Source organism: Erinaceus europaeus, chromosome 3 (assembly GCF_950295315.1).
Source record: "Erinaceus europaeus chromosome 3, mEriEur2.1, whole genome shotgun sequence".
Classification (NCBI taxonomy): domain Eukaryota; kingdom Metazoa; phylum Chordata; class Mammalia; order Eulipotyphla; family Erinaceidae; genus Erinaceus; species Erinaceus europaeus.
This window is the reverse complement of record NC_080164.1, coordinates 95,808,200-95,952,378: the sequence shown is the minus strand read 5'-3', so window position 1 is coordinate 95,952,378 and position 144,179 is coordinate 95,808,200. Positions and strand designations below refer to the sequence as shown.

Below are 144,179 nucleotides of genomic sequence, written 5' to 3'. Positions count from 1 at the left end.
GTGGCCTCTGCATCCCTCTAGATCTGAGCTCACATTCTGTGGTCATGCGTAGGAACATTCCAAGCTGCCCCAGTATTAGGACCCATCTTCCTCAGATGTAGCATAGAGTATGTTGTCCATCCTCCAAAGGGAGGATGGAATGTTCTCTACCATTGTTGATCCAAGTTGAAGACAAGGTCCTATGGGGGCTAAGACTGGCATATTTTAACGACGACTCTTTAGTCACTCTTTTAGGCCACCCCATCCGCTGGGGCCCTATTTTGGGAATCCTGAGTTTCCCAAACAGACATGATGGGTATAGACCTCGAATAAATCCCTCTCTCTATTGTTACCGGTCACCGCTATCAGGAACAAGAAAATAGACCCCTTTGTGGGCCTCCATAGGACCTTGCCCTCAACTTGGATCAACAACGGTAGAGAATGTTCCATCCTCCCTTTGGAGGATGGACAACATACTCTATGCTACACCTGAGGAAGATGGGTCCTGATACTGGGGCAGCTTGGAACGTTCCTACTCATGACCACAGAATGTGAACTCAGATCTACAGGTATACAGAGGTCACATAAGCTCCTAAGCTGAATATGGGCCCCAGATCACATCAAATTGATGGGGTTTACAGTTAACCATATTTATATACCTTTCCCATATTTGGGAGCTACTCTCTTTCCTGATACAGCTTTCTGGTCATTTTTCCAGCCATGACATCATCTTCCCAGACAATAACTTGGATCCACCTGCATATGAGATTTCAGGCTCAGGGAAAAAAAAAACTAGTATAGCCACAGGCCCTTTGGAATATAACTAAAATATGCCTACTAGTTATCTGTAAAATGGAGAATCCCCCCAACTCTTCATCTACACTATTACAGCCTTTAGGTTCATGATTAGTCAACAACTTGTTTGGTTTTATGTGTTAACTCTCTTTTCAGCCACCAGGTTCCAGATGCTAGCAGGATGCCAACCAGACTTCTCTGGACAGACAACCCCATCAATGTGTCCTGGATCTCTGCTTCCCCAGAGCCTTTCCCCACTAGGGAAAGAGAGAGGCAGGCTGGGAGCATGGATTGATCTGTGAATTCCCATGGTCAGCAGGGAAGCAATTATAGAAGCCTGACCTTCCACCTTCTGCATCCCACAATGATCTTGGGTCCATACTCCCAGAGGGTTAAAGAATAGGAAAATTATCAGGGGAGAGGATGGGATATGGAGGTCTGGTGGTGGGAATTATGTGGAGTTGTACCCCTCTTCTCCTATGGTTTAGTCAATGTTCCTTATTTATTTCCCCTTTTGTTGCCCTTGTTGTTTCATTGTTGTAGTTATTATTGTTGTTGTTATTCATGTCATTGTTGTTGGATAGGACAGACAGAAATGGGGAGAGATGGGGAAGACAGAGAGGGGGAGAGAAAGAGAGACACCTGCAGATTTGCTTCACCTCCTGTGAAGGGACTCCCTTGCAAGTGGGGAGCCAGGAACTTGAACCAGTATTTTTTAAAAAATTTTTCATTAGTGACTTAGTAATGATTAACAAGACTTTAAGACAACCAGGGTACAATTCTATACAGTTCCCACCACCAGAGTTCTGTGTCCCATCCCTTCCATTGGAAGCTTCCCTTTTCTTTATCCCTCTGGCAGTATGGACCAGAATCCTTTATGGAGTGCAGGAGGTGGAAGGTCTAGCTTCTGTAATTGTTTCTCCACTGGAAAGGGGTGTTGATATGTCGATCCATACCCCCAACCTATTTTTATCTTTCCCTAGTGGGATAGGGCTCTGGAGAGATGAGACTTCAGGACACATTGCTAAGATCATCTGTCCAGGGAAGTCAGGATGGCATTATAGTAGCATCTGCAACCTGGTGACTGTAAGATATAATACAGGACTGGTGGAGGAGACGTTACGGCTGCTGTCAGACAAAGTCCAAGCAAGCCAGGACCAAACTGAAACTATTCATCCTTTTTGTATAATGGCGGAGGTGTTGTCACGTCAGTTTCCAGACAAAGTCTGAACAGACTGGAACCTACTGTAGAGTGGGAAGTTCTAGACTAAACCGAAGCGATTTGTTTTTAATTACATTAATAATTTGAGGACTTACTGGCTATATTGCAAATACACAAACATCACCTGGGAACAATAGAAAGAGATCCCCAGGGGAAGTACACAGTGGCAGCAATTATGGCAGTGAGTGTTACATGACTAAAAATGGCCTAGGAGAAGAAGCTGCTGTACCCATTGGGAGGCTTTCAGAAAAAGAGCTATTTGTCACCATTACAGCTTCTCTATCAGCTGTACTCAGACCAAAAGCCAGAATTACGGGTGGCTTATAGTGTGAGTGGCAGACTGTGATCTTCACCTAATTAATAGAGGCCTTATTACTTACCCTCACCCATAGAAAGTCAGTAAACTTTCATTAGCTGAAAGTCAGTGAACTTTCATATATACAAAGGTTAACCAGAAGAGAGTCCCCATGGTGTGTGCTTACTTTACAGCAGAAGATTTCTTTAGGTTGACAGCTTACTATATTACAAAAAACCTGGTTTCTGATCTAGTTAGACCCATCCAGGAATGGCTTAAGAAGAAAAGTTTTTAGATTTAGTTCCAGGGAGAGATATTTATTCATATAGAAGATCAGAACAGGGAGATGGTCAAAACACAGATGGTCATTTCAAGGGAACTTTCAAGGGAAAATTTAGACTACTCCAGACCAAGAAAACTTTCAAGGGTAGATGTAGGCTACCCCAGACCCAAGAATCTTTCAAGGTGAACCCGGATTCTTAAGCTGGTCCTTGCACTTTGCGCCACGTGCGGTTAACCCACTGCGCTACCGCCCACACATTGATATGTTTCCTTTTCATAAATAATAAAAAAATAATAAAAATAATAAAAAAGCTCTATTTTAGGATTGCCTTACAGATTCTTAGGAGAATACTGTCTGTCACTTCACCTCAGGGATGAGCTGCCACCCCAATTAGTTCTCAAAAATAAATAATGAGTATAGTCTTCAAGATGGGTTCTATCTTTCTGACATCTTTCTTTCTGGGTGTTGACATCTTTCTATACAAACATGCTAGGATAATGTTTCCAAAAACCTTATAGCAAAGTAAGTCAAGAAAAGGACTGAACACATGAAGCTCCCGCAAAGGTGTCTTTCAATTTAGAAGTAACAGGAGTCATGCTGAAGACAGAGATTGCCACAAGTGGTAACCTTGAATCAACTAAAAATGCTATGAACCCTGTCCCAATCAGTTGTTTTGTTGATAATGTTTATAATTTACCTACTTTAAGCCTGTATTTTTCTAGACTCTGGAGATAAACAATGATAAGCACAGTCAATTCTATGCTTATGGAAGGAAGTCAGACAATTAATAGATATTGGTTTGTAATCTTTGTGATGTGAGGTGGGGGGGAAGGTAGGATGATGTTTAGAATTTAACTGGAAGGATGTTCAATTTAGATAGGTTGCTTGAAGAGCCCTCTTTGCTGAAATGACATTCTAGGAGGGTCTGGGAGGAGAGAACTGCTAGAGCAAACACTGAGATCAGAGTGTGCTGAGCCTCTCAGAACAGCAAGGAGGGCTGATAGCTGTTGGGTTGCTGGAGCAGAGTGAATACTGAGGTTGGGAGGAGCTGGGTTGGAGGAAGGAGTAATCAGGGATTTTGTGGATGTGTGAGGGGCAGAGATTTAGAAGAAAATTGGATCATAGGTTTTCCATTCAGCCTTGGAGCTGACTTAAAGAAGGCCTGTTAAAAAATTCTCCTCCACCTTTTATTTCCAGTCCCTTCTCTCATAAGAGGCCTTATCTAAATAATGCTATGCCAAACCTTTTGCCTCTGTTTTGCATTTTCTGTCACATAGAATGGTTCTGCTCCAAGAGATAACGTGCTATCCTGAAGTCATTCTTGTATCACTTAACATAGATGCTAACATATGCTTCACAGACAAATGTCTAGTTACTTCAGATGTGGTCTTTTGTTTATTTATTTATTTTATGTGATAAGACAGAGAGAAATTAAGAGGGAAGGTGATGGAGAGGGAGAGAGATAGAGAAACACTTGCAGCATCGCTGCACCTCTCCTGAAGCTTTTCCTCAAAGGTAGAGATTTCTGGCATGGACCTAGGACCTTGTTTTTGGTAATGTGTACACTCAACCCTGTGTGCCACAACCTGGCCCTGTGATGGAAATTTCTATCATGAAATATTCAATTTGTCTTAATTTAGAAAATAGCAATTGTACATTATAGAGTATGGATGTGACTAAAGATTTAACTTTTTTCCATTTTTGTTGCCCTTGTTGCTCTTGTTATTCTTATTATTGTTATTGTTGTTGTTGGATAGGACAGAGAGAAATGGAGAGAGGAGGGGAAGATTAATATGATAATATTAATATGATAATAGTTAATTAATCAATATGTTAATTATTAATAAATAAATTAATAAAATTAATATGACAATAGTTAATTAATATGAGAGGGGAAAAATTAATTCTATGTCTCAAAGTTTTTTAAAACACAGACTGAGTCTTTTTAATATATAGGCTGTGTATATGCGGACTCTCTCAAAAGCCTAGACCAAGTAGATCAGAAGCAACCAATAGCACAGCTATATACAAGATACTGGGTACTGTACAGCAAACCCTAACAAAAGGACTTTTCAAAGTTAACCCAATTACCAAATAATGTGATGATAACATTGACTATCCATTGTCTTTTTCAACCCTAAGACAGCAGGAACCTCACATCTCCACTATAGAGCCTCTACTTCCCCCAGTCCTGGAACCCTTGGATAGGGCCCACTTTCCCGTATGCCTCTCCCAATCCATATCAAATAATATTGCATCTGCCGATCACAACCTAATCAACACAACGATTGCCACCTCAACATGCTTCACTTTAGACTGTGTCCAGAGACTTCACGTGTAGAATGACAACCCTTCAGCTTCATTACTTGGGTGAGACCTTTCCTTTCATAGTATACTCTAATTCCATCATAGGTGGTTCACTTTCTAACAAAGTCCCAAAACCTGGGTATACACCAGTTTCTATGATAGAGAGCATATGCTCACATGTATCCATAAACTACTGCAAAATATATACCTGAAAGCAGAAGTACACTAGAGTTTGCAGTGAGTATCCCCCTAACACTTCCTCTCCACTATTCCAAGCTTTGGGTCCATGATTGCTCAACAATTTGTTTGGCATTGTATGTTAACTCTCTTTTCAGTCACCAGGTTCCAGATGTCATCAGGATGCCGGTCAGGCTTCCCTGGACTGAAGACCCCACCAATGTGTCCTGGAGCTCTGCTTCACCAGAGACCCACCCTACTAGGGAAAGAGAGAGGCAGACTGGGAGTATGGACCGACCAGTCTACACCCATGTTCAGTGGGGAAGCAATTACAGAAGCCAGACTTCCCACCTTCTACAACCCACAATGACCCTGGGTCCATGCTCCCAGAGGGATAGAGAGTGGGAAAGCTATCAGGGGAGGGGGTGGGATATGGAGATTGGGTGGTGGGAATTGTGTGGAGTTGTACCCCTCCTACCCTATGGTTTTGTTAGTTTATCCTTTCTTAAATAAATTTAAAAAAATTAAAAAAAAGATAAACTTTTTTCCATTTTTGTTGCCCTTGTTATTCTTATTATTGTTATTGTTGTTGTTGGATAGGACAGAGAGAAATGGAGGAGGGGAAGACAGAGAGTGGGAGAGAAAGATAGACACCTGCAGACCTGTGACGTGACCCCCTGCAGGTGAGGAGCTGGGGGCTCAAACTGGGATCCTTTCACCAGTCCTTGTGCTTCATGCTATGTGCGCTTAACCCACTGCACTACTGCCCAAAACCCAACATTAACTTTAAAAAGTCTAAGATATGGGAGTTGGGTGGTAGCATCAGCGGGTTAAGCACACGTGGCACAAAGCGCAAGGACCAGCATAAGGATCCCAGTTTGAGCCCCTGGCTCCCCACCTGCATGGGAGTCGCTTTACAGGCGGTGAAGCAGGTCTGCAGGTGTCTATCTTTCTCTCCCCCTCTGTCTTCCCCTCCCCTCTCCATTTCTCTCTGTCCTATCCAACAACGAACGACATCAGCAACAACAATAATAACCACAACAAGGCTACAACAACAAGGGCAACAAAAGGGGGAAAAATGGCCTCCATGAGCAGTGGATTCATGGTGCAGGCACTGAGCCCCATCAATAACCCTTGAGGCAAAAAAGAAAAAGTCTAAAATGTTTAAACCTTTTAAGAATCTCAACTACATGGACATGCATATATCTTTGATATTGTATATACCTAGCTACATTTGATTTATTAGCAAGAGTTGCATCAAAGTAAGGGTTGTGTTAAAGACACCTATCAGTTTAGGTTGAAAATTAACTATAACAAGTAAAAATTTTCATCTTTGCATGACTCTAACAAAGACATTATTTGTCTCCTCTAAATCTTGGAAAGACTATACTCTCATATACAGAGACTGATAGACCAGGCTTCCTCAGAGGTGTCATTCTCTATCAGAAATAATACCTTTGCAAGAGACATTCCCACAGAACTCTTAAAACAATGACATACTGGCTCAGGATGTGGCACAATATGTAGTGTGTTGGGCTTGGGTGTGTGAGGTACCGAGTTCAATCACATGTGGCACCACATTTGCCAGAGTGCTCTGGTTCTTCTTGTTTTGTCCATTAAACAATTACATTTTTTTTTTTTAGAAAAAAAAAGCATAATGATGTTAAAGCTGCCACCAGCTCAAATAATTCTATCCATCACAGACCTGGATTTGAAACAGACAACATCAGATCTGGACAGATGGCCCAAGATAATGGGATGTGAATAATAAAGTTTCTCCATATTTCATCATACTAAGATATATTATTATTATTATTATTTTAATATTTATTTTATTTATTCCTTTTTGTTGCCCTTGTTGTTTTATTGTTGTTGTCATTGTTGGATAGGACAGAGAGAAATGGAGAGAGGAGGGAAAGACAGAGAGGAGGAGAGAAAGATAGACACTTGCAGACCTGCTTCACTGCCTGTGAAGCGACTCCCCTGCAGGTGGGGAGCCGGGGTTCGAACCGGGATCCTTATGCCGGTCCTTGTGCTTTGCGCCACCTGCGCTTAACCCGCTGTGCTACAGCCCAACTCCCTACTAAGATATATTTTAGAGTGGACTCTAGTGTCATTTAAAAAAATGTGTTCCAAAATGTTGAATTTATGGTCAGTAACTGGTGTTCAGCATGTCTAACTTTCCTTAACGGTTGTCTCCCTTACAAGGCCTTGACCATATTTTTAATTGGTGATTTAATAGTGATTTGCAAGATTATAAGATAATAGGTATATAGTTTCACACTAGCCCTACCATCAAAGCTCTGTGCCCTCAATGACAACCACCATAGTTTTCTCAAGGTCTCTGAGAAGGGTTGGCTACTTTTTTTTTTTTTTGCAAATTTATGTTTCAGTTCTCTATATTCCATATCCAATAACTGTCTTTCACTTCCTTACTTCCTTCACTAAGCATAATCACCTTCATTTCCATCCATTTTCCCTTGAAGGACACAATATTGTCTTCTTAAATTGCTGAGTAGTACTCAATTGTGTATATATCCCATAACTTCTTTATCCAGTCATCTGTCAATGGGTGTTTAGGTTGCTTCCATATTTTGACTATTGTGAATAATGCAGCTATGAATATGGGAATGCATATATCCCTTCAAATTAGTGTTATGTCATTTGCACAAATGCCTAGGAGTACTATTGCTGCATCATATGGCATTCTTATTTTTATTTAAGGATTATCCATACTGTTTTCCGTAATGACTGCATTAGTTTGCATTCCCACCAGCAGTGTAACAAAGTTCCTCTTTCTCTACATTCATGTTAACACTTAGGCATTGATTTGCTACTAGTCAAAAGGTATGTTATAGTTAAATGCCATGAGACAAGAATCCTATTAAACCTTGACATATGAGACCTTTGATCTGGTTTACTAGCTCAACATATTCTCATCATGACCGTGCCTTTCTCTTTCCTTATGATGCTACTTTAAAAACAAAGCAACTAACAGGCAGAACTCGAAGCCTAATTTTGTAGGATTTGTCACTTGTGGAGCAGCCTTGCCTAGTGGTTATCGTCACTTTGAACCTGGTCTGGTCTGCCATGTTATCATTTATGTTAACATATATAATTAATTATGAATTAATTTACCATTGAGGATATTCTTTAGATCATTTTACAATAAAAATATTTGGAAGGGGGTCCCGGGCAGTAGCGCAGTGGGTTAAGCCCACATGGCTCGCAGCACAAGGACCCGCATAAGCATCCTGGTTCGAGCCCCCAGCTTCCCATCTGCAGGGGTATCGCCTCACAAGTTGTGAAGCAGGTCTGCAGGTGTCTCTCTTTCTCTCCCCCTCTGTCTTCCTCTCCTCTCTCAATTTCTTTCTGTCCTATCCAACAACAATGATGGCAATAACAACAAATAACAAGGATAAACTCAAGGGCAACAAAAGGGAAAAAATAGCCTCCAGGAGCAGTGGATTCGTAGTGCAGGCACTGAGCCCTAGTGATAACCCTGGAGGCCAATATATATATATGTTTGGAAGGTATGGTATTTGATCAAAGACAACACTTTCTGATTGTACTTAAGTTTTCTGCACCTTGTACTGACAGCCCACCATTGCATTTTTGGGGTAGACTAAATGCTGGCTATTCCTGTAGGTTGGCAGAGATTCAATTGTGAAAGAATTGATGGTACAGAGGAAAGACAAAATCTTTAATAGCCAGATCTCTGAGGAGGTGAGAGGGAATGGAGTTCAAGGCTCCAGTGGAGGGACTGATTTAGATGAGGGCACAAACAGTTCACCCACTGCTATAGAAGGAAAGAGTATATGGCACATATGCAGGCAAGCCTATAGATCGCTCTAGTTTTATTATTCCTTTTTTTCTTTCCTAGAAATGGAACTGGATCCAGAGACTCTTTGCCCTCCTGCAGATAGAGTAGATGTCTTAAAGACCCTTTATAACTGACATTTACTGTCTTGCAGTTGTGTCTTTCAATTTATATGTTCTTTTTTCTGATATTAACACTTGTGATTTTGGGGTGGAGATGGTGAATTCCCTCTAACTTAGAGTGCACATTCTGATTTGGGAAACCCAATAGTGAACACTGGGGGTTGTTGCTCCTTTCTTTCTTTTCTTTTCTTTCTTTCTTTCTTTCTTTCTTTCTTTCTTTCTTTCTTCCTTCCTTCCTTCCTTTCTTTCTTTCTTTCTCTCTCTCTCTTTCTTCCTTCCTCTCTCTCTCTCTCTCTCTCTCTCTCTCTCTCTCTCTCTCTCTCTTTCTTTCCTTCTTTCTTTCTTTCTTTTCCTTCTCATTTCTGAGTTGCTGCAGATCTGCTCATGGCTCTGTGGGGGCAGGGGATTGTGCATGGCAGCAGGGCTTGTCCTTTTCGGTTGGGTTTTATTTTGATATTGTCACACTGCTCCAACAATTCCACCCAAAGGTCCTCAAGTGCCATGAAAAGGACAAGAAAAGAGCATCTTTGAACAGTGGCATTGTTAAATGCCAAGAGCCTGCCTCTCCAGTGGATAATTTTGAGACATTCTGAAACACTTTTCAAAGGCTTTCCTAAGTAGTCATTGTGGAAAAGGACAAATTCTGTATTAAATTCACACTGGGACCAGAGATGGCCTTAGGTAAAATGGTGTGTTCGATGATGTTTGCAGCCCTTGACTTACTGCTTTGTCTTCCTTGCTTTTCAACATCTGCTTTCCCCCATACTGCTTCAATTCTCTTGGGGTCTTCCCCCATTCTTCTTTGCTTTAAGTAACTAAGTTCCGGGAGTGGATACACATCAGTAACTTGGATCTTGGTGCTCTTCCCTGAGGACACTGATCATTCTCCCACACCTCACTGACTGACTTTCTCCTTCTTCTTCTTCTTCTTCTTCTTCTTCTTCTTCTTCTTCTTCTTCTTCTTCTTCTTCTTCTTCTTCTTCTCCTTCTCCTTCTCCTTCTCCTTCTCCTTCTCCTTCTCCTTCCCCTTCCCCTTCCCCTTCCCCTTCCCCTTCCTCTTCTTCTTCTTCTTCTTCTACTTCCTCCTCTTCTTCTTCTTCCTCTTCCTATTCTTCTTCTTCTTCTTTAGAAGATATTTCTTTTTTTAATATTTATTTATTTTCCTTTTTGTTGCCATTGTTTTTTATTGTTGTTGTAATTATTGTTATTGCTGTCGTCATTGTTGGATAGGACAGAGAGAAATGGAGAGAGGAGGGGGAAGACAGAGAGGGGCAGAGAAAGATAGACACCTGCAGACGTGCTTCACTGCTTGTGAAGCGACTCCCCTGTAGTTGGGGAGCCGGGTGCTCAAATCAGGATCCTTACTCAGGTCCTTGTGCTTTGCACCACATGTGCTTAATCTGCTGTGCTACCACCCGACTCCTCTCACTGACTTTCAAGGCTGTGCTTCCAAACTGCCTGTCTCTCAATCCATGCTTTTACTGCACCTGATGTGTTCCCTGGCCAAACCCAATCTGTTATTTCTTCAAACCCACCATGCTCTCTCTGGAGCCTCAAGCTTTGGCCGTGCAGGGCCCTCACTTTAGAGCACCGTTCCTTGCCTTCATTCTTTGTTTCTGACTCGTTCCACAGATCTCAGTTTAGGAGAATTCAGCCTAAGAAGCCTTCCCTGACCCTCCCCATCCAGATTCGGTGCTCCTCAAAAGTCAGCTTTAGTACTGATGTGATCGGATTCCTAGGCAGGGAGATGAGAGTCTAGGAAGCTTTCAAACAGGAAGGACCATTTGTGTCTGAAGTCCTAGCTGGACTCATCCAGAAAAAGCTGGGTCTCAAGCACAGTGACATATAGTTATCACTTTCCCTATAGTAACTCTTAGAAACAAGCTTAACATGTTTTTCTCCTCTCCTCTCCTCTCCTCTCCTCTCCTCTCCTCTCCTCTCCTCTCCTCTCCTCTCCTCTCCTCTCCTCTCCTCTCCTCTTCCCTTAACTCTCCCCTCCCCTCCTCTTTCCTCCCCTCCCCTTCTCTCTCCTCCCCTCCCCTCCCCTCCCTTCCCCTCCCTTTCCCTATAGTAACTCTTAGAAACAAGCTTAACATGTTTTTCTCTCCTCTCCTCTCCTCTCCTCTCCTCTCCTCTCCTCTTCCTTCCCTTCTCTCTCCTCCCCTCCCCTCCCCCTCCCCTCCCTTCCCCTCCCCTCACTTTCCCTATAGTAACTCTTGGAAACAAGCTTAACATGTTTTCCTCTCCTCTCCTCTCCTCTCCTCTCCTCTCCTCTCCTCTCCTCTCCTCTCCTCTCCTCTTCTCTTCCTTCTCTTCCCTTCCCTCTCCCCTCCCCTTTCCTCCCCTCCCCTTTTCTCCCCTCCCCTCCCCTCCCCTTCCTTCCCTTCCCCTCACTTTCCCTATAGTAACTCTTAGAAACAAGCTTAACATGTTTTTCTCTTCTCTTCTCTTCTCTTCTCTTCTCTTCTCTTCTCTTCTCTTCTCTTCTCTTCTCTTCTCTTCTCTTCTCTTCCCTTCCCTTCCCTTCCCTTCCCTTCCCTTCCCTTCCCTTCCCTTCCCTTCCCTTCCCTTCCCTTCCCTTCCCTTCCCTTCCCTTCCCTTCCCTTCTCTTCTCTTGCCTCCAGGGTTATTGCTGGAGCTCAGTGCTGGTACTATGAGTCTACTGCTCCTGAAGGCCATTTTTACCATTTTTAAAAATAGGATAGGACAGAGAGAAATTGAGGGGGGGGAGATAAAGAGGAGGAGAGAAAGATAGACACCTGCAGACTTGCTTCACAGTTTGCAAAGCAACCCCCCTGGCAGGTGGGGAACCAGGGACTTGAACATGGGTTCTTGCACTTCATACTATGTGTACTTAACCCGGTGTGCCACTGCCTGGCCTGGCCTTGTTTTTCTTTTCTATATAGAGTACACCTTGTTTGGTTATCAGCAGACTCTTGGGCAGAAGTAGAGATTCTAAGATCACTGACCAAGGTCACTGGCTGACAGCAGGAGAAAGAGAAAGCCATGTTTATGCTGAGAAAAGGGGGCAGATTGTTGCCAACTGTATATATATATATATATATATATATATATATATAATATATATATATATTTTTTTACCAACTAAGGCATTAACCCTTGTCTCTCCCTTGTTTGCATCATTTCTCCCTTTGATGCTCAAACTCTTCTAGGGTGATAGAGAATCATTCATATTGGCATATGGAGGTATATATATATTTATATATACATATATATGTAAAATTTCTTAATTGGGGAATTAATGTTATACAGTCAACAGTAAATACAATAGTTTGTACATGCATAACATTTCTCAGTTTTCCACATAACAATAAAAGCCCCACTAGGTCCTCTGTCATCCTTTTCCAGGACCTGTACTCTCCCTCCAACCCACCCCAGAGTCTTTTACTTTGGTGTAATACACCAACTCCAGTTCTGGTTCTATTATGTTTTCTCTTCTGACCTTGTTTTTCGACTTCTGCCTGTGAATGAGATCATGCAATGGTCATCATTCTATTTCTTGCTTATTTCACTTAACGTGATTTCTTCAAGCTCCATCCAAGATGGGCTTACAATGACGAAATCACAATTTATTTTTTTCTATTTTGTTGCCCTTGTTGTTTATGGTTATTGTTATTATTGTTGTTGTATAGGACAGAGAGAAATCAAGAGGAGGGGAAGACAAAGAGGGGGAGAGAAAGATAGACACCTGCAGACCTGCTTTACTGCCTGTGAAGCAAACCCCCTGCAGGTGGGGAGACAGGGGCTTGAACCAGGATCATGATGCCTGTCCGTCCACTTTGTGCTATGTGCGCTTAACCCACTGTGCCGCCACTGGGCTCTCTATTTTTTTATATCTTTATTGGGGGATTAATGTTCTACATTCGACAGTAAATACAGTAGTTTGTACATGCATAACATTTCTCAATTTTCCACATAACAATACAACCCCCACTAGGTCCTCTGTCATCCTTCTTGGACCTGTATTCTCCCCACCCACCCACCCCCACCCCAGAGTCTTTTATTTTGGTGCAATACACCAACTACAGTCCAGGTTCTGCTTAGTGTTTTCTCTTCTGATCCTATTTTTCAACTTCTGCCTGAAAGTGAGATCATCCCATAGTTATCCTTCTGTTTCTGACTTATTTTACTTAACATGATTTCTTCAAGCTCCATCCAAGATGGGCTGAAAACAGTGAAATCACTATTTTTAATAGCTGAGTAGTATTCCATTGTGTATATAGACCACAACTTGCTCAGCCACTTATCTGTTGTTGGACACCTGGGTTGCTTCCAGGTTTGGCTATTACAAACTGTGCTGCTATGAGCATAGATTTACACAAATCTTTTTGGATGGGTGTGTTGGGTTCCTTAGGGTATATCCCCAGAAGAGGAATTACAGGATCACAGGGTAGGTCCATTTCTAGCCTTCTGAGAGTTCTCCAGACTGTTTTCCACAGAGGTTGGACCAAATGACATTCCCACTAGCAGTGCAGGAGGGTTTCTTTGACCCCACAACCTCTTCATCATTTGTTGTTGCTATAGTTTCTGATGTATAACATTCTCATAGTGGTGAGATAGTATCTCATTGTTGTCTTTATTTGCATTTCTCTGACAATCAGACTTGGAGCATTTTTTCATGTGTTTCTCGGCCTTTTGGATCTCTTCTGTGGTGAGTATTCTCTCCATGTCTTCTCCCCATTTTTGGATGAGGTTATTTGTTTCCTTGCTGTTGAATTTGGCAAGCTATTTATGTATTTTGTTATTAAACTTTTGTCTGATGTATTGCATGTAAAGATCTCTCATTCTGTGAGTGTTCTCTTTGGGTATTGGTTTCTTTTGTTGTGCAGAAGCTTTTCAAATTGATGCAGTTCCATAGGTTTATACTTGCCTTAATCTTCTTTGTAATTGGATTTGTTTCATTGAAGATGTACTTAAAATTTATATGCCACCTCCCGGACCACCAGGATCCTTTCTTTATCCTTATTACTTTTCATTCTAAATACGATGTGTCTTGGTATCTTTAAGTCTGGGTTAACTCTGTTTGGGACTCTCTGAGCTTGAACCATTACGTCTTTTATGCTGTCTAGATTAGAGAAGTTCTTAGCTGTTACGTCCTTTATAATGCTTTCTTCCTTTCACTCTCTTTCTTCCTCTGGTAAGCCAATACTGCATATATTATTTCTTTTGAAGTCATCCCATATGTCTCTGTTGTTTTTTTCAGTATCTTTTCATCTCTTTTTGAGATCTCTTACTTCTTTTTTAGTTGTCTAATTCATCCTCATTCTTGCTAATTCTGTTTTCAGCCTCATTTATCCTATTCTCTTTACTCTGTTGTCTGTAGTTCATCTATTTTGTTACCCTGTTTATGATACTGTTTTTGCTTGTTCTTAGCTCAGCTATTTAAGCTTTCAGCTCTTTAATAACCTTGAGATGATTAGTGTTTTCTTCCAGAGTCTCATTTGTTGTTTCTGCATTTCTGATGACAATTCTTTCAAACTCTTTACTCACTCCTGTGACTATTTCCTTAACTAGCATTTGGATGTTGACCTCATTATTATGTGCTTCAACCTCTGGAGGGCTTTTAGCTGGACTTTAAGAAAATATTTATTTATTCTCTTTTGTTACCCTTGTTGCTTTGTTGTTGTTATTGATGTCGTCATTGTTGGACAGGGCATAGAGTAATGGAGAGAGGAGTAGAGACAGAGAGGGGGAGAGAAAGATAGACACCTGCAGACCTACTTTACTGCCTGTGAAGTGACTCCCCTGCAGGTGTAGAGCCTGGGTCTGGATCCTTACACCATTCCTTGCACTTTGTGCCATGTGTGCTTAACCCGCTGCACTACCATCCAGCTCCCTTAACTGGACTTTTTTTCCTGGTTCATTTCTCCAAATTTCTTCTTGTTGGTTTAACCATTTTATATAGTATGTTATGAGGTCCCTTTCTCAGTACTTTTCAAATTACTGATCACTCTTACCTGGATTGACTTATGTCTAAGTAAGGTACCTAAAGAGTTCACAGTTGTGGAAATTAATTGTTTCAATATTATTTCAATTTCTGGGTTGGAGTACAGTGGCTGTTAAAGCCTCTTTTGTTCTTTATCTTCCCTGTAGGCTATGGGAGCTGAGGGCTTTTGAAGTATAAGTAGGCTTCTTAGCTTAATCCCTCATTCCTGACCAAGAGATAAAGCAGGGTGGGGGAGATATAAAACAGTGGTTATGCAAAGAGCCTCTCACACCCTAAGGATCCAAAGCTCCAGGCTTAATTCAGCTCCTCTGCCAAGCCGGGCAGTGCTGGGGCTCACGTGGGGTGGCTCCATCCAGGAGGTAAGCTTATTGATTCTCCCTCTTTGCCTCTAAAGGGCTCAAAGATCTAGACAAGAGACATCGGGGAGCATTCTGGTACAAACACTCATTAATTTGGGGGTGGGCTTGGGTTTACATAGAGATTTAAACAAAGAACATTTTTCAAATACATCATAAATTACAGGTTTCTTAAAGGTCAGCTTGCTCCCTATGGTAGGGAGTTGGTATGACAAGAGTTGATATGATACATAAAGGTCAAAACAATTAGTCTCCTGATGCAGGCATTTAATTATCCAAAGGCATTTGAGATAAGAATAGGGTTGAACCAGTAAGGTGAGATAGAGAAGGAAGAACAAGGCTTGATGTAAATTAAGGATATCAAAGGAGACGAGGAAATAAGATTTGGGGCTTTTAATTGTGTTAGGAGTGTGTGACAGGATGTGTTCTTCCTTTGTGATCAAAAGGTGAAGTGTATGTGTGAACTTTGAGTGAAAGAACCTTAAATCAGGCAACCATTTGGCTGATAGCAGGGGGAACTAAGTGTGAGGGCCTGTAGGTTTTCTGTGAGCTTGAGAGACTAACAAGGGGAAACTGAGTCTGGGAGACTTTTCCCTCTTGGCTCATCTCTATAAGAAGAGAGGCTAACAAGCAGGGTGTCTTTCCATACCTCCATCTGACGATGGGGGAGCTTCCCTAAGCTCTACCAAGCTTTCACATAGTCCTACAGGGCAGCACTGTTGGGCTCTGTGAGATTCTAGATAAGTCCCGTTTATAGCCTGTAGGTTCTGAGGTAATTATTCACCATGTTCTCATCAGAAGAACAATGTGGAAAGGCTCCCACTATAAAGCCCCACTGCTATGCCACCGAGGTGTAAATCTTCTCCTGAGTTTTCTGGTCCGTTCTCTGTTCCCAGATGCCAGCACAGGGCCTCCCCACCCTGCTGTTCCGGCCTCCCCACCCTGCTGTTCCAGCCTCTGAGGGCAGTATCAGTGGAGACTCACAGTTGCATTTGGTGAGTCTTAGGGGAGTCCTCTCCTCCCTTAAGCTGTCTTTTTGTTGGTAAAATAGAATGGAGGTGGTGCCTCAACCGGTAAACAGCTGTACTGTTATCGTTCGCTCAGTCTCTCCTTAAGATCCTCTCTGTCCATGAGCTATACATGTTTGCACTTACCAGTGATTTGGTGGGTTACTGAAGTTGTTCTAGTCCTGTCTTGTTTGTGGTCCCAAGTGATCTCCTTTGGTATTCCACATTGACCCAGGATAGGAGAGGAGAGAAACAGCTGCTGCTGCTCGGTAGCCCTGCCTCCAGGTTTATATTTTTATAAGATCATATGTATAGACATTTTTCTTTCAACCATGGCTTCCAAGAGGCTGGAAACAGACCTTATAATCAAAGGGACTAAGCAAGGTAGAATCAGGCAAGGCCCCACAACACAACATTTAGGAGAGTTTTGAATCCCTCAGAAGTTGAAAACCATCCTCTAAATAGTTCTCTAGGACCCCAACTTTCCATGTCTGGCCTGGAACATGGGCAATGTTCCTAATATTAGTCTGTCACTGATATATGTCTGTCACTGATTTACCATTATTATCTATTTGGGGGCAACAGTCTGAGTGGTTGAATTTCCCATACACTCCTCTTACCCCAAGGAGAGAAAAAAGCACTAATAAAAGGAGCCTAGATTATAAACACTAAATAGTTAAGAAGCATCTTTTCCATAGGACATAAAAGAGTGCTGGTAGGAACTTTTCTCTGTGACTTCAGACATCTGGATCAACTTCTGATATAACGTTATAGCAAAGACTAGAAAAAAAGATCCCAACACCAACTTAAGAACAAAGGATAACAATATATTATAACAAGGAAATTGATGAGAGAACAAAATATCTATATATCTAGTCCAGTCAGTTTCCCAATTGGGTCGGTCAACTTATCCTCATGCCTAGAGAGCCAGAAAGAATAGTTAACAGTTGAGGGACAGGTGGTGGCACACACACTACAGTGCACAAGGACTCAGGTTCAAAAACCCTTGGTCCCCACTTGCAGGAGGAAAGCTTCACAAGTGATGACACAGGGCTAAAGGTGTGTCTTTCTCTCTCCCTCTATATCTCCTCCTCTCTCACTTTCTCTATCCAATAATTAAAGAAAAAAATTTCAGGAAGTTTAGGAAAAAGAAGAAGGGGGCCAGGTGGTGGCACACTGGGTTAAGTGCACATAGTCCTAAGTGCAAGGACCCATATTTTGGTTCTAGCCCCAAGCTCCCCACCTGCAGGGGGGATGTTTCACAAGCAGGGAAGCAGGTCTGTAGGTGTTTATCCTTCTCTATTCCTTTCTATCTCCCCCTGCTCTCTTAGTTTTTCTCTGTTCTGTCTAATAAAAGACCACCAGGAGCAGTAGAGCCCCAGAGATAATCCCAGAGGGGGAAAAATAGTTAACAGTCTCCAGAGTGAAGAAAGGCTCTAATCTTTGTGCAGAGCTATCTTTGTGTATTGCTGGGTAGACTGGTGATAATGTCTTGCAGGTCATGTTTCTCCAAGCATTTTGATCTTGGGACAGTGCCATCATATAGCGTAGTCTGGTAGGATCAATGTCTCAGCTCAGTGGGAACAGGATCATCTGATTTCTGGTGCTGTTTAGCAGCATAAACATGACAATTATTCTTACTGTTTGCACTGAAAATTTGATCCATTTTACCCAGGCATTTATGTTTCTATATCCTATTTTAAGTCCTAAAGCCTGTCTTAAGTCTTTACCTCAACTATTTCATCCTTACTTACATCATTGACTATGTCAATAACATTAGCAGGGAAAAGGGGGAAGTAGCAGTGTTCTCTGGTGAGCCTAGTAACTAGTTTTCTTTTTTAGTTTTTCCTTTCTATTTTTTTGGATAGGACAGAGAGAAATTGAGAGGGGAGGGGGGCATAGTGAGGGATAGAGAAAAAGACACCTACAGAGCTGCTTCACCACTTGTGAAGCCTCCACCCTGCAGGTGGGGAACAGGAGCTTGAACTTGGGTCCTTGTGCAGGTCCTTGCACATGGTAACATGTGCATTCAACAAGGTTTGACATCACCCATGTCTTGTAAGTAGTTTTCTAAAAGTATCTATGCTGTAGATACCTATCCCAAGACCATACAACCTAGATGTTATACTGGGCTTGGTATCTCAACTAGAGTGATCCTGTATAGTTATTCATAAAGGATTACACTGAAAAGCACTGCTAATAAGCAAGAGCCTGTAACTTTGATAGAATAAACTTCTCCTGGTGGGTTTTTTTTTTAGTATCTGTGATAATTAACATTTAAATAACGCCCACATCATAATACCTGGTTTGCATCAAATTCTAGTAGAAGGGGAATTTTTTTTTTTTGTAACATTAATGACTAGGGTGACACCATATCTCCACTGGGCTCAAATTCTCAATTAAAAAATTATTATTTTATTTATATTGGATAGAGACAGAGAGAAATTGAGAGGGAAGAGGGAGCTAGAAAAGGAGAAAGGGACAGTGAGACACCTGCAACCCTGCTTTACCATTCGTGAAGCTTTCGCCTCACAGGTGGGGACCAGGTCTTGAACCCTGGTCTTTGTGCACTGTAATGTGTGCACTTAACTGGGTGCACCACAACCTGGCCTCCTCAATTTTTTAAATTGTCACTATCTTACCCTTTGTCTCAGTAAATAAGAGTAATATGATGAGAAAAAGGAACAAAAGTTCATGGTTTTTTGAAAATCACTTTTTTTTTGGGGGGGGTTGTAGGATCATTGGCAACCTTCCACCTGCTGTTGTTAGCTGAGATACTATAGTCACCTAGCTCCACTAGCTCCTTTATTGGTGTGTAATGGGTCTAGCCTTTTTCTGTCATTTGAATCTCAGTCTTCTGGTCAGTAGTGCCAGGAAGGGCCCCTCTCAACTTGGCTGTAGCTTGTATTATTTCCAAGTCTTTATCTGTATGTAGTTCCCAGGGTAGAAACAGTGGACTATAAATTTTAGTGGAGGTGTCTGGGCTATCATCAGTCCCTTTTCTCCCAAGTACAACTTGTTTAGGTTGTCAGCAGACTCTTGGGCAGAAGTGGCAGATTCTATGGCTGCTGACTAAAACCATTTTGATGACAGCAGTAGAAAGCCCTATTCTATTTTTAAAATACTTATTTTTACTATCAGATACAGAGATAAATTGAGAGGGGGGAGATAGAGAGGGAAAGAGACAGAGAGATACCTACAGCCCTGCTTCACCACTTGTAAAGTTTTCCCCCTGCAGGTGGGGAGCAGGGGCTTGAACACCAGTCCCTGCGCACTGTAATGTGTGTGCATAAACAGATATGCCACTGCCTGCCCCCACCCTTGTTTTTCTCTTGAGAAGTTTAGCCTTGCTTGCCTCATGAATTCCACCATAATGTAATCTCTTGTGTCTTTTTTTTTTCCCCCCTCTGTCCTCTGGGATTTGGGATTGGGTGGATAAGAAATCATTGTTTAGGGGCTAGGTGATGGCGCACTGGGTTAAGCACATATAGTACTAAGTGCAAGGGCCCATGCAAGGATCCTGGTTTGAGCCCTGAGCTCCTCACCTGCTGGGGGGATATTTCACAATTGGTCTCTATCTTTCTCTCTCCCTCTCTATCTCCCTTCATCTCTCAATTTCTCTCTGTCCGATAAATGGAAAATGTCCACCAGGAGCAATGGATTTGTAATGCAGGCACAGAGCAGTGAGAACTCTGGAGGCACAAAAAAAAAAAAAAAGAAAGAAATCATTGTTCATAGTGATTTCCTATTTTTCTAGTAAGAAGTCCAAATGTAGGGGGTGGTGGCAGGTGATGACAATATCATTGTCACAGCTATGGTGCTGGACCCTTAGGCAGAACTTAGGATATAAGTAATAAAAAATGCTAAGGACAGTAAGGACGTGAAGGACAATTACAGAGTGTCTTCACTCATATGTGTAATATAGACAACTGAATATGCGAATGTGGAAAAAAAATGTCAACCTATTTCCAAGACTGTGGGAGATTTATAGTGGTTATCTATGGGGGTGGTGATGGGGACACAGACCTTTGGTGATGGGAGTGGTGAAAAATACACAAACAAATAAATGAATTAGAAATATTACATGAATGAGTGAAAGGTAGGATAATTTTATCAGAGAGAGAGAACAAACCAAAGCGTGCTTCAAAGTCCAGCGCCTCACCTACTAAGCCACCTTCCAGATGGCAACACAGGACAGTTTTGATCAGTGCAGTGCTTCTTCAGTTTACATTTCAGTTCATAAGTTTTTCCCCACAACCAGTCTGAAAATTCCATTTTATAGCAGTTTAACAAAATAAAAACCAAATCAATACTATTTAATGAATGTTTTCCATACTGGAGGCGCGGTACTAAGAACTCAAAGGGCATGTAAGGATGAATAATAGCTTTAGTCCTTAAGAAGTTTAAAATCTATCACACTTATAATTACAAATATATCTATAATCACACATGTATCTTCAAGGGATTGAAAACATTAAACTGTTTGTTTTAAAGTTTGACTTAACCTTGTTTTTGAAAGCTACTGAAAATGAAGAGGAAGAACTTTTAGCTTCTCATCACCTGTGAAATGAAAGCTTTAATGCTATGGTGCCTCTCCCTCTCTGTCTAACTGAATGAAAAAGTGATTTCCTGGATCTGCAGGGAAAAAAAGAGAGAAAAAAATGGGATGATGTTATACTTTTTGCTTCAACTGTCAGACAACACAAGTAAAGTTTATTATACAGAATCATATTTTTACTTTTCATTCTTCTCTCTCTGATTTACCGGCTTTGATCATATGCTTTCTGTTTCAAGAACTTCCTTTTACCATTATTTCAAGGAGATTTTGTTGGTGATAATAATAATCTTAGTTTTCTTTCATGTGATGAGAATCAGCTTTGCGTTTACATATTCCTGAAGAGTATGTTACAGAATATACAGTTCTGTGGTGAAAGCTTGATTCTTTCAATGTTTTTCTTTCAGGTTATTCCTGTCTATCCTCCATAGTTTCTGATGAGAAACCCACTGATAATTGAATTGTCTGTTTTTCTGTTATTCAAAATGGGTTATTTCTGCTGCTTGAACTTCTAGTTCATTGATTCTCTTCCTTTGCTATTTCCATTTTCCTGTTAAACCTTCTGTTAGTTTTCCATTGCTGCCACAACAACCTACCACAATAATGGCAACATAAAATAACAGAAATTTACTATTTCAAGACTGAGTTTGCACAGAAATTTGAAGTCAAGATGTTGGCAGAGTCTATCTTTCTCAAACCTGTAGGTGAGAACTTCTTTGCCTCAGGGACAGGTGGAGGCTCACCTGACTGAGCCCACATGTTACAATGTGCAGGGACCTGAATTTGAGCCCCTTGTCCCCACCTGCAGGGGGAAAATTTTTCAAGTGGTGAAACAATGTTTCAGGTGTCTCTTTCTCCCTCTGTGTCACCCCCTTCCCTCTCAATTTCTGGCTATTTCTATTCAGTAAACAAAAGATAAAAATAAAACAAACTTCTTTGCCTCTTCACCCTTCTACCTTCTGATGTTTAACTGCAGTCACATTCTCTGTCTCCGTGGTTACTTTGCTGTTCATCTTTTTGAATAGAGACAGAGAAAAGTTGAGATGAAAGGGGGAGATAGAGTGGAGGAGAGAGAGAGAGAGACACTTGCAGCACTGTTTCACTTGTGAAGCTGCCCCCCTGCCAATGAGAAACAGGGGCTTGAACCTGGGTCCTTGCTCATGGTAATGTGTATTCTCAACAAGGTGCACCACCGCACAGCCCCTGCTGTGTGTCTCTGAACTCTTTTTTATTTTATTTTTTTATTATTTATTTTTTAAAATTTATTTATTCCTTTTTTGTTGCACTTATTTTTTTATTGTTGTAATTATTGATGTTGTCATTGTTGGATAGGACAGAGAGAAATGGAGAGAGGAGGGGAAGACAGAGAGGGAGAGAGAAAGATAGACACCTGCAGACCTGCTTCACTGCCTGTGAAGTGACTCCCCTGCAGGTGGGGAGCCAGGGGCTGGAACCAGGATCCTTACGCTGGTCCCTGCGCTTTGCGCCATGTGCGCTTAACCTGCTGCGCTACCACCCGACTCCCCTTATTTTTTATTTTTAAGGGCATCAGTCATGCTGGTTTAGGGACCTGTCTCTTTTTTTTTTTAAAGGACTGTATGTGTGTATTTATGATATATTTTCTTTTTTTTATTTGTAAAAAGAAAACACTGACAAAACCATAGGATACAGAGGGGTACAACTCCACACAATCCCCACCACCAGAACTCTGTATCCCATCACCTCCCCTGCTAGCTTTCCTATTCTTTAACCCTCTGGGAGTATGGACCCAAGGTCATTGTGGGGTGCAGAAGGGGGAAGGTCCGGCTTCTGTAATCGCTTTAGGGATCCATCTTAACCAATTACATTTACAAAGACCCCATTTTCAAATAGGCTATATTTCAAGGTACTGGTAGTTAAAAAAAAATATATATATATATATATATATATTTGTGGTGTTGGGAAAAGTTAAGTCCATTTTTTGACTTTTAAAACTTTGAGTATTTTAAAAATTATGAATTTTTAAATTATTTTTTATTTATTGGGGAATTAATGTTTTACATTCAATAGTAAATACAATAGTTTGTACATGCATAATATTCCCCAGTTTCCCATATAACAATACAACCCCCACTAGGTCCTCTGTCATCCTTCTTGGACCTGTATTCTCCCTACCCACCCACCACCACCCCAGAGTCTTTTACTTTGGTGCGATATGCCAATTCCATTTCAGGTTCTACTTTTTTTTTTTTCTGATCTTGTTTTTCAACTTCTGCCTGAGAGTGAGATCATCCCATATTCATCCTTCTGTTTCTGACTTATTTCACTTAACATGAATTTTTCAAGGTCCATCCAATTTTGGCTGAAAACGATGAAGTCATCATTTTTTTTCTTTTTTATTTAAGAAAGGATTAATTAACAAAACCATAGGGTAGGAGGGGTACAATTCCACACAATTTCCACCACCCAATCTCCACATCCCACCCCCTCCCCTGATAGCTTTCCCATTCTCTATCCCTCTGGGAGCATGGACCCAGGGTTATTGTGGGTTGCAGGAGGTAGAAGGTCTGGCTTCTGCAATTGCTACCCCGCTGAACATGGGCGTTGACTGGTCGGTCCATACTCCCAGTCTGCCTCTCTCTTTCCCTAGTAGGGTGGGTCTCTGGGGAAGCAGAGCTCCAGGACATATTGGTGGGGTCTTCAGTCCAGGGAAGCCTGGCCAGCATCCTGATGACTTCTGGAACCTGGTGACTGAAAAGAGAGTTAACATACGAAGCCAAACAAATTGTTGAGCAATCATGGACCCAAAGGTAGTCATCATTTTTTTTTTTTACAGCTGAGTAGTATTCCATTGTGTATATATACCACAACTTGCTCAGCCACTCATCTGTTGTTGGACATCTTGGCTGTTTCCAGGTTTTGGCTATTACAGATTGTGCTGCTAATAACATATGTGTACACAGATTTTTTTTTGGATGGATGTGTTGGGTTCCTTAGGATACATCCCCAGGAGAGGAATTGCAGGATCATAGGGTAGGTCCATTTCTAGCCTTCTGAGAGTTCTCCAGACTGTTCTCCACAGAGGTTGGACCAATTGACATTCCCACCAGCAGTGTAGGAGTGTTCCTTTGACCCCACACCCTCTCCAGCATTTGCTGCTATTACCTTTTCTGATGAATGACATTCTCACAGGAGTGAAGTGGTATCTCATTGTTGTCTTTGTTTGCATTTCTCTGACAATCAGAGACTTGGAGCATTTTTTCATGTGTTTCTTGGCCTTTTGGATCTCTTCTGTGGTGAATATTATGTCCATGTCCTCCCCCCATTTTTGAATGGGGTTATTTGTTGTTTTGTTGTAGAGTTTGGCAAGCTCTTTATATATGTTGGTTATTAAACTCTTGTCTTATGTATGGCATGTAAAGATCTTCTCCCATTCTGTGAGGGGTCTCTTGGTTTGGGTAGTGGTTTCTTTTGCTGTGAAGAAGCTTTTTAATTTGATGTAGTCCCATAGATTTATACTTGCCTTAGTCTTCCTAATAATTGGATTCGTTTCATTGAAGATGTCTTTAAAATGTATGCGGAAAAGAGTTCTGACAGTATTTTCCTCTAAGTATCTGATAGTTTATGGTCAAACATGCAAGTCCTTGATCCACTTGGAATTTACTTTTTTATTTGGTGAAATACAGTTTGGTTTCATTCTTCTACATGTTTCAGCCCAGTCTTTCCAACACCATTTGTTGAAGAGACTTTGCTTTCCCCATTTAATAGTCTGGGCACCTTTGTCAAAGATTAGATGTCCATAGGTGTGGGGGCTCACTTCTGGGCTCTCAATTCTATTCCACTGGTCAGTGTGTCTATTCATGTTCCAGTATGAAGCAGTTTTGATGACAATGGCCCTATAATACAATTTGAGATCTGGGAGTGTGATGCCTCCAGTTCTGTTCTTTTTTCTCAAGAATGTTTTGGCAATTCTAGGTCTTTTCTGGTTCCAGATAAACATTTGTAGCATTTTTTCTATTCTCCTAAAAAATGTGCTTGGGATCTTGATGTGGATAGCATTAAATTTGTAGATGGCTCTGGGTAATATATTCATTTTGATGATGTTACTTCTTCCAACCCATGAACATGGAATATCTTTCCACTTCTTTGTGTTTTTTTTTTTTTTGCCTCTAGGGTTATTGCCAGGGCTCGGTGCCTGCACCATGAATCCACTGCTCCTGGAGGCCATTTTTTCCCTTTTTGTTACCCAGGTTGTTTTACCATTGTTGTGCTTATTATTATCGTTGTTATTGATGTCATTGTTGTTGGATAGGACAGAGAGAAATGGAGAGAGGAGGGGAAGACAGAGAGGGAGAGAGAAAGGTAGACACCTGCAGACCTGCTTCACCACCTGTGAAGCGACGCCCCTGCAGGTGGGGAGTCGGGGGCTGGAACCGGTATCCTTCCTCCCGTCCTTGCACTTTTGCACCACGTGCGCTTAACCCACTTCGCTACCGCCCGACCCCCTTCTTTGTGTCTTTTTCAATTTCCTTGAATAGTGACTCATAATTTTCAGTATACAAGTCTTTCACTCTTTTGGTTAGGTTTATTCCTAGATATTTTATTGTTTTTGTTGCTATAGTAAAAGGAATTGATTTCTGGATTTTAATTTCTTCTAGCTTAGTGTTTGCATAGAGGAATGCAAACTTTTAAATGTTAATTTTGTAGCCTGACACCTTACTGTATTTCCTGATGATTTCCAAAAGCTTCTTGCTGGATTCCTTAGGTTTGTCTGTGTATACTGTCATGTCATCTGCAAATAAGGAGAGTTTGACTTCTTATCTTCCAATCTGTATGCCTTTAATTCCTTGCTCCTGCCTGATTGCTATGGCAAGAACTTCCAACACTATGTTGAATAGTAATGGTGATAGTGGGCAGCCCTGTCTCGTACCTGATCTTAGTGGAAATGCTTCCAGTTTTTCACCATTGAGTATGATGTTGGCTGTAGGTTTGCTATATATAGACTCCACTATCTTGAGGAATTTTCCATCTATTCCCATTTTTTGTATTGTTTTGATCACAAAGGGATGTTGTATTTTGTCAAAGGCTTTCTCTGCATCTATTGATATGACCATGTGGTTTTTGGTTTTGCTTTTGTTGATGGGGTAGATCACATTGATTGATTTACGTATATTAAACCAACCTTGCATGCCTGGGATAAACCTCACCTGGTCATGATGAACAATCTTTTCACATCTATGTTCATCAGAGATATTGGTCTGTAGTTTTCTTCTTTGGTTGTGTCCCTGTCTGCTTTTGGTATCAGAGTGATGTTGGCTTCATAGAAGCTGGCAGGGAGTATTCCAGTGTCTTCAATCTTCTGGAAGACTTTTTTTTTTTTTTTTTTTTTAAATATTTATTTAATTTATTTATTTATTCCCTTTTGTTGCCCTTGTTATTTTATTGTTGTAGTTATTATTGTTGTTGTCGTTGTTGGATAGGACAGAGAGAAATGGAGAGAGGAGGGGAAGACAGAGAGGAGAGAAAGATAGACACCTGCAGACCTGCTTCACCGCCTGTGAAGCGACTCCCCTGCAGGTGGGGAGCCGGGGTTTGAACCGGGATCCTTATGCCGGTCCTTGTGCTTTGCGCCACCTGCGCTTAACCCGCTGTGCTACAGCCCGACTCCCCTGGAAGACTTTTTTTTTTTAAATATTTATTTTATTTATTTATTCCCTTTTGTTGCCCTTGTTGTTTTATTGTTGTAGTTATTATTGTTGTTGTTGTTGTTGGATAGGACAGAGAGAAATGGAGAGAGGAGGGGAAGACAGAGAGGAAGAGAGAAATATAGACACCTGCAGACCTGCTTCACCGCCTGTGAAGCGACTCCCCTGCAGGTGGGGAGCTGGGGTTCGAACCGGGATCCTTATGCCGGTCCTTGTGCTTTGCGCCATCTGCGCTTAACCTGCTGCGCTACAGCCTGACTCCCCTTCTGGAAGACTTTTATTTTTTTTTTTATTTATTTAAAAAAAAATTTTTTTTTTATATTTATTTAATTTATTCCCTTTTGTTGCCCTTGTTGTTTTATTGTTGTAGTTATTATTGTTGTTGTCGTTGGATAGGACAGAGAGAAATGGAGAGAGGAGGGGAAGACAGAGAGGAGGAGAGAAAGACAGACACCTGCAGACCTGCTTCACCGCCTGTGAAGCAACTCCCCTGCAGGTGGGGAGCCGGGGTTCGAACCGGGATCCTTATGCCGGTCCTTGTGCTTTGCGCCACCTGCGCTTAACCCGCTGCGCTACAGCCCGACTCCCTCTGGAAGACTTTTAAAAGTAGTGGTATTAGTTCTTCTTTGAAGGTTTTGTAGAATTCATTTGTAAAACCATCTGGTCCAGAACTTTAATTTTTGGGAATATTTTTCATAACTGTTTTAATTTCATTTTAGCTGTGATGGGCCTGTTCAGGTTATCTACTTCCACTTTACTTAGTTTTGGAAGTTGGTAGGTATCTAGGAAATCATCCATTTCTTCTAGGTTCTCTAGCTTGGTGGCATATAGTTGTTCATAGAAGCCTTGCATGATATGTTGAATTTCTGAGGTGTTTGTTGTGGTATCTCCTCTTTTATTTAGTATCTGATTTATTTGGCCTTCTCCCTTTTTTGTTTTGTGAGTCTGGCTAAAGATTTGTGGATTTTGTTCACTCTTTCAAAGAACCAACATTTACTTTCATTGATCTTTTGTATGGTTTTCTTATTCTCAATTTTATTTATTTATGCCCTAACTTTAGTGATTTCTATCCTTCTGGTTGCTTTAGGGTTCCTTTGTCCTTCTTCTTCTAGGTCTTGAAGATGTGCAATCAGGCTGTTTATTTGTGTTTTTTCTTGTTTCCTAATGTGTGCTTGTATAGCTATGAACTTCCCTCTCAGTACTGCTTTAGCTGTGTCCCAAATATTTTGATAGCTTGTGTCTTCATTTTCATTGAAGTCTTGAAACATTTTTATTTCTTCCTTTATTTCCTCTTTGACCCAGAAGTTGTTATGAAGTGTACTGTTGAGCTTCCACATTTTGGGACTATTCCTAATCTTTTGTTGATTGTTAAGTGTTAGTTTAATTCCACTGTGGTCTGAGAAGATGCTTGGGATGATTTCAATGCTCTTGAATTTGCTGATGCTGTCTTTGTGGCCTAGCCAATGGTCTATCCTTGAGAATGACCCATGTGGATTTGAATAAATGTGTATTCCAGTTTCATGGGATGAATGACTCTGAGAATCTCCATTAGTTCTAGTTTATCTATCTCTTCATGTGACTCCCTTATGTCTTTATTGATTTTCTGCCTGGATGATCTGTTAAGTTGAGAGAGTGGGGTGTTGAAGTCCCCTACTATGACTGTGTTGCTATTAATATATTGCTGTAGATCTTTCAGTAGACGATTGATGTATTTAGATGGCTTCTCATTGGGTGCATAGATGTTAATAATTGTTAAGTCCTCTTGATTGACTGATCCTCTGAACATTAAGTAGTGTCCATTCCTATCTTTTTTAATCTTTTTTTAAATTTTTTTTATTTAAGGAAGGATTAATTAACAAAACCATAGAGTAGGAGGGGTACAACTCCACAGAATTCCCACCACCCAATCTCCATATCCCACCCCCTCCCCTGATAGCTTTCCCATTCTCTATCCCTCTGGGAGCATGGACCCAGGGTCATTGAGGGTTTCAGAAGGTAGAAGGTCTGGCTTCTGTAATTGCTTTCCCGCTGAACATGGGCGTTGACTGGTTGGTCCATAACCCAGTCTGCCTCTCTCTTTCCCTAGTAGGGTGTGTCTCTGGGGAAGCTGAGCTCCAGGACACATTGGTGGGGTCTTTAATCCAGGGAAGCCTGGCCAGCATCCTGATGGCATCTGGAACCTGGTGATTGAAAAGAGAGTTAACATACGAAGCCAAACAAATTGTTGAGCAATCATGGACCCAAAGCTTGGAATAGTGGAGAGGAAGTGTTAGGGAGGTACTCACTGCAAACTCTATTGGACTTCTGCTTTCAGGTATATATTTTGCAGGAGTTTATGGATACGTGTAACATAAGCTCTCTCTCACAGAACCTAGTGTATATCTAGGTTTTGGGACTTTGTTAGAAAGTGAACCACCTGAGATGAAATTAGAGTGTACTATGAAAGGAAAGGTCTCACCCAAGTAATGAAGCTGAAGGGTTGTCATTCCACACGTGAAGTCTCTGGACACAGTCTAAAGTGAAGCATGTTGAGGTGGCAATTGTTGTGTTGGTTAGGTTGTGATTGGCGGATGCAATATTATTTGGTATGGATTGGGAGAGGCATGTGGGAAAGTGGGCCCTATACTAAGGTTCCAGGACTGGGAGAAATATAGGCTCTATAGTGGAGATGTGAGGTTCCTGCTGTCTTAGGGTTGAAAAAGACAATGGATAGTTAATGTTATCATCACATTATTTGGTAATTGGGTTAACTTTGAAAAGTCCTTTTGTTATGGTTTGCTGTACAGTATCCAGTATCTTGTATATAGCTTTTCTATTGGATGCTTCTAATCTACTTGGTCTAGGCTTTTGAGAGAGTCCACATATCAAATACACAGCCTATATATTAAAAAGATTCAGTTTGTGTTTTGAAAAACTTTGAGACATACAATTGATTTTCCCCCTTTCATATTAATTAACTACTGATTTATATGTCTACATTTTGCTAGGAGTGTACAAAAACACCATTCCCATCACCAAAAGACTGTGACCCCTCCGTCCCACCCACTCTCACCCCCCACTGTCCCAGGAAGCTGCATGTCTACCCCTCACCACAGGGTTTTTACTTTGGTGCCCTACTTACAATTTGATCAGGTCCTGCTTTTATTTTCCCTTTCAGATCTTCTTACTCAACTTCTGTTGATGAGTGGGATCATCCCATACTCATCTTTATCTTTCTGACTTAGCTCACTTAACATAATTCCTTCTAGCTCTGTCCAAGATGGGTCAGAAAAGGTGGGTTCATTGTTCTTGATAGCTGCATAGTATTCCATTGTATATATACACCACAGCTTTCTCAGCCACTCATCTGTTGTTGGGCACCTGGGTTGCGTCCAGGTTTTAGCTATTATGAATTGTGCTGCTATGAACATAGGAGTACACACCTCTTTTTTGGTTGGGTGTTATGGAGTCCTTGGGGTATAACCCCAGGAGAGGAATTACTGGATCATATGGAAGGTCCATGTCTAGCCTTCTGAGAGTTTTCCAGAGTGCTCTCCACAGAGGCTGTACCAATTTACATTCCCACCAGCAATGTAAAAGGGTTCCTCTGTCCCCACATCCTCTCCAGCATTTGTTGCTGCTGTCCTTTTAGATGTATGCCATTCTTACAGGAGTGAGGTGGTATCTTAGTGTTGTCTTAATTTGCATTTCTCTGACAATCAGTGACCTAGAGCAGTTTTTCATATGTTTGTTAGCCTTTTGGATCTCCTCTGTAGTGAATGTTTTGTTCATATCCTCTGCCCATTTTTGGATGGGGCCATTTGCTTTTTTGGTGCTAAGTTTGCTGAGCTTATCTTTTTTAATCTTATCTATTTTAAAGTCTATCGTGTCAGATATGAGAATAGCTGTGGACCTTTTTTGTGGAGCATTGGCTTGTATGATAGTTTTCCATCCTTTCACTTGAAGTCTGTGTTTGTCTTTTTGATTTAGATGGGTTTCCTGTAGACAGCATATTGTTGGATTGTATTTTCTGATCCATCTTCCTACTCTGTGTCTTTTAATACGTTGAATTCAGGCCATTGACATTTATTGATATCAAAGATTGAAGATATTTTAACACCATTCTTGTAGAGTTTTAGAGTGTTCTGATATATGGTATATTTTTGGTGGTCTGACTGTTTATAGAAGACCTTTAATAACTTCTTTCAGGGCAGGCTTGGTGATAGTTGATTTCTTCAACTGTTGCTTTTGTCTGAGAAGGTTTTTATGCCTCCATCTAGTCTGAATGACAGTCTAGCAGGATATAGTATTCTTGGTTGAAAGCCTTTCTCATTGAGCACTCGATAGATATCTTTCCATTCTCTTCTGGCCTGTAGTGTTTGTGTAGAGAAGTCTGCTGTTAATCTTATGGTTTTCCTCTGTAGGTGACTCTTTGTTTTTCTCTTGCAGCCTTCAGGATCCTTTCTTTATCCTTATTCCTTTCCATTCTAAGTATGATGTGTCTTGGTGTCTTTAAGTCTGGGTTAATTCTGTTTGGGACCCTCTGGGCTTCTTGAATCTTTATGTCTTTGATGTTCTCTAGACTAAAGAAGTTCTCAGCTATTATGGTCTGAAGAATGCTTTCTTCCTCTCCCTCTCTTTCTTCTTCTGGTAAGCCAATAATGATTGTATTTTTTTCTTTTTAAGTCATCCCATAGGACTCTCTTGTTGTTTTCTGCATTTCTTAGTCTCTTTTTGAGATCTATTACTTCTTTTTTAGTTGTCTCTAATTTGTCCTTGATCTTGCTAATTCTGTCTCCAGCCTCATTGATTCTATTCTCTCTGCCCTCTTCTGTTTTCTGGAGTTCATCTATTTTGTTACCCTGTTCTGATACTGTTTTAGTTTGTTCAGCTAGTTGTGTTCTTAGCTCAGCTATTTCAGCTTTCAGCTCTCTAATAACATTGAGATAATTACTGTTTGCTTCCAGAGTCTCATTTGTTGTTTTTGCATTTCTGGTGACAATTCTTTCAAACTCTTTACTCACTCCTGTGATTACTTCCTTAGCTAGTGTTTGGATGTTGAACTTGTTATTTTGTGCTTCACTCTTTGGGGGGCTTTTAGCTGGACTCTTGTCCTGGTTCATTTCTCCAATATTTATTCTTGTTGGTTTAACCATTTTATATATTATGAGTTTCCTCTCTCAGTACTTTTCCAATTACTGATCACTATTTCCTAGATTGACTTCTGTCTAAGTAAGGTTAATAAAGGGTTCACAGTGGCGGAAGTTAACAGTTGTTTCAATAGTATTTTAATTCCTGAGTTGGAGCTAAGTGGTTTAAAAGCCTCCTTTTTTTTTTCTTTTTCTTCCCTGTAGGGTATGGGAGCCTGAGGGCTTTTAAACTACAAGTAGGTTTCTTAGCTTAATCACTGACTCCTGACCAAGAGATAAAGCAGGGTGTGGCAGAGATACTCCATTTGTTATGCAAAGAGACTTTCACAGCCCCACTGCTATGCCACCAAGGTATAGGTCTTCTCCTGAGTTTCCTGGTTAGATCTCTGTCCCCTGGTGTCCCTCCCTGCTGCTGCTCCAGATTTTGAGGGCAGTGGCAATGGAGACTCAGAGTTGCACTTGGTGAGTCTCTGGGGATTCCTCTCCTCCCTTCAGCTGTCCCCTTGTTGGTGGGACAGACTAGAGGTGGTGTCTCAACTGATAAACTGCCAGACTGTTACCAGCCACTTAATCTCTCCCTAGGCTCCTCTCTGTCACCAGCTACACGTGTTTGCACTCACCGGTGATTTGGTGGGTTCCTGTAGTCGTTCTAGTCTTGTCTTGTTTCGGTCCTAGGTGGTCTCCTTTGGTATTTCTAGTTGATATAGGAGAGGAGAGGAGAGGAAAGAGATCTGCTGCTGCTCGTAGCCCCGCCTACAGAAGTCCCTAATTATGAATTTTTATAATAATAATATAAATGATTATTGTTGTAAGTGACATCCAATTAAAATTACTTGTCAAGGCAAAAAAAAAAAAGGAGTTGAAGCAAAGCATTTATTCTTTTGCAACAGGGCGTGCCTTCAGTAGTGGCCATCAGGCAGCAGTGAGAACCCCTCAGCCTTCTCCCATCTTTTATACCTGATGCAGAACTGTCTCCTCCACCCCTGGGCTTGGCTTCAGAACTCACAATCTCCCCTTTGCCTAAATAAGGAGGAGAAATAATCAGAGCTCACAATGTCCCCTTTGCCTAAATAAGGAGGAAGAGAGTCTGAGGGTCTCTGTTGCAGGATTAGCAAGCACTGCAAGGAGCTAAAGAATGCAAAACTACTGACCACAGGTGGTCACAATTTATAAAAGATTTTTTTGTACTAAAAAGTTGTTCTATTCATGTTCTTTTGAAGAGAAGACCTAACCATCTCTCACAATTATATTTTGATGATTTAATAAAATATTTGTCTTAGGGTCAAGGTGGTTGGTCACCTGGTCAAACACACACATTATTATGCACGAGAATGTGGGTTCAGGTCTCTGGTTCCCACTTGCAGGGAGGGAAGCTTCAGAAGCAGTGGAACAGTGCTGCAAGTGTCTCCTCTTCTCCCCTTTCTTTTCCACCCTATTTATCTCTCTCTTTTAAATTTTATTTATTTATTAATTAGAAAGAGAGGAGGAGGGACAGGGGTAGATAGCATAAAGGTTATGCAAATAGACTCATTCTTGAACCGGCAAAGTTCCAAGTTCAGTCCCCTGCATCACCATAAGCCAGAGCTGATTAGTGCTCTGGAAAAAAGAAGGAGGAGGAGGAGGAAAAGGAGGAAAGAAAGAAAGAAAGAAAAGAAGAAAGAAAAAAAAGGAGGAGAGAAAGAACTAGACATCACTCTGTTATATGTGTTGCTGGGGACTGAACTCGGGATCTCATGCTTGAGAGTGCAAAGCCTGATTCATTGTTCCACCTCTCGAACCACACCTCCCTATTTCTGTCTTTCAAAAAGCAAAAGGAAAAGAAATGATTTCTGAAAATGATGATGCTGTGTAGGCCCCAGCCCCAGCAATAACCCTGGTGCCAAAAAAAAAAAAAAAACCCAAACAAACCTTTTATATAAATTCCATTTGCTTCTTTATATCTTTTGTATCTCTGCTGTGAGGTTCTACTTTTTCATTTGTTTGAACTATTTATTAAATTGTTTAATTGCCAAAAGCAGTGTTTTGAGGATTGCTTTGAAATCCTTGTCAGAAAAATTCCAGCACATTAGTCATCATTGTGTGGGTGTCGATTGATTTTCTTTTCTCATTCAAGTTGAGCTTTTCTTCAAGTCTCAATATGACAAATTGCATCTTGGACATTTTTTTTATTATTATTATGAGACTTTGGATCTTATTTTAGTCTTGTGTCCCAGCCACTTCCTTTGACACTAGGCCATTAGTGGAGGGAAAGAGCCCCATTTCTTTATTAACAGTAGAGTTGGGGGATCAGACAGGCTTCCTTCACATCCTCAGGGGAGGGAGAAACATCCTCTCTGGCATTGGGTACACACTCATAGGTCATCTCACTGGGTTTTGCTGACATCAGCTGCCTGAGGTGGAGGGGTACCTTGTTACTACTTTCCTTGTGACTTTCACAGACTTTTCACGGGGGAGATCTTACTATGTGTTGTTTAGAAATACAAGTTCTGGTTTTCCATTTAGCCTTCTCTGACACCACCAAGTAGCTTCCAGTGACATTAGGGGGACAGTTGCAACCCATTCCAATTGGACAAGATTAGAAGTTTAAATTCCATGTGTTACTTACCTGACAGGAGTGGAGTAGGGCCAGTTTTTTTTCCTGTGGTATTTAAAATTTTTTTATATTATTTTGCTATCTTTTATTTATTATTGAATAGAGACAGCCAGAAATTAAGAGGAAGAGGGAGACAGATTAGATAGATATATAAAGAGACATCTGCATCACTGTCCATTTGTAACCCTTTCCCTCTGCAGTTGGAGGTTGGGGGCTTGAACCTGGGTCCTTGTGAACTATAACATGTGAATTCAACCAGGTATGCCACCACCTGGCCCTTTTTCTGTGGTATTTGGTTGGACTGGAGCACTTAGCTAAAACTTTTCTATGTTACTCCTTATTTCCTGGTCCTTTGGTTAGGGAGAGAAAGCTCTTTCCTTCTCCCCTTCCCTTCACTTCCCTTCCCCTTTCTTTCTTCTATCCTTCCTTTCTTCACTTTTCTTTTTTTCTCCTTTATCTGTAGACATTGCTATTTTTGGGTTGCTTTACCAGGACCCAGTTTAGTATATATGAAGCAAAAACAACCTAAGAATTCATTGCTGTGTCAGTCTTTGCTTTATCCTCTTCACATTTCAGGGTCTTATTACTTTTTCATATATGTAATATCCAGAAAATTTTAGCTATACTTAGCAAAAGAAATAGGAAACTTGTTTACTCTATGTTGCCCCCATCTCCTTAAGATACTGTATAGAATACTCAATTCTCTTATAAAATGAGAGAAATTGGGGAAAAAAAGAGAAAAGTACAGTTTTGTGAGGGCAAAGCCAGCTAATTCTTTCCAGATCATAAACCAGTTCAGCTTATTGGCCTTTCAACTTTTATCAGTAGAAATTTATGTTTAAAAATTAACTGTTCATATTCTCTGCCCATTTTTGGATGGGGTCATTTGCTTTTTTGTTGCTAAGTTTGATAAGCTCTTTGTATATTTTGGTTATTAGTCTCTTGTCTGATAAATGGCATGTGAAGATCTTCTCCCATTCTGTGAGGGGTCTCTGTTTGTGTGATGGTTTCTTTGGCTGTGCAGAAGCTTTTCAATTTGATGTAGTCTCATTGATTTGTTTTTGTTTTAGTCTTCCTTGCAGTTGTGTTTGTATCATCAAAGATGTCCTTGAGGTTTAGGGGGGAAAGTGTTCCACCAATGTTTTCCTTTAAGTATTTGATAGTTTCTGGTCTAACATCCAGGTCCTTGATCCATTTGGAGTTGACTTTTGTTTCTGGTGAGATAAAGTGGTTCAGTTTCATTTTTCTGCACACTTCAACCCAGTTTTCCCAGCACCATTTATTGAAGAGAGCCTCCTTCCTCGATTTAATACTTTGGGGCCACTTATCAAAGATTATATGTCCATAGGTGTGGGGATTTAGTTCTGGGCTTTCAGTTCTGTTCCACTGGTCCGTGTGCCTATTTTTGTTCCAGTACCAGGCTGTTTTGATGATGATGGCCTTATAATATAGTTTGAGATCTGGAAATGTGATGCCTCCATTTCTGTTTCTTTTCTTCAAGATAGATTTGGTGACTCTAGGTGTTTTCTGTTTCCAGATGACTGCAATTTTTTTCTATTCTCTTTAAGAAGCTTGGTGGAACTTTGATGGGTATCACATTAAATTTGTATATGACTAGGAGTCAGGCAGTAGCTCAGTGGGTTAAGTGCACATGGTACAAAGCACAAAGACTGGCGTAAGGATCCTGATTAGGGTTCCAAACCCGGACTCCCCACCTGCAGAGGAGTCACTTCACAGGTGATGAAGCAGGTCTGCAGGTGTTTATCTTTCTCTCCCCCTCTGTCTTCCCCTCCTCTCTTCATTTCTCTCTGTCCTATCCAACAATGATGACATCAGTAACAACAACTACAACAACAATAAAAACAAGGGCAACAAAAAGAAAATAAATAAATAAATAAATACTTAAAAAATTTGTATATGGCTCTGGGTAGTATATTCATTTTGATGATATTAATTCTTCCAATCCATGAGCATGGGATGTCTTTCCATTTCTAGGTATCATTTTCTATTTCCTTGAATAGTGACACATAGTTTTCAATATACAAGTCTTTCACTTCTTTGGTCAGCTTTATTCCTAGGTATTTTATTGATTTTGCTGCAACAGTGAATGGGAGTGATTTCTGGATATCCTCTTTTTCAAATTTAGTGTTTGCATAAATAAATGTCACTGTATTTTATACATTGATTTTGTTACTTGACACCTTGCTATATTGCCTAATAACTTCCAGTAGTTTTCTGACGGATTCTTTAGGTTTTTCTATGTATACTATCATATCATTTGCAGATAGTGAGAGCTTGACTTCTTCCCTTCCAATCTGTATTCCTTTGATTTCTTTTTTTCTTCTTTTTAAAAAAGTATTTACCTATTTTCCCTTTCTTTACTCTTGGTTTTTTTTAATTGTTGTTGTTATTGATGCCGTCATTGTTAGAAAGTACAGAGAGAAATGGGGATGACAGAGAGGGGGAGAGAAAGACAGACACCTGAAGACCTGCTTTACCACTTGTGAAGTGATTCCCTTGCAGGTGGGAAGCCGGGGGCTCAAACTGGGATCCTTACGCTGACCCTTGTACTTCAGGTCATGTGCGCTTAATCCGCTGTGCTATAGCCTGACTCTCTATTCCTTTGATTTCTTTCTCTTGTCTAATTGCTATGGAAAGAACTTCCAATACTATATTGAAGAGTAATGGTGATAATAGGCTGTCCCATCTAGTCCCCGATCAGAGGGGTAATGCTTTCAGCTCCTGTCCGTTGAGTATGATGTTGGCTATAGGTTTGCTATATATGGACACTACTATCTTGAGGAATTTCCCATCTATTCCAATGTTTCGCAGTGTTTTGAGCATGAATGGCCTAGGACCCATGAGATAGGGCATATGTTCACATGTATTCATAAATTAGGGCAAATTATATACCTGAAAGCAAAAGTACACAATAGTCTTCAGTGAGTCAGTATAAAGTTCATAATGAAATAGTGTCTACTTAGACTTAAATACCTTCCTCACCTACTTCTTATTATACTTTGCTCACTCACTCCAAAGCTAACCTTATCAAAGCAAGGACTGCAAAAGTTGAATAAGGGCAAGAGACTGACATACTTTAATGATGACTCTTTAGTCATTATTAAGCCACCCATTAGCTGGGGCCCTAGTGGGGAGTCCTGAGATTCCCAAACAGACATGATGGGCCTACATCTCGAATAGATCCCTCTCTCCACTGTTACTAGTCATCTATATCAGGAACAACACAACAGAACCCTTTGTGGGCCCCCATAGGACCTTGCCCTCAATGTGGATCAACAATGGTAGAGAATGTTCCCTCTGAAGGGAAGATGGACAACATATTTTATGCTCCACCTGAGAAGATAGGTCCTGACTTTGGGGCAGCTTGGAACACTGCTACTCATGACCACAGAATGTGAGCTGAGATCTATGGGGATGCAGAGGTCACATAGGCTCCTAAGCTGAATATGGGCCCCAGATGAGATCAAATCAATGGGGTTACAGTTAACAATATACCCCTTTGCCATATTGGGGAGCTACTTTCTTCACTGATCCTGCTTTCTGGTCCTTTTTCCAGCCATGACATCATCTCCCCAGACAATAACTTGGATCCACCTGTATATCAGATATTAGGCTCAGGGAAAAATGAAACAAAACAAAACAACCAAAACAAAACACAAAACTAGTACAGTTATGGGCTCTTTGGAATATAACTAAAATAGGCCTACTAGCTATCTACAAAATGGAGGACCCATCCCAACCCCGCCCACCCCCAATGCTTCATCTGCACTATTCTAGCCTTTAGGTTCATGCTTAGTCAACAACTTGTTTGGCTTTATATGTTAACTCTCTTTTCAGCCACCAGTTTCCAGATGCTAGTATGATGCCAACCAGACTTGCCTGGACAGACAACCCCACCAATGTGTCCTGGAGCTCTGCTTCCCCAGAGCCCTTCCCCACTAGGGAAAGAGAGAGACAGGCTGGGAGCATGGATCGACCTGTCAACTCCCATGTTCAGTGGGGAAGCAATTATAGAAGCCAGACCTTCCACTTTCTGCACCCCCCAATGACCCTGGGTCCATACTCCCAGAGGGTTAAAGAATAGGAAAGCTGTCGGGGGTTGGGATGGGATATGGAGTTCTGGTGGTGGGAATTGTGTGGAGTTGTACCCCTCTTATGCTATGGTTTTGTCAATGTTTCCTTTTTATAAATAAAAAATAAAAAAATAGAAACAAAAAAAATTAACTGGAGACAATAGACAGTATCTTTGCTAGTATTTCATATTCATGTATAATATGTACAGTGTTATTAAAGAAATAAAAATAGAAGACTTTGATAGGTAGGAAATTATTGAATCCCTACCAAGATTCTAATGAAAATGCTAAAAAAGTAGTCATGAGAAAATTTGTGTTTCAACTCATACTTCAGATTTTCTGAGTTAATTATAATCATGGTTTTTTTTTCCTATACATATATCAAATGCATCTCTGCAGTATTAAAATATTTTGAAATAGGGGGCTGGGTGGTGGTGCACGTGGTTAAGTGCACATGTTACAATGTACAAAGACCTAGGTTCAAGTCCCCAGTCCTCACCTGGAGGGGGAAAGCTTTATGAGTGGTAAAGTGGGGCTGCAGATGTCTCTCTGTCTCTCTCTTCCACTACTTTCTTGATTTCTGTCTGTGTCTATCAAATAATTAAAGATAATAAACAAGAATTTACAAACAAGTAAAAACATTTTAGAGTTATTTTTTCTTTTCAGTTTCTACATATTTATTATTTTCTTTTTTTCTTTTTTCTTTTTTATTTAAGAAAAGATAAATTAACAAAACCATAGGGTAGAAGGGGTACAACTCCACACAGTTCCCACCACCCAATCTCCATATCCCATCCCCTCCCCTGATAGCTTTCCCACTCTCTATCCCTCTGGGAGCATGGACCCAGGGTCATGGGTTGCAGAAGGTGGAAGGTCTGGCTTCTGTAATTGCTTCCCCTCTGAACATGGACGTTGACTGGTTGGTCCATAATCCCAGTCTGCCTCTCTCTTTCCCTAGTAGGGTGGGTCTCTGGGGAAGCGGAGCTCCAGGACACATTGGTGTCGTCTTCAGTCTAGGGAAGCCTGGCCAGCATCCTGGTGGCATCTGGAACCTGGTGGCTGAAAAGATACAAACATACAAAGTCAAACAAATTGTTGAGCAATCATGGACCCAAAGGTTGGAATAGTGGAGAGGAAGTGTTGGGGGGGTACTCACTGCAAACTCTAGTTTACTTCTACTTTCAGGTAAATATTTTGCACTTGTTTATGGATATGTGTGAACATATGCTCTCTCTCACAGAACCTGGTGTATATATATCTAGGTTTTGGGACTTTGTTATAAAGTGATCCACCTGGGATGGAATTAGAGAATGCTATGAAAGGAAAGGTTTCACCCAATGAAGCTGAAGGGTTGTCATTCCACACATGAAGTCTCTGGACACAGTCTGAGCTGAAGCATGTTGAGGTGGCAATCGTTGCGTTGGTTAGGTTGCGATCGGCAGGTGCAATATTATTTGATATGGACTGGGAGAGGCATGTGGGAAAGTGGGCCCTATACTAAGGTTCCAGGACTGGGAGAAATATAGGCTCTATAGTGGAGATGTGAGGTTCCTGCTGTCTTAGGGTTCAAAAAGACAATGGATAGTTAATGTTATCATCACATTATTTGGTAATTGGGTTAACTTTGAAAAGTCCTTTTGTTAGGGCTTGATGTATAGTACCCAGTATCTTGTAAATAGCTGTGCCACTGGTTGCCTCTGATCTACTTGGTCTAGGCTTTTGAGAGAGTCCACATATCAAATACACAGCCTATATATTAAGAAGACTCAGTCTGTGTTTTAAAAACTTTGAGACATACAATTAATTTTTCCCCTCTCATATTAATTAACTAATGATTTATATCACTGCACTTTACTAGGAGTGTATATAAACACCATTCCCACCACCAAAAGACTGTGTCCCACCCCACCCACCCATCCCCACCCCCCACTGGCCCAGAAGCTGCATGTCTACCCCTTACCACAGGGTTTTTACTTTGGTGCCTTACTTTCAGTTTAGTCAGATCCTGCTTTTAGTTTCCCTTTCAGATCTTCTTTCTCAACTTCTGTTGATGAGTGGGATCATCCCATACTCATCTTTATCTTTCTGACTTAGCTCACTAACAATCAAATACTTAGAGGAAAACATTGGTAAAACAGTTTCCCACCTACACCTCAAGGACATGTTTGATGAAATAAACCCAATTGCAAGAAAGACTAAAGTAGAAACAAACCAATGGGACTACATCAAATTGAAAAGCTTCTGCACATCCAAAGAAACTATTAAACAAAGATACCCCTCACAGAATGGGAGAAGATCTTCACATGCCAGACATCAGACAAGAAACTAATCACCAAAATATATAAAGAGCTCAGCAAACTTAGCACCAAAAAAGCAAATGACCCCATCCAAAAATGGGCAGAGGATATGAACAAAACATTCACCTCAGAATGTTTTTGTTAGCCAAAAGGCTAACAAACATATGAAATACTGCTCCAGGTCACTGATTGTCAGAGAAATGCAAATTAAGACAACACTAAGATACCACCTCACTCCTGTAAGAATGGCATACTTGCCTGGGTTTCTGTTTGATCCTCAGTCACCAGAATAAAAGGTTTGGAAGAGCAGAAAAAAAAAAAAAAAAGGACAGCAGCAACAAATGCTGGAGAGGCTGTGGGGACAGAGGAACCCTTTTGCATTGCTGGTGGGAATGTAAATTGGTACAGCCTCTGTGGAGAGCAGTCTGGAAAACTCTCAGAAGGCTAGTAGACATGGACCTTCCATATGATCCAGTAATTCCTCTCCTGGGGTTATACCCCAAGGACTCCATAACACCCAACCAAAAAAGAGGTGTGTACTCCTATGTTCATTGCAGCACAATTCATAATAGCTAAAACCTGGAAGCAACCCAGGTGCCCAACAACAGATGAGTGGCTGAGAAAGCTGTGGTATATTTACACAATGGAATACTATATGGCTACCAAGAACAATGAACCCACTTTCTCTGACCCATCTTGGAAAGAGCGAGTTATTATTTTTTATTGGGATATTACTGTTTTACAGTGAAAAGTAAATACAATAGTTTGTCCATGCAAAAAAAAGAAAACATTTTGAAATAGGCAACAGTGTTATGATTAGCAATGATCCGGAGTAAGGTGGCTAGTTGCTCAGCACTGTGTCACATGGTCATTCTACCTGAAGTCCTGTTGGTGTGGTGCTGGGGAGGGAGTCAACATGGTGGAACATTATTTTATGTTCAGATAATGTAGGTTGATTTTGGAGTTGTATTAGAAAATGGAAAATGTTATGAAAGTGCAGAGTATAAATAAATCATAAATACCGACATTGTAACTATTTCAAAGTTACAAGGTGAGGCAGAGCTTATCTGTATTTTCATTTCCTGGCAGATGTAAAGGATGAAACAAGCAGAGAGACACAATACTCCTGTGCTTAGTGCAATGGTTGCAAAATGTTCAGAAACTAATTATGAATATTTGCTGCCCAAAGTCATATTCTCATAGACTAACTTGTATATTTTAGTACAGATAAATATATTATTTAGAGACTATACAATCACTGAGATTCCCTATATTTGACTGTAAAATTTAATATATAAAAAGATAGTGGGCTGTCTATAAAATCTATTTTTTTCATTTTTATTCAGATAAAGTACTTCAAAGATCTTTCATCACAATAAACCAAATGAAATTGTTTCTTTACTTTTGTAATAGTATAACTGAGAGCTCCAGGCAAAAGCAGTGAGAACACATAGAATACAAAGAAATTAATTCTGATTATTAAGATTTGCTCAAATGTTGCAAAACTGGTGATCATTCTATTAAAATGATTATAGCATCTAAACAAAGCTGGAGAAAATGAAAATTTGATGCTCTGAATGATGATGGGCAGTTGGGGAAGAGCTTTATGTTTTGCCATGGGTACAGTTTCAAAGAACTACATACTCAAAGAAAGGGCCAAAGCTCAACATTCCTTTTTCATCCTCTATTTACTAGCATAAAACATAGTCACTATAAAAGTGCTTTACTGAGGCTTGGGGATCTTGAAATTTCAGCCTTGTCATCAAAAGTGCTTTGTGTATGCAATACATTTTCCCACTGAGTTTGATAAACTGACAAAAGAAATGTGACCATTACATGACTAACAATCCACTTGTTTACAACATGAGGTCAATGCTGTAAAATATCAGTCTATAAAGATTCCCTTATACACTTCTCAAATGGTCATCACTGACAAGAATATTCAAGAAACTTTATTATTATCATTTTTTGCTTCTAGGTTATCACTGGCTTGGTGCTGGCACTATGAGTCCACTGCTCCTGGAGGCCATTTTCCCCCCATTTTTTATTGGATGGGACACAGAGAAGTTGAGAGAGGAGGGAAAGATAGAGAAGGGAAGAGAAAGATAAATACTTGCAGACCTGCTTCATTGCTTGTGAAGCTACCTCCTGGCAGTTGTGGAGCCGGGTGCTCAAACCTGGATCTTGTGCTGGTTCTTGTGCTTTGTACTGTGTGCTCTTAGTACTATGTGTGCTTAACTTGGTGTGCTCCTGCCCATCCCCCAAGAAACTTTAAATGCTAAGTTTACAATAAAGGCAAACCAAAAGCCTATACTAGTCAAGAGTCCAATCAGACTCTGTATTGTTGCAGAAATTATCCCTAAACACGAGACCAGATGGTTGAGGTGAAATAGGAGTTTAAAACACCAGTGTGTATATGAGACTTCGTATCACTCTGGGAAATTCTCCCCACACTTGGAAAAGCACAGTTTTATTCTGGTTACATTGCAGTCCCCCAAAAGGTGCGGGAAACAGACCTGATGGACTTATCTCATTACTTCAAAATAAACAGAAAACAGACAAAGGCAATATTATTATTATTATTATTATTATTATTATTATTACTTCTAGGGTTATTGCTGGGGCTCAGTGCCAGCACCATGAATCCACTGCTCCTGAAGGCCATTTTTCCCCCTTTTGTTGCCCTTGTTGTTGTAGCCTTGCTGTAGTTATTATTGTTATTGTTGATGTCATTCGTTGTTGGATAGGACAGAGAGAAACGGAGAGAGGAGGGGAAGACAGAGAGGGGGAGAGAAAGACAGACACCTGCAGACCTGCTTCACCACTTGTGAAGCAACTCCCCTACAGGTGGGGAACCGGGAGATTGAACCAGGATCCTTATGCTGGTCCTTGTGCTTTGCGCAGGCAAAAACTAGTAGGGTCATGGGCCCCTTGGAATATACCTAAAATAGAAATACTAGGTTCTTCTAAAATGGAGACCCCAAATCTTCATCTGCAGTATTCCAGCCTTTAGGTTCATGATTAGTCAACAATTTGTTCTGCTTTATATCTTAACTTTATATCTGCTTTATATCTTAAATTTTATTTAAAATTAATTTATTTATTTGAGACAGAGAAATTGAGAGGAGAGGGGGAGAGGGAGAGAGATAGAGAGGCACCTGCAGCTCTGCTTCACCACTCATGAAGCTTTCCCCCTGCAGGTGGGGACCAAGGGCTTGAACTCAGGACCTTAAGCACACACTGTAATGTGTGTGCTTAATCAGGTGTGCCACTGTCTGGACCCCCTTAACTCTTTTTTTTAAAAAAAGATTTTATTTATTTGTTAATGAGAAACATAAGAGGAGAAAGAAAGAGCTAGACATCACTCTGGCTGCAGACCAAACTCACGAACTCATGCTTAAGAGTCCAATGCTTTATCCACTGCACTACCTCCCGGATCACTATATCTTAACTCTTTCAGCCACCAGGTTGCAGATGCTACCATGATGCCAACTTGACTTTTCTGGACAGGTGACCCCACTAATATGTCCTGGAGCCCCACTTCCCCAGAGCTCAGCCCTACTAGGGAAAGAGAGAGACAGGCTGGGAGTATGGATTCACCTGTCAATGCCCAGCGGGGAAGCAATTACAGAAGCCAAACCTTCCACCTTCTACACCTCATAACGACCCTGGGTCCATGCTTCCAGAGGGATAAAGAATAGAAAAGCTATCAAGGGAGGGAATGGGACAGACTTCTGGTGGTATGAATTGTGTGGAATTGTACCCCTCTTATCCTATGGTCTTGTCAGTGTTTCCATTTTATAAATAAAAATAATAAAAAAAAGAGTAGAATGTGGTTGTGAGTTCTTGATGCTGGAAATCACTGGGGCTTATCTTAGAATATGGCTACCACAGGTCTAAAAACAGATTGAGAACATAGATTATGATATGCTCTAAAAGACATTGCCAAGAGAGAGGTAGACTGGGAGTATGGATCAACTAGTCAGCACCAATGTTCATCGGGGAAGCAATTACAGAAGCCAGACCTTTCACCCTCTGCAACCCATAATGACCCTGGATCCATACTCCCAGAGAGATAGAGAATGGGAAGGCTATCAGGGGAGGGGATGGGATATGGAGATTGGGTTATGGGAATTGTGCGGAATTGTACCCCCTCTTATTCTATGGTTTTGTTAATGTCTCCTTTCTTAAATAAAAAAAATAAAATAAAAAAAGACATTGCCTACTATAGGGGGAAACACAGTGACCAAATAAATATGTTATTAGTGGCAGATGGAAAATTGCTAACATTTCATTGCTGCCTGAATGTACTAAGCATACTAAGCAGTAACAGTTCAAGTCTGTTACACTTTATAGGGATTTCTAGGACCAAATTTAATTTCAACAACATGTAAAGGGTAAACCATATAATGTAATAATATAAAATACTATGCCATTAAAAAAAGTAGGTGATTGACATAATAATAATAAATTATGCATTTATAAATGATAAATAGATCTTTCAACTTTTTTATTTTCAAGCTTGAAAAATAAATTGGATTTGAAAATATCCGTAGGAATCAATAAGTATTTTTAGCTTTTCTGTTTTGAGTTAAAGATAAGTCACTTTGAGTAGGTCAGTGATAAATTGCCAGGTAGCGAAATAATCACTACATTTTAAATTATTTTTCTATTAATGACTTAATAATCATGGTTTAGAAGATTAGATTATAGGATATAGTTCCACACTGCACCCATGACCAAAGAATTACTAAATATTGTTATATAAAAATATTTGCTTTCTGTCATTTCACAAGTGGTGAAGCAGGTTTATAGGTCTCTCTCTCTTCCCCTTTCTGTCTTCCCCTCCTCTCTCGATTTCTCCCTGTCCTATCCAACAACAACAGCAATAACAACAATAATAACAACAAGGGCAACAAAAATGGGAAAAATGGCCTCCAGGAGCAGTGGATTTGTAACACTAATTCACCACTTTCAGAGCTTTCCCCTTGCCTGTGGTGGTCGGGGGCTGGAACCCGGGTCCTTGTACGTTGTAACACGTGCAATCAGTTGCGCCACCACCCAGGCCCCTCTTTTTTAAATTATGTAAATTAAATAATTTTTCTTTATTGGATAGAGATAGCCAGAAATGAGAGGAATGGAGAGATAGGGAGAAAGACAAACACCTGCGGACCTGTTTCACCACTTTTGAAGCTTACCCCCTTCAGGTGGGGACTAGGGACTTGAACCTGGGTCATTGAGCACTGTAATATGTGCGCTCAACCAGGTGCGCCATAGCCAGGGCCGCGTGTACTCAAATTCTTAATTTTTTTCTTTTAAAATTTTTATTAGTGACTTAATATTTACAAGATGATAAAATAATAGGTGTATAATTCCACATCTGTCCCACCACCAGAGTTCTATGTCCCTACTCCCTCCACTGGAAACTGCATTAGTTCTTCCAAGATTTACACCCAGGACTCGAAGTCATAGCTCCAAGCTTCTTCCTAAGCCCCCTTGCACTTTGCACCACCTGCGCATAACCCTCTGAGCAACTCTTTGTTTTTAACCATAGCCCTGCTCAGCTCTGACTGATGGTGGTGCTGGGGACAGAATCTGGGGCCTTGAAACCTTACAAATTTTTTTTGCAGAACCATTATGCTGTCTTTGCAGCCCTTTAGTCTTTATTTTCTAGATTGAAAAACATCAAGGCTCTTCAGGGGTCATGTGAATGGCCCCAAACTGGTATTTGAATTTAACCATTGGCTTTAGCAGGCCTTTTGGCCCTTACTGGCTTCCTTCTCTTCTGCCCTAAGCATTGTCTCCAGTTGGCCAATCAGCTCAGTGAGTGAACTTTTCACCCCTTCCCAGCTCTGCCCCCCACGATGTCCTTACGTTGCTGCGCACGTGCAACGTGAGCCCGACGTTGAAAACGTGTTGGGAGGTGTCAGAGCGGCTGCTGCGCAGGCGCAGTGGGTCAGACGCTGGAGCCGTCGTCATGGCGTGTATCAACCCTGTGGTAAGAGGAGCAGCCCAACTATTCCATTTGTGGTCTCTTGAGGGAGAGAGCTGGTTCTGGGTGCTAGAAGCTGAGTAGTAGATTAGAGAAAACCTCTCCCCCGGGATCTTGGAAGTTTAGTCTTCCGGTTGGTTAGGGACCTTAAGGAGGCCAGTAGCTCAGGCCAGAAGTTGGGCCCGGCCTCCCCGGAAGAGCGAGTGCTCCCTGCCTCTGCCCTGCGGGTCTCACCCAGAAGTGGCCCAGGCGGGGCTTCGGAAGAAGCTTGGAGCTATGACTTCGAGTCCTGGGTGTTTAGCAAAATCCCTGTGCTTGCTTGTACTCAAATTATTTTATTTCTCTAAAGGAGAGAGGTACTCTCTTTTTTTAATTAAAAAAATCTTTATTTACCGGATACAGTCAGAAATGGAGAGGGAAGGAGGAGATAAGAGAAGACGAGTGACAGGGCTGGCAGGTGGCGCACCTGGTTGAGCATACATGTTACAGTGTGCAAGGACCCAGGTTTGAGTCTCCGGTCCCCACCTGCAGGAGGAAAGCTTTGCGAGTGGTGAAGCAGCGCTGCATGTGGCCCCTCTCTACCTCTTTCTCCTTTCTGACCGTCTCTATCCAACAGATAAATAAAAGTAATTAAAAATAGGAGAGACAGACACCTGTAACACTAATTCACCACTTTCAGAGCTTTCCCCTTGCCTGTGGTGGTGGGGGCTGGAACCCGGGTCCTTGTACGTTGTAACACGTGCAATCAGTTGCGCCACCACCCAGGCCCCTCTTTTTTAAATTATGTAAATTAAATAATTTTTCTTTATTGGATAGAGATAGCCAGAAATGAGAGGAATGGAGAGATAGGGAGAAAGACAAACACCTGCGGACCTGTTTCACCACTTTTGAAGCTTACCCCCTTCAGATGGGGACTAGGGACTTGAACCTGGGTCATTGAGCACTGTAATATGTGCGCTCAACCAGGTGCGCCATAGCCAAGGGCCCCGTGTACTCAAATTCTTAATTTTTTTCTTTTAAAATTTTTATTAGTGACTTAATATTTACAAGATGATAAAATAATAGGTGTATAATTCCACATCTGTCCCACCACCAGAGTTCTATGTCCCCACTCCCTCCACTGGAAACTGCATTAGTTCTTCCAAGATCACAGATGTGGGTTGACTATTATTTCTATAACTCTCTATATTTATACATTTGCCCATTTTTCCGATGGCCCTGCTTTATCCCTTTTTTTTAAATTTATTTTTTATTTAAGAAAGGATAAATTAACAAAACCATAGGGTAGAAGGGGTACAACTCCACACAATTCCCACCACCCAATCTCCATATCCCATCCCCTCCCCTATAGCTTTCCCACTCTCTATCCCTCTGGGAGCATGGACCCAGGGTCATTGTGGGTTGCAGAAGGTGGAAGGAAGGTCTTAATTTTTTAAAAAATATTTATTTCCTTTTTGTTGCTCTTTTTTATTGTTGTAGTTATTATTGTTGTTGATGTCGTCGTTGTTGGATAGGACAGAGAGAAATGGAAAGAGGAGGGGAAGACAGAGAGAGGGAGAGAAAGACTCCTCAGACCTGATTTACTGCCTGTGAAGCGATTTCCCTGCAGGTGGGAAGCCGGGGACTCGAACTGGGATCCTCACGCCGGTCCTTGCGCTTCTCGCCAAGTGCACTTAACTCGCTGTGCTACCGCCCGACTCCCCAAATTCTTAATTTTTGAAGATACCAAGTTGTGTTATTTACCTGAACATAACAGGCGATGTTATCTGTCACGTGTGTTGTCAGAGCTCACCTTCAGCTTCCTGCCCTAAGGTGTGTTTAATTGTATAATTGGATTACAAAAAATCACATTGCTGTGAAGAAGTGCCTGTATCTCACGTTGAGAAGTGACAGTCTAAGTGGGTAGCGTGTGCTCTTATTTACCCCTGAACTTTAAAGAAAAAAAAGAATATCAAGAATTCATTTTTATTTTCAGTCCATCCTAGCAGACAGGCCATGTGCTATCCAGATTTGTTATTTTATAATGTTTCCTCTGTATGCATATGAGGCATAAAATGACTCACTTATGAGAGCTACACTTTCTTTTTAAATTTTTTTTAGAATTATTTATATTTATTTTCCCTTTTGTTGCCCATGTTGTTTTTTATTGTTGTTGTAGTTATTATTGTTGTTATTGTTGTTGGATAGGAAAGAGAGAAATGGAGAGAGGGTGGAAGATACAGAGTGGGAGCAAAAGACAGACACCTGCAGACCTGCTTCACTGCCTGTGAAGTGACTCCCCTGCAGGTGGGGCACCTGGGGCTCGAAACCAGATCTTTAGACAGTCCTTGCACTTCATGCCATCCGCTGTGCTACCACTGGGACTCCTGAGAGCTACACTTTTAATCTACCTCTTTTTCTGATGTTAATGTGTTGACTACTTATGGAAGAATGTAGGTTTACTAAGTGCCATTTTGTCTGATGGTGAACTCTTAAGGAGGGGGATATGTGTGTGATTTCATTATTATTTTTAATTAATTAACTAATTTATTAATTAATATTTACCAGAGCCTTGCTTAGCTCTGGTTTATGGTGGTGCTGGTGGTGCACAGGATTGAATTTGGGACCTCCCTTCTCAGGCAGGAGTGTCCTTTACTGTAGGCTGGTGTTGTCACCTCTGCCCTGTTTGAGACTTTAAATAGAGGAGGGTGAAGATGAGTTTCCTGAATCATTGTGTTGGCAAAGATAACAGGGAAAGCAGGAAGACCTTGAGTTGTAATCCTAGATGAGGACCTATGCTCAGTGCCTACTTTACCAGTTGTGCTCTAATGGGCTATTTTGCCTGCTACTGCTGCTCACTGGAGGCAGATCTCAAAGGTGCTATTAGCCCTGTGAGTTTTTTCTTTTTCTTTCTTCGTTTTCCTGTTTCCCTCTCTAGTGTTAAATGTGCCCTCTGGCTTTAAAAGTGATTGCACTAGCTGGGATTAACAATGAAGCATCAATTTAGCATGCCTTTATCAGAGCAAACAGTTTGAGAAGAAACTAATCTAAGGGCACTTAATCTTAACGGATATGCTTGCGAATAAAGTATTATTTAAGTGTTACTGATTGGTCTATTCATAGGCTTACCCTGCTTCTTTGGAAGGATTAGTTTAAAATCTAGTTACTGTTGGCAAGAATGTTTAGAATGTTTTTTAGGTTATCAGAAACAGCAGTCTAAGAATGCCACAATTTTCAGTTTGCATGATTACACAATTTGAAATATGAGCAACTCAGCTAAATTCTTCTTTTGTTACTCACTCCACTAGGCGGTCAGTATTGTTTGTAAACTTGGCATTACCATTTTGAAATGGGGTGAGTGTGGACCACGATTTACATAGTTTTGAAGGACTGAGTTTATTAGCTATAGGCCTGTTTCCCTTCCTCTCTTTTCTCCTTCCACCCTCATCTTTGTTCCTTTCTCTCCTACTCTTTTTTCTCTTTCACTTTCTTCCTCCTTTTTCTTTTCTTCCTCCCTCCCTTCCGCCCTATCTTCCTTTATTTTTGCCAGAGCTATCATTGGGGCTCCATGCCCACAGTACGAACCTTCCACTTCCAGAGGCCATCTATTCTTCTTCTTTTTTAATATACACAGGTGGGGTGAGGGAGAGAGAAACATTTGGCCACTTGCAGTGTTCCTCCACCACTGGTGAAGATTCTCCTCTATTGGTGCGAACTGGGAGCTTGAATCTGGGTTCTTGTGGACATGACTTAATGTGCTTCACCAGTTACACCACTACCTGGCACCTAGGTCTTTTTTTCTGTAAATGTAACCAATGTTTAGTCTGGGTAGAAATCTGCTTAATATTGTCATGGAATTTTATTAAAAACTATTTTAAGTTATTATGTAGTCTCTGATATGTAGATTAAAATGGAAAAATCAGCTTTATTCATTATCTTAATTTCTGTAAGGAAATTCATTTTGGTGCTATTGTATTTTTGCTTAGTTTAGAATAAATTGGTTATTTTTTTTGACTGTGTATTTTGTAAATAGAATGGACTTGGTTTCCATTATTTTAAATGCTTTATTAAGTCTTTGGACTTGGAATTTACTGACATTTTGGTAAGTAGTTCAGATTCTTCATTTCTTTTTTTTTATGATTTTAAAAAATATTTATTCCCTTTTGTTGCCCTTGTTGTTTTATTGTTATGGTTATTACTGTTGTTATTGATGTTGTCGTTGTTGGATAGGACGGAGAGAACTGGAGAGAGGAGGGGAAGACAGGGGGAGAGAAAGATAGACACCTGCAGACCTGCTTCACCGCCTGTGAAGGGATTCCCCTGCAGGTGGGGAGCCAGGGGTTCGAACTGGAATCCTTAAGCTGGTCCTTGTGCTTTGCACCATGTGTGCTTAACCCGCTGTGCTACCACTCGACTCCCAGATTCTTCATTTCTATCTGCCGTACATGAATTTTCCTTTTTAAAGGAACAAGGAGATCAGATACTGATGCAAAAGCCAAGTAGCACAGCAGTAGTCCATGAAATAGTTCGCTTGGATAGTGTGCTGCTTTGCCATGTGTATAACTCAGGTTCAAGCCCAGCTCCCACTGCTTTGAAGGAAACTTTGGTGCTATCTCCCTTCCCTCCCCCATGTCTCTGCTTCTATCTAAAGAAAACAAAGGTAAAAAACCAAACATAATGGTATCCACATATTAGTGTGTGTGTGTTGTGTGTGTGTGAGACTAGTGTTATTATTTGAGCTTGGTGCCTGCACAGCTCAATTCTTCCTGCTCTAGTAATTGTAAAGTTTTCCCTCTGCAGGTGGGAACCCTAGATTTGAATCCAAAGGTGCATTGTAATAGGGGCATTTTGTTGGGTTAGCCGACATCCAGACTCCCCCCGCCCCATCTTTGAGATTATTTATATTTTTTTCCTAGCCCTGTAGCTCAGATTTTTAAATTTTAAAAGATTTAATTTTTTAATGAGAGATGCAGAGAGACAGAGACAGACAGACAAGGTGACATACCAGAGCATTGCATCTGGCTTACTGTAGCAAGCAAGGATTAACTTTTTTTTTTAAATTGATTTAATCAATTTAAATTTAAATTTTAATCATTGACAAGACCATAGGATAAGAGGGTACAATTCCACACAATTCCCATGACTAGAGTTCTGTATTCCATCCCCTCCATTGGAAGCTTTCCGGTTCTTTATCCCTCTGGGAGCATCGACCCAGGGTCATTATGGGGTGCAGAAGTGAAAGAAAAATGCAGTTGGCTGAGATCGGCCTCCTCCTCCCAGCATAAATAGGGCTTTCTCCAGCTGTCACCCAGTGGCCTTGGTCCATAGCCTTAGAATTTGCTACTTCTGTTCAAGAGTCTGCTGATAACCCAAATAAGGTGTGCTCTCTTTATACACAAAAGAGTAACCTGTTAAGCTTGTTGCTATGAGTTACTGTGGGAAAGCTGATAACTGTATTAAAGGGTCAGCACTGGTATGCATGGGGTGGGGTCCAATCTTTATGGACACGAGTCCAGCTGGGTTTGCCAGGATAATAAACAGTGCTTCCTACAGTAAAGCCTAAGTGTGTCTGCCTCACTACCTGAGAACCCCATAACATTCTAGGGAATTGAACCTGGGACCTCAGAGCCTCAGGCATGAAAGTCTTGCATGACCATTACGCTCTGCCCTCTAACTCAGACTTACAAGTAGGCTAATATTAAAGATCTGAAACTAACATGGTTTATGGAAAGATTAGACTGTACTGGAAAGAGGAGTACTTAGTGAAAATTATTTTTAAAATCTTATTTATTAATGAGAAAGATAGTATGCCAGACTGCTCTGGCACATAGGATGCTGGGCATCAAACCTGGAACCTCATGCTTGAAAGTTCAACACTTTGTCCACTGCACAGCCTTCTGGACCCACGTAGTAAAAAAAAATTTTTTTCTGACATGTCATTTTTTAAAAATTATTTATAAAAAGGAAATATTGACAAAACCATAGGATAAGAGGGGAACAACTTCACACAGTTCCCACCACCAGATCTCTGTATCTCATCCCCTCCCCTGATAGCTTTTCTATTCTTTAACCCTCTGGGAGTATGGACCCAAGATCATTGTGGGATGCAGAAGGTTGAAGGTCTGTATTTTCTTCCCTGCTGAACATGGGCGTTGACAGGTCGATCCATACTCCAGCCTGTCTCTCTTTCCCTAGTGGGGAAGGGTACTGGGGAAGCAGAGCTCCAAGACACATTGGTGGGGTTGTCTGTCTAGGGAAGTCTGGTTGCATCCTGTTAGGTAAAAATTCTTATGGTGTTTTTTTTTCTTTATAAGATTATCAAGTATATACTACATATCTTTTGGGACACTCAAGCCTTTTAATAATTGCTTTTTTGTAGCCTCAGCTCTACAGATCTGTAATTGAAGATGTAATTGAAGGAGTGCGGGACTTATTTGCGGAAGAAGGTATAGAGGACCAAGTCTTAAAAGACTTAAAGCAGGTTTGTAGACAATACAAGTTTTTTTTTTTCTCTGCTTTTTTGCTGCTTTATCCCCAGCTTAACCGTTGATGAATTATAGTGTTAACATATTTTAGTTTGGGATTAACCCACTCACTGTGTTGTCAGCTAACATTTTTTAAAAAGACAAAAATAGAAATAAATATCCTAATAGTTTTTGTTGTTAAAAAGCAAATCTATATATATTTTTTTCTTTAGCTCTGGGAAACAAAGGTTTTGCAGTCTAAAGCAACAGAAGACTTCTTCAGAAACAGCGTCCATTCTCCTTTGTTCACCCTTCAGTTTCCACATGGCTTGCAGCAAACATTGCAATCATCAACAGGTAGGTATAGTTAGTAAACTAGTACTATTTAAGTTAGTATGAAATCTTACTTGGTGGTGATATTTAATTAGATAAGGTAATACTCTTCAGGTGAGAGGGCTTAACTTCAAAACCTTGACTGTTAAATACAGTCAACTGACACCTATATAATTATTGATTTTTACCCCCTCCTCAAATAGTCATCCAAACTAGTTTCTTTTTTCAACCTCTGATACCCAAAAAGAATGACACAACCTTACTTCAGAGGAGTAAGTTCTGTAGCTTGTAAGTTATTAGGGGGACCCCGTTGGTTATTTCAGAGTATTTGACTAGGTCTATTCAACAATAATAGAGTCACCATTGCTGAAGTAGCAGAAAGAAAGGTGGGTGCTTGCATATTCCTATATTCTTTCTCTCTCTTGCTTTTTGTATGTAATTTGAATATGTACTAGAAGCAAAATAGGGAGTCTGTAACTCAGTGGTGACTGCTCAGGCTATCTCATTGTTTCATATGTGTACTATGATGGCTAGAAATTTACCTTACACCTTTAGTCTCCCCTCCCTTTTAGAAATTAGATAGCACAGATAGAAATTGAGAGGGGATTGAGAGAGAGGGAGAGAAAAACACCTGCAGATCTGCTTTACCACTCGTGAAGCTTTCTCCCGCCCCCCATAGATGGGGAGCCAGGTTTGAACTCAGGCCCTTATGCACTGTAATGTGTGTGTTCAGCCAGGTGCTACACTGCCCCCATATACATTTTATCTTTATACTTAGACTTACTAAATCTGGTCCTCTGTTTTTAAGGGAACTATTTGTCCAGAATTATGTATGCCAATTTAAACTGAAAAAGAGTGGCTAATAAAAGAATGCAGTACTTTTACATCTTTCTAGCTTTCATTTTCTATTTTTCTCCCCTGATTATTATTTTTATGCTGTTTTCATGTTTGAATATTGATATGTATGCCTGTCCACACAGACAGACACACACACACACAGACAGACAGACAGACACACACACACACACACACATTTTATAGGCTTAGCTGAAAATCAACAATTCTTCAAGAAGGGAGAGTAGATTTTTTTTATTGGATTGTCATAACTGGATTGTTTATTGCAGATGTGGAAATACTCGTGAAAATCATGTGGGCCAAGATAAAGAGAAAATATGGGACTATTCCTACAGAATGAGAATTTAACTATGACAACAGTGTTAGCTTTCAGAAATGAAAAGTGAATGTTAAATTAGAAAATATAGCATTTACCTGATAGTATGCTTATAAAGTATAATTTTACTCTAAGAATTATCCACTTTCTGCACCCCATAATAACCCTCGGTCCATACTCCCATGGAGTTGAATAGGAAAGCTATCGGGAGGGAATGGGATACGGAGCTCTGGTGGTGGGAATTGTACCCCTCTTATCCTATGGTCTTGTCAGTGTTTCCATTTTATAAATAAATACATTAAAAAAAAACCTGAAAAAAAAAGAGAACCATTCTAATTTTAATGACTAAATTTACTTTATGATACTACTAAAATAACTGGAATATTTTTCAGTAGTTAAAGGGCTTTTGGATATGATTTCTCCCTCCTTTTTATTTATCTTTATTAGTGATCTAACATTGATTTACATAATTATAAGATAATAGGGGTATAATTCCATACACTTCGCACCACCAGAGTTCTGTGTCCCCATCCCCTCCACTGGAAACTGCAGTAATTCTCTCAGGGTCACTGATATAGGCTGATTCTATAGCTATCTATATCTATGTATATATATTTTACTCCCATTTTTCAGCAGTCCTGCCTTCACCTCCTTTCTAAGTCACTCCTGCACCTATTATTACTTCTAGGTGTCTTTCCTTTTACCCATATTCTCTCTCAGATAAGTGAAATAGTGCCTGGATTCCTCTGGTGTTTCCTAGGTTCACTTGCCTTTTAGTGATGGTATAAAAACAAGATTTTTGGTGACAAATACTTTGAGTTCTAGTGGAATGGGGGTACAGAGCCCTCTGGTTTACTTCCCCTATTACTTACCCCTCTGGGAGTGTGGACCAAAAATTCTTTTTTGGGGTGCAGATGGTGGGAGTTGTGGCTTCTGTAATTGCTTCTCCACTGGACATGGACATTGGCAGGTGAATACATACCCCACCTGTTTCTATCTTTCCCTAGTGGGTTAGGGCTCTGGGAGGTGAGGTTCCAGGACGCATTGGTGACCCAGGGAAGCCAGGATGGAATCGTAGTAGCATCTAGAACTTGGTGACTGAAAGGCAGTAAGATGGAAAGCAGGACAAAATGTTTAATAAATAGGAATCATAAAGTAGAAATAGGTGATATTCCTGATGGTCATGAGCAGTGATGGTGGAGAGAGGGATCTGTTAGAGGGCTAGGCCTGATATGGTTTTGCTTTTAACATTAAGTTTTATTGAGACAACTTTTTATACTTATTTTTTAAAATAAAACTAATTTAAATTTTCTGTTTTAAAAATGGTGTTAGAGAATTTAGAGGCTTTTTACTGAGAAGTGACTTGGAGGGCAGTGAATGTGGAGGAGTAAGATGCTGACTTTATCAAAAGCATAGTCAACACTTCAGGTTCATTGTCACAGAAAATTGCAATACTTGATCTTGCTGCAAGATGGTAATATTATCAATGATTTAAATCATAGGATAGTCTTGCAACTAATACATTGATATCTAGTTGACTTTTACGTAGCATTCTATTCTTATTCTGTCTTAGAAGATAGAATAATAGAAATTTAAACAAGACAGCTTTTCTCCTTATTCTCTTCTACATCATTTATAATGAAGTGGTTTAAGAAGAAGTACTTGTATCCTTTAAAAATACGCTATAGACTTTATTTCTTTTTTTCATATCCTAGTATAAGATTATTGAAGTAAACTAGTATCAAAATTGAGGTATTTCCCAATTATATCTAAAGATATGTTTATTAATAAGACAGAGAGAAGGAGGATAGAAGGAACAGGGTAGAGGATAGAAGGAGAGAGGATAGAGAGGAAGAACCAGAGCAACACCTTAGTACACATGATGCCAGGGGTTGAGGACTTCATGCTTGGTAGTCCAATACTCTAGCTGAGAGAGAGAGAGAGAGGAGGGGGGAGGGGGAGAGGGAGAGAGAGGAGGGGGAGAGGGAGAGGAGGGGGAAAGGGAGAGAGGAGGGAGAGAGGAGGGAGGAGGGAGAGAGGAGGGAGGAGGGAGAGAGGAGGGAGGAGGGAGGAAGGAAGGAGGAGGGAGAGAGGGAGGGAGGAGGGAGGAGGGAGAAAGGAGGGAGGAGGGAGAGAGGGAGGGAGGAGAGAGGGAGAGAGGAGAGAGGGAGAGGGAGGGAGAGAGAAAGAGAGAGAGAGTGTGTGTGTACTTTTGTTATTTTAGATTGAGGCAGAGAGAGAGAGAGGGAGAGAACTTCTGTTATTTTAGATTGAGGCAGAGAGTAGAAGAGGCCACAGCACTAAAGCTTCCTTCTGTATGGGGTTGAGCTCAAACCTGGGTTGTGCCGATGGCAAAGCAGCACACAACCCTAGTGAACTATTTTGCCAGGGGTGGTGGGTGGTGTGTGTGTTTGTGTGTGTGTGTGTGTGTGTGTTTGTGTGTCTTTGTATTAATGACTTAATAGTGATTTACAAGACAATAGTAGGGGTATAATTCTGCACTGTTCCCACCATGAGAGTTCTGTGTACCCGTCCTCCTCCAGTGGAAACTGCAATAGTTCTCCCAAGGTCACAGATAAGGTTGACTTTATATCTCTATATTTCTATATCTGTATTTTTTGCCCATTTTTTTCTACGGCCCTGCCTTCACTTCCCAAGTCACACCTACACTTATTACTACTTCTAAGTGTCTTTCCTTTTCTCTCTTCTCTGTCAGATAAGCAAAACAGTACCTGGTTTCCTCTGGTGTTTTCCAGATTTGCTTCCTTTTCAGTGATGGTATAAAACCAAAGATTCCTGGTGACAAATGTTTTGGGTCCCAGTGAAATTGGGGTCTAGAGCCTTCAGGTCATCTTTCCCTTACATTTCTCCCTCTGGGAGTATGGAGAACAAATCTTTTTGGGGTACAGAGGGAAGGACTTCTGGCTTCTGTAATTGCTTCTCCCCTCTATGTGAACATTGACATGTCAATCCATATCCTAGACTGTTTCTATCTTTTCCTAGTGGGGTAGGCAAGCCTTATGCTTTTTAAGGATAATTTTTCTATGGAGGAAATTTTATAAGACTAGATGTTTTAAGAGTATAGTTTCTCATGTTTTCAAGTTTTGAGTTAGCATATCACCTACCACCAAAGTGCCATTTCTTTCCACTGGAGGGCAGTGAGCCTTCAGCTTTTTACATCCCCTTCCCTCCTTTTAGTGTCTGTCTCCTGATCTGGTGATATAGATAAAAGGGTTGCTAATATTTCATCCTTTCTTTTTCCTTGCTTTGCTTCTTAAATCCCAATATATGTGTTCTCACTTGTATGTTTTAAAACATCTGATTAAAACAACGTAATCTAGCTTACTTCTGTATGCTTTGTCTCTTGATTACAACTCAAAGTGTAATTTATAGTGGAATAAATTCTCTCTCTCTCTCTCTGTCTCTCTCTCTCTCTGTGTGTTTGTGTGTGTGTTGTATGTCATTCCTTCACTTCTCCCTTCCTTTTTGCCACCAGGGCTGTCACTGAGGCTCCATGCCAGCATAATGTCTCCACCACTCCTTGCAGCCATTATTCTTTTCTTCTTTTTCTTTGATGGGTGTGGTTGGTTGGAGAGATAAACAACACTGCTCCACTACTTGTGGAGCTTCCTTGCCACAGGTGTTGACCTGGGCTTGAACCTAGGTCCTTGCACAAGGTAACATGCATGTTTCACCAGGCCCTGTCCTATGTTTAAAACTTGCTTGTGTTTTGGGGTCACAGAAGCCCTTTATACTTTGAAACTTGACCTTAAATATCTCCCTTTTCCCTCCCTCCCTTCTTTCCATTTTTCTCCACTCCCTGTTTATTTACCTAGGAGCAAGGTCTTGCCCATGTGGAATTTCACCACTCTGGGCTACTTTTTTATTCTGAAAGAGGCAGGCAGAGAAAGGCATTACACCACCAGAGAATTGTCCAGTCCCCTAGTGCCTTTTGTGTGGTGCTAGGACTTGAAGCTAGGCTGTATGCGTGGCAGGACACTTGCCCTACCCAGAGCATAGCTCTCCGGTTCTTCATCCCCCACCCCCTTTTTTGACTTGGGATTTTGTTTTTACATGATTCCACCACTTCTGGTGGATTCTTCTTTTTTTTTTTTCTCTCTCTCTCTTTCAGACAGACTCCTGGCAAATATTGTTAATATTAATTTAAATAATTATTTATTAATATTACTAAAACATTGTTAATATTGTCTGACATAATATAAGATAGCTGGATCTTGATATCTGTTTCTTAATTCAATCTGTCGTGATATGTTGTTTTAGCTGTAGTATATGAAGAAAATCTAACCTCCTGCAGATAAATAGCTAGAAAATTGTCAGTATTTTAATAGCATGGTTTGATACCATACTAAAACTTAACACGTGTTATAGTGGCTAGTTGCCAAGTGGAATCTGAAACCATATCATTGTATTTAAAAAAAATATTTATTTATTTTGAATAGAGACAAATTGAGAGGTCAGGAGAAGATATGAGAGACAGAGAGAGAGAGAGAGAGAGAGAGAGAGACTTGCAGTACTGTTTTACCACTTGTGAAGCTTCTCTCCTGCAGATAGGAACCAGGGACTTGAACCCAGGTTCTTGTGCAGGGTAATGTGTGCTTTGAAACAGATGCACCACCACCTGGACCCTCGCTGGACTTTTTTTAATGTAAACTTCACAATATGTCCTACATTTTTAATAACTAAATTTCTTAACATGCTTTAATCATATGGAAACTAATCTGTGTTGTGTGGTTGACACATTCTCATTACAAAGGATTTAGAAAATCCTTACTATCACCAGATATCTCTTCAGAAAAGAGTTTTTATTTTTCAGAATTGTTCAGCTCAGAGTTTTGGATATAAAGTTTCTAAATTTCTGATCTTTGCTTGAAAGCTTGAATTTTATCATTGCCAAACAAACACTATTGATTTGTTTTCCTTGAAGTTATGCACATTTAAAATATGTTTGCCAAATATCTAAGTCTGAATAATTATAGTCTCTGTCACTTACTGTTTCAAGTAAAATGGTATTTCTTGAAAAAAGAAGAAGAAACAAGGTCATGTCCCAACTTGAACAGCATGGTACTTTTTCCTTGTACATTCTTCCACACAGAAATGCTTTGTGTTTTTCCCATTTCATCACAACGAGTATTAAGGAAAGTGTACTTTGGGGCTGAAATTTAATAAAAATTAAACTTGTGGATACACCAGTGAAATTTATTTATTTCCTTATATTTTTGTGGGAGTGAGCATGAGAGATGCCAGAGTATAACTCAACTTTGGCACATACTGTGCTTGGGGTCTGGACTGAGGCCCCATTTCTGCTGATTAAATGAGATGTTCCCCAGCCAAGGAAACTCTTAAGAAAGATGGGTTTGTCTTGTACAATTGAGTAGTTTTGGTGCTATTGCCTTAATACAAAGTTGCCATTAGTTTTATTCATCATTGCTTTGCACCATTAGTGCACATAACAATCAAATAGAATAGTTATTTAATGAGAAATGCAAATGTTATATATTTGTAAGTATCATAAATAGATTTTTTAAATTTCAGTTATTTATTTGTTAGATCAGAAATAGAGTTGGGAAGGGAAGATGAAGGGTGAGAGAGACCTGTAACACTACTTTACCGTGGTAAAAGTTCTCCCTTTTGGGTTAGGTGGGGCTTGAGCCAGGGTCCTAACTCATTGTAATGTGTGCTCAACCACTTGTGCCACTGTCGAGCTCCTTATAACATTATATATATATGTATTTATATTTTTTGATATTTTTTATTTGTTTTCCCTTTTGTTGCTCTTGTTTTATTGTTGTAGTTATTGTTGTTGCTATTGATGTAGTTGTTGAATAGGACAGAAAAATGGAGGGGGGGAGACAGAGGAGTAGAGGAAAATAGACACCTACAGACCTGCTTCACCACCTGTGAAGTGACTCTCCTGCAGGTGGGATCCTTACTCAGGTCCTTGCACTTTGCATCACGTGTGCTTAACCCACTGCACTATTGCCCGGCCCCCATAACAATATTTTTAAACTTAGGAACACAAGAATTTTAGGAATCCCAAGAGATTTGTGTGCTATATTTGAGCGCTGTTTTACTTTTTATTTATTTATTTATTTCCTTTTGTTGCCTTTGTTTTTATTGTTGTTGTAGTTATTGTTGATGTCATCGTTGTTGGATAGGACAGAGAAATGGAGAGAGGAGGGGAAGACAGAGGGGGAGAGAAAGATAGATACCTGCAGACCTGCTTCACTGCCTGTGAAGCGACTCCCTTGCAGGTGGGGAGCTGGGGGCTTGAATCAGGATCCTCACGCCGGTCCTTGCGCTTTATGCCATGTGCGCTTAACCCGCTGTACTACCGTCGGCTCCCGCTGTCTTAGTTTTGTTACGATGGCTGTATGTCATGGGGGTATGTGGGGATCTTAAGCATGGCAAGGCAGGAAGCCTACCACATGAGTTAGCTAACCAGCCCCTTGGCCAATTCTTTATTCTTTTTAATTTTATTTTTTCAGTGATTTACAATATTATAATATAATAGGGGTATAGTTCCATACTACTCCCAAAGTGTTGTGCCCCTTCCCACACACCCCACTGAGTATAACCACTATAGTTCTCTCAAGGCCTTGGACAGGCCTTTTCTTAAAATGTCATTTTATTTAAATGGTAGAAGTACAGATGGAGAGAGAAATGAGACAAGAGCACTGCTCAGATCTGGCTTGTGGTTATGTTGAGGATTGAACCTGGGACCTCAGCGCCTCAAGCATGAGAGTCTTCTGCATAAGCATTATGTTGTCTTCCTAGCCTGGCCATTTATTAATTGATTGTTTTCTTAATAAAGAGTTTTTGGAGCTCCTTTCTTATTTTGAATAATAGTCTCTTATCTAATGTGTTTTTTAGTTTTCTTCCTGTATTGTCTTCTCATTCTCTTGATATTATCTTTGAAAAACAGCTTAAATTAACTTAAATTGATTATTTTTCAGCTAGATCACTGCTCACCTGTAGCTGTTGGTAGTGTGGGGGTTCAACCTGAGACCTCTTGGGTAAAAATTCAGTGTGTTAATGTTGTACTATTTCTCTTGATCCAGTTTCTTTTTGCCTTCACTGGGGCTTGAATGCCCTGGGCTGACTTTATCATATAGAGACAGAGATACAGAGACAGTGAGAGATAGCACTGCACCAAAGCTTCCTCCTGTGCTGTGAAGGCTGAAGTAATTTTAGTGAACTTCAGCTTATCAGTTATTTCTTTGATGCATTGAGCCATTAGTATTGTATTTAAAATGTCATGGATATTTACTGTCAACTATAAAACAAACAAGAAGAAAATAAAAATGTTGTGGCTATAGTAAAGATCATCTAGATTTTTCTCTTATGTTTCTCCTAGGACTTTCATAGTTATGCATTTTACATTTTGGTCTGTGGTCCGCTTTGAGTTAATTTTTTGTGCAGGGTGTACAGTATTTATCTAGATTAATTATTATAATTATTTTTTGCCTCTAGGGTTATTACCCTGGTTTTTATTTGCCTTGGTGCCTGCACTACGAATCCACTGCTCCTAGAGGTGGTCTTTTTTCCATTGTTGTTGTTGCTGCTGTTGTTGGATAGGACAGAGAAATTGAGGGGGAGAGAGAGATAGACCTACTTCACCTGTAGACCTACTTCACCACTTGTGAAGTGACCCACCTGCAGGTGGGGAGCCAGGTGCTTGAACCAGAATCTTTGTGCCGCCATTGCACATACTATATGCATTTAACCTGATGCGCTACCTCCTGGCCCCCTAGATTATTTGCTATTCTAATGTTGCATTGGCTGTCCAATTGTTCCAGCATCATTTGTTGAAGACTGTTTTCACTCTCTTTATTTTTATGACCTTTGTTCCTTTATCAAAGATAATTGACTATGATTATGTGTGTTTTTATTATCTTGTTGATTTGTCCTTTCAGTTCCACCATACTGTCTTGATTAGTGCTGCTTTATAATACCTCTTGGAGTCAGTTCTCTAAGTTTGTTTTTCTCATTGACTCTTTTTTTTTTTTTTTTTTTTTCCTCCAGGGTTATTGCTGGGCTCGGTTTCTGCACTATGAATCCACCGCTCCTGGAGGCCATTTTTCCCCCTTTTTGTTGCCCTAGTTGTTGCAGCCTCGTAGTGGTTATTATTGCCATTGTTGACGTTGCTTTGTTGTTGGATAGGACAGAGAGAAATGGAGAGAGGAGGGGAAGACAGAGAGAGAGGGGAGAGAAAGATAGACACCTGCAGACCTGCTTCACCGCCTGTGAAGCGACTCCCCTGCAGGTGGGGAGCCGGGGGCTCGAACCGGGATCCTTATGCCGGTCCCTGCGCTTTGCGCCACGTGCGCTTAACCCACTGCGCCACCGCCCGACTCCCTCTCATTGACTCTTGTACTGGATATTCTAGGTCATTTGTGTATAATTCACTTTTGATAAGAGAAATCGAATTCTTTTATTTCTTATTATTTTTATTTTTTAAAAATATTTATTTTATTTATTCCCTTTTGTTGCCCTTGTTGTTTTATTGTTGTAGTTATTATTGTTGTTGTCGTTGTTGGATAGGACAGAGAGAAATGGAGAGAGGAGGGGAAGACAGAGAGGAGGAGAGAAACATAGACACCTGCAGACCTGCTTCACCGCCTGTGAAGCGACTCCCCTGCAGGTGGGGAGCCGGGGTTCAAACCGGGATCCTTATGCCGGTCCTTGTGCTTTGCGCCACCTGCGCTTAACCCGCTGCGCTACAGCCTGACTCCCTTGAGAAATGGAATTCTATTATTACCTCAGAATAACAGGTGTAAACTAGGACTATCCTGGATAAACTGGATAATGAAGTCACCTTGTTTAATGTTAATTTGTTTATAGGGCAGTTAAAATAATCTTCTATTCAGTCTGTGTCAGTTTTCAAAAAAATTAAACCAATAGTCATACTATTTCCATATTACTCATGGGTTTAATAAAAGGAAAAACAGGAATATTGAGAAGTTTGTGAGCTTTGTCTTTGAGCATCAAAGTTCATAAGCTTTAGGTATAAACTGTATGCTCAATTATTCTTGAACTTAGATCTAATGAAAATTACAGTAGGGCTCTTGGTTCTTACTATAACTCAGCATAGGCTATTCAGTTTGATCATGAAGAAATATCCATATGCTAACGAATCATAAATAAGGAATTGTATCTCTTGAATTCTGTGGCTTGAATATTAAGATTTGGAATGGCTCAAAGCAGGATCAGACTTGGGAAATTAACTGACTCAATATATCAAAGAATTTTTCATGATTATTTAAGGAAAAATGCACCTATAAGTATCAGTGTTATGCCCTATTATCTGTTTAAAAAATTTCATAAACTATAGTTGTGGGATTAAATTCTCTCTGTGAAATTTAGTGTTTCTAGAATATATATGTACAAAGACCAATTTTTGAAGCTTTTAGTTTAGGCAAAAAACACAGTCATTTAAAACTTGCTTGGCTATTTGAAATCACCTTGGACATTTAAAAAATGTGTTTTATGCATACATAATAGTGTATGTAATTTATGGACACATATGAATAATGCTTATGATATGTAATTTTAGTATCAGAATTCAATAGGAACCCCACAAAACTTCAATATAAAACTGTTAATTCATTGCTTTTATTCTAATGGCTGTAAAGAAACTCTTTAACAACTCTGTTTGATTTAAGTAAGTACAGAGAATTATCTTCCAGGATTTATTGCAGGGTATTTAAAAGAGGAGGATTGTTGCTAATTTTCCTCAAGAAATTCATTTAATTCTTTCAGACATTGTGTTAACAGATTTTTGTTTCCTCTTAGGCTATGGCTTAAGCTGTGCCAGCTTAAGCTGTGCTCCCTTCAGCTAATTAAGACTAATATCATTGTGTTGCTGACATTCCAACTCTTTCTAATTTAGCCTTTCTAAAAGAATGCTTGTTAATAAGTAAAGCCATAGATGAATAGAGGATAAAAATAATTTTTTGCTTCATTAACCATCAATCTCTAGCCTCACATTTGTAGTCTTAACATGGAAAAAATGGGTTGTTTAAAAAAATAATTGCTTTACTGAGCTATTTGTTGTAAGGGGTGGAGCCATTCTTGTTTTGGAAATAGGTCATTGGTGGATAGTTTCTTTCATGAACTATGTGACAAAGGGTCATAATAAACTATAGTTAATGCATATGTGATCATCAAAATGCTGGGAATTTTTTTCTTTCTTTTGTAAAAGACAGGTCATTCTTTGAGCAGCCATGTTCAACTAGGTAAGATAAACCTTGAGATAAGGTTTAAGATTACATTGGTCAATAGAAAGCCTTTTGTTAGAGTTATAATTTTTTGGCTTAATTTTAATAATTGCAGCTGTTGGGCCAATCATATAAATGCACTACAAGTGGTTTGGTACTTGGCATAGAGATTGTTAGATGACCATATATGTATCATCTCATTAATGCAGGCTGAGTTGGTGTTTTCCGGATAACTTGTCTTCTCATATTTTTCTTTCAAAATATTCTAAATAATTTTGCAGGAAATCAATGAATAGATACTCATTTTGAACTTAAACATTTTCTAGCGGGTATATGTTGGACTCTGTATTTTTGCCCAGTAGGATGGATAGTCTTTTGGAAATGTGCCACTTTAACAAGCATGATTTTTTTTCCCACTATGGAAGTTGTAATGGAGATTTAGTGCTACATTGATATATGAAAGATACCCTGGGTATTTTGAGTGGATTTCTAAAATGTAATGTACTTGATTACGATCAAGTATTTTATTTGGGTACTTGAGTTAGTTTACTTGTAAAATATATATTTTTATTGGTAAAATAATAATAAAAAACTTATTTATTTTGGATAGAGACAGAGAAATTGAGAGGGAAGTGAGAGGTAGAGGGGGACAGAGAGAGACACCTGTAGCACAGCTTTACTGCTCTTGAAACTTTTCCCTGCTGGTGGGGACCGGGGGCTTGAACCTAAGTCCTTGCATGCTGTAATATGTGTAATATGTGTACTCTAGCAGGTGTGCCACCGCCCAGCCCCAGTACTGTTATTATTATTTTTTAACCTCACACGGAACTAGGACATTTAGAATTCACCGTGGTTGAATATGCTAGTGATGGACAATATTTTTTAAAAAATAAGCTATAAAATAACAGTTTTGTTAAGTTGGTAAATTCTAACAAATAAGTAATGTATGGATTTGTTTTGTTTTCTATGCAGCATCGTTAGTTATTCCTGCTGGTAGAACTCTTCCTACTTTTACCACAACAGAATTGGTATGTAGTTTATTTAAAATCTGTTTTAAAGAATATGCCCCACTTTTAGTGAGTGGTCACAGAGATCTGGGCATAATTTAATTTTTGAGTGTATTATTGAATGTGAAAAGATGTGGTAATGGTTGGGGAGATAAGAACAGCTTCTATAACAATAGATATAGTGAAAATTCAGGAGTTCCAGAGTTGATATATTTATTTTTAACTAAGCTTCCCTGTCTTTCAGTGCAGTTGTTAGTATCTGCCAAGATTGTACTAACAAAGTTAGTAACTTTATGAAATTATATTGTGTGAAGTTTTGATACATGGTATAAATACTGTATGGTTGGTAAATTCCAAATAGACAATTCTGAACATTTCCCCCCTCATTTGCCCCTAGAACTGAACCACAGCACAGTGTTTCTTTTTATTTAAGTGGAATATTTTTGTCATTTTTAAAAAAATCTTCGTGCAATAGAGGTTTGGGTATAGATTTCCTCACAGTATTTTGAGGCAGAAAATAAAGTTAAAGCGTATGTAGAATAATGAAGTTTTAAGGATAGAAATAGCATGTTATCTCTTTTCTTTAATGGCACTAGTACTATCTGATCCACAAACTAATTTTCTTTTAGCCCATGAGCTAGCTTTTTTTTTTTAAAGAATTTATTTTCTAATTTTTAAATTATCTTTACTTATTTATTGCATAGAAACAGCCAGAAATGGAGAGAGAAGGGGGAGACAGAGTGAAGGAGAGAGACAGAGACATCTGTAGTCCTGCTTCACCACTTGCAAAGCTTTCCCCCTGCAGGTGGGAACCAGGACCTTGAACCTGGTCCTTGTGCACTGTAATGTGTGCACTCAACCAGGTGTGCCACTACCTGACCCCATGAGCTAGCTTTCTAAGTTAACAGGATTAATTTGCCATTTGTCTCCTCTTCTTCATTATAATTAAACAAAAAAAATTATAACTCACACCTGAATTTTGGGAAGAATGGTGCTGCTTTTGATAAGATATTAATGAAGACCCAGCTTTGATGTTGAAATACCTTTATTCTTAATAAAAATATGCTTGTAAAAAATAAAAACAAGTTTACAAAATAAAAATAGAACAAAACCTATAGTGTTACATCCTAAAAATAACTTTTTATACTATTTGATGTATATCCACTTAGACTTTTATAAAAATTGTATTAATTTAGGGTAAAAAGTAGGATAATTCTATAGGGTTAGGGAGATAGCATAATAGTTATGCAAAACACCTTTTCTAAATATTTATTTATTCCCTTTTGTTGCCCTTTTTTTTATTGATGTCATCATTGTTGGATAGAATGGAGAAAAATGGAGAGAGAGGAGGGGAAGATGGGGGAGAGAAAGATAGACACCTGCAGACCTGCTTCACTGACTGTGAAGTGACTCCCCTGCAGGTGGGGAGCTGGGTACTTGAACTGGGATCCTTATGCCAGTCTTTGTGCTATGCACCACCTGTGCTTAACCCACTGTGCTACCACCAGACTCCTGCAAAACACCTTTTTATGCCCACGGTTCCAGTGTCCCAAGCTCAGTCCTCAACACCACCAGGAGCAAAAACCAAAAAAAAAAAAAAAAACAGATTAAAAAAGAAAAGATCTTTGTTTTCTACTCTTTGTACTTTTCAAACCTAGTATAAATGTACCTTTTTCAATGCAAATTAAATATTTATTAATTTTACTGACTATAGTTGAATCTTTTGTTGATTGACATTTAAATTATTTCCTTTTTTCTAGCATAACATTAATTATAAAGGTAGATGGATGTCTCTGTATTATGATAATCAGATAATTAAGATAAATTTTTAGAAGTAGATTTTCTTTTTTTCTTTTTTTATTTCTTTATTGGGGAATTAATGTTGTACACCTGACAGTAAGTACAATAGTTTGTACATGCATAACATTTCCCAGTTTTCCATATAACAATATAACCCTCACTAGGTCCTCTGTCATCCTTTTTGGACCTCTATTCTCCCCTCACCCACCCCAGAATCTTTCACTTTGGTGCAATACACCAATTCCAATTCAGGTTCTAAGAAGTAGATTTTCTGGTTCAGAGATCATACATGTTTTTAATTTTGGTATTTATTGTAAATTACTCTCCAGAATAATTTTTACCTTATACCATCAAATGGTGGGTGGCCTGAGTGGTTATATCATTATGAACATTGATTGTTACTAACCATTGTCTGAAATTTTTGCATATCTTCTAGGCAAAAATTTTTTCTTATTGTTTCAAAAGATCTAAAATCCTAAGGTTAAAAATTTCCAAAATACCTCATAGCAGAGGACACTCAGAACCCCATTCCTCTTCTCAAGTAGAAACAGTAGCATTAACCCCCCTACTCTGATGTCCTCAGTATCCTTAGGGAGCAAGGGCTTCTGGGTGCCCAACACCATCAGGACAGGGATTGCCTGCAGGACCACCAGAAGCCTCCCGATTCTAAACTTGTTTCTAAGATGCTGCTACTGTTGTTCAGACAATGGTGTGGTCTCTCCCACAGACAGAGGAGAGTTACAAATGAAGGGAGTTGAGTTCCATCCCCGGCAGAGTATGTCTGGTTCTTTCTCTCCTCTTATTTTTCTCATTAATAAAAAAAATTCTAAAAAATATTTCCAAAATAAAGATTACATATTGAAAATTTAAAAATTATATATTATCATATGACCTACTTAAAATATCATTTATCATCAACTTAAAGAACATAGTACTCCCATAAACAGCTGTGGTTCTTTTATTTGACTTATGAAGAATTGGTCCAGACAAAGCTATGTACTAGGAAAGTTTTATGAGCCAATATTTGTTCTTTTTATTAATAGTTACAGACTTTGGTGCTAATAGAGTTTTTATCCTTTATGAGGTGATATAGATCAAATATTAAATAGACATTTTGTTTAAAAAAACTTAGTCCTAATTCTAATGATACCTTTTTTTTTTTGTATGAGAGAGAAAAGGCACAAGTAAGTCTCTTTTCTGATTTTCTAATATGGTTTTTTTTTTTATATTTTAGGGCACCTCAAACTCCAGTGCAAACTTTAATTTTCCAGGTTATCCTATTCCCGTACCAGCAGGTGTGACACTGCAGACTGCATCTGGTAAGAGTTCAGTCAGAATATAATTTGTTTGTAGTATGGTACTGACCTCTGGATATTAACTTTTCATCATTTTTAATTAACTGTGTACTGTAAGTTACTATTGAAGTTGTAGGAATTTTTAATAAATCTTACTTGAAAAGTAACAGTAAATGAGGGTAATTATTGTTATATGGAGATAGTCTACCACAAGATGCTATGCTGGTGTGTTTTGTATTTCATTCTCAATTCTTTTCCCTTGATAGGGAAGTATCTATTTTCCCAACATTCATAAGGTGCTTTATATACGTTTTATCCATTTTAAGTCAGTTACTTACATTTTGATAAATATAGAATTGCTTATTTATCTGAGTCCACTAGTTCTAACCAAGAATAACTAAAGATTATATTGGTTATCCTTTGCATTCTTGTCTTGTTGAAGATTATATATCATAATAGAAAGAATATCCAAAAAGTCTGGACATTATTCAGCCTATACTTTTTTAAGTTACTGCTTCTCTTTTGGAAAGGGAATCATATCTCTTCTTTGGGAGTGTTAAAAAGTTTACAAAAAACTTAAAGCACCAAACTCAATGCTCAAACAATAATTTCTTTTTTTTTCCCCTCTTCCATTACACTTAAAGGCATGATGGAGAAAAATTGCCAACTTTTGAAATTAATAAGCCTTTTTTTTGGGGGGGGTTAGTCTTCATTGTCATATGGTGCTTTACTCCTTGAGAATATGAAACACATTTTGCCTGATTATATTTGTTAAAATCTCAGTTATATCTGTAACATTTTAATTTGTCAAGTAGTGGCAGAAGTTTATGGAGTAAATACTGGTGGTCTGCATGTATGGATCTGAAGATAAACTATATAAGCAACAGTGATAAAGGCTAGCATTAGAGCAACACATGTTTTCTTTATAAAATAAGAGCAATATGTATTCATTATAGACAATAAACGATCTAAAGAATAAAAGAAAAGCTCCTGGAGATAACCACTGATACCATTCCTCCCAATGAGTTGCACATGAGGTTGTTTTAAAGAAGAAAGTAGAATTCTGTTTCACTTACATTTTTATTTTCTTCATTTTAAGGTCACCTCTATAAAGTCAATTTACCAATTGTGGTGACGCAGACGCCTGGAAGAACAAATATTCTTCAGCATCCAATCCAGCAAGTATTTCAGCAGCTTGGGCAAGCTCCAGTAATACAGACAAGTGTTCCACGACTGAATCCATGTTTTCTTCAAGCAGCTACTGCAAAATCACAGAGAATGGAGACTGTGCTTCAACAACCGACAGTTCTCTATCCTGGGATGATAGATCAGAAACATTTAGAACATGCCACTGGTGATATACTTGTACCTCCTGGAAATGAGCATAAAATAACATCTGAAGCTTTACTGAGTCAGCCAGAAGGCCCTCAGTATGTCAGTTTTCCAGGTGTTGTATTTCCTTCACAGGTCTCTCAAACAAATTCTACCATAGAGCCAATGCTCAGTGCTTCCGCTAGCATGATTCAAAATCTGCATGGAAGGCCCCTCTCCACAGACTCTCAGGTGATTCTGCATCAGCACAGGTCTGATGTTCTTAAAAATAGGAGCTTTGGATGTGATTCTGTAAAGCAGTCAAGAAACACTGAGGAAGCCAGCACCCTACCTGTCTCAGAGAAGGTAGTTATACACGCAGTTTTATAGCATCAGGGGACAAATAGTGGTTCGTGTATAGATACTCTGAGTGTTTGAAGTTTACTTAGAGTATATATTTTTCTCTTTAGGAGATTGTCTCATTATTGTTTTTTTAGTGGTCAGTTTTCAGAGTACTCATGCTAAGTATTTATTTTCCATTTTTATTGGGAGGGATTAGTAGTTTACAGTACAGTTCTTGACATAGTTAAGTACTTCTTAGCTTTTCATTTCAATTAATGAGTTAGAATGTTTCCTTAAAAATGTATGTTTAAGGTAACCCATTTTGCCTCTCCCATATACTGAGGATTTTTTTTTATTCCCTTTTGTTGCTCTTGGTGTTTTATTGTTGTTGTAGTTATTGTTGTTGTTAATTGATGTCATTGTTGTTGGATAGGACAGAGAGAAATGGAGAGAGGAGAGGAAGATGGGGAGAGAAAGATAGACACCTGCAGACTTGCTTTACCACTTGTGAAGTGACTCCCCTACAGGTGGGGAACCTGAGGCTCCAACTGGGATCTTTAAACCGGCCCTTGTGCTTCGTGCCATGTGTACTTAACCCACTGTGCTACCGCCCAACTCCCAGGATTTTTTTTTCTATAGATATAATGTAAAAGACTTAGAAACCGATGCTAGAACTTAAATGAGTAAAGTAACTCATAATCATATCTAAGCGAAAGAGGTTAAAAGTTTTTTTCCCCTGCTCTATTTAATTTTCTCAAGCTCCCACATGAAAGTTACTCTATATGAGAAGTGATCATGCTATTAGGTATTTTGTTTTTCTCTGCCTCCTAAAATACTAATGAGCTTTCCTTTGGAACTTGCATCATTTAAAATAGCTTCTAATTATTTTTCCACACTTAGAATAGGTTTAAATGATTAGTTTCTAAGGAATTTATAATGGTGATAAAGTCACAGAGAATTTTGGATAATAAAATTAAAAACCTTGTGCTGTTTCTTTAAAAATGTAAAATGTATCAATTCCACAGACTCTCAGGTGTGACTTGTAGCACATAATTTAAGAATTGTGTCTCTATTAATACATGGCTTAGTGGTCCTCTAGAAGTGCTATATAAGTTTGTAGTAATGGATAATTAAGTGCCACCTTGACATTTTCCTAGGTAGAGGAGGAAAGATAGTATAGTGATGGCTAGTAAATGAAGAAATGATTATCAGTAACCTTTTCAGCTCTTTTATAATGTTTTGGGTGCTAAAATCTGTAAAGTCTTAGTAAATCTTAGTTTAGGTGTAAGTTAATAAGATTGAAATGTTTTTTTTTTGGTCTTTAAATTTTTTTTGTTTCCTAGTAATATATAGAACTAAAGAAATGTAGACAAAGCTCATACTTATGCAGTATCTGGTATTAAGGCAAAAATATATGCAAATTTAAAATTAGTATTTGTTTTCATCCCTTACAACTTTTGTAGACCTTTTTTCCCCTCCTGGCCTCTCTATGAACTTTGCAGATTTTTGGTGTTAGGATTGAAGGACATATTCAACTATTACTTATTACATGTCATCTTGACTTTCTTTTGATAGGGGAAAATAGATTAGTTAAGGGAGATTAAGCAAGGGTTGTTTAGAGGATAGTGGTTGAGAACTTAAGCTTTGACACCACAAGGTTCAAATTTCAGATTCATTTATAAGCAAGCTATGTAAAATGACTCTCTAAAACTCAGTTATAGCTTGTAAACTGTCTACAATCATCCTTGTAACTTTTAGAATTATCAAAGATGATGTATATAGAGTCTTAATAGTTTCTGGCACCATAGTAAGCTTTAGAGAAGTGCTATTATGTTATATGAAATGGTGATATATTGGGTACCTTCTCCTGAAATTTGTAAGCCAATTTTAAAATAGATCTATATCTAAAGCACAAAATCCAAATGTATAAAAATATTGCTTAGTACACTTTAAAATTAGTTTTCTGACAGGCTGGGGGTATGAGTCCAGCTGCCAACACTCATGTCCAGCAGAGAAGCAATTACAGAAGCCAGAACTCCCACCATCTGCACCTCATAAAGGATTTTGGCCCATATCCCTCAGAGGGATAAATGATAGGGAAAGATGGCTAGAGGGCTGTGAACTCTGTCTTCATCAGGTGCAAGAGAAAGAAGAGAAAAAAACAAAAACAAAACAAAACCAACAAAACAAATAAGCAAACAAACAAAAAAAAAACAACAACCCCAAAATGTCATTCAGAAGTAGCATTCAGAAGTAGTAACAGGTGTAGGTATGACTTAGAAAAGAATGTAGGACTATAGAAAAAATGGGTTATAGAAATAATATATTTATTATAAGTAATAATAGTTATAGCTGTAGAAATAATAGTCAACTTTTATCTGTGACCTTGGGAGAACTAATGCAGTTTCCAATGGAGGGAATAGGGGACATAGAACTCTGCTGGTAGGTAAGGTATGGAATTATACCCCTGTTGTTATCTTGTAATTTTGCAAATTAGTATTAAATCTTTAATAAATCAAAAATAACATTTACAGTCATAAAAAGCTTTCTGTCAGATGCCTTCAAAATAGTTTTATGGTGAAGTTTATAATTTTTCAAAGATTAAAAGTTTTTTTTGGTAAGTAGCTTTTCAGAAAATCTTATTGCTTAGAGCAAGTTAGCTGTACTTACTTTTCTTATTTTGACTTGGGGAAATTTCTATACCTATGCATCTCATTGCTTAAAAAATTTATTCCTGACAACTTTTGTTATGCTTCTATTTTAAAGTACACATTTCTATGTTTATTTTTTTCTCAGTGTTCAAATTTTCTTTTTAACCATATCATTTTAACTAGAAGCCCATGTCTTCATGGGAGCTTCAGAAGTAGTTGTAGGAGAGAAACGTGTATGGCAGTGTACCATCCTTGACTCCTTTTCACCTTGCCTGTCCTCTTCATGGAGCAGTCTCATTACTCAAACTCCAAACACTGTTACTTCTGCTGTGCTATCTTTTTTTTTTAATTTTCCTGACTGCACCCTCTTAGCTTCTTCATGGGTTCTTTTTTATATGTCTCTGCTGTTTCTTTGGGTTTGTTCTCAGTCCCATTCTCTTCTCCATATTTGCCCCGGGCAGTCTTCCTGCATGGCCATGGTTTTAACTAGCACCTATTTTTGATGACTCCATTTTCAACCCTATTACAACTGTGAATTTGATGGAGTGTTGGCTTTTCAGATAGCTCTGCATGGGAATCCCAACAATTCCTTCTTTCTCATGATAGAGAATGCATGATACCATTGTTTCCCAAGTTCTCCCAAGGTCACAGGCATGGGTTGACTATTATTTCCATAACTGTCTGTTTATATATATTTTCCCATGTTTTCCCTGTAGTCCTGCTTTCTCTTCCTTTCTAAGTCACACCTACTCTGGTTACTACTACTACTACTACTGCTAATACTTTTTTTTTTTTTTGCCTCCAGGCTTATTGCTGGGGCTCAGTGCCTGCACCATGAATCCACTGTTCCTGGAGGCTATTCCCCTGCCCTTTTGTTGCCCTTGTTGTTTTATCATTGTTGTGGTTATTATTATTGTTGCCATTGATGTCATCGGACAGAGAGAAATGGAGAGAGGAGGGGAAGACAGAGAGGGGGAGAGACACCTGCAGACCTGCTTTACTGCTTGTAAACCCCATGCAGGTGGGGAGCCAGGGTCTTGAACTGGGATTCTTAGGCCGGTCTTTGCTGTTACTTCTTAATGTCCTTTCTTTCCTTTTCTCTCTCTGATACCTGATGGACTTGGAATTCAAACCCCTCTGTTCATCTTCCCCTAACATTTCTCCCTCTCTGGGCGTATGAATCAAAATTCTTTATGGTGGGAGCAGAAGGTAGAAGATCTGGCTTCTGTAATTGCTTCTCTGCTAGACATGGGCATTGGCAAGTCAGTTCATACGCCCAACCACTCCCTCCCTTGCTTCCCTTCCTCCCTCAATCCCTTCCTTTCTTCCTTCCCTCCTTCCTTCGATTCCTTCTCTCACTCCCTCCTTTCTCTATCTTCTTTTTTCCTTCCTTCCTCCCTTCCTTCCTTCCTTCCTTTCTTCTTTCTCTCTTTTTAGGGGGTTAATGCTTTAAAGCTCAATCATTGACACATGCATACAATTTCATTATATAATAGGCCCCCAGAATTTTTTTCCTATCCAGCCACACTCTCCCTCCCCAGAGTCCTATGCTTTGGTGCAATACACCATATTTAATCCTTGTTTCACTTTGTGCTCTCCCTCCCTGTCCCTTTTATTAAGTCCTGCTAATAAGTGAGATCGTTTGGTATTTATCCTTCTCCTTTTGGCTTATCTCACTCAACATGTTGTCCTCAAATTTCATCCTAGAAGATGCAAAGGAGACAGTCTCATCATTTTTAACAGTTGAGTAGTATTCCATTATATATATATATATATATATATATATATATATATATATATATATATGGCACAAGGTTTTTGTTTTTTTTTTTTTGCCTCCGGTGTTATCTCTGGGGCTCAGTGCCTGCACTATGAATCCCCTGCTCCTGGAGGTCATTTCCCCCATTTTGTTGCCTTTGTTGTTATTGCTGTTGGACAGGACAGAGAGAAATCAAGGGAGGAGGGAAAGAGAGCGGGATTAGGGTAGAGAGTAGCTCCCAAACCTGAAGCAAGTATAAGTAAAACTAACTGTTCATTCCATCAGTGTAATCCAAGGCCCATATAAATTTACATTTAGCACAGGAACCTATGTAACCCCTGTGTTCCCTGTCAGTCTCTGCTTGCACTACGTGGTCATATCTGGGAACATTGCTGACTCAGCCATTGCTGTTCTACCATGAGGGCAAGGTCCTGGAGAAGGTAACAAGAGGGCTTATGATGATATTCCTGATGGAGATGACCAGTGATGGTGGAGAGAGGTATCTATTAGAGGTCTAGGCCCAGAAGATAGGGTGGCTTGGTATTGACCAAAAAGATCATAATTAAGTGAGGCAGTCTCTTGCCCTTATCCAGCTATTGTAGTCCTTTGTTTATCTGATGAGCTTAGACTTTCTTGTAGTTGTTAAATCATTGAGTATCCAAACTGGTATTAGGTTTATGGGGTCTGGCCTTATGTTGTGGAGGAAATAGACCTAGGGTTTTAGTGTGTTCTATGGTAACCTCATGTTTTACTGCAGTTACTTGTTTCATGATTCTAATAAAGGTTGTTGTAAGAATAATTGCCCTTTAGTTGATATATATATATATATATATATATATATATAATATATATAATATAATACATATATACTTCCTAGTGTATCTTTTGGCTAGTTATATGCTGTATTTCTTATGAAAATTATCAAGGGAGTGACAATAATGCTGGTGCTGTCAGAAGAGAATAGGAGATAAATCTTTTGTGTAGTTAGTTGAGTAGACAGAGTGGGAGAAGTCTTTAGGGGGATATGTGACAAGGGCAACTAGGCCTAAGCAGTAAATATTTGATTAGACAGTTTATGGTATCTTCTTTAGGTCTTTCTGTTTGCTCTCTGAGATTATTTGGTCTAACTAATCACAGTGGACTATTAAGCACTTTTACTTTGCGGAATAAATTGCTCGTAACTTGTGGATACATGTATACGTGTACCAGTCCCCTAGGCCCTAGCCTATATCAGTTCTCTAACTTTGTTAGAGAGTGCTCCATTTGAAATGCAACTAGGCAGTCCCATATGTTAGGAAAGGCCTCACTAGATTATTGCAGTTGGAAGGTTGACATCTCCAGTTTGGAGTCTCTGGATACAATCAGAAGTGAAGAGGCTATAGCAGCATAATGTGGCCTGGTGGTACTGGTTGCATTGATTTAGTTGAGATCAGCAGAGGCAGTATAACAAGGTAAGGGATCAAGAGGAAAGGCGTCAAGACATACATCTTGAGGCATCAAAGTCCTAGTGGTTCCAGGACTGGAAGAAATATAGATTTTGAAGAGAATGTGGAAGGTTCCTTGCAGTCTTGGAGTTTAAGAAAGCAACAGATAATTATTATTATAACAAAATTACTTGGGAGCAGGTTTACATTGAAAATCCTGTGGTTAGGATTTACCATATCATATTTGACCTTATCATGATTTATATCACTTAATGCTACCTACAAATAATTATATCTCAGATAGTGACAGGACCAATTGATTCTCTGTTATCTGGTTGAACATTGTAGGTAACTTAGTATCTGAAAAAAAAAGTTATTTTTAGCAGTGCTTTAACAATGTAAGCCCAGTATCAGAATTCAATCAGTTTACAAGTTTGAAACATTAAGTGCTTAGATGTAAGTGAATATATACTCAGACTGAAATCATAACTTCTAGAATCCCTAAGTATGTCTAGAGTTTATAGAAGTGAAATATATTCCATTTTTTTATTTTTACAACCATTACTTTAATGTTTTATTCTTACAACCATTATTCATTTAAGAGGATATAATACTTTCCTAAACTAATGTATTAGCCTCTGCTCTCTGATGTTCCTTACTTTATCCTTCCAGTTTATGTATTCTAGAGGTACAAAACTTAGATTTCAGGGATTGGAACTGTTTCAGGCTACTTCTGTCCCTTACTTACTGCATGACTTAGGCAGGTTGCTGTTTCTTCATTTGTAAAATAATGATCATAAGCTTGTCTACTGCTGAGTTGCTGGGGGACTAAGTGAGCTAATCAGTGTGATGTGCTCAGCAGTAGACTGTTAATACATGGCAGGTGCTCACTTTCTGGCTTCCACAAAGTTATTTTGCTTCACAAAGTTACCTGACATCTACCCCCATATTCAGCCAGACTCTGCCCTTCCCCTGCTTAACACGTCACCTATAGAATAATGTTCACACTTCTTAATGTGGCAGGCAAGATCTTCATGCTCTTTAGCTGTCAGTTCCTCATTCTATGCCTACTGTTTGGTAATACCAAAGTGTGCAGTTTCTTTGTTAATCTTTATTCCAGTTTCTCTGTATTTGCTTCCTACTGTGCTTGGTGCTGGATTTTCTCCTCGCCCTCTCTTAGTTCATTCCTACTTCTCCAGTTACTACTTCCTCCAGAAATTGTACTTTAGTATTTATCTGCTCCTACCCACTTTACCATTGGATTGGCTATATTCCTTCTGTAGTATGATTGCTCTTTAAGTACATGTCAGTCATATGTAGTTAAAAGTTGCATTAAGATATCCAATTTGCATTGGGAGGCACTTTTTTTTTTTCAAACCACGTGAGATTTTTATTTTCAGAACTTCAGTGATCCAAGTTTAAAATGTACATCTTTAACTTTTCATCTTTACTGAAAGTTTGAACATTTTTTAACTGAAAGGGGTCAGAAAATGGTTGTCTTTGTAATTAAGACCACACAACCCAAAGCTCTCGAGAGCAAAATCAAAAAACAAAACAAGTACAGCCTCCACAACAATAAAACCCAAGATTATTATTATTTTTTTAAACTTTTTTGCCTTCAGGGTGGGGCTCAGTGTCAGTGCTATGAGCCCACAGCTCCTGGTGGCCATTTTCTTTTTCATTTCATTGGACAGGACAAAGAGAAATTGAGAGGGGAGGGGAGATAGAGAGGGAGAGAGACAGAGAGACACCTACAGACCTGCTTCCCCACTTCCCCGATTGTGAAGCGACCCCCCATCCCCGCAGGTGGGGAGCCGGGGGCTTGAACCGGGATCCTTGTGCGGGTCCTTGCGCTTAGTACTGTGTGTGCTTAACCCACTGCGCTACTGCCCAGCTCCCCAGATCCCAGACTATTCAGAAAGTTTCCATGTGAATGTAAAAAAGACAGTAGCTTGTCGAGGGCAGCAGTTGAAGTATCCCCTTTAATTTGATTTTGCCAGACCAAACTGAGTCACCAAATTCACTAATTTGCCACAGACATGGGCCCTTATCACAAAGGAATGCACCTCCTTTTGGGGCAGCCTGCGGGGAGGCACTTTTTATTAATCTTTGTCTAGTAAAGAATATGTCGATGATCAAGCCAGGTACTGTTGTCTGAGATAGAAGAGAAAAAAAGCAAAGACACCCAGTAGTAGTAGGTGTAGGCAAGTCAATACAGGACCATTGAAAAAAAATGGTGCAGGGGGAGTTGGGCGGTAGCACAGCAGGTTAAGTGCAGGTGGCGCCAAGTGCAGGGACCGGCGTAAGGATCCCAGTTCGAGCCCCCAGCTCCTCACTTACAGGGGAGTCGCTTCACAAGGCGGTGAAGCAGGTCTACAGGTGTCTCTCTTTCTCTCCCCCTTTCTGTCTTCCCCTCCTTTCTCCATTTCTCTCTGTCCTATCCAACAACGATGACATCAGTAACAACAATTACAATAAAACAACAAGGGCAACAAGAGGGAATAAATAAATAAATTTAAAAAAAGGTGCAGGGACACACACATACACACTCTCTCTCTGTCTCTCTCTCTCTGTCTGACTGTCTTACAGGATCAGCCCATATCAGTGATCTTGGAAGAACCACTGAAGTTTCCAGTAGAAGAAATTGACGCACAGAACTCTGGTGGTGATAACCATATAGAATTATACCCCTGTGGGGGCCAGGCAGTATCATACTGGATTGAGTGCACATGGCACAAAACATAAGGACTGGCCTAAGGATCCCTATTCCAGCCCCTGGCTCCCCACCTGCAGGGGTGTTACTTCACAGGCAGTGAAGCAGGTCTGTAGGTGTCTGTCTTTCTTTACCCCTCTGTCGTCTTCTCCTCTCTCAATTTCTCTCTGTCCTACCCAAACAACAACAATAACAAGGGCAACAAAATAGAAAAAACAGCCTCCAGGATCAGTGGATTCATAGTGCAGGCACAGCCCCAGTGATAACCCTGGAGGAAAAAATATTATACTCCTGCTATCTTATAATTTTGTAAAACAATATGAAATCACTAGTGAGAAAAAAGAATATATCCATGTTCTCATATCTATATCTATCTATGATATACTTTTTTATTAAAAATTAATTTATTTTAAATATTTATTTTATGAATGAGAGACAGAAATGGAGAGAGAGAGGGAGAGTAGGTCACTCTTCTGACATAAATGTTGTTCGGGGTCCAGCTTATGCCTTATGCTTGTAAGTCTTGCACTCTGTTGTGGAGTCACCATCCTGACCACTGAATGAAAGCTTTTAAAGAACAGGATTTGTGGCTAGTTGATTAGAGTAAGTAGTTCCCAACTCTGGTTAAATGTTAGAACAATCATTAAAAAAGATGTCCGGGCAGCCAGGGAAGTACATCAGCAGGCAGAGCATAGGGCACATATTGTGAGGCCCTGACTTCAGTCTGTGACTCTGTATGTATTGAAATGAATGATGCTCTGGTTCCCCCAAACCCTTAAATCTTTATAAAAGGTGTTCAGGCACATTCTATATGATTTAAATCTGGAATGGGGTCCACTCATTAGTCTTGAGACCTTTCTGAAGTGCTAATTATATGTAAGAATATCATACATTAGAAAGGATAGAAACACAAGGTGTTGGCAAGAATATGGGGGGAAAAGAAACCCTTTTACATGGCTAGTGGGAATGCAAATTGGTCCAAACCTTGTGGAAAGCAGTCTAGAGACTTTGTAGAACTCTAAAAATGTGGATTTACCTTATGATCCAGCAGTTCCACTTAGAAAGATATTTCTGATGAACACATAGACACGTATCTGAAAGAGATCTATGTTCATAGCAGCACAGTTTGTAGTGATCCAAACTTGGAAACAACCCAGATATCTCATGACAGCTGAGTGTCTAACAAAGCTTTGTTAAATATAAACAACTTAGCTGTTAAAAATGACAGTCACCTGTGTCTCATCTTGGATAGATCTTGAAGGAATCATGACATGTGAGATAAGCCAAGAAGAGGATAAATACCAGATGATCTCACTTGTAGGTGAAACTTAAGAGACAAGGACATGAAGGGATAACACAAAGTAAAATTTGCTCTGAATGTGGTGTATTGCACGAAAGCAAAGGACTCTGGGAAAGTAGGTCGAGGTGCTTTTGGGATCCTGGTGCAGGATGGTGGAAAAGGACCCAAGTTGGAGATGTGAGTGTTTTATAAACATCTATCACAGGGAGATGAGAAATCGTACCCATGTGTTAACAACTGGATTGGAAACCATTAACAACCACTCGCCTTATAAAAAGATATGTGATATTTTCATTTATAGGAAAAATCGTTTAACAAGGCACCTTTTTGTATTTGTAAGATATATAGAGGAATGTTTTCATGTTCTATAGGAGGAGAATGACAATAACTGTATATCAGGAAATATGCAAATCATCATTGTGACTATTTATGGAAGATGGCATAGTTTAAGCTTCTGTTAAGAATCAAAGCTTTTACCCACTGTTATGGTTATAGGCAGCTGCATTTCACGTCTTTTTGACTGAAAACAGTATGTTAATAGCGTAGAGTTTCTTGTCCTATACTTATCCCTACATTTGCATGTGAAGTTAAGCTATTAGCAGCTTAAATAAAAATTAGATGAAAGCTTAAATAAAAATTATTGGAACCTGTATTTGGCAAACACAGATTTATCTTGAACCATCTAAATACTTTTGCTTATTGTATCATCTAGTCACAGAAGTTCTACACTGTTGAGATCTTGATGAAGCTGAAAACCTTGGAAATCACTGAGCTGATTTGTTTTAGAGCGGAGAAAAAAAATGAAGCCACATCTCTATCAGATAATGTCATCTCTGCTAGAATTTTTGGCATCTCCTTACATTTGGCTGTAATTCATACAAGGAGCAGCAGTGACTTTCTTTTGCACAGTCTGAAAATACGTGTTTTTTTTTTTTTTTGGAAACCAACATCTAGATTTAGTCAATATTTTCACATTGACACCATGAAAGAATTTCTGTGTTGTGAGCCTCTTTTTTGAAACTGGAAACTGACATTGTGATAGTGAACTTTTTTTTTTTTGACTTAGCAAAGTTTGGTACACTATAGTGATGGAATTCCTAAGATGCACATCAATGTCTAGTTCTGCTGCTTCGGTAAAGAAAGTATGTCTGTTTCAGCGTATTGTACGCATCAGTGCTAAGACACAGTCAATAATTTTTTTGAAAAGTCTCATTTTATCTTACAATCTTATTAATCATTGTTAAATTGCTAATAAAAAAATTAAAAATAGGGGGTTTGGCACACCAGTTTAAGTGCACATAATGTGAAGCACAGTGACTGCTCAAGGATCCTAGTTTGAGCCCCTGGCACTCCACCTGCAGGGGGATCACTTCATAAGCGGTGAAGCAGTTCTGCAGGTGTCTATCTTTTTCTCCCCCTTTCTTGTTTTTCCCTTCCTCTCTCAATTTCTCTGTGTCCTATCCAACAACAGCAACAGCAACAGGAGCAGCAGCAACAATAATAACAACAATGGAAAAAATAAGGCTGCCAGGAGCAGTGAATTTGTAGTACAGGCACTGAGCCCAGCAATAATCCTGGAGGCAAATAAAAATAAATAAAATTGAAAAAAAGTCTTAATGGTTTGGCTGCTGTGAAACTCAAGTAGATTAGAGTGAAAATTTTGGATTAGTGTCTTTTCTAAGACACTTGTCAAAAATGAGGAAATGTTAAATTATTCTTCATGCAGAATTTTTTTTTTCCAAAGGGCAGCTCTTGAAGTCAGTGAGCTTTGGAGATACTTACGATTTTTTAAAATTTTTGCCTCATGATATGATTTTTGAGTGAGAATGAAACTGCTTTTATAATATTATGAGCAGGAGTACCTCAGTGATCTAAGTAAGGTAGCCATGCCAAAGTCTTAAGTATGCTCTTTGTCTTGAATTAGCTTAAATTCAGTGTTCCATCCACTGTGCCACAACTTCCTATGTAACAAAACTAATTTTGTCAACTTACTCCACTCTAGGGTTGAAGGTATCACTGACATAAGTAAAATAAGCTAATGCTGCCTGAACTAGAAGAGTCTCAGGGTCTTCTGTATTTTCTTGTGAGCTTATGTTCATTTGTCTTACAAATACCTCAGGAAGTTCTGATCCATTTCAAAAAGAGATCATGTGACCTAAGGTTTTCAGCATTTGTTGCTGTGCAATGGAAAGTCAATTCCACTATGTGATTTATACCTAGGAATAACCTTACTATAATTAAAAAAAATCAGATTTATTGACATAGAATGTATAGATAATTTTTATCATTTTTATGTGTATAGTTGTTAGGTATAAGGTATGAATTTTCACCAAGCATCTGTAGTAGTTTAACCAGTAATATATGCAGTAATCATTTAAATGATCACAACTGTAATAGGGAACATTTTTGTCATTACACAGAGGTTCTAAATGTACCTTTCCAATCCCTGCTTTCTACTTTCCATACTGGGCTGACTCACTGATCTATTTTTCTTTTAGTATAAGCTTGTCTTTTACAGATGTTGGAAGAAATGGAATCATTCAGTATGTAAATACCAGTATATTTTCTTGTAGCATAACTTACTTAATGTCTAGATAGACATTTAGGTTCTTTCCAGTCTTTGGCATTTGTGAGTTAAGCCCCTAAAAAATTCATGTGTGAACTTGTTTTAGTGTGGCGGCTGGGCGATGGCACACCCAGTAGAGTGCACATGTTAATTGTGTATTTGGATTTCCTTATGAATAAGAAGTGAAATTTATAGGTCATATGATAAATATATGCCCACAAAATTTATCGAGTTCATTTTAAAAATGAGCATATTGCTATCAGAAATGTATGGGCAAATTTTGCATTTCTTCTAGAATTTGTAAGATTTATAAAGTTGTTTCACATTCTTGTATTTTTTTGAAGAGGAGAATTTTGTGATTATGATGAATTTAAATTGATTATATTTCCTTTTATTATGCTTTATATAAACAAAAGTTGCTAAGCTCTTTATACTTCTAAGTTTTTTAGAAGTTACTTTTAGGGATACAATCCATTTTGGGTTGATTTTTTATATGATGCAAGATTAGAGTTTAAGTTTTTTTTTTTTGCAATGCTACAGCCTGGCCATGTGTTCACTGCTCTTTAGTTTTCCATTCTTTTTACTTCAGATGAAGACAAAGAGAGTGAGGCAGAGATGTTAGCAACAGAATTTCCCTCAGTGCCATGGCACTGAGGTCTTGAACCCAGGTTATACATATGATAAGGAACATACCTTGCTGGGTAAGCTATCCCTGAGACCCTAGGCTGAATTTTTTGACATGGATATTCAGTTACTTTACCATCACTTCTTGAAAGTATTATCCATCTCCATTGAGTTACCTTGAGTCCTCACTTTAACAACATTTATCATATGTGTGTTGGTTTCACTCTGTTTTGTTAATTCATATGTCTATCTTTCATTAGTACCATATTGTCTTGATTATAGTACCTTTTTTCAAAAGCCTAGACATCAGAGAGTGAATTAAGATGTTCTCAAGATTGTTTGGCTATTCCCAAATTCATTTGCATCCCCATATAAATGTTAGAATAAGCTGGTATTTTTTTAATCAAAAATGCTGTTGGAATTCTGATTTGGGTTGTGTTGAATCCATAGACTAACAAAGGGAGAGGTGATGTCTCATAATGAGTCTTGTAATTGACAGATACAATATGCTTTCTAGTTCTTTTAACATTTTTCCCTTTATTGGAGGATTAATGTTTTACAGTCACCAGTAAATATAATAGTTTGTACATATATAACATTTATGCTTTCTATTTAAGTTGATTTTTCTCATTAGAGTTTTATAATTCTTCAGTATACATATACATATATATATACATATATATGTGTATATATATATATATATATATATATATATATATTGCACAGCTTTTTATTTATTAGACAACCAAAGTGTCACTCTGGCACCTGTGACAGAACTTAAATGATAGAACACTGGATGGAACACAAGACCTCATGCTTGAGAGCCCAATGCCATATCCACTGTGCTACTACAGTGTCCTGGGCTGCAGGGAGGTTGTGGGGATGTGGTGGAGCCTGGCAGGGCTTGACCTGCGAGGTGAGTTCACCTGGTAAGTCTCTCTCTACTGAGGGGTTGAGCAAAAAAGGGGACACGTAAACCTCAACAGGTTCACAGCCATGTAAGTCTTCCCTTTCCCACAAAAACATCCTGCATCTTCTCGTGGGAGCTAGCATTCCTTAAGCCTGCTCCATCCTACATTCCCCGATACTATGGCCTATCTACATAATCAGTGTTTTGCTTGAAAGATCCCCACCCATTCCACTCCTTTGATCTATCTTCTTTCTACCCTCAAGGCCCTCCCTGCCTCTAGGGTATTTTTATTAATCCTACCAGTTAAAACTCTCACAACAGTTGCTAAGAAGTTCCTACCATTCCAGTCCCTTCCATTTTTCTCCGCCCCTTTCCTAACTATGTACAGTATTGTCAAGCCACTTTGGTTTCTGTCTCATCTCTTCCGTGTCCCGACCTGGAGGAAGGCAGGTGTGCAGATGAAGAGGCTGATGGCCATTGTGGTTGGAGCCATGTGACTTAACCAGGTGTGCTAGTGCCCGACTCTGGGGCGTTTGAATGAATAAAGATTTGTATTCCTTTGCCACCATGAGCTTAGTTCCTGGGTCATCTCTTCCTCTCGCAATGCTAGCCCAACACTGGGCTACTAATTATACCTTTTTTTGGGTTATATATTTTCTAAGTTTTATTTGGCTTGGGGTGCTTTCACAAACAGTGCTTAAAAATAGCACCATTTGTTCATGTTCTAACTTTCATTTGTGTTGTTTAAAAGTCCTTTTTCAAAGATAGGATTATTGAGAAGAAACAGTGAAAAATTTCATGTTTCTTCAAGTACATCACCATCCTATTTTCAAAAGAGATAGTGCCATTTCCCCCCCTGCCACCAGAACTCTGTAACTGTTTTTAATCACAAACTTGACAATTTGTCACTATTGGTTTTTTTTTTTTACTTTTTTCTATTATGGTAAAATCTAAATAATATAAAAATTTCCTAGTAGCAATTTCCACCCAGGTAGTTCAGTGACAGCAGGTGAGACTGTACATTATACAGCTTATGCAGAGTTGGTCTCTAGAATGTCTTCATTTTCCTGTTGAAACTCAGAACTCACTGAACACATCCAGCCCCTCTGCCAAACCCAATGTTTCATTTCTGCATTTGATTACTTTAGGCATGTCATATTAGTGGAATCAGATGGCATTTGTCTTTGTATATTGCTTTTCACTTAGCACAATGTATTAAATGTTCATATTGTAGAATGTGTCAGAATTCCTTTCCTCTTTAGGACTAAATAATTTTTCATTGTATGCATTACTACATTGTGCTTACCCATTTATCTATAAACATTTAGATTGCCTCTTGGAAGCTCTGGCTAGTGCTACTATAAATTTGGGTGTACAGATACTTTGAATTCCTGCTTTCAGTTATTTGGGGTCTGTATCCAAATGTGGAACTTGGATCATTTGACAATCCTGCTTTTACTTCTTCAAGGAGCTCTTTTGTATTGTTTTCCATAGTGCCTAAATGATTCTACATTCCTTCTAGTAGTGCATAAGGGTTCAGTTTTTCCATATCCTTGCCATTGATGATTTTTTTAAATTTAATGATTGCTATCCTAATGAATATGAAATATTGTGTTTTTTATTTGCACTTTCTAGTGATTCATGGTATTGAACATACTTTTCATATATTTATTTGCTACTTGGTTACTTCCTTTTAAATGAAGTAAGATTTCATTATAATATTTGAATTTGGGGTGTGCATCATTAAAAATTAAGGTATAGGGGGTCTGGCAGGAGCGCAGCGAGTTAAGTGCATGTGGTATGAAGTGCAGGGGCCAGTGTAAGGATCCCAGTTCAAGTCCCCGGTTCCCCACCTGCAGGAGGGTCGCTTCACAGGTGGTAAAGCTGGTCTGCAGGTGTCTATCTTTCTCTTCCCCTCTTTGTCTTCCCCTCCTCTCTCCATTTCTGTCTGTCCTATCCAACAACGACAACATCAATAATAACTACAACAGCAATAAAAAAATTAAGGTATGTAAGGACTGGGAGATAGCTTATCTGGTAGAATTCTACTTTACAATGTGCAAGGTCTTGGGTTCAAGTCTCATGCACTACTTGGGAGTACCATGTACCACAGGTATTGTGGTGTCTCTCCTTTTTCTATCTCTCTTCCTTGCTGTCTTTTGTTTTTTTTCCCCTTGCTATCTTAAAAAGAAAAATTCACTGGGAGTGAGTACAAGTACAGTGATGTTCTGGTGTGCCTAAATAAATAAATAAAATGAAAGTATATATAATAAATTTACCACTGAAAGTCCAATTCTACCCTTTACTATATATAACTATCCCCCTTTTATCTTATTTTCTCCCTCTTGTAACAATTGTTCTTTTTTGGTTTTGTTCCACTGGAATTTCATTGCACTTGGCCAATTTTTTTATGTTGAGATAGAGAACAGTGAAATGTTGGGAGGCGGAGGGCAGACACTCCAGAATCAAAGTTTCCCCAAAGGTGTGTGTGTGTGTGTGGGGGGGGCAAGGTTAAAGCCTGGGTCACATGTAATTGTTCTTTCTTTCTTTCCTTCTTTCTTTCTTTCTTTCTTTTATTTATTTATTCCCTTTTGTTGCCCTTGTTGTTTTATTGTTGTAGTTGTTGTTGGATAGACAGAGAAATGGAGAGAGGAGGGGAAGACAGAGAGGAGGAGAGAAAGATAGGCACCTGCAGACCTGCTTCACCGCTTGTGAAGCGACTCCCCTGCAGGTGGAGGTAATTGTTCTTATGGCCTAAAAGTTTTTGGTTTTTTTTAAAAAAATTTTTAAAAGTATTTTATTTATTATTTTTGAGAGAGATGCAGAGAGAGAAAGACAGAGAGAAGTACCAGAGCACTGCTCAGCTCTGGTTTATGGTGGTGTAGGGGATTGAACCTGGGACTTTGGAACCTCAGGTATGAGAATCTCTTTGCATAATCATTATGCTATCTACCCCCACTCAAAAGGTTTTGGTTTTTAGCTCTTATGTTTTGGTCTCTGTTTTCATATGTGACCTTATTTCTGTGTAATGCCTTTGGCCCATTTTTTTTTAACTTATTATACTTGGAATAAAATGAGAAAGGTAAGAGAATGAGAGGAAAAACATCAAAGCACTTTTCCACCATCCATGTAGTCCCTCTGTTATTCCCATCTGTCACCAGGGACCAAATCCATGGCCTCATTGACAGATGTGTGTTCTACTCACTGAATTGTCAGTGACCCTGATTTTTGTAATGATTTGTTTAATTCATTAATCTTTGTTTATGATGTAAGGGTCAAACCTCACTGTTTTGCATGTGAATTACCTAATTTTCCAGCATTATTTGAAAAAAAAAAAGATTGCCTAATAGCAATAACCCTTCACTATTTATTTGGGAATGCCTTAGTTTGTTACTGATTTCTGAAGGACATTTTGCAGAGACAAACTCAAATATACTTCACATTATTGCCTTCTGCCTTCCAATTTTATAAGTGAGAAATTTCTAAGTAATCTTATTGATTACTCTTTGTATGAGATCGGTGGTTGTTCTCTAGAAAAATTTAAATATTTTAATTTCTATTTCTAAAATATTGTCTATAATATTTGCTTAAAGAGTTGCCTCATTTTTTCTCCTACTTTAAAGTCTAAGAATGTTGTCATTTTGTCTTCTAGTTCTGAAGTTCTCTCTTCTTCATGGTTAAGTCCACTTCCGTGACTTGCTGTTAGAGACTAGAATTCAAAATGTCCTTTCTACCCTAAAAAAGGTGGCGCTGAGCTTTGTATGTGAGTTGTGAGGGGGACAGGGAGGAGTTTTAAAGAAGCCATCAGAGTTACCACTGAGGTTTGGTGCCTGCACAGCTGTTCCCCATGACAATTTATTTCCTTTTATTCTGTCTGTAACACGATAGGATAGAGTGAAATTGGGGGGAGGGAGATATCTGCAGACATACTTCATTGCTTGTGAAGCTTCCCCCTTGAAGGTGTGGACTGAAGGCTTGAACTTGGGTCCTTATGCCTGGTAATGTGTGAGATCAACTGGGTGTGCTTCATGATGTTCCTTTAAAATTTTATTGGGGGGTTAATTTGTAACACATTTGTCTATATATGTGTATGGTTTCCCAGTTCTGTGTAACAGATGTCTGCTACATACTCTTGTTCCCTCCTCCATCAGGGATTTCAAATTCCCTCTTTGTCCAGACGTTCTTTTCCATCCTCTCCCGAGTCCCTTGCTTTGGTGCAGTGCTTCACCCCTAGTTCAAGTCTCATCCCTTAGTTTCCCTTTCTAACTCTGTCTCTCAAGATCCACTTATATGTGGAATCATCCTGTATTCATCCCTCTCTTCCTAACTCATCCCACTGTTTCTTCTGCTTCCAGCAAAGGTGAGGCAAATAATTGAGATTTTAGAATTTCTATTCTAGTGTCTAGGTCTTTGATAGTTGGCCTTGGTTCATCAACATTGGTCTTAATACTCTGTCCTTTCTGCTTTCTGCTTTTCCTTTTCCTGTGTGTTTGTTACTTTTGTTGTTTGAGTTTCTATTTCTTTCTTTTTCTTTTTCTTCTCTCTTTTTTTTTTTTTTTTTGCTTCCAGGGTTATTGCTGGGGCTCAGTGCCTGCACCATGAATCCACTACTCCTAGAGGCTATTTTTTTTCCTTTTTGTTACTCTTGTTGTTTTATCGTTGTGGTTATTATTGTTGTTGGATAGGACAGAGAGAAATGGAGAGAGGAGGAGAAGACGGGGAGAGAAAGACATGGGCAGACCTGGTTAAGCATCTCCCTTGTAGGTGGGGAGCAGGGAGTGGGTAGGGGGGCTCCTACCAGGATCCTTAAACGCTGGTCCTTGTGCTTCTGGCCACATGCGCTTAACCCACTGCTCTACTGCCCAATCCCCAAGTTTCCATTTATTCTACCACAGATGACCTCATTTGGACTTTGGGTTTCTTTACTTCATTTCTTGTAGGACTTTTTTCCAGTAATTCTTGTAAGACTGAGTTGTTGGTGGTGAATTCCTTCAGTTTCAGTATGTTTGGGAAGCTTTTGATTTCTCTTTTATACTTGAAGGATAGTTTGGCAGGATAAGAGTACCCATGGTTAATAATTCTCTGTTATTCTCATGTGGCTGCTTGGTGCTGGATTTTCACTTCTTCTAGCGTTTGCCCTTCTTCCGTAGCCAGTCAACAGCATCAGGTTGAGCCTGATGTAAAGTTTCGAGACCTCCTTTGAATCTGGAGAGGTGGCAGTCGCTGACTATGTGGGTCATAGTCTGTCTGTAGCCGCAGGGGCAGTTCGGGTCGTCTCTGGCTCCCCAGCGGTGGAACATAGCGGCGCACCGGCCATGGCCTGTTCAATAGTGATTGAGGAGGGCCTAATCATAACGTGCTAGGTCAAAGCCGGGTTGACGCTTGCAGGGGTCTGTGATGAGGTGTTTGTTCTTTACCTCAGCTGACTGCCAACTCTGTTTCCAAGAGTCTGGAACAGAGAAGTTCAGTGTAGGCGTAGGAGACCAGATTGGATGACGAGACATCAAGCGTTGAACAGGGTGGACGAAGATATCCGCATATACTGGCAGGTCCAGTCGAGTGTAGATGTGGGAAATGAACTTAGATGATGCCGCATCTCGACGAATATCTGGCGGGGCGATGTTGCTAAGAACTGGCAGCCATGGAACCGGGGTGGAACGGATGGTTCCAGAAATTATCCTCATGGGACACACCTTACTAGGGAAAGAGAGAGGCAGACTGGGAGTATGGACCGACCAGTCAACGCCCATGTTCAGCGGGGAAGCAATTACAGAAGCCAGACCCTCTACCTTCTGCAACCCTCAACGACCCTGGGTCCATGCTCCCAGAGGGCTAGAGAATGGGAAGGCTATCATGGGAGAGGGTGGGTTATGGGGATTGGGTGGTGGGAATTGTGTGGAGTTGTACCCCTCCTACCTTATGCTTTTGTTCACTAATCCTTTCTTAAATTAAAAATTTAAATAAAAAAAAATTATCCTCATGGAAGAATATAGTTTGGAATCGATTTTCACTTCAATATACGTCTTTATGTGCTTTTCCCTAACAGCTGGTATAGCTCTGGATTTAAGCTGCCTCTGTCCCATGATGCTCTTCCTCACCCCTTTCCCTATAACTGTTTACATACACCTGGCCCTCAGCAAGTTTCCCCAAATTTTGTAGGATGTGATATGAGGTTCAGGGTGTTTTTTAATTTTAATTTTTTTACTGTTTTATCTGAATTTTCCCTTAGGTGTTGTTACTCCTTGGCCATGTCCCCCCAAACTGGTATGATATTCCTTTACCAGAAATCCCAGTTGTTCTCTCATGAAATTTGTTGAGATATTTTGTTGTAATATTTGCTTTTTGGGAGAGAGACAACTTCTTGAGACCAGATAGCCATATTTCTGCCCTGCGTGTCATCTGTGAAATTTTAAAAAAATCATTAATAGATACTCATTTTTTAGTGCTTCTTCAGCTCCTATTATAACATGATTTCTCATATTACATCTTGATCCATTGAAGTTCATCAATTCTTTCCCCCCCAAACTTAAATTTTTTATTGTGGCAGTCTCTTCTCAATTTTAGCTGGCTGCTTCATGGTGGGACTTTATTCCCAAGGTGGGTTTCTCTTTCTTTACTTAGAGACTATATTTTTGTGTTGCCGTGGAAATGGTACACTCAGGTTTTAGAACATTTTTTTCCCCTGTGTAAATTGTTCCCAGTTTTGGTTTGATTTAGCCATGTTCACTGAAGAAGGTAGACCCAGATTGTCCTCACTGGGTAGTTTATACAGTTTCTGTTTATTCATGTTGGTTGATAGTATTGTCCACATTCCTACTGAATGCTACATTCTTACTGAATTTCAGTGTATTTATTATGTTGATTACTGAGGAATGTTCAATTTTTAAGCTGTAATTGTGGATTTAAATTGTTCTTTTCTTGGTTGTTCAGTTTTGACTCATAATATTTTGTGTTTTATTTATTTCTCTTAAAACATTTACATTTTAAAAAAATACATAATTGAGATGCTGTTCTTTATACTTTACTAAATTCAGGTCTAAAGTCAAATGAAATGACTAAAAATAATAGGTATTAGTATTAATACTTTAAGATGGTATATAGAAAACTGATAAATATTGTCTGAAAGCAATGTTTTCATTTCATTTTATAGTGTCGTAATGAGTACTGGAACCTCACCTCTCCAGAATCTATCAAGGGAAAGATAGAGACAGATTAGGGGTATGGATCAACCAGCCAATGTCCCTATTCAGCAGAGAAGCAATTAAAACAGCCAGAACTATTTTTTTCTGTACCTCAGAAAAGAATTTTGGTCCATACTCCCAGAGGGAGCAATGCTAGGGGAACCATTGGGAACTGGAACATTTATGATTGGGAACCTTTGTTGTTGACCCATCACTGAGAGGGAAGAGAATCTGAGGAAGTCAGGTACTGTTTCTCTTATCTGAGAGGGGAGTGGAAAAATGAAGGTCAACAGGAAGGCAGGGCTTTAGTATTGAATAAAAATGGACATCAGCTTCTACAAGGGGTCATCCATCTTTCCTCAGATGGCCCATGTGCTTCTTTAGTGTGTGTCTTTTCTTCTTCCTGATTAAAAGTTTAAAATGGGGCAGGGAATCCCCACGAGGACTACTTAGATGAGTTAAAGAAAAAAAAAAACACCATTAACAGTGGAATTAAAATTTCTAATTTGAGTTTTCTAAATAAAAAAAAGTCATGGGACATATATTCAATGGAATACTTCTCAGCAGTTTAAAAGTCATGTTACCTTTGGGACTAAATGAATGCGACTGGCAGTGGTTATGCTTAAGTAAAGTAAGAAAGAAAGTGAAGGACAACTACAGGATGATTTCACTCTTAAGTGGAACACAGAGAATTGAAGCATATGAATTTGGAAAAAAAATATACATATAGTCAAACCATATTTATGACCTTGGGAAATGTATGGTGGTTACTGTTGGGAGTGAGGTCACAGAACTTTGGTGGTAGGAGTGCTGTGGAATTATACCCCTATTAACTTATAATCTTATAAATCACTAATAAAATATATAATACAAAGATATAGTGACTTTATTTATAGTTGAAAAAAATCTGTTTCGCGTTACATAGAAATGCTAGGAGTGGTCCAAATTAGGAGGGAACACGTTATAGGGAAGAACTTTAAAAAAAAAAAAAAAAAAAAACCAGAGCACTGATCAGCTCTGGCTTATGGTGGTGTGGAAGATTGAACCTGGGACTTTGGAGCCTCAAGTCTGACAGGCTGTTGGCATAACCATTATGCTGTCTACCCCCACCCGGAAAGAAATGTCTTTAAAGTGAACAATTGTAAAAGGTGCATTTTAAGACCATGTGTGATTCAATGTTTTATATACCTTTTTTGACTTGAGTATCTTTACTGTGCTACTTTCTCTTTTCTAGAATTCTAATTCTCAGAGGGATTTAAACATTCAAGTAGCTGATGAAGATGATGATGTTAATGAAATAATTCAAATAGATGGAACCGGGGATACATCATACAATGATGAAATAGGAAGTGCAAAAGATATAGATGAGAATGAATTTCTTGGGACTGTTGATTCAGGAGTCCTGAAAGTACTTGAAGAAGAAGCTGATAGTATATCAAATGAAGATTCGACAGTCAACTGTAGCGATAATGAAGACCCTCAGGTAGACATTGTGGAAGAGGTAAGGATCTCTTTTAGTTGAGACTTTAATAAATGGATAACCTTGGCGCACTTAGATATACTTTACTTTAAATAGTGATTTAATGTGGATTTTCAAAATTTTGAGATAATAAACCCACACCATTCACACCACCAGAATTCTTTGTTCTCATCCCCCTCCAATGGAAACTGCAATAGTTCTCCCCAGATCACAGATATGGATTGATCATCCATCTATCTATCCATCCATCCATCATCCCATATTTATCTTATCTATATCACCTATCATCTATCTATCTATCTATCATCTATCTTATCATATATCTCCATATCTACCTACCTATATAGATATTTTTCCAATTTTTATTCACTTCTATGGTCTAACTTTCAATTTCTTTCTTTTTTAATTTATTTTTTATTTTATAAAATTATATGCCAACAGGGGTTTAAATCCACACCATTCCTACCTCCAGAGTTCTGAATCATCAGTCTCACCACTGCAAGCTACCACAGTTTCCCTAAGGTTGTAGACATGGGCCAACCATCATCTCTACAACTGTGTGTCTACATTTATACATAATTGTCCCCTTTGTCTTCCTGATTCAGTCCTCTCTTGCCCTCCAAGCCACTGATGACATTACTACCTCCATATGTCCCTCTTCTTTTCTTTCTCTCTCTCTGGGTGCTGATGGAGCTGCAGTTCAGAGACCTCTTATCTTTTTCCTATCCCTTCTCCTCTGCTGGGAGTATGAATGAAGGTTATTTTTAAAGAAGGTAGGAGTTCTGGCTTCTTTAATTGCTTCTTTGTTGGATGTGGGCATTGGCAGGTCGATCCATACCCTCAGCCTATTTCTGTCTTTCCCTAGTGGTCCAGAGCTCTGGCGAGATGAGACACACTGGTGAGGGGACACATTGGTGAGGTTGTCTGCCCAAAGAAGTCAGGATGGAATCATGGTAGCATGTGCAACTTGGTGTCTGGAAGGTGGTAGGACAAAAGCTGAGACAAAATGGTTAATGAACAGGAACCAAAAGATTGGAATAGAACAGATGAGATTAGGGATCTTAAAGTAGAAGAAAGCTAGGAAGTCCATTCTAAGTATGTTCCTGGGGCACAGACCTATGGTAGTTTGCTTGAGTTTGATAGCTCGCCTGAAGTTGTATAAGAATATTGTCTGAGAGAATGGTGTCAGAGTAGAGAAAGGGGATAGAAAGTTGAATTAGGGTAGTGAGTAGCTCCCATTCTTGGAAAAAGAAAATCTGTGAATAAAATTAACTTTTTACCTCCATCTACCTGACCCAGGGCCCATATATATATTTAGCACTAGAGCCTGTACAACCTCTAAGTCCCTCTTGGTCTGAGCTTGCCATGGTCACAGATGGGAACATTGCAAGTTGCACTTATTTCAGGATCAGTCTTCCTTGAGTGGCAGGGCAGGATACCCTAGCCTTTCTACAGAGACGGGCTATCCCTACTGTCATTGGTTTATGGTGAGGCAAGGTCCTGGGAAGTCCCACAAGATATTGTTCCTGGTGGAAGTGACCAGTGGTGGTGGAGAGAGGGATCCATTAGAGGTATAGGCCAATCATAATTATGTGGGAATCCAAGGATTCCCTAACTAGGGCCCTAGATGATGAGGTGGTGTGATATTGACCAAAAGGGCCATTATTAAGTGGGCCAGTCTCTTGCCCTTATCCAACTTCTGTAGTCTTCTCTTTATCTGATGACCTTAGACTTTCTCCCAGTTGTTTAAGCACTGAGTATCATTTATTGAACCTAACCAGAATTAGGTTTTTGGGATCTATCTTCTTTGGGCCTTTTTGCTAGGCTGCCTGCCGGGCTAGCTTCGTGGGTGGGAGAGAGATTACCAGGGACTCATGGTTGAGCTGGCAATGCAGTTCAATCTTTATTGACGAGTGGGGATGCAGTTCAACAATCTAATCTCTATTTATTAGAAAATATTGTCCTTTATATTTCCTGAGGCAGAAGAGTCAGGAAGAGGAAGTATGTAGGATAGGGGGTAGGGAGAAGGAAAAAGTGCTCGAACCAGTGGGGATTAAACCAATGAAAACAATGATTATGTAAATAGACCACAGCATTAAGCAATACAAGCGAACCTAATGTGATGATAAAAACAGAAGGTCTTATAAGCAGAATTTAGAAGCATGCCAACACTGCCTAGCTAATTTGGTCTAAGTCCAGTCAGTTAAAGAATTTATGATTTCTTCTTTAGTCACTTCAACTATTATTGAGTTATATAATTCCCCCTTGATTATGAATACATGTACACTTGTTACCAGTACCCTAAAGCCTAGCCTATATCTGGTATCTGTTACTTAGTTAAATAATGTACCATTTAACATGGATGTAGGTAGTTCCATGTGTTAGGAAAGATCTTACCAGGTTTGAAGAGTTGTGAGTTTGACTTCTCAGGCTTGGTATCTCTGGTTACAGTCCACAATAAGATTTTAGTAGCCATAATGTGGGGTAGTAGCATCAGTAGTGATTTGGTTGATTAGTAGTGGTATGGTGGTTAGAAATCATAGAGAAGAAATATCAAGGACTTCCGGGAGGCAAGGTTTATGGAGTAGTTGCAATTAGACCTTCGCTCTCCCTGATACAACTGTTAAACACAAGAGACCAAATTGAACACAATCTACAGCTGAAAAAAAAATCCACAGCCTCAGGTGGGTGCCAGCGCAGGGTTGGGGAAACGGGAGTAGGTTGGAAGACACGGGTGGTTGAAATGAGAGCTCTGGGCCGACAGTACTCAGCACTGACCCACGCCACCTTGGACAGTAACACAGTTAGCAGACTCCCCCAAAGAAAAGAAATTGGAGCTTAAAACTTCTCAATCTTTGACTCGGGGTTCTGTTCTCTTTTGTTTTTTTCTCAGTCTGAGTTTAGACAAAGACAAAACTCACCCCACAAGGTAGCCCAAAACATCCCTCTCCCCACCCACCACCAAAGATTCAGATAAGTGGAAAGCAAAGTCCACAACAGCGCCACCTGCTGGCCAACATAACCAACACTATACATGCAAAAGCAAAGAGACAGAAAGTTAAAGTTAAATAGCATGTTATTCCACTCTTTCAATTCAAAGATGAGGGAGAGGAAAGGTTTAGTGAGAATGAAACTGCTCTCTATCAAATTTCAGACTCCATAAGAGGTCGAATATATGAGTTATAGGGATACCTGAGGAAGTAGACTGGATCAAAGGTCCAGAGGTAATTTTCAGAGAAATTTTAGATGAAAATTTCCCCCATGTAGGTAATCCTCAGAATATACCTATTTTGGAGGCAGATTGATCACCCAGGTTCACAAATCCAAAACGACCAACACCAAGGCACATTATTGTAAAATTACTAAAATTCAATGACAAGGAGAAGATTTTGCAGGCTAATAGGGAAAGGAAAGAAGTTACTTATAAAGGGAGAAATATCAGACTTCCATCAGACTTTTCTTTACAAACCCTAGAGGTAATTAGAGAGTGGAATGATATATTTAAGGCATTAAAGGAGAGGGAATTTCAGCCACAAATTTTGTATCCTGCAACATCATCCTTCAAGAATGAGGGAGAAATAAAGGCATTCCCAAATACTCAAAAACTAAAGGAATTTGCCACAATCAACCCCACCTTACAAGAAATACTGAATGGATTCTTACAGGAAAGGAGGAAACAAAGGAACACATGTTCTCAGCGAGGGGAACAGCAGTAGACTGACTAGAAACAAAAACACAACAAAATAGGAAAGAACAACAAACAAATAGGGTAGGGAATTAAAAGACAAAGAAGCCTTATCAAATGCTTGTTAATCAAGATCAACTTAAGAAAGACTCTTTAAGATACACAATGCTAGTTATTACACATGGAGTAACCACAAAACAAAACAGTGAACAGAGATTTGCAGAGAACACAAGAAAATTTAGTGAGGAATTCATTACAGAATCTCATCCACACAGTAGGTTCACTAGAAAAAAATGGGCAAAGACTCAACAATTTAAAATAAACTTAAAACAAAAATTAGAATGGACATAAATAAACCACATATATCAATAATCACCTTAAATGTGAATGGCCTATATAACAATATATTAAGAGAATAATCCACCAAGATCAAGTGGGAAACAGGGATGGTTTAATACCCATAAGTCAATAAACATAATCCACTATATCAACAAAAAGAATGATAAAAATAACATGAGTCTCTCAATCGATGCAGAAAAAGCATTTGACAAGGTACAACACCCATTTATGATAAAGGCCCTTGAGAAACTGGGAATGGAAGGAAAATATTTTAACATAATCAAGGCTATATATGATAAACCCACGGCTAATGTCATAGTCAATGGGGAAAAATTGAAAGCTTGTCCCCTAAAATCAGGAACTAGACAAGGGTGCCCACTCACCTTTTTTTAAAAAATTTTTTATTTAAGAAAGGATTAATGAACAAAAACATAAGGTAGGAGGGGTACAACTCCACACAATTCCCACCACCCAATCCCCATAACCCACCCCCTCCCATGATAGCTTTCCCATTCTCTAGCCCTCTGGGAGCATGGACCCAGGGTCGTTGAGGGTTGCAGAAGGTAGAAGGTCTGGCTTCTGTAATTGCTTCCCCGCTGAACATGGGCGTTGACTGGTCGGTCCGTACTCCCAGTCTGCCTCTCTCTTTCCCTAGTAAGGTGTTCAACATAGTCCTAGAAATCCTTGCCATAGCAATCAGACAAGAAAGAGATATCAAAGGAATATAAATTGGAAAGAATGAAGTTAAACTCTCATTATTCAGATGATATGTTGATATACCTAGAAGACCCAGAAACTCTGCCAAGAAACTGCTGGAAATCATCAATAAATTCAGTAAAGTAGCAGGCTACAAAATCAATTCCCATAAATCCTTGGCATTTCTTTATGTAAAAGATAGGTCAGAAGAAATGAAACTGAAGGAAGCTATACAATTCACATTGAATCCAAGATAAAATATCTAGGAATAAATCTAACAAAGGATGTAAAGAATCTTTTTAAGGAAAACTATAAGACACTGTTAAAAGAAATAGGGGATGACACAAAGAAATGGAAGAACACCCCCTGTTCATGGATTGGGAAAATAAATATTATTAAAATGGCAATTTTTCCAAAAGCAATCTACAGATTCAATGCAGTCCCTATTAAAATCCCAATGATATATTTCAAGGAAATTGAACAGATTACTCAAAATTTTGTGGAACTCTGAAAAACCACGAATAGCAAAAACTCTCCTAAGGAAAAAGAAGAAAATGGAGGCATCACAATACCTGACTTTAGGTTATACTACAAAGCAGTAGTAATCAAAGCAGTGTGGTACTGGAACAAAAATGGTCATATGGACCAATGGAATAGGATAGAGAGCCCAGATCTCAATCTATACATATACAGATACCTTATATATAAGAAAAGGGCCAAATATGCCCATTGGGGAAAAGAAAGTCTGTTTAACAAATGGTGTTGGCAGAATTGGACAGCCACATGTAGAAAGATGAAACTAGACCACCAATTAACACCATAGACAAAAATTAAAATGGATCAAAGATCTGCATATCAGACCTGAAAGTATAAAAAACATAGAAGAATATATTGGTGAAACATTTCATGACATTGGAGACTTCACCCCATGGGCAAAGGAAAAGCTAACCTCGCAACTCTTCAAATCTGGTGCTCCTGTCTGACACCATTCTCTCAGACAGTATTCTCATTCAACCTCAGGTTAGTTGCCAAACTGAAGCAAAACTATTATAGTTGTTTGCCCCCAGAAACATACCTAAAATGGTTTCCCTCGCTTTCTTCTACCCTAAAATCCTTAATCTCATCTGCTCTGATCCTACTTTCTGGTTCCTGTTCATTAACCATCTTGTCTCAACTTAGGTCATGCCACCTTGCAGATACCAGCTATGAACATGGGTGTACGTATATCTCTTCAAATTAGTGTTATTTTTGGGTAAATACATAGGAGTGGAATTGCTGGATCATAAGGTATTTCCATCTGTATTTGTTTAAGGATTCTCCATACTGTTCTATATACTGGTTGTACCAGTTTGCATTCTCACCAGCAGTATAATAGAGTTCCTTTCTCTCCACATCCTTTCTCTCCACATCCTTTCCAACATTTATCCTCTCCTGTTTTGTTGATGAAGGCTGTTCTCATTGGTGTGAGGTGGTCTCTGTGTGGTTTTAATTTGCATTTTACTGGTGATGAGAGAATTATTTTGACCCACCCTTATTTAAAAAAAAATTATTACCTTTATGTATTTATTGATAGAAACAGCCAAAAATCAAGAGGGAAGGGGGATAGAGAGACAGAGAGACACCTGCAGCACTGCTTCACTTCCTTTAAAAAAATTTTTTTTTATTTATAAAAAGGAAACATTGACAAAACCATAGGAGAAGAGGGGTACAACTTTGCACAATTCTCACCACCAGACCTCCGTATACCATCCCCTCCACTGATAGCTTTCCTATTCTTTAACCCTCTGGGAGTATGGACCCAAGGTCATTGTGGGATGCAGAATGTTGGAGGTCTGGCTTCTGTAACTGCTTCCCCAATGAACATGGGCATTGACAGGTCGATCCATACTCCCAGCCTGTCTCTCTCTTTCTCTAGTGGGGAAGGGCTCTGCGGAGGCAGAGCTCCAAGGCACATTGGTGGGGTTGTCTGTCAGGGAAGTCTGGTTGCATCCTGCTAGCATCTGGAACCTGGTAGCTGAAAAGAGAGTTAACATACAAAGCCAAACAAATTGTTGACTAATCATGGACTTAAAGGCTGGAATAGTGCAAATGAAGTGTTGAGGGGTCCTCCATTTTATAGATAGCTAGTAGGCATATTTTAGTTATATTTCAAAGGCCTATAGCTATACTAGTGTTTTTTTTTTTTTTTTTCCCCCTGAGCCTGAAATCTTATATGCAGGTGGATCCTAATTATTGTCTGGGGAGATGATATCATGGCTGGGAAAAGGACCAGAAAGCTGGATCAGGGAAGAGAGTAGCTCCCTAATATGGAAAAGGGGTATAAATATTATTGACTGTAAACCCCATTGATTTGATGTAATCTGGGGCCCATAATTAGCTTACGAGCCTGTATGACCTCTGCATCCCTCTAGATCTGAGCTCACATTCTGTGGTCATGAGTAGGAACATTCCATGTTGCCTCAGTATCAACCCATCTTCCTCAGGTGTAGCACAGAGTATTTTGTTCATCCTCCCTTCGGTGGATGGAACATTCTCTACCATTATTGATCCAAGTTGATGGCAAGGTCCTATAGGGGCCCACAAAGGGGTCTATTTTGTTGTTCCTAATATAAATGACTGGTAACAATGGAGAGAGGGATTTATTCGAGTTCTAGGCACATCAAATCTATTTGGAAATCTCAGGACTCCTTGATTAGGGTCCCAGCTGGTGGAATGGCCTGATAGTGACTAAAGAGTCATCATTAAAGTATGCCAGTCGCTTGCCCTTATTCAGCTTTTGCAGTCCTTGCTTTGATAAGGTTAGCTTTGGAGTGAGCGAGAGAACTGTTATAGGAAGTAGGTAAGGAGGGTATCTTAGTCTAAGTGGACACTATTTCATTATGAACTTGAAACTGACTCACTGTTTGTGTACTTTTGCTTTCAGGTATATATTTTGCCCTAATTTATGAATACATGTGAACATATGCTCTATCTCATGGGACCTGGCCTATATCTAGGTTTTGGGACTTTGTTAGGAAATGAACCTCTTGGAATAGAATTAGAGAATACCATTAAAGGAAAGGTCTTATCCAAGTGATGAGGGTGAAGTGTTGGCATTCCATGCCTGAGGTCTCTGTTCATAGTCTGAGGTGAAGCATGCTGAGATGATACTTGTTGCATTGATTAGGTTGGAATCAGTGGATGCAATATCATTTGGCCTGATTTGACAGAAGCATGCAGGGAAGTGAGCCCCACCCTAGAGGTTCCAGGATTGAGGGAAACATAGGCTCTATAGAGGAAGCGGGAGATTCTCGTTGTCTTAGGGTTTAAGAAGACAATAGGTAGTTATTGCAATAATCACATTGTTTGGCAATTGGGTTAACATTGAAAAATCCCCTTTTTTAGGATTTGCAGTATCATACACACCATCACCATATTTTATGTCCTTTGACATTATTTGCATATAGCTATGCCACTGATTGCTTCTGTTCTCCCTGGACTAAGCTTTTAAGAGTCAATATATGAAAACTCAGCCTATGTATTAAAAAGATTCAGTCTGTGCTTTAAAAAGTTTGAGACATTCAATCAGTGTTTCCCCTCTCATATAACTTAAATAATGATTTATATGACTACAAATTAATAGGAGTGTACATAAATGCCATTCCTACCACCAAAAGACTGTGTCCCATTCCACCCCCCCTCCCCCCCCCCCCCGCCCCATGAAGCTGAATTTCACCCTTACCTTCCACCCAGGGTTTTTACTTTGGTGCTCTACTACACTGCTTCACTTTCATAGCTTTCCCCCTACAGGTTGGGACTGGGGACTCAAACCTGGGTCCTTGCACACTGTAACATGTACCTTCAACCAGGTGCACCACCAAGTCCCTCTTTTTGTATAAAGAAGTGCCGCAGACTTGTGGGTATTGATTTTGTATCCTGCTACTTTACTGAATTTATTATGATTTCCAGTAGTTCTTTGTCAGAGTTACTGGGGTCCTCTAGGTATATCAACATATCATCTGCAAATAATTAGAGTTTAACTTCATCCTTTCTGATGTGAATTCCTTGCCTGATTGTGATGGCAATGACTTCTAGGATTATGTTGAATAGAAGTGATGAGAGTGGGCATCCTTGTCTAATTCCTGATTTTAAGGGAAACTTTCAGTTTTTCCCCATTGACTATGGTGTTAGCCATGGGTTTATCATATATGGACATTATCATGTTAAGAAATTTTCCTTCCACTCCCAGTTTGTCAAGGGCCTTAATTATAAATGGGTGTCGAGCCTTGTTAAATGCTTTTTCTGCTTCGATTGATAAAATCATGTGATTTGAATTTTTTGTTGTTGTTGATTTAGTTGATTACATTGATTGACTTGCATATGCCCCCCCCCCCCAGGGATGAATCCCACTTGATCTTGATGGATTATTCTCTTAATATGTTGCTGTATTCAGATATCCAAGATTTTGTTGAGGATCATTGCATTAGTGTTCGTCAGGAATATAGGTCTATAGTTTTCTTTTTTGGTGGGATCCTTTCCTGCTTTGGGGACCAGGGTGATGCTAGCCTCATAGAATGTATTTGAGAGTGTTCCCTCTGCTGTTTTCTGGAAGAGTTTGAGGAGAATGATTGTTAGTTTTTCTTTGAATATTTTGTAAAAATTCATTAGTATAGCCATCCAGTCTCGGGCTTTTGCTTGTGGGTAGGCTTTTGATTACTGTTTCAATTTCTTTACTAGTGATTGGCCTGTTAAGCTTATCTATTTTCTGTTGTGTCATGGTAGGCAATTTGTATGACTTTAAGAATATGTCCATTTCTTCCAGGTTGTTAAATCTGGTTCCACGCTGATGTCCATAATGTTCTTGTATTATTCTTTGAATCTTAAATTTTTTAAAAATTTCTTTATTGGAGAATTAATGTTTTACATTCAACAGTAAATACAATAGTTTGTACATGCATAACATTTCCCAGTTTTCCATATAACAATACAACCCCCACTAGGTCCTCTGTCATCATTCTTGGATCTGTAGTCTCCCCACCTACCCACCCCAGAGTCTTTTACTTTGGTGCAATATGCCAATTCCATTTCAGGTTCTACTTGTGTTTTCTTTTCTATCTTGTTTTTCAAGTTCTGCCTGAGAGTGAAATCATCCCATATTCATCCTTCTGTTTCTGACTTATTTCTCCTTTGAATCTTTACCTCATCTGTTGTAATATCTCCTCTTTCATTTCTGAGTGATTTTACCATAGCAGTCTTTCTTTTTCTCTTAGTAAGTGTAGCTAGTGGTTTATCTATTTTATTTATCCTTTCAAAGAACCAGCTCTTGGTTTCATTAGCCTTCTTAATGGTCTTCTTGTTATCTATTTCATTGATTTCTGCTGTGATTTTAACTATTTTCTGTCTCCTGCTGACTGTTGGGTCTTTTTGTTGCTCCCCTTCTAGTTGTTAGATGGTTTACTAGAGATTTCTTCTGTTTATTAACGTGGACTTGTATTTCTATGCACTTGCTTCTCAGGACTGCTTTTACTGTATCCCATAGAGTCTGGTAATTGGTTCTTCATTTACACTGGTATTGAGGTAATTCTTAATTTCTTTTTTGATCTCCTCAGTGACCCATTTATTGTTCAATAGCCTATTGTTTTGTCTCCAGGCTTTAGGGAAATTTACTTTCCTTTTTTTAGTTAATTTATAGTTTCATGCCTTCATGGTCTGAGAGAGTGCATTTTATAATTTTATTATTTTTTTGCATTATTTATTTATTTATTTATTTATTGCCTCCGGGCTTATTGCCGGGGCTTGGTGCCTGCACCATGAATCCACTGCTCCTGGAGACCATTTTTTTTTTTTTTTTTTTTGACACTTCTTTTTTTTTTTTTTTAATTTTTTATTTAAGAAAGGATTAGTGAACAAAAGCATAAGGTAGGAGGGGTACAACTCCACACAATTCCCAACACCCAATCCCCATAACCCACCCCCTCCCCTGATAGCTTTCCCATTCTCTATCCCTCTGGGAGCATGGACTCAGGGTCGTTGAGGGATGCAGAAGGTAGAAGGTCTGGCTTCTGTAATTGCTTCCCCGCTGAACATGGGCGTTGACTGGTCGGTCCATACCCCCAGTCTGCCTCTCTCTTTCCCTAGTAGGGTGTGACTCTGGGGAAGCTGAGCTCCAGGACACATTGGTGGGGTCTTCAATCCAGGGAAGCCTAGCCAGCATCCTGGTGGCATCTGGAACCCGAGTAATGAAGCTGAAGGGTTGTCATTCCACACGTGAAGTCTCTGGATACATTCTGGGGTGAAGCATGTTGAGGTAGCAATCGTTGCTTTGGTTAGTTTGTGATCGGCAGATGCAATGTTGTTTGGTTTGGATTGGGAGATGCATACGGGAAAGTGGGCCCTATCCAAGGGTTCCAGGACTGGGGGAAGTAGGGGCTCTATAGTGAAGATGTGAGGTTCCTGCTGTCTTAGGGTTCAAAAAGACAATCGATAGTTAATATTATCATCACATTATTTGTTAATTGGGTTAACTTTGAAAAGTCCCTTTGTTATGGTTTCCTGGACAGTACCCAGTATCTTGTATATAGCTGTGCTATTGGAAGCTTCTAATCTACTTGGTCTAGGCTTTTGAGAGAGTCCGCATATCAAATACATAGCCTATATATTAAAAAGATTCAGTTTGTCTTTTGAGAAACTTTGAGACATACAATTGATTTCCCCCTCTCATATTAATTAACTACTGATTTATATGTCTACATTTTGCTAGGAGTGTACATAAACACCATTCCCACCACCAAAGGACTGTGACCCATCCCTCCCGCCCACTTCCACCCCCCACTGGCCCAGGAAGCTACATGCCTACCCCTCACCACTGGGTTTTTACTTTGGTGCCCTACTTACAATTTGATCAGGTCCTGCTTTTAGTTTCCCTTTCAGATCTTCTTAGTCAGCTTCTGTTGATGAGTGGGATCATCCCATACTCATCTTTATCTTTCTGACTTAATTCACTTAACATAATTTTTTCCCCTTTTGTTGCCATTGTTGTTTTATCAGTGTTGTGGTTATTATTATTATTGTTGTTGTTGCTGTTGTTGGGTAGGACAGAGAAAAATCAAGAGAGGAGGGGAGACAGAGAGAGAGAAGAGAAAGATAAATACCTGCAGGCCTGCTTCACCGCATGTGAAATGACTCCCCTGCAGGTGGGGAGCCGGGTGCTCGAACTGGGATCCTTATGCCGGTCCTTGTGCTTTGCGCCACCTGCGCTTAACCCGCTGCACTACCGTCCGACTCCCAACATTTTATAATTTTAATATTTACATATTTGTTTAGACTGTATTTGTGGTCAAACAAATGGTGAATATTTGTAAATGTTCCATGTGTACTGAAGAAAAATCTCTATTCATTACTTTTGGGATGGAAAGTTCTTCATATATTCATTAAGTCCATTTCAGTTATGGTTTATTTTCAGATCGCTATTTCTCTGTTGATTCTTTGTCCAGATGTTCTCTTTCTGTGAGTAGTGTGTTGAAATTCCTACTGTTACTGTGTTGCTGTCAGTGTCTCCCATGAGTTCAGTAAGTGTTCTTTTTATATATTTGGGTGCTCATGCGTTTGGGGCATATATATTTGTAATGATTATAAATTTTTGTTGGATTAATCTTTTAGCCATTATGTAATGTTCCTCTCTGTCTCTGATTACTTTCTTTGCCTGAAAGTCTATTTTATCAGAGAATAGGGTACTGTCCCTGCTGTTTTTTTTTGTGAGTTATCAGCTTGGAACATCTTCCTCCAGCCTCTTATGGAGTGTCCATTAGACTTTTCTTTGGATGTATGTTCTGAAGACACATAATGGATGGATCCTGCTTTTTATTCCATTTAGCTACTCTGAGTCTTTTGACAGGTGAATTTAGGCCATTCAGATTTAGGGTGATTATTGATATATGTGGTTTATTTATGTCCATTCTGATTTTTGCTTTGAGTTTATTGTAAACTGTTGAATTTTTTCCCATTTGTTTCTAACCTTTTGTTAGGATGAGTTCTTTTTTTTTTGATGGCACAGAGAGGAATTGAGAAGGGAGGGGAAGATATGGAGTGGTTGAGGAAGATAGACACCTGCAGACCTGCTTCACCATCTATGAAGTGACTCCCCTGCAGGTGGAGGAGCGGGGAGCTTGAACCAGGATCCTTATTATGGTCTTTGTGCTTAGTATCATATGTGCTTAACCTGCTGTGCTACCATTGCTGCTGTGATACCTGAGGATGAGTTTCTATGGTGAATTCCTCACTGATTTTTCTTGTGCTTTCTGTAAATCTCTGTTCTCTGTTTTGTTTTGTGGTTACCATGTGTGTAGTAATTAGCATTGTGTATCTAGAAAAGTCTTTTTTAAGTTGACCTTGATTAATAAACATTTCATAGAGCTTCTTTGTCTTTGAATTCCTTACTCTATTTGCTTGTTGTTCTTTCCTATTTTTATTGTGTTCTTATTTCTAGTCCACCACTGCTTGCCTCACTTAGAATGTGTATTCCTTTGCTTCCTCCTTTCTTGTTCATTCAGTGTTTCTTGTAAAGTGGGGTTCATTGTGGCAAATTCCTTTAGTTTTCTGAATATTTGAAAAAAACCTTTATTTCTCTCTCATATTTTAAGGATAATTTTGCAGGATACAAAACTTGTGGCTGGAATTCCCTCTCCTTTAATACTTTGAATAGTCATTCCATTCTCTCCTTACCTCTAGGGTTTGTGAAGAGAAAACTGATGAAAATCTAATAGCTCTGCCTTTGTATTAACCTCTTTCCTTTCCCCAGCAACCTGCAAAATTTTTCCTTGTTATTGAGTTTTGATACTTTTACAATAATGTGCCTTGCTGTTGGTCATTTTGGATTTACAAACCTGGGTGATAGGTCTGCCTCTTACATATGTATGTTCTGAGAATTGCCTAGGTGAGGGAAATTCTCAGCTAAAATTTCTTCAAAAATTACCTCTGGTCCTTTGACCTGGTCTTCATCCTCAGATATTCCTATCACTTTTACTTTCTTTTCCTTTTTTTTTTTTTTTTTAATGAATTGGTTTGTTTCTTTTTTTAAAAAAAAATTATTTAAAAAAAGAGACATTAACAAAACTGTAGGATAGGAGGGGTAGAACTCCACAAAATTCTCACCACCAGATCTCTATATCCCCTCCCCTCCCCTGATAGCTTTCCCATTATTTAACCCTCTGGGAGAATGGACCCAAGGTCATTGTGGGATGCAGAAGGTGGAAGGTCTGGCTTCTGTAATTGAACATGGGCGTTGACTGGTCGATCCATACTCCCAGTCTGCCTCTCTCTTTCCCTAGTAGGGTGGGTCTCTGGGCAAGCGGAGCTCCAGGACACACTGGTGGGGTCGTCTGTCTAGGGAAGTCTGGTCGGCATCATGCTGGCATCTGGAACCTGGTGGCTGAAAAGAGAGTTAACATATAAAGCCAAACAAATTGTTGAACAATTATGGACCTAAAGGCTGGAATAGTGCAGATGAAGTGTTGGCGGGTACTCACTGAAGAATATTGTGTTCTTTTGCTTTCAAGTATATATTTTGCCCTAGTTTATGGATACGTGTGAACGTATGCTTCATCTCAGGGGACCTGGTCTATATCTAGGTTTTGGGACTTTTTTAGAAAGTGAACCACCTGGAATGGAATTAGAGAATACTATGAAAGGAAAGGTCTCACCTGAGTAGTGAAGCTGAAGGGTTGTCATTCCACACCTGAAGTCTCTGGACACTGAGGTGAAGCATGCTGAGGTAGTGCTCGCTGCGTTGATTAGGTTGTGATCGGCGGATGCAATATTATTTGATATGAATTGAGAGAAGCATGCAGGAAAGTGGGCCCCACCTAAGATTCAAGGACTGGGGGAAATAGAGGCTCTATAGTGGAAATGTGAGGTTCCTGCTGTCTTAGGGTTCAAGAAGACATGGATAGTTATTATCATCATCACATTATTTGGTAATTGGGTTAACTTTGGAAAGTCCCTTTGTTAGGATTTGTTGTATAATACCCAACATCTTGTATATAGCTGTGCCACCAGTTGCTTCTGTTTTCCCTGGTCTAGGATTTTGAGAGAGTCAACATATCAAAGACTCAGCCTATGTATTAAAAAGATTCAGTCTGTGCTTTAAAAAGTTCGAGACATACTATCAGTTTTCACCCTCTCATATTAATTAAATAGTGATTTATATGACAATTTAATAGGAGTGTACATACACACCATTCCCACCACCAAAAGACTGTGTCCCATCCCACCCACCCGCCGCCCCGGAAAGCCGAATGTCCACCCTCCCCGTCACCATTTTTACTTTGGTGCCCTACTCTAGATTTAATCAGATCCTGCTTTTAGTTTCCCTTTCTATTCTGCTTTTTCACCTTCTGTTGATGAGTGGGATCATCCCATATTCATCTTTATCTTTCTGATGTAGCTCACTTAACATAATTCCTTCTAGCTCCATCCAAGATGGGTCAGAGAAGGTGGGTTCATTGTTCTTAATAGCTGCATAGTATTCCATTGTGTGTATATGCCACAGCTTTCTCAGCCACTCATCTGTTGTTGGGCACCTGGGTTGCTTCCAGGTTTTAGCTATTATAAATTGTGCTGCTGTGAACATAGGTGTACATATATCTTTTTGGTTGGGCATAATGGAGTCCTTGGGGTATATCCCCAGGAGAGGAATTACTGGGTCATATGGAAGGTCCATGTCTAGCCTTGTGAGAGTTCTCCGGACTGCTCTCCAGAGAGGCTGGATCAATTTACATTCCCACCAGCAGTGCAGAAGGGTTCCTCTGTCCCCATAGCCTCTCCAACATTTGTTGCTGCTGTCCTTTGTGAGTTATGCCATTCTCACAGGAGTGAGGTGGTATTTCAGTGTTGTCTTTATTTGCATTTCTCTGACAATCAGCAACCTGGAGCAATTTTTCATATGTTTGTTAGCCTTTTGGATCTCCTCTGAAGTGAATGTTTTGTTCATATCCTCTGCCCATTTATGGATGGGGTCATTTGCTTTTTTGTTGCTAAGTATGCTGAGCTCTTTGTATATTTTGGTTATTAGTCTCTTGTCTGATGTATGGCATGTGAAGATCTTCTCTCATTCTGTGAGGGGTCTTTTTGTGTGATAGTCACAGTCACTCTTACATTCTACCTTTTGATGGAGTCTGCAATTTCGCAGAGAGTTGCTTCATTCTTTTAAAATCTTTCCTCTCCCTCATCTTTGAATTGAAAGAGTAGGCTAATCATATCTTCTTTTTTTCTGCGTGTGTGATTCTACTTCCTAAACCTTATACCTGAATTTGAACTGCACTAAAGGTGTCTTTCAGTCCTTGCAGTTCTGTTTAAAATTTTTCTTTCATGCTTCCTAACTGCTTCATGAACTCTGCTTGAAGTATTTTTTTCAAGCTTTGTAGCTTCTTATCAAATTCTGTTTTGAGTTCCTCTTTTGTGTGTCTTAATATCAAAGTAAAATGCTGTTTTAATTCTTCCTTAGATTCTTGGAGAGTTCTCATAATACGCTTTCTGTGGTCTGTCTCTTTGTATCTGGAATTTCTTGGGTTTCCTGTTTCTCTTTTTTTCTTTCTGTATTATTATTATTAATTATTATTATTATTATTATTATTTTATTTATAAAATGGAAACACTGACAAAACCATAGGATAAGAAGGGTACAATTCCACAGAATTCCCATCACCAGAACTCCATATTCCACTCTCTCCACTGATAGCTCTCCACTGATAACCCTCTGGGAGCATGGACCCAGGGTCATTATGGGGTGCAGAAGATGGAATGTCTGGCTTCTGTAATTGCTTCCTTGCTGAACATGGATCGATCCATACTCCCAACCTATCTCTCTCTTTCCCTAGTGGGGCAGGGATCTGGGGAGGTGGAGCTCCAGGATACATTGGTGGGGTCATCTGCTTTGGGAAGTCCGGTTGGCATCATGTCATGTTTTGCTTCTATCTGCTTGTTGTGGCATATTTGGTTGTTTATTTGTTTCCACATGTATAGTGTTGTTTATCGTTGACCAGCAGGTGGTGCTGTTGTGATCTCTAGGCTTCTCTTGTTTTTATGATTCACAATGATGGTGGTGGAGGGTGGTGTTTTGGACTGTCTTGTGGTCATGAAATCTCTTTTTTTTGTTGTTTGTACTTGCCTTAAGTTCAAAAGACTAAGAAAACCCCTGAGTCAAAGATTGGGAGATTTAAATTCTCTTTTCTTCTGGTGCTAGCAGTTACACTCACTATCCAAACTGGCACTGCATGCCCAGAACTCTGGCTTGACTGTGTTCATCTTTCAACCCATGCACCTTTTTGCCCCAACCATGCACTAGCACCCACCTGAGACTGTAGATCTTTCAGCTGTAGATATGGGTCCAATTGGGTCTCTTGTTGTATTTAATTGCCCTTGGGGAGAGCACCAATCTGGTCACTGCTACTCCATAAACCACACCTCCTGGAAAAATCTCTCCAGTTTCTAAGTCACACCTATGCCTATTGCTACTTCTGAGTTACCTTCCTTTTTCTTCTTCTCTCTCAGATGAGCAAAATCATGCCTGATATCCACTAGAGATTTCCAGATTCAGTTTTCTTTCCATAATGGTATAAAAATAAAGATTCCTAGTGTGAAATGTTTTGGGTCCTATTAGAATTGGAATTCAGAGCCCCCTGGTCATATCCTGTCATTTTCCCTCTCTGGGAGTATGGACCAAAATTCTTTATGGGGTGCAGAAGGTGGAAAGTCTGGCTTCTGTAATTGCTTTTCCACTGGACATGGGTGTTGGCAGTTCAGTCCATATCCCCAGCTTGTCTTTAGAAAGATATACTTTGTAACCAAAAGGAATAGCAAAATTAACCCTGTCTTAAGTCTCTTAAAAGGAGACATATTTGTGTGCTAGGATTTAAAATTTTAATCTTTTTTTTTTTTTTTTTGCCTACAGGGTTATCATTGGGGCTCGGTGCCTGCACCATGAATCCACTGCTCCTGGAGGCTATTTTTTTCCCCTTTTGTTGCCCTTGTTGATTTTTATTATTGTTGTGGTTATTATTATTATTGTTATTAATGTCTTTGTTGTTGGATAGGACAGAGAGAAATGGAGAGAGGAGGGGAAGAGAGAGGGGGAGAGAAAGAGACACCTGCAGACCTGCTTCACCACTTGTGAAGCAACTCCCCTGCAGGTGGGGAGCTAGGGGCTCGATCTGGGATCCTTAAGCCAGTCCTTGCACTTAGTACCATGTGCACTTAACCCGCTGCGCTACCACCTAACCCCTAAAATTTTAATCTTAATAAAATTTATTTTTAGACTTATTTATATTTTCATGAGTGAGAGGGAGAGATAGAGCACCACACAGATCTGGCATATACAATGCTGAGCATCAAAGCTAGGACCTCAGGATGTGAGGGCGACCTAACTGTGACATCTATCACCCTATTGATCGCCAGGGTTGCTTTGGCTGATCTCTGGCTAGGCAGGTGTCCCCTTCCTCCCTCGCCACCCTCCTGAAGTTGTGTCCCTCCTGAAGTTGAAGAGGATGCTTGGTTGAAGAGGATGGCCTTTCCCAAATAGAGATGGACCAGTCTTCGGTCAAGGGTATATGAATAGCTACACTCCCCTGCTAGAACCTCCAAATAAGCTTTCAAAGCTAGGACCTCATATGTGCAAGTCCTTTGCTCTACCATAGGGATCTCTCCTTAATTTTAAGTCTAAATTGTAATTTAAGAAAGAAAAGAACTATGTATGTAGGGAATAATTTCTATATTTGTTGATCTTAATTATAGACACCAGGAACATTAGAGGATTGGAATAAAGGTAAAGAAAGTAGCTAGGATGGAAGCAATAGTATGCTTTAATTCTAAGAAATGTAAAATATTTGTGGAATTTTATAGTTTAAGAAGTATATATGATTGACTATCATTTTAATGGATATATATACCTATATATGCCAAAATTGTATTAACTAATCATATTAATCTAATTATTTAATATTTGTATTGACCTATTAATATTTATATTTTGTGCTTAAATATAGTTTATTATAGTTTAGAAATGACTAAATATTATGGCACAATTGACAGTATAAATCACCTAGTTCAGATTTGTATGTTCTATCACAGTCACAAGAAAATTATATTTTCTTTTCTTTAAAATTTTTTTATTATCTTTATTTATTATATAGAGACAGCCAGAAATTGACTTGGAAGGGAGTGACAGAGAGGAAGAGACATCTGCAGTACTGCTTCACCACTCATAAAGCTTTCCCCTTGCAGGTGGAGGGGACTGGGGACTTGAACCTGGGTCTTTGCACATTATAACCTGTGCAGTCAACCAGGTGCACCACCTGGCCCCTTACATCTTCTTAGACTGAAATTTTGAGTATTCCTGCGTGAATTCTTATTTTTCTCATCTTGAATGAAATGACTTTTTGTATATTTGAACACATGATGACTGATAATATATGTTAATGTGCAAGCAGATTTCTACTTTATGAGTAATCAAAGTCTTCCATCACTCTTACATAATTAGGTCTAGTACAACAATAAATGTTACTAGAGTGTCTTACATTTATGCACTACCAGTCCTGAAATGTGATGCACTGATAGTTTCAGGGGTTTACACTGCAAGTTTAAGTTTCAGAACTTTTCAGGAAACAGAGTTTGGGTTAGTTTTGTTTGTTTTATTAGGGGGTTAGTGCTTTCCAATATGGCTGTTGATATTAATATGGGCACATTAATATCCCTCCCAAACCCTCCCTCCCCAGAGTCTTTTGCTTTAGTGCAGTATGCCCTGCCTCATTCAAGATTTGCTTTGTTCTGTCCTTTACAAGGTTGTTTGATTTCCACTCTTAAGTGAGATCATCTGGCATTTGTTCTTTTTGACTTATTTCACTTAACATAATACCTTCAAGTTCCATTCACGATGAAACAAAGGAGATGTTTTCATCAATTTTGATAGCTGAGAACATACATATTTTACTCAGCTATCAAAATGATGTATAGATAGATTATATAGCTCACAACTTTCTTAGCCACTCATCTGTTATGAACATCTGGGTTGTTTCCAAGACTGGACTATTACAAATTGTGTGGCAATGAACACATAGGTATACATAGATTTCTTCCAGTGAGTGTGTTAGTTTCCTTTGAATGCATCTTCAAGAGAGGAATTGCTGGGCCTTTGGGTAGGTCCATTTCTAGTGTTTTGAGAAGTCCCCTGGCTGTTTTCCAGTGTTTGGACTCAACTTGCATTCCCACCAACAGTATAGAAGGGTTCCTTTGTCTCCACATCCTTACTAACATTTGAGCTTTGAGAATAGAGAGAAAGAAAATAATCCTTAGGGGGTTGGCCGTGGCGCAGTGGGTTAAGCGCATGTGGTGCAAAGCGCAGGGACCGGCATAAGGATCCCAGTTCAAGCCCCTGGCTCTCCACCTGCAGGGGAGTTGCTTCACAGGTGGTGAAGCAGTTCTGCAGGTGTCTATTTTTCTCTCCCCCTCTCTGTCTTCCCCTTCCTCTCTCCATTTCTCTCTGTCCTATCCAACAACGAACAACATCAACAATGGTAATAATAATGGCCACAATGAGGCTACAACAACAAGGGTAACAAAAAGGGGGAAAAATGGCCTCCAGGAGCGGTGGATTCATGGTGCAGGCACCGAGCTCAGCAATAACCCTGGAGGGAAAAAAAAAGAAAATAATTCTTAATGAACTAAGGTGATGTCACATACATAATTTAATTTTAAAATAAAAATAATACTGTCCTGTGGCTATTTATATTATACTCATTTTGCAGCTGAAAACAAACCTGAGATATGGGGGGAGTAGTTTTAGTAATTTGATGAAATTCAGTCTTGCAGTCTTATTGTTACGTAGCTAAACTGAGACTCAAACTCAGGCTGTTTGTTGCATTGTTTCTATATGTTTCTTTTTCTTAAAACATTTTAACTATAATGAAATTTCTTTGTGTGATCATCTTTCATATTTAGGACCCTTTAAATTCTGGAGATGATGTTAGTGAGCAGGATGTACCAGACCTGTTTGACACAGATAATGTAATCGTCTGTCAGTACGACAAGGTAGGACATTTATCTTTTGGCCTTGGTGTTTGTTAATTGTATTTAGGATAGGAAACGTAAAATGATGGGAGATATGATGAACTATAATTAACAGTTAAATTAATCTCAAAATAATTCTGTAAATTTTGGGGGTATATTTTGTGTTTAACTTTGCTGTGTGGTCTCAGAGATACCAAAAAGTATTTTCTGTCTAAAGGAGATGACTCTCTTATTGAGGCAAGATATGTCTATATGGAATAGTGGAATGACAGACCATAAAATGGTAGATAAACTTATCACAGATTAAAATATGAAATAGGTAAATCAGATACTACAGTATGTGACATATAAATCAAATGCCTAAATGAGCTGCATGAAATTCAAATGATAAAGTTTATGGCACAAACAGGAAGTTCTAAAAGTGGCTAGGAAATGCAAAATTTTATTTGTAGTTGGAGTTTATGGGTGATATGGAGGTTTGAAATGTATCCTGAATGATTAATAGTATGTAGATCTGTATGGATAGTACATGCTGGAAGTAGGATAGACTGACAAATGGCAGATAAATTGATGAATGTAGAATAGATCAAAAGTAATGAAGAGATGGGTCTGCCTTGAATGAAATACTGCCTTTTTGGTGGGGTGTAATAGGAAGTAAGCTGGATTGGGGACAGAATAAAAAAATTCTGAAATTTAGTTAAGTGAGATTCAAGCTTGATTTGCTGGGTGTTACTCTTCTGAGAATGATATTGAAAAATTGTAGTTGGGTTTGTTGATTTGGAAAAAAGAAATGTTAAAAAGAACAAGGATAGTGAAAGCATGATGTAGTCAGAGCCCAGAATAAGGGTGGCAGAATAAGAAATGCAAGAGTCACAGACTGTGATGCCTAAACCAGTGGGACTAGGTAATTTGTTTTGACATTAGAGAATAATTGATAAGGGAGCATCAACACAGCTCTTAAGTTTCTGGCTTGGAAATTAAGCAATTTAACTGTAGCAACCAAAAGAAAAATACAATAAAAAATATAGATGCGGTCTTATAATGTATTGGTCAGTTTTGGCTTTTAATTCATGCATATTTACGTTTATTGTCTGTGATGTCAGGGCTTCATTGGTCCTTTTTTTTCCTTCATTGACTCTTTTTTACAGATAGAGACAGAGTAGGAGATAGAGATAGAGATGGATAGAGATTTGTACTTCAGAGACCACAGCTCTGAAACTGCCTTCAGTGCCCTAAAATCTGACTTGAACCTGGCTGGTGCACATGGCAAAGCAGCACACTGTTCAGGTGAGCTGTTTTGCCAGCCATATCTACGTATTTAAAAAACATTTAATCATTTTTATTTTATGAGAGCAAGAGTGAGAACAGAGCATAGCCAAATTATATATGTTACTGGGCCTTATACATGCAAACTGTGTGCTCTATTTTCCCACCTGCTACATTAAAAAAAATTATTGGTGCTTCCACTCTTTGGCTATCGTGAATAATGCAACTATGAACATGGAGGTTGCATGTGCTCCTTTGAATTTGTGGTTGTGTGTCCTTTGGATACATACCTAAGAATGGTGTTCCTCCACCATAAGGTAATTCCATTTCTATTTGTTTGAGGACTCCATACAGTCTTCCAAAGGTGCTACTATTCCAGTTTATATTCCCACTAGCCATGTAGCAGAGTCCTCTTTTCTGCATAACCTTGCCAATTCCCATTTTTTGCTGATCTAAGCCATTTTTACAGGTGTGAGATGGAATCTCAGTGTAGTTTTAATATGTATTTTTCTAATCCTAAAGTGGAATGTATATCTTCTTTAGAAAACTGTGCTGGAGTTGGGTGGTAGTGCAGCAGGTTAGGCACAGGTAGCACAAAGTGCAAGGACCTGCATAAGGATCCTGGTTAAAGCCCTCCGCTCCTCACTTGCAGGAGAGTCGCTTCACAGGTGGTGAAGCAGGTCTGCAGGTGTCTTTTTCTTCCCCTCTCTGTCTTCCCCTCCTCTCTCCATTTCTCTCTGTCCTATCCAAAAATGACAGCATCAATAAGAATAACTACAGCAATAAAACAACAAGGGCAACAAAAGGGAATAAATAAATAAATAAATAAGAAAACTGTGCTTAGTTCTTTTGCTCACTTTTTATTGGGTTATTATTTTTTTTCTTTTGTTGAGCAGTACCAATTCTCTATAGATGTTTGATATCAGCTCCTTGTCCGATGTGTGATATGCAAATACCTTCTCCCAGTTATTGAGTTGCCTGGTTATCCCTTGTGTAGTTCACTTTTGATATGTAGAAGGTCTTTAGGTTCATGTAGTCCCATTTATTTACTTTTGTTTTCACTTTCCATGCCAATGGGATTGAGTATCCAGATAAGTCTTTGATGTGAATTTCCTGCCATGCTTGACTGCTATTCATGTTTTCAAGGTTTTTGTTGTCACAGGGATACATTTCTAAAGGGGAGGAATATGTGCATTTCATCTTCAACCAAACCACCAGTACCAATTTTTTTTCTTGAAACCAGCATATTTCAGAGCCATTGAAAAGTTATAACGAGTATGCTGTACCCATTGAGCCATCTGGCAATTAAAAACATTTTTTTTTTTTCCTCCAGGTTTGTCACTGGGGCTTGGTTCCTACATTATGAATCCACTACTCCTGGAGGTCATCTTTTTTTCCATTGTTGTTGTTGCTGCTGTTGTTGGTTAGGACAGAGAGAAATTGAGAGAAGAGGGGAAGACCCAGAAAGGGAGCAGCGAAAGATAGACACTTGCAGACAGGCTTCAACACTTGAAAAGTAACCTCCCTGCAGGAAGAGAGCCAGGTCTCCAACTGGGATTCTTGAGGTGGGCCTTGCTTTTTGCACTATGTGCACTTAACGCAGCACATCACTGCCTGGCCCCCTAAAAAAGTTCTTAAAGGGGAGTGATGAAGTCAGAAAGTAGCTAGCAAACAGAATGTACTTATAAATCAAAATAGGGTTGTAGCAAATTTCATTAACAACATAACTTTTTGAATCTACAATAAAATTGTAACTATCAATTTGAAAAAAACCATAACTTTCCAGTTGTGATTATTGACTTACTTAAATTCAAGTAAATTGAAAGATTATTTCAGTAGTCTTTTAAGAGCTATGCTCTTCACCGTGTTTTAAAGACTAGGACTTGTTACAGAAATAGGGTTTTGGGGAGTCAGGCTGTAGCGCAGCGGGTTAAGCGCAGGTGGCGCAAAGCACAAGGATCAGCATAAGGATCCCGGTTCAAACCCTGGCTCCCCACCTGCAGGGGAGTTGCTTCACAGGCGGTGAAGCAGGTCTGCAGGTGTCTATCTTTCCTCCTCTCTGTCTTCCCCTCTTCTCTCCATTTCTCTCTGTCCTATCCAACAACGACAACAACAATAATAACTACAACAATAAAACAACAAGGGCAACAAAAGGAAATAAGTAAATAAAATAAATATTAAAAAAAGAGATAGGGTTTTGAGCCTTACTCCCTAAGTTATGGGTTAAATATAAATATATAAATATAATTTTTCATGGAAATTCCCCAGGTATTTGCTTATTAAACCTTTAGAGAAACTACTTTGTTGTTTCTTTTTGCATATATTTTATTCTGACTTTGATTAACATGTGAAGTTGTTTTTGCTTATTTTTGTTTTAGAATTTATCTGTGAGATTTATATGTTACAGTCTGGTAAAAATCTGTAAATATTAAGATGTGTGATGAAAAAAGGTTAAAGAGGGACTGGGGAGATAACTTATCAGGTAGGGTGTATGCTTTGCTTTGTGCATGGTCTGGGTTTGTGCCCTGTTCCCACATGGTAGGTATTACGGCATTGGGCTCTATCACTGTGGTATCTCTCTCTATTTTTCTCTGAATGAAAAAGTGGTCAAGAATGGTGGAATCACATGTTTAAAACCTTGGATCTCCTGGTGTGGGTGGGTGAGGCAGGAAAAAAAATGAAAAAAAGAAGTTATATAAAGGACTGTGATCAACTTGGCTGAGTGAGAATTAATTAAAAGGTAGGGACATGTTATTTCAGAGTTTCAAGGATATCTAAGATTAGAAACTAAAGTAGTAAGGATATACATAGGGAGAATCAATGATGAAATGAAACTATTTTAGTATATATGGAAACATTTTATGTTATTAATAGGACACTATAGTAAATGTAAGACTATTTGAATATGTTGCATCCTCAATTTACAATTTAGCAAACTTATAGCTGTCTTTTTTTTAAATTTCTTATTTAAGAAAGGATTAATGAACAAAACCATAAGGTAGGAGGGGTACAACTCCACACAATTCCCACCACCCAATCCCCATAACCCACCCCCTCCCATGATAGCTTTCCCATTCTCTATCCCTCTGGGAGCATGGACCCAGGGTCATTGAGGGTTGCAGAAGGTAGAAGGTCTGGCTTCTGTAATTGCTTCCCCGCTGAACATGGGCGTTGACTGGTCGGTCCATACTCCCAGTCTGCCTCTCTCTTTCCCTAGTAGGGTGTGTCTCTGGGGAAGCTGAGCTCCAGGACACATTGGTGGGGTCTTCAATCCAGGGAAGCATGGCCAGCATCCTGGTGGCATCTGGAACCTGGTGATTGAAAAGAGAGTTAACATACGAAGCCAAACAAATTGTTGAGCAATCATGGATCCCAAGCATGGAACAGTGGAGAGGAAGTGTTAGGGAGGTACTCACTGCAAACTCTATTGGACTTCTGCTTTCAGGTATATATTTTGCAGTAGTTTATGGATATGTGTGAACATAAGCTCTCTCTCACAGAAACTGGTGTATATCTAGGTTATGGGACTTTGTTAGAAAGTGAACCACCTGAGATGAAATTAGAGTGTACTATAAAAGGAAAGGTCTCGCCCAAGTAATGAAGCTGAAGGGTTGTCATTCCACACGTGAAGTCTCTGGACACAGTCTGAGGTGAAGCATGTTGAGGTGGCAATCGTTGCTTTGGTTAGGTTGTGATCGGCGGATGCAATATTATTTGGTATGGATTGGGAGACGCATACGGGAAAGTGGGCCCTATCCAAGGGTTCCAGGACTGGGGGACGTAGGGGCTCTATAGTGGAGATGTGAGGTTCCTGCTGTCTTAGGGTTGAAAAAGACAATGGATAGTTAATGTTATCATCACATTATTTGGTAATTGGGTTAACTTTGAAAAGTCCTTTTGTTAGGGTTTGCTGTACAGTATCCAGTATCTTGTATATAGCTGTGCTATTGGATGCTCCTAATCTACTTTGTCTAGGCTTTTGAGAGAGTCCACATATCAAATGCACAGCCTATATATTAAAAAGATTCAGTTTGTGTTTTGAGAAACTTTGAGATGTACAACTGATTTTCCCCCTCATATTAACTACTGATTTATATGTCTATATTTTGCTAGGAGTGTACATAAACACCATTCCCACCACCAAAAGACTGTGACCCATCCCTCCCACCCACTCCCACCCCCCACTGGCCCAGGAAGCTGCATGTCTACCCCTCACCACTGGGTTTTTACTTTGGTGCCCTACTTACAATTTGATCAGGTCCTGCTTTTATTTTCCCTTTCAGATCTTCTTCCTCAACTTCTGTTGATGAGTGGGATCATCCCATACTCATCTTTATCTTTCTGACTTAGTTCACTTAACATAATTCCTTCTAGCTCTGTCCAAGATGGGTCAGAGAAGGTGGGTTCATTGTTCTTGATAGCTGCATAGTATTCCATTGTGTATATATACCACAGCTTTCTCAGCCACTCATCTGTTGTTGGGCACCTGGGTTGCTTCCAGGTTTTAGCTATTATGAATTGTGCTGCTATGAACATAGGAATACACACCTCTTTTTGGTTGGGTGTTATGGAGTCCTTGGGGTATAACCCCAGGAGAGGAATTACTGGATCATATGGAAGGTCCATGTTTAGCCTTCTGAGAGTTTTCCAGACTGCTCTCCACAGAGGCTGTACCAACTTACATTCCCACCAGCAATGTAAAAGGGTTCCTCTGTCCCCACATCCTCTCCAGCATTTGTTGCTGCTGTCCTTTTAGATGTATGCCATTCTTACATGAGTGAGGTGGTATCTCAATATTTTCTTAATTTGCATTTCTCTGACAATCAGTGACCTAGAGCAGTTTTTCATATGTTTGTTAGCCTTTTGGATCTCCTCTGAGGTGAATGTTTTGTTCATATCCTCTGCCCATTTTTGGATGGGGTCATTTGCTTTTTTGGTGCTAAGTTTGCTGAGCTCTTTATATATTTTGGTGATTAGTTTCTTGTCTGATGTCTGGCATGTGAAGATCTTCTCCTATTCTGTGAGGGGACTCTCTGTTTGTTTAATAGTTTCTTTGGATGTACAGAAGCTTTTCAATTTGATGTAGTCCCATTGGTTTGTTTCTGCTTTAGTCTTCCTTGCAATTGGGTTTGATTCATCAAAGATATCCTTGAGGTGTAGGTGGGAAAGTGTTTTACCAATGTTTTCCTCTAAGTATTTGATTGTTTCTGGTCTGACATCTAGGTCTTTGATCCATTTGGAGTTGATTTTTGTTTCTGGTGAGATAAAGTGGTTCAATTTCATTCTTCTGCATGTTTCAACCCAGTTTTCCCAGCACCATTTATTGAAGACAGCCGCCTTTTTCCATTTAATCCTTTGGGCCCCCTTATCAAAGATTAGATGCCCGTAGGTGTTGGGATTTATTTCTGGGATTTAAATTCTGTTTCACTGGTCTGTGTGCCTATTTTTGTTCCAGTACCATGCTGTTTTGATGATGATGGCTTTATAATATAGTTTAAGGTCTGGGAGTGTGATTCCTCCATTTCTGTTTCTTTTCCTTAAGATGGTTTTGGCAATTCTAGGTGTTTTCAGGTTCCAGATAAATGATTGTAGTGTTTTTTCTTTTCTCTTAAAGAAGTTTGGTGGAACTTTGATGGGTATTGCATTAAATTTGTATATGGCTCTGGGGAGAATATTCATTTTGATGATATTTATTCTTCCAATCCATGAGCATGGGATATCTTTCAATTTCTTGGTATCAATTTCTATTTCCTTGAGTAGTGACTCATAGTTTTCAGCATACAAGTCTTTCACTTCTTTGATCAACTTTATTCCTAGGTATTTGATTGATTTTGCTGAGACAGTAAATGGGAATGATTTCTGGATGTCTTCTTCTTCAGATTTAGTGTTTGCATAAAGAAATGCCACTGATTTTTGTACATTGATTTTGTAGCCTGATACCTTGCTATATTGCCTAATAACTTCCAGTAATTTTCTACTGGATTCTTTAGGTATTTCTATGTATACTATCATATCATCTTCAAATAGTGAGAGCTTGACTTCTTCCCTTCCAATCTGTATTCCTTTGATTTCTTTCTCTTGCCTGATTGCTATGGCAAGAACTTCCAATACTATGTTGAAGAGTAACGGTGACAGTGGACGGCCCTGTCTAGTCCCCAATCTGAGGGGGAATGCTTTCAGCTTCTGTCCATTGAATATGATGTTGGCTGTAGGTTTGCTATATATAGACTCCACTATCTTGAGGAATTTCCCATCTGTTCCCATTTTTTGTAGTGTTTTGAGCATGAATGGCTATTGGATTTTGTCAAAGGCTTTCTCTGCATCTATTGAGATAATCATGTGGTTTTTGGCTTTGCTTTTATTGATGTGGTGAATGACATTGATTGACTTATGGATGTTGAACCAGCCTTGCATTCCTGGGATGAATCCCACTTGGTCGTGATGAACAATCTTTTTGATATGTTGCTGTATCCGGTTGGCCAAGATCTTGTTTAATATTTTGGCATCTATGTTCATCAGAGATATTGTTCTGTAGTTTTCCTTTTTTGTTCTGTCCCTATCAGCTTTTGGTATCAGGGTGATGTTGGCTTCATAGAAGGTGGAAGGGAGTATTCCTGTTTCTTCAATCTTATGGAATAGCTTAAGAAGTATGGGTATTAACTGTTTCCTGAAAGTTTTGTAGAATTCGTTTGTGAAGCCATCTGGTCCAGGACTTTTGTGTTTGGGGAGGTTCTTAATAACGGTTTCAATTTCTTTGTCTGTGATTGGTGCATTTAGATTTTGTAGTTCTTCTTGGTTCAGTTTTGAAAGGGCATATGTTTCTAGGAATTGTTCCATTTCTTCCAGGTTCTCTAGCTTGGTGGCGTATAGTTCTTCATAGAAGTTTTGCATGATTCTCTGGATTTCTGTAGTGTCAGCTGTGATATATCATCCATCGTTTACAATTCCGTTAATTTGAGTCTTCTCTCTTTTTTGTTTGGTGAGTCTGGCTAGGGGTTTGTCAATTTTGTTTAATCTTTCAAAGAACCAACATTTGGCTTCATTGATCTTTTGTATGGTTCTTTTATTTTCGATGTTTATTTCTGCTCTAATTTTAGTGATTTCTATCCTTCTGGTTGCTTTAGGGTTCCTTTGTTCCTCTTCCTCTAAGTGCTTGAGGTGTGCAGTAAGGTTGTTTCTTTGGGTTTTTTCTTGTTGTTTAATATGTGATTGTATGGCTATGAGTTTCCCTCTCAATATTCCTTTAGCTGTGTCCCAAATATTTTGATAGGTTGTGTCTTCATTTACATTTGTTTCCAGGAACATTTGAATTTCCTGCTTGAGTGTCTCTGACCTAGTGGTTCTTAAGCAATATGTTGTTTAGTTTACAGATTCTGTGACTTTTAGTAATTTTCTGTTTGTTGTTAAATGTTAGTTTTACTCCACTGTGGCCTGAGAAGATACTTGGGATGATTTCAGTGTTCTTGAATTTATTGATGCTGTCTTTGTGGCCTAACATGTGGTCTTTCCTTGAGTATGTGTTATGTGGATTTGAAAAGAAGGTGTATTCCAGTTTTTTTGGGTGGAGGACTCTGAAAATGTCCAAGAGGTCTAATCTGTCGATCTCTTCATTCAATTCTCTTGTATCTTTATTGGTTCTCTGCTTTGTTGATCTGTCTAAGTGTGGGAGTGGGGTATTGAAGTCTCCCACTATTATTGTATTACTATTGATGTATTTTTGAAATTCTTTCAGTAGATGCTTAATGTATTTAGATGGTCCCTCGTTGGATGCATAGATGTTAATAATTGTGAAGTCTTCTTGGCTGATCGATCCTCTAATCATTATGTAATGTCCTTGCCTATCTTTTATTACTTTAATTTAAAATCTATCGTGTCTGAGATGAGAATGGCTGTTCCTGCCCTTTTTTGTGGTCCGTTAGTCTGTATGATAGTTTTCCATCCTTTCACTTTAAGTCTGTGTTTATCTTGTTGTGATAGATGGGATTCTTGCAAGCACCATATGGTTGGGTTATGTTTTCTGATCCATCCACCCACCCTGTGCCTTTTGATGGGTGAGTTTAAGCCATTGACATTTATTGATATTATGGATTTAATGTATTGTAGTGCCATTGTTCTAAAAAAATTTTTTTTGCTCTGATATATTGGAAGTATTATAGTGATGTTCTTGTTTATAAGAGGTCTCTTAGTACCTCTTTCAGGGTCGGCTTGATGATGGTTTCCTCCTTTAACTGTTGTTTATCTAAGAAGGATTTGATCCCTCCATCTAGTTTGAATGAAAGTCTAGCAGGATATATTATCCTTGGTTGAAACCCTTTTTCATCTAGGGCTCGATATCTTGCCACTCCCTTCTGGCTTTTAGAGTTTGAGTGGAGAAGTCTGCAGATAATCTTTTGGGTTTTCCCTTGTATGTGACTTTTTGTTTCTCTCTTGCAGCCTTTAGGATCCTTTCTTTATCCTTACTACTTCTCATTGTGACTATGATGTGTCTTGGTGTCTTCAGGTCTGGGTTGATTCTGTTTGGGACTCTCTGGGCCTCTTGAATCTTGATATCCTTTCTGTTATTCAGGTCTGGGAAGTTTTCTTCTATTATTTCCTCTAGAATGTTTGCTTCCCCTTCCTCTCTTTCTTCCTCTGGCAGGCCAATTATACGAATGTTACTTCTTTTGATCATCCCATATGTCTCTGTTGTTGTTTTCAGTGTCTCTCAATCTCTTTTTAAGCTCTTTAACCTCTTTCTTCGTTTTCTCTAACTCATGCTCTGTCTGACTAATTCTTTTTCTGCTTCTGTTAGTCTGATTTCCCTTGCCTCAACTTCTTTCTTCATTACAGCAATTTCAGCTTTCAGCTCTCTAATTGCCTCAAGATAATCAGTATTTTCCTTGGGGGTCTCAACTGTTGTTTCCCTAATACTGCCATTCCTTTCCTCCAATGTTGTTTTCATTTCTGTGATTAATAAGTTTATTATTGCTTGCATACTTTTCTTATCTATGGTTACTTCTGGCTGATTTGTAGTTTCTTCTGGGCTCTTGTCTTCATTCATTGGAGTAGCAGTTTTATTTGTTTTTGATCTACCCATTTTTTTTGATTTATGTGTTTCTTTTTTTATGCTCTGTTGTTCCTCAGTTGTTGTGTCTTGAGTACAAGTAACACTGTACTAAATACCTTTATGACACTTGCAGTCACCAACCTCAGGAATTACAGTAGCAACTGAAGTAAGTATTGAAGTAGTTTAATCATTACCAGTTAGCCAAACACTTTCTACGGTCCGTGAAAAAATAGTAACCAAATCCCAGTGAGGAAAGAGAAAAGAAAGAAAGGATAGCAAGAATAGACAGTTACGCAAATCTGCTATCCACTGTATATTCTAGGGGTAACAAGAGGCGAAAGGGAACTAGAGCAGAGATACACACATAGAGAGTCCACTCTGAGTCAGATTTCTTCCCCAATATAATTCACAAATTTAGAAAGGCAAAGAAGAAGGAAAAAGTGTATGACCAGATTAAAAAAAAATAGAGAGACAAGAGAGAGAAAAGGTAGAAGATAAGAAAAAGAGTTGTAATTAAAGAGCAGTGAAAGGAAATTCCCAAATGTGTATCAGTGAATTCAGAAAAGCACCGTGTTTGGTGGTGTGGGGGATCCTGCTAGGAGCTGGTACCCAGGGATTGCTTGGGGCGGGAAGGAGGTATGCTTGAAAATTAAAAGGAAGGAAAAAAAAATTTTTCCCCCCTGTTTTCCCTATTCTAATTCTTAACCCAAATTAAGTTATAGTCACCTCCTTGGTGTCACCGCTAGGACCCTTATTGGCTGGCCTTCTAAAGGCAGAAAATCCTACTGTTTCCAGTAGATGTGGTTGGAGCTTAGCTGCTAGCAGCTTCTCAGTCCACCATCTTCCGGGAAATCCCCCCCTCCAGACTTTTTTAAAGGACTTCTCGAAAATGAAAACTAGCTCCAAGTCCTTTGATCCAATGAGAGCTGTACTCAAGGATGTCCTCGGATTCGACCTCAGGGTTGCGGTGGTCCCCGGAGACTCCCAAGAGAAAGCCCCCGAGCTACAGTGCTCCCTCCCGGTCCTCTGCTGGTCGCCCAGCAGCGCTCTGCAACTGGCGGAGGAGCCGCCTTCCTGGGCAGAGCTCAGTGCCCGGCGCACCCGCCTTGCCTGCCGCCCCCTGGGAGTCTGGAGCAGCCGCCCGCTAGTCCGTGCCACCTTTACTCTAATTCTTAACCCAAATTAAGTTATAGTCACCTCCTTGGTGTTACCGCTAGGACCCCTTATTGGCTGGCCTGCTAAAGGCAGAAAATCCTACCGTTTCCAGAAGATGTGTTCAGAGCTCAAGCCTAGCAGCTTCTCAGTCTGCCATCTTCCTCGAGGACTTCACTTATAGCTGTCTTTATCTCTCTTTTTAAAAATTCTTTATTGTGGGAATTAATGGTTTACAGTCGACAGTAAAATACAATAGCTTGTACATGCATAACAATTCCCAGTTTTCCACATAAAGATACAACCCCCACTAAGTCCTCCTCTGCCTTCATGTTCTAGGACCTGAACCCTCCCCCACCCCCCCCCAGAGTTTTTTACTTTGGTGTAATATACCAACTCCAGTCCAAGTTTTGCTTAGTGTTTTCCCTTCTGACTTTGTTTTTCAACTTCTGCCTATGAATGAGATCATGCCATATTCATTCTTCTGTTTATGACTTAATCTCACTTACATGATTCCTTCATATGCTATTCAAGATGGGGTGAAGGTGAAATCACCATTTTTAAAAGGCAAAAGATTTATACAATCTGAAGAGAAACCAGAGTATTAAATCACCATTTTGCATTGCTGGTGAGAATGTAGATTGGTCCAGCCTCTGTGGAGAGCAGTCTGGAAAACTCTCACAAGGCTAGACATGGACCTTCCATATGATCCAGTAATTCCTCTCCTGGGGATATACCCCAAGGACTCCATTATGCCCAACCAAAAAAATATATACAACAACTCTGTTCCTGGTGGCCTTTTTCATATAAAGAGTGAGAGATAGAGAAAAGCAGGGAGAGAGATTGACAAAGAGGAGAGACACTTGCAGCATTGATCCACTTCTGAAGTTTTCCCTTTGCAGTGATCTTCATCTCTTCAGTGGATGGTCATAACCCTACCTGCTCTAGCACCTGTACCTAATTCAGTAGCTTGGGCAAGGTATCATTTAGATTCTTAAAGAGTGACTTATTTAGAACATAGGAACAAGCTTTGATTTAAACTTTCTTTCAAACGTCAGTGTCAAGAGCATACCTACATACATACATAGAAACATTCATACATATATGTGTCTATTACTAATATATGAAACTAAATGCTAATTAAACTTCATTACATTTCTTTTAGTTGCCAGGGCTCAATTCTCCAAGTCAATTGAGAAAGAGAGAGAGAGAGAGAGAGAGAGAGAGAGGGAGAAGAAGAAGAAGAAGAAGGAGGAGGAGGAGAAGAAGAGAGAGAAAAAGAGAAAGAAAATATCACTCTAGGTTCCAATAGTAATGGAGTTGTAGAAGGTCGAAGAGGCCGTATGGTAAACGTCCGCAAGACACGATTTGGCATAGATGGCTCGGCCGTGTTTAGGATGGAGATTATAGCATATTAAATCGAATCCACTGATGGTGAATCGAGCAGCTTCATCGACTGCTATATGTGTTTCTTGTAGGCAGATAATATCTGCCTGATGCTGAATCGCCATTTGACCAATAAGAACGCGTTTGGCAAAGGACAGCCCCTCAACATTAAGTTGGAGGACTTGAAGAGCAGGACCAACAGCTTGAAAGCTGGCAGGAGCTGCTTGTTGCTGGCTTTGAAAGTGACTGGGATCCATGTGGATTCAGTTGGCTAGGAAGGATCGTCAGTTTCCCCAATGAATGGGTACTCACGAGATGCACCACGGGAAGGTCGATCCAATGCATCCCATTCAGCTCGTCAACGTATATAAGCCTCCCAGTGCCTCATGGGATAATGAGGTCCTGCCTAGCCCGAATCACCCAGCCGTTTACGTTGGAGACTTTAATAGTCATCACCAAGACTGAGGATATTCCTCCACTCGTGCTGACGGCTCTATCTTAGCCGACTGGGCTTCAGCGAATGACCTCTCCCTATTATACGATCCCAAACAGCCAGGCTCTTTTCATAGTGCTAGATGGAATAAAGACTCGTCACCCGACCTGTGCTGGATTAGCCCAGTCAACGGCCAAGCCTTTCCAGCTACGAGACAAGTTCTCAAGATCTTCCCGCACAGTCACCACCGCCCAGCTATCATCCACATTGGTCTCCAGCTCCCACTGATTCTGTGCTCGGAGAAACTAAGATGGAACTTTCGGAAAGCAAACTGGCGTCTGTTCAGTGATCTTACCAACAAATCTATTCCTGCAATTCCAATTAACTGTATCCCCCCTGAAGACTCCTACAGGCCCTTCCACCAAGCCATCTTCAAAGCAGCTTCCCAAGCCATTCCTCATGGGAGACGTGCTAACTATACGCCTTGTCTTGATGCTGAATGCGAGCAACTACTAAAGCAGTATGATGAGTCGGGCGACCCAGATGTGGTTGACCATCTCATTGCCTCCCTGGATGCAGCACGCCAAGCCCGCTTGCAACAACTCACGGAAAGTCTGAACTTCACCCACTCAAGTAGGAAGGCCTGGAAGCTTCTTCACAGACTGGGTGCTGGTAGCCAACCCCCTCCCATCTCCCATCCTCCCGTATCTCCAAACTCAGTGGCCAGTCACCTAACTCAAGTTGGACGTGCTAAGATCGACCCAGTCTGGAAAAGAGAAATTTCCCATGAGTGCTCATTCCACTTCCGGTTATCTTGTCCATCTCCAAAACTCTCTCCCTTTACACTGTCTGAACTGGAAGATGCTTTGAAGAGGGCTAAACCGGGAACAGCTACTGGCTATGATAACATCACCCCAGAACTCATTCTTAACCTGGGTCCCGCGGCAAAGAAGTGGCTCGCTTCATTCCTGTCCCACATCTTGGAATCTGAGTCTTTGCCCAAAGTTTGGCGTCGTGTGAAGATTATAGCAGTTTTGAAACCAAAGAAAGACCCAACACTGGCCGCCAGCTATAGACCAATTTCTCTCCTCTCTGTGTGTTACAAACTCCTTGAGAGGCTGCTTCTGTCACGTATTTCTCATCTTACAGAGAAATTCCTATCACCCGCACAGGCTGGTTTCCGCCCAGGAAGATCTACCTGCGAACCCTGGCCCTCTCAACTTACATTGAAAATGGATTCCAGAAGAATTTAAAGATGGGTGCTGTCTTTGTTGATCTCACAGCAGCCTATGACACGGTCTGGCACCGTGGTCTCCTAGTCAAGATCTCAGGATGCCTGCCTCCATGGGTGGCCTACAGTATATTGTTTCTTCTCCAAAACAGAAGATTCCGGGTGCATCTGGGTGACAAGTCTAGCAGATGGAGACCTGTCTCAAGTGGCCTCCCCCAGGGCTCTGTTCTGGCTCCTACGCTATTTAATATTTATATCAATAACCTCCCAAAAACTTCTTCAAGGAAGTTCATCTACGCCGATGATATCTGCTGTGCAACTCAGGCATCCAAGTTCGACATCCTCGAGGAAACACGAAAGACATGTCTCTGATTACTGTAAAAAATGGCAACTATTCCCTAGCACTGCAAAAATGGTATCATCTGTTTTCCATCTACACCATGCCTCGGCCTCGCGTGAGCTTAATGTGCAGCTTGGTGATACGAGAATCCGGCATGAAGCCCAGCCAGTCTATCTTGGCATTACTCTCAATCGTACTCTGTCATTTCACAGACATCTCATAAAAACTGCAGCAAAGGTGGGTGCGAGGAATAACATCATTGCAAGACTGGCCAGCTCCTCATGGGGCGCGAGCGCTTCCACACTGCGATCATCATCTCTGACATTATGCTATTCCACTGCAGAATACTGTGCCCCAGTATGGTTCTGTAGCCCCCATGTCCACTTGGTCGATTCCAAATTATATTCCTCCATGAGGATAATTTCTGGAACCATCCATTCCACCCCGGTTCCATGGCTGCCAGTTCTTAGCAACATCGCCCCGCCAGATATTCGTCAGGATGCGGCATCATCTAAGTTCATTTCCCACGTCTACGCTCGACCAGACCTGCCAATATACGCGGATATCTTTGCCCACCCTGTTCAACGCTTGCCGTCTCGTCATCCAATCTGGTCCCCTACGCCTATACTGAACTTCTCTGTTCCAGTCTCTTGGAAACAGAGTTGGCAGTCAGCTGAGGTAAAGAACAAACACCTCATCACAGACCCCTGCAAGCGTCAACCCGGCTTTGACCTAGCACGTTATGATTGGGCTCTCCTCAATCGCTACGGAACAGGCCATGGCCGGTGTGCCACTATGTTCCATCGCTGGGGAGCCAGAGACGACCCGAACTGCCCCTGCGGCTACAGACAGACTATGACCCACATAGTCAGCGACTGCCACCTCTCCAGATTCAAAGGAGGTCTCGAAACTTTACATCAGGCTCAACCTGATGCTGTTGACTGGCTACGGAAGAAGGGCAAACTCTAGAAGAAGAACTCTAGATTCCTCTAGTGTGGTGGGGTGGTATGGCCCAGGCTCAAACCTGGGTCAAGTACATGGCATAGCAGTCACACTATGAAACTGAACTATGCCTACCTGAACTTTCCCCTTGTTATACCTTTAGACTTCAGTATAAAGGGAAAACCATAAAGATGGAAATACACATTTATTAAGTAAATTTCAATTATTTGTGATGTAAAGTACTTAATTATCTCTCCACTAACTCTGAAATATGGAAGGAAATAAACAAAAAAGAAGGAAAAAAGCCCATAACTCATACTGGGTTAGGAGAGACCTGACTTAGTAGGGTATATACTTCACCATGCTTGAAGTTCTGGATTTGAGCCCTGGTGTCACAGAGAAGTACACAACACTGTGGAAAGTTCCATGGAAAAAGGAGTAGTGCTGTGGATTCTGCTCTCTTTTCTGACTCTCTGTGTCTGAAATAAAATGAATGAAAAAATCAGTCTAAGAGTGGTGAGATGGTGCATGAAGGAGGCTCAGGAACTGAAGAAAAGGAAAAGAAACTCCTGTGAAAAATTGTCTTAAGAAGAGAACTTCAAGTGTTAACAGCAGAGAATAGTCTAGAATACATGCAGAAAAATGAAAGGGGAAGAGGGTCAACCCAAGAAGCCATTATCAGAAGCCAGTTTTTGACAAGAGGCCCCAAAATATTAAATGGAGAAAGGGCTATTTACATATTTTTCTCTGTGACCTAGCTGCTTAAACTTGCTTTTTAAAAATAATGATTGGATTATTAATTTATTGATTGATTTCTAAGAGCTCTGTGTTGTTGGAGAGGAAGATCCAACTCTTAGAATTTGTATAAATACCTTTTCCTTTGTTATTGTTACTGCTTTTGCAAATTTATTTGTTTTAATTATCTATTTCCTACATATGAGTGAAACTATCCAGTAATTATCTTTCACTTTTTATTTCATTTAGCATCATTACTTCCAGTGCCTTGTCCCAAAGGACACAGTGTCATTTTTAATGGTTGAGTATAATTTCACAGAATATACATCCCATGAATTATTTTTTTAAAAATTTATTAGTGATTTAATATTGATTTACAAAATTACATATCAATAGGGATGTAATTCCACACTTTTCTCACCACCAGAGTTCTGAATCTTCAGTCTCCCCATTACAATCCACTGTAGTTCCCCTCAGGTTGCAGACTTAATCATCATCTCTACTTATATCTCGCTACATTTGTACATAATTGCCCCCTTTTCTTCCAGATCCCGTCCTCTTTTCACCTACAAACCACATATAACCCTGTTACTACATCCAAATGTCCCTCCTTTTTTTGTCCTCTTTCTCTGGGTCCTGATGGAGCTGGAGTTGAGAGCCCTCTTTTCTTCTCCAGTCTAGAAAATGTAAAAGACATGAGGGTCAAGGAGCCCTGAGGATCCCAAACTGATTTAACCCAGACTTAAATATACCAAGACACATCATATTTAGAATGCAAAGGAATAAGGATAAAGAAAGGATCCTGAAGGCTGCAAGAGAAAAACAGAGGAAAACCCATAACATTAGCAGTAGATTTCCCCATACAAACACTAAAGGCCAGAAGAGAATGGCAAGATATCTATCGAACACTTAATGAAAAAGGCTTTCAACCAATACTATTATATTCTGCTAAACTGTCATGCAGACTAGATCAAGGTAAAAAACCTTCTCAGACAAGCAACAGTTGATGTAATCAACTATCACCAAGCCTGCCCTGCAAGAAGTTCTGAAAGATCTCATAAAAAAATCACATCATAAACATGCCATATATCAGAACACTCTAAAATTTTAGAATAGTGGCATTAAAAATATCTTCATTCTATAATATCAATAAATGTCAATGGACTGGATTCACCTGTTAAAAGGCATAGAGTAGAAAAATGGATCAGAAGACAGAACCTAACCATATGTTGTCTGCAGGAATCCCACCTAACTCAACAAAACAAACAGACTCAAAGTGAAAGGATGGAAAACTACAATAAAGTCAATGGACCACAAATAAGGGCAGGAACAGCTATTCTCAATCTGACACGATATACCTTAAAATGAATAAAATTTGAAAAGATAGGGATGGACATTACTTAATTCTCAGAGGATCAGTTAAGAGGACTTAGTGATTAATAACATTTATGCACCCAAGGGGAGGCCATCTAAATATATAAAACATCTGCTGAACGAGCTACAGCAGTGTATTAACAGCAACATAGTAACAGGGGATTTCAACACCCTTTGGATGTTAGACCAGAAACTATCAAATACTTAGAGGAAAATATTGGCAGAATTTTTTTTCCATCTAAATTTTAAAGGCACCTTCAGTGAAATGAATCCAATTAAAAAAAAAGTTGAACAATAAATACTATTGTATTTTACTGTTGACTGTAAACCATTGATTCCCCAATAAAGAAATAAACAAAACAAAACAAAAAAAAAGCAGACATGTTCTAACAATTATGTAGGAATAGCTGAAAACCAGTAGGATATCTAAGAACAAGTATGGGGAAGTTTGGGATCAGGAAACTATTTTTCTTTCTTTCTTTTTTTTTTTTTGTAGAAAGACTTATAACCTTTAATGTATCTTCTATAATATATGGGGGAGGGAGTGCTAAGGCCTACATTCTTTTTTATTATTATTATTTATAAAAAGGAAACACTGACAAAACCATAGGATAAGAGGGGTACAACTCCACACAATTCTCACCACCAGAACTCCATATCCCACCCCCTCCCTTGATAGCTTTCCTATTCTTTAACCCTCTGGGAGTATGGACCCAAGGTCATTGTGGGATGCAAAAGGTTGAAGGTCTGGCTTCTGTAATTGCTTCTCTGCTGAACATGGGCATTGACAGGTTGATTTATACTCCCAGCCTGTCTCTTTCCCTAGTGGGGTAGGGTTCTGGGGAATCAGAGCTCCAGGACACATTGGTGCAGTTGTCTGTCCAGGGAAGTCTGGTTGGTGTCGTGATAAGAGTTGGAGTTCAGGCCCTCTGGTCATCTGGGATGCGGAAACTCTTCAATGGCAGAAGGAAGGAATTTTGGTTTCTGTAATAACTTTTCCACTGGACATGAATATTGGCCAGTCAACCCATACTCCCAGCCTTTCCCTAGTGGAGTATGGCTCTGGAGAAGTGAGATTTTGGGACACAGTGGTGTGGTCATCTGCCTTGGGAGGTCAGGATGGAATCGTAGTAGAATCTGCAGCTTTGTAGCTAAAAGGCAATAAGTTATAAAGCAGGACAAAATGTTTAATAAACAAAAACTAAAGAGAAGGTATAGAGTGAATGAGAATAGGTTACCCTTAGGTATAAAAAAAGCCAGGATGTCTATTTTAAGTATGTTCCTAGGGGCCCATGACTTTAGTTATCTTTCCTTGACCTTGATAGCTAACATGGAGGTGGACTAGAAATAGTGTTTGGTGTCAGAGTGGATGATAGAACTTGAAAGATGGATTACAGCAGAGTTTCTCACAGACTTGAAGAAAATATATAAATACAGTGAACTGTTTACTGTACTGATTTGATCTGGGACCCAAGTCTATTCATATTTAGCACAGAAGCCTGTATAACCTCTGAGCCCCTGTCATTCTGAGCTCACAGTTTATGGTCACAGCTGGGAACAGACCAGACAACACTAATTTTAGGACCAGTCTTCCTTGAGTATCAGAGTAGGATGATCCAGCCTCTCTTTGGACAGGGGGGCAAACTTTACTATTACTAATTTATAGTGAGGGTAAAATCCTAGAGATGCCCACAAAAGGTCTTATGGTGATATTTCTGATGGAAGGGACCAATGATGGTAAATAGAGGGGTCTGTTAGAGGACTAGGCCAATATAACCTGTGGGGGAGTCCAAGGACTGTGGCTATAACCACAGCTGATGAGGTGGCCTTGTTATTGGCCACAATGGCCATCATCATTAAGTGAGCCAGTCTCTTGCCTTTTTCCAGAGTTTGTGATCTTTTCTTTGTCTGACAAGCTTAGACTTTCTCCCAATTGTTTAGGCTTTGAATGTCATTTGTTGTATCCAGGCTGGTGTTAAGTTTATGGAATCTTGCCTTGATTAGGGAGAAAATAGATAAAAAATCAAGGTTCTTACTGTAATCTGAGTTAATGTCAGGTTTTAAAAAATTATTTACTTGCTTGATTATTCTTATTTTATTTATTTTAAAAATAACGGAGGCCAGGCAGTGATACACCTGGTTAAGTGCTCACATTAGAGTGTGCAAGGACCAGGTTAAGGCTCCTGGTCCCCACCTGCAGGGGGAAAGCATCATGAGTGGTGAACCATGGCTTCAGTTGTATCTTTGTCTTTTTATGTCTCTATCACTCCCTCCCCTCTAAATTTCTCTCTGTCTGTGTCTATCCAATAATAAATAAGTAAGTATTAAAAGAAAAAAGTTCAAGTATCTTCCCTGGGGAGACAATATCGCCAATTCACCATTGGGTCCTTGCCCCCCCCCCCCAAAAAAAAAAAATTAGGTTGTTAGATTGTAGTGTTACAGGATATAATTCTACATAATACCCACCACCAAAGTGTTGTGTTTGCCCCTTCTACCTCCTAAACGTAACCATCATAGTTTTAGAAGGTCGAGAAACAGTTTGCATGCTTTCCTTTCCTTCCTTTCTTCCTTTTTTCTTTTTTCTTTTTTTTTGCAAGTTTATGTGTATCAGTTCTCCAGACTCCATGGATGATCTGGCTGGCTAGGTGGATGTCTCCTTCCTCCATCACCACTCCATGCATGCCCCTCCTGAAGCTGCATGTTCTGTCAAAGAGGACAATCTTCCCCGAATAAAGATGCATCTTGGGTTAAGGATACGAGTGCCTGCACTACCCTGCTAGAATCTCCAAATAAGCTCTCAAGTCCTTATTTTTTCTTTTTGTATGATTCTCATAAAATTTGTCATAGGGACAATTTTCCTTTACTTGCTATGTTTTTTGCCAGTATATATCTTGGTAAATTGTATACATTGTTGCTTCTATTTTTTTAATTTTAAATATATTTATTTTCTCTTTGGTTGCCCTTGTTTTTTTATTGTTGTGGTAGTTACTGTTGTTGTTATTGATGTCATTATTGTTATTGATGTAGTTGTTGGAAAGTACAGAGAGAAATGGAGAGAGAAGGGGAAGACAGAGAGGGAGAGAGAAAGATAGACACCCACAGACCTGCTTCACTGCCTGTGAAGCAACTTTCCTGCAGGTGGAAGCCGGGGACTTGAACCGGGATCCTTCCTGTGGTCCTTGTGCTTTGCGCCACATGGGCTTAACCTGCTGCGCTACCGCCGGACTCCCTTAAAAAAATTTTTTTTATTATCTTTATTTATTAGAAACAGTCAGAAATTGAGAGAGTAGGGGGAGATAGTGAGGGAGAGAGAAAGAGAGACACTTGCAACAATGCTTCACCACTTGCAAAGCTTTCCCCCTGCAGGTGGAGACCAGGGGCTTGAATCTGGGTCCTTGCACACTGTAACATGTGCGCTCAACCAGGTGCGCCACTGCCTGGCCCCCATTGTTGCTTCTAAAGATTGGAAAGTGGTGGCTATAATGTTGATGACCTGTCAGAAGAGATTAAAAGTTGAAAAAGTACATCTTACTTACTCTTGTATTGGTTGAATGGCTAGAATGAATGAGGGAAGGGAAGTGTAGGGGTAGGAGAGGAAGATTAATTTAAGCCTAAATAGTAAGTACTTGATTAAAGAATTTATGGTGCCTCCTTTAGGCCATTCTACTAGATTGCCAAGCTTATTAGGTCTAAGTCTAACCACAGAGGACTATAAAACACTTTAAAGTATAGAATTGCCCCTAAACTATAGTAATGTGGACACATGTGCACAGTACCATACGCCCTTATCTATCTTTAGGTTCTGTAACTTTGTTGGAAATTGCATAAGATGAAATGGAATTGGGTAGTCCCATGTGTTAGGAAAGATCTCATCAGGCTAAAGGAGTTGGGAGATTGAAATCTCAGGCTTGGTGTCTCTGGAGACAATCTGAAGCAAAAAGATAGTAGCAGAATGATTTGGCATTGCATTGATTTAGTTAAGACAAGAGGCAGTATACTAGGGTAAGGGATTAGGAGAAAAGACCTCCAGGCAAACAAGCAAAGTCTAGATGTTCTAGAACTAGGAGAAATATGGATTTTAAAGAGAATGGAAAAGGTTCCTTGCTGTCTTATAAAGAGTTTAAAATGACAATAGTTGTATAAGGCTTTCTATCAGGTGCTAAGCACTTCTGGCGTATAACTGCTGGTGATTTCTCTCATTCAGGCTGCCTCTTCTGTCTGATCCTGGCAAGGCAAGGGGGTTCCTCACCTGTACAATTAGGAGAGTGGGTCAGGAGATTTCTAAGTGTCAGGTCTTGAATTTCGGTCTTAGTAGGTTGTGGGAGTTGAAACGGTCATTGAATCCATAAACTAAACCATGAATTTCTGAGAGAGATTCCATTCACTTTCAGTAACTTAATATTGTCAAAAAGTGTGAAATTAGATGTTTAAAGAATCTGCAAGTACTTTATACATTTAGAAGTATTTTTCTTGTAAAGCATCTGTTTTCTTTTTTAATTTTAAAGATTTATTTCCTTTAAATGAGAGAAACTGTCACTGAAGTACATTTTTTGATATCTATATACAGTATTACCAGAAGCTATATTGTGCTAAATAAATCAGATAATTCAAATATAAAAAAATGACAATAGTTATTATTATTGCCAAATTAGAGGAGATTATTTTTCATTGAAAACCCAATACTTAGGACTTGCCACAACCTACTTGACCTTACCATGCTTTATACAATTTTAGGATAGCTATTAATAACATTATTTTAGACACTCACAGGACCAAGTGATTTTGATTTATCTGGTCTAAGTTTGTAAGTAACTTATGTGTTAAAAACTTTATTTTTGTTTAAAAAATTTAAATTTAAGCCCAGCATTAGAATTCAATCAGCTTACAAATTTGAAACATCAAATATTTAGACTACAAACACACCACACCACACACACACACACACACAATTAAAATATAGATAGTTTAAGAACTTGAAATAATTAAATCTTTTTCCCTCTGATGTAATAATTTAATAGTGATTTACAATAATATAAGGAAATAGGGGTATCATTTCATACCATTCCCACCACCAAAGGTCTGTGCCCCCCTACAGTCTTAGATGTGCATTGACTATTTTTTAAATTTTGTATGTTCAATCCTATATATTTCATATATGATGAAATCATCCAGTAATTGTCCTTTATCTCCTTACTTATTTCACTAAGTGTAATCTCTGATTCCACCCATTTTGCCCCAAAAGTCACAATATCATCTTTTCAGTTGCTGAATAATACTCCATTGAGTATGTCTCATAACATTTTAATCCATCATTTTTTATTTAAATTTCTTTATTGGGGATTAATGTTTTACAGTTGACAGTAAATTAAGTAGTATGTGCATTTATAACATTTCCTAGTTTTCCACATAGCAATACAACCTCCACTAGGTCCTCTGTATCCTTCATCTATTGAAGAGCATTTAGGTTGCTTTCATATTTTGGCTATTGTGAATAATGCAGCTATGAGCATAGGGGGTTTGCATATGTCCCTTCAAATTAGTGTTTTCATATCTTTTGGATAAATGCCTAGGACTGGTCTTACTGGATCATAAGAATTTTCCATTTGTATTTGCTTAAAGATTCTCCATAATGTTCTCCATAGAGGCTGCACCAGTTTGTACCCCCACCATCAGTGTGACAGAGTTCTTCTCTCTTCACATCCACTCTAACACTTATCCCATCTTATTTTGTTGATGAAGGCCATCCTTACAGGTGTGAGGTGGAATCTCAGATGGGGGTTTATTTATTTAATTTGTATTTCTCTAGTGATGAGTGAATTGGAGCATTTCCACATGTCTGTGGGCCATGTGTTGTCTCTTACTTATTTACTTTGCTCAAATGTTAGTTCCAGAAGTTAGATCTTTCTTGATTCCTTTATTTAAAATTGTAGCCCCACTTATCTTTTAATAATCAATTTATATATGTAATATGTTTTTCCCGTTCTAACATGTAAACTTTTCAAAGACAGATATTCTTTTCCATATATCTATCTATCTATCTATCTTTCTATCTATCTATCTATCTATCTATCTATCTAATATACTCTTATTCCTTAATTTTTGTTTTCTAGTGGAAGATAATATTTATTGGTTTTCATTTAGAACATATTTCATTTGACATTGACATATCCATCTTCAGTATCACTTTATTGAGGGAATGTTGATTTACACGATTGTTGTCATGAGGGTGTATTTCCACATTAACCCAAGATTAATGTTAGTGCATCCCACCCTCCACTAAACCACTATTCTGCTCTACCATAGCCAAAGGATATTAGGAGAAAGGCAAATTTTAAGATATTAAGTATTTGGAACTCAGTTATAATGCAGACATTTGAATAATTTTGTCTTTAAATTTATCTATAAAAGAGGGGCTGGGTGTGGTGACTCACCCAATAGAACATACACATACCATGTGCACAGACTCTGCTTTAAGTCTTCATTCTCCACTTGTAGGGGGAAAGCTTCATGAACAATGGAGCACTGCTGCAGATATTGCACTTTCTCTTTCACTTTACCTCTCCCTCCATTTCCCCCCCTTCCTCTCTTCTCAGTCTCTATTAAAAGGAAAAAGAGACCACTGCAAACAATGGAGCCATGCAGGTACTCAGCCCAAGTTTTAACCCTGGTGGAAAGATCAACGTTTCAATCTATAACAGAAAGGACCATATTCAATAAATCATTAGGAATTTTCTGACCTTCAGATTCCTTGATATGTCTTGCAAACTTTACATTTTTTTCAGTATCTGCTACAACTTCTGTTTCTTTGGGGTGGTCATCTACTGCTAAGAATTGCTTTATAGGCAAAGTGAGGAAAAGGATTCATAGGTATATGTACCCATGTGTTACCATCTAACTGCTAAAAGCACAGTTCATGTTGAGGAGCTACCAAGTAGATATTCACTTCAATCATATAGATGTATTCTAGGTCAATTTGTCTTTGTCTCTGAGATGTAGGGTATGGTGTCTTCAGTCTCACTCTTGTATTCCAAAAATTGTCAGGTTTTTGCTAATAGTGTTATTTCTGGGGTTTGGTGCTTGAATTCAGGAGTCCTTTTTTGTTGTTTGTTTTGTTTAGTAATAGAGACAGAGGGAAATGGGGAGGTGGGAGAGAAAGGAAATAAAGACACCTGCAGCACTGCTCTACTATCCATGAAGCTTCCCCTCTGCAGCTGAAAACTGGGGACTTGAACCTGGGTCCTCAATCATGGCAATGTATACACCATGTTAAAAGCACCACTACCCAGCCATAAGATTTTCCAGGTTCTTTATGGATGTTAATTGTGTTGCTTGTGAAGGGAAACTAAGCTATGAAAACTTGTATTACCACATTGATGACATTGCTTCTCATTAAAAACATTTTTTAAGCTGATCTCTCTCCAGTTTTAAATAGTATCTAATACTGAAGAACTCAATTACTTCCTGAGTGAAAAGACAAGACTGTTTTGGGGAGTTCCTATTTTTTAAATATATTTATGTATGTAGTCATTTATGAAAGAGAACCAGAGCATCAATCTGGCACATTTGATGCTAGGGATCAAATGCAGGACCATGATGCCTGAGAGTTCAATGTTTATCCACTACACTACCTCCTAGGCTACAGTGAGATCTTTCTTCTTCTTTTTTAAATAGGTCTATTTATTTAGTTAATTTTGGCATGAAACAAATTGAGAGGGGAGAGGGAGATCCAGAGCGAGAGGGCAATACCTGGCAGCACTGTTTGTGAAACTTTCCCCTGTAGGTGGGGACTGAGGGTTTGAACCTTGCTCCTTGCACACTGGAATGGGTTTGTTTAACCAGGTGTACCACCATATGACCCCAAGGGAAGTCTTTCTAAAATTTTATTTATTTTTATTACCAGCAAGGTTATTGGTGGGACTCAGTGTGGACACTACAAACCTACCACTTCTGGTAGCCATTTTTTAAAACATTTTTTATTTCTATTTTATCTGATAGCACAGAGAGAAATTAAGAGTAGAAGGGGAGCTACAGAGGGAGAGGAAAAGATAGATACCTGCAGAACTTGCTTTACTGCTTGAACTTCGGTCCTTGCACATGGCAATGTGTTTGCTCAACTGGATGTGTCACTGCCTGGCCCCGGTGGACTTATTTTTAAATAATTCTGTCTTGGATCAATATAATCCATATTATATGTGACAAAATGTAAATAATTCTTTAACTTATAAAGATAATTAATTTAGACTATTTTTCTTCCTCCAGATTCATCGAAGCAAGAATAAATGGAAATTCTATTTGAAAGATGGTATTATGTGTTTTGGAGGGAGAGACTATGTATTTGCAAAGGCCATTGGTGATGCAGAGTGGTAAAATGTATGAGTTCAATAAATCATAAGCATCATTACAACTATATAATGTATTATAAAACATTTTTATTTCAAATATAGTCCAGCACAGAGTTGCTCAAACTTTTAGTTCACTGTATGAAATTTAATAAAACTATATCAGATGCAGATACAAAAGTACAACTTTATAGTTTATTTATTTACTGTTTTAATAGGGTTTATTTTAAAAATCCTCATTATTATAAACAGTTGTACCAGATAAAATAGACTAAACATCCCATTAAAAAATTCTTGAAGTAAAATTTAGATCAAATTCCAGTTCCCCTTTTTGTACAAGTAATATTAGTTATTATATTAGGGCAATGTTCCCCCTTCCTCTCCCTAAACTATGCTGAAAGATCTTGGGGAATTGGTTAAGAAACAGGGTGTCAAACTTTCTCTGATCATCAGTGTATACTTTGTACTTTTGACCTATTGATTGTGCAAGCTATTTGGTCTCTAGGAAAAGAGACCTCTACTGAACCTAAATGTTTATTATACTTGAATGTAGTAATCTTTGCGGAGGGAAAAAAAAATCCCTGGAATTTACCAGGGTGGGGAAGTTTTCTTCTATTATCTCCTCTTTCATGCTTTCTTTATATCTTTGTTCTTCCTCTTCCTCTGGCAAGCCAATATTGGGTATATATTTCTTTTGTGGTCACCCCATATGTCTCTGTTATTGTTTTCAGTGTCTCTTAATCTCTTCTTGTGTTCTCTTCTTTCTTTTCTCTAATTCATTTCCAATCTTGTTAACTCTATTTTTGTTATTATTTATAAAATGGAAATCTTGACAAGACCATAGGATAAGAGGAGTACTCTACACAATTCCCACCACTGGAACTCTGTATCCAATCCCCTCTCTTGATAGCGTTCCTATTCTTTATCCTTCTGGGAGTGTGGACCTAGCTCATTATATGAAAGTGGGAGTTCTGGCTTCTGTAATTGCTTCCCTGCCAAACATGGGCTTTGGCAAGTTGATCCATACTCCCAGCCTGTCTCTCTCTTTCCCTAGGGAGGCAAGTGCCTGGAGAGGCAGGGCTCCAGGGCACATTGGTGAGGTCATCTGCTCAGGAAAGTTAGGCTGACATCATGGCATCATCTGGAACCTAGTGGCAGAAAAAGAGTTATGATATTAAGCAGAACGAATTTTTGACTAATCATGAACCTAAAGGCAAGGACACTTCAGATGAAGATTTGGGATATCCATTTTGGAAGAGGCTAGTAGGTCTATTTTAGGTATATTCCAAGGGGCCCATAATTTACTAGTTTTTGCCTGAGCCTGACATCTAATATGTAGGTGGACCCAAGTTATTGTGTGGGAAGATGGTGTCATAGTTGGAAAGAGGATTAGAAAGCTGGATCAGGGGGAGTCAGGCGGTAGCGCAGCGGGTTAAGCGCAGGTGGCGCCAAGCACAGGGACTGGCGTAAGGATCCCGGTTCGAACCCCGGCTCCCCACCTGCAGGGGAGTCGCTTCACAGGCGGTGAAGCAGGTCTGCAGGTGTCTGTCTTTCTCTCCCTCTCTCTGTCTTCCCCTCCTCTCTCCATTTCTCTTGGTCCTATCCAACAACGACGACATCAATAACAACAACAAGGGCAACAAAAAGGGAATAAATAAATAAATTCTAAAAAAAAAAAAAAGCTGTATCAGGGAAGAGAGTAGCACCCAAATATGGGAAAAATATATAAATATTGTTAACTCTATACCCCATCGATTTGATCTGATGCCCATATTCAACACAGGAACCTATGTAACCTCTGCATCCCTGTAGGTCTGAGCTCACATTCTGTGTTCATGTGTAGGAACATTCCAGGCTGCACTAATTTCAGAACCCATCTTCCTCAGGTGGTAGGTAGAGTATGTTACCTAATCTCCCTTCAGAGAATGGAACATTCCCTATAATTGTTGATCAACATTGAGGAGAAGGTCCTCTACAGGACCACACAGGTGTCCTTTATGTTGTTCCTGATGGAGATGACCAGTAACAGTGGTGAGAAGGATTTGTTAGAGGTCTAGGCCCATCATGTCTGTGTGGGAATCCTAGGACTCCCTGACTAGGGCCCCAGATGATGGAATGGCCTGATAGTGACTGAAGAGTCATCATTAAAGTGTGCCAGTATCTTGCCCTTTCTTGGTTTTATAGTCCTTACTTTGACAAGGTTAGCTTTGGAGTGGTTGAGAGACATGTAATAGGAAGTAGGTGAGGAGAGTATCTAGGTCTAAGAAGCAACTATTTTGTTAGGTACTTTTTGGTGTCATGTTGAGTCTTTCTGCTTGATTGCTATATTTATTGACTCACTGCAGACCATTTTGCACCTTTGATTTAAAGTATATGTTTTCTCCTAACTTATGGATATGTATACATATGCCCTATCTCATGAGTCCTGGTCTGTATCTAGGTTTTGAGGTTTGTTAAGGGGTGTGCCACCTGAACTAGAATTAATCCTATGAGCTAGAAAAGGTCTCATCAGAGAAATGAAGCTGAAACGTTGACATTCCACACCTGACGTCTCTGCACAAAGTCCAAAGTGAAACATGCCAAGGTGGTACTGGTTGCATTGATTGGGTTAGGATCAGCAGATGCTGTATCAGTTGGTATGAATTGAGAGAAGCATGAAGGAAAGTGAGCCCCACCCTAGAGGTTCCAGGACTGAGAGAAATGTAGGCTTTATAGAGAAAGGGAAAGATTCCTGTTGTCCTAAAGTTTAAGAAGGCAATAGGTAGCTATTGCTATAACCAAATTATTTGGCATTTGGGTTAATTTTGAAAATCCTATATTATTAGGATTTGCTGTGTCATGCAGGACCTCACCATAATTTATGTCCTTTTATGCTATTTACCAATCTTGATAATTGGCTTTTTTTTTTGCTTAAGTTATTCTGCTCTCACTTCCCTCAGCTATTTTCTTTAATTCAATTATTTTGGTACTCTGTTCAGTTACTGTGTTAGCTTGTTCAGTTAGTTGGACTCTTAACTCAGGTATTCTACCTGAAGATCATTCCTTTTTTACATTTTTAAAAATATTTATTTATTCATTCCCTTTTGTTGCCCTTGTTGTTTTATTGTTGTAGTTATTCTTGTTGTTATTGATGTTGTTGTTGGATAGGACAGAGAGAAATGGAGAGAGGAGGGGAAAACAGGCAGGGGGAGAGAAAGATAGACACCTGTAGCCCTGCTTCACTGCTTGTGAAGCAACTCCCCTGCAGGTGGGGAGCTGGGGTCTTGAACTAGAATCCTTATACCTGTTCTTGTGCTTTGCTCCACCTGCATTTAACCTGCTGTGTTACTGCCAGTCTCCCCCCTTTTTTAGAGTCTCATTTATTGTTTCCTCATTTTTTATAATATTATCATTAAAAGTTTTCACTTGCATCAATTAGTGTTTTTATGTTTTTCTCATTCCTGTTTTCTTCTGGCTTATTGGTATTTTTTTTCCTGGGCTTCTGTGCTGGTTCATTTCTGTAGTATTTCTTTCTTTCTTTTTTTTTTTGTCATTATATTTGGTATCTTTTGACATTTATTTGCTGTGTGTTGCTGTTTAGGTATGGTTCTAGCTGACCCTGGGAGACTGTTGCATCAGAGGGATTTAGGACTATAACAAGATTTTTCACTTTATTATTCACTAGTGGTTAACAGAGAAAATAGATAAGAAAGAGAAGATAAGAATGATATGACAAGAAAGACAACAGATGAAAAAAAGAGAAAACATATACTGAGAATGGGAAATGTCTTAGTCACACAACAGGCAATTGGCAGATTGGGGTTGAACACCACATTCTCTGTCCTTATTGTACAGTAGCTATATCTATATTATGACACACATTGTACTGGTAGCTAGTGGTTGCAGAGAGATGAACTTTGATGAGGAAATAGAATGCTATCCTTGGTCTTCTCCTACCACTGGCTATGTGCTCAGATG

The 144,179-nt window shown here is 39.4% G+C and overlaps 1 protein-coding gene across 2 annotated transcripts; it reads left to right on the top strand.

The window, feature by feature from the left end:
• The first annotated feature begins 46,647 nt into the window (after window positions 1–46,647).
• GTF2A1L (general transcription factor IIA subunit 1 like) lies at window positions 46,648–140,408 on the top strand. 2 transcript variants are annotated; one of them, XM_060187701.1, is made up of 9 exons: window positions 46,648–46,681; window positions 53,034–53,135; window positions 53,352–53,475; window positions 65,833–65,888; window positions 68,902–68,986; window positions 70,062–70,525; window positions 92,978–93,244; window positions 113,910–113,999; window positions 140,143–140,408. In XM_060187701.1, exons 1-9 carry the CDS (start codon window positions 46,661–46,663, stop codon window positions 140,248–140,250), a joined length of 1,317 nt encoding a protein of 438 aa, XP_060043684.1. In that variant the 5' UTR covers window positions 46,648–46,660; the 3' UTR covers window positions 140,251–140,408. The 2 variants fall into 2 exon arrangements, with proteins under 2 accessions (XP_060043684.1, XP_007531673.1); XM_007531611.2 differs by having other exon boundaries at window positions 70,062–70,639.
• The last annotated feature ends 3,771 nt before the right edge of the window (window positions 140,409–144,179 follow it).

Coding starts and splice junctions, on each gene's coding strand:
- GTF2A1L (XM_007531611.2), top strand. CDS start 46,661: ATGGCGTGTATCAACCCTGTG. Junction 46,682..53,033: donor TGGCGTGTATCAACCCTGTG/GTAAGAGGAGCA, acceptor GCTTTTTTGTAG/CCTCAGCTCTACAGATCTGT. Junction 70,640..92,977: donor CCCTACCTGTCTCAGAGAAG/GTAGTTATACAC, acceptor TCTCTTTTCTAG/AATTCTAATTCTCAGAGGGA.